The 144,179-nt window shown below is 36.7% G+C and overlaps 2 protein-coding genes across 7 annotated transcripts in view; one reads left to right on the forward strand and one right to left on the reverse strand.

The window, feature by feature from the left end:
- Positions 1-854: 854 nt before the first annotated feature.
- LOC128865773 (serine-enriched protein) lies at positions 855-51,653 on the reverse strand. 4 transcript variants are annotated; one of them, XM_054106110.1, is made up of 9 exons: positions 51,136-51,653; positions 28,874-29,053; positions 25,829-25,987; positions 19,390-19,428; positions 12,649-12,766; positions 9,656-9,987; positions 9,453-9,593; positions 9,220-9,270; positions 855-9,081 (listed from the first exon to the last, which is right to left on the reverse strand). In XM_054106110.1, the coding sequence occupies exons 2-9, from the start codon at positions 29,042-29,044 to the stop codon at positions 6,136-6,138; spliced, it is 3,957 nt and encodes a 1,318-aa protein (XP_053962085.1). In that variant the 5' UTR covers positions 29,045-29,053; positions 51,136-51,653; the 3' UTR covers positions 855-6,135. The 4 variants fall into 4 exon arrangements, with proteins under 4 accessions (XP_053962085.1, XP_053962082.1, XP_053962083.1 ...); XM_054106107.1 differs by lacking the exon at positions 51,136-51,653 and adding an exon at positions 42,241-42,415 and having other exon boundaries at positions 8,995-9,270; XM_054106108.1 differs by lacking the exons at positions 19,390-19,428; positions 51,136-51,653 and adding an exon at positions 42,241-42,415 and having other exon boundaries at positions 8,995-9,270.
- Positions 51,654-73,200: 21,547 nt separating this feature from the next.
- The window catches only part of LOC128866043 (tyrosine-protein kinase receptor), an 86,816-nt gene continuing 15,837 nt past the window's right edge, over positions 73,201-144,179 (forward strand). Inside the window, exons 1-3 of one of the 3 annotated variants that reach the window (XM_054106510.1) lie at positions 73,201-73,875; positions 141,065-142,249; positions 142,340-142,566. In XM_054106510.1, coding sequence (XP_053962485.1) covers positions 141,577-142,249; positions 142,340-142,566 — 900 coding nt within the window. In that variant the 5' untranslated portion in view covers positions 73,201-73,875; positions 141,065-141,576. Of the gene's footprint in view, positions 73,876-104,822; positions 105,041-141,064; positions 142,250-142,339; positions 142,567-144,179 lie in introns of those variants that run through there. The other 2 variants (XM_054106509.1, XM_054106511.1) reach the window with 2 other exon arrangements.

Consider the following 144,179-nt stretch of genomic DNA (forward strand, 5'->3'; position numbering starts at 1 on the left):
TTCTTAAGCGCTTGAAAATAATTTTGTAAAAGCTTTTGAAACTAAAAGTACTAGATTTGTTTAGCATATTTTGGTACATATTTGAAAGGGAATTTACTAAGGCTCTTGAAAATAAATTTGTTAAAGCTTCTGCAAATAAAAATATTATTTTTTTTAAGTCTTTAAGCTTTTGAAAATGATTTTGTGAAGCTTCTGATTCAAATGATTTAAGTTGTTGAGCATATTTTGGTAAAAGCTTAAAAATAACTATGCGAAAGCTTCTGAAAAAAATGTGGAAGCTGCTGACAAAATTACCAACAAAAATTAGTTGAAAGTGAATTTTCTTAAGCTCTTGAAAATAACTTTGTAAAAGCTTCTACAGATAAAAACATCATTTAAGTTTTTCAGCTTTCGAAAATACATTTGTGAAGCTTCGGAAAAAAAAATGACTCAAGTTGTTGAGCATATTTTGGTAAAAGCTTCAAAATAAGTTTGTGAAAGCTTCTGAAAAAATTTATGAAAGTTTTTGAGCATATTTTGGCAAAAGCGTCTGAGAAAATTATCACCAATAATTATTTAAAGGGAAGGTGCACTCACAAGGTGCTTAAACATAATTAGTAAAAGCTTCAGAATATAAAATTACCAAAGCTCTTGCATACAAGTTGGTGAAAGCTTTGCGAATGATTGCGGAATAAAATTATCTGAAAATGCCATATCTAAAGCCCTTTAACATAATTTGGGAATGTGTTTTTGGTAGAATTTATGTGAAGCTTTCGAATTAAATTTTGTGAAAGCTTTAAAACATATATTTTGAGGTTTTTCGTATATACACTAATTTAAAGTAATTTTTTTTTTTCATTCAAAACAAGAGCCAATTATTTCCTGTTTTTTTTTTTTTTTTTTTTTTTGATTTACGATTAGACATTTTTTTAAGTGCCTTTTTCAAATATATCTTAGTTTCCATTACCGCTAAACAGCCAATTTGTAAATATTTCACGCTCCAGTTATTGAAGTCGGTTTTGTGTGGGTGTTGCTTTAAATGTGACAAATCGTGTGTGTGTATCTGGGTGTGCATAGTGAATATTTTCTATTTTATATAAATTTGTTTATTATTGTAGTATTTTTTATTTTTGAAACATTTCGAAACAGCCTAAGAACCAGAACCATTTCATGTATACACCGGTAAACTCCATGTAAATATTTTGAAATTTATTGCATATTTGGAAAAGTATATAGCATGTAAATATTTTATTTGATCTCACTTCATCTACACGAAACATTTAGATTGTCCAAAGTTTTATTCTTCTTCTTATTATTATTATTGTGATTTTTGTCTGTTGCAAGAATATACATATCCGTATGTGTGTATGTATATGTTCTTGAACACGAATGCGCTAGTGAAATATATTTATTTAAATGGTTGTAAATATGCATATTTTTTAGGTGGCAAACATTTTGGTATTGTTTATTTGTATTTGTAAATATTTTATTAATCTCATTTTTACTGAAGTGGCAAAAAAAAACTTGCGCTAGATTTATTTTTTGTGTGGTTTTGCTTATTTAATTTGGATTAAACGGGCAGGTACTGTAATGCACTTGCGAGTGGATTTCGATGTAGTTACCAGAAAGTTTCAATCGAATTCACTTGGCAGTGAATTACAGCGCCTGGCCGTATATTTTAAATATATGGTGAAAAAATGCAGGTTTTAATTAATCTTACAGAGGTTTGACAATATTTTTTATTTATATTTATTAGTGTTTTTTATATTTATTTTTTTTTATATTTATTTATTTTTTTTTTATATTTATTTAAGGTTTATGTTGCATTGCAAGTGTTGTACCGTTAGACTTTAGAGAATTCGTTTTTGTGAAGATTATTGTTCATCATTACTTACATAGCAATTTTTTTCATAAGACTAGGTTGAAACAGTGGGTCGATTTCAGTTGGATTTTTTATTAAATAAAAATTTATTTATTTATAAATTTTTATAAAATTCATTATTTATTGATTTTCCTCAACAATTGTATATTTAATTATTTCGTATTTATTTTTTAAATAAAAAATGTGCAGTTCTCGATTGAAAGCTGTTTATTTTTTGTAGAGTTTGAAATGAGAATCGTAAAGTCAAACTGTGTTAAAAAAGTATTTACACTCACTTACATAAATGTGTGACTTATTTATTCCGGTACATTTTTCAATCTGTTTAAAGCCGAAGTAATCAAAATAATTACTATCCTCAGCTCTTCATATTCCCCCTCGCCAAAGAGGAATGCAACGAAATACTGCCTCCCTGACTGGTCTTTTCTGCAACTTCAACCATATCTTAGACACCAAAAATTAAAACCTCTGGCAACTTGTCAACCATTTTCGTATTCCTAACGTAATTATTACACAGTGCAGCAAAATTAAAAAAAGAAAAAATGCGCTTAGTACACATAACAGAAGTGAAACTTTCAAGGCAGACAAAAAAGGGGGACAGACCCCAGATATAATGAGAGAGAGAGAGAGAAAGAATATATATCTAAATAAGTTCACATCATTTGCAGTGAATACAAATAGACAAAATTTACAAAAAACGGAGAAGGGTCGACTAGTGTAGGTAAAGCGCACTACTCCGAGCGTTTATCGCCCGCACAAGCGCAGCGATTCCTTGACCGCAGCAACGGCACAAATTACCGCAAAGCAATACCAATAAATCCGAGCCGGAATGGATAGCACTTTAAAGTACGCACAAGCACTAGCCAGGAAACGGAAATAAGCGTCAAAAAGTAGGCACAAAAAAAACGCCAAAAAAATTGGGACCAAAAAACGCCCAACGCCCAGTAGGCACCAAGGAAATATAACGCCAAAAAGTAGGCACCAAATATATATTTCCTACAAGTTTGCACCAAAAAACAAACGCCAAAAAGGAGGCAGTGTTATTTCTCACTAGATATTCGCATCCACAAGGAAAAAATCGGGAAAAAGTAGCCTAAAGTGTATCTAAGATATATATAAGGTATAGCTCTCTCTCTCTCTCTCCTTTTCCTCTACGTCATATCTTTTTCCCTCTCGCGGAACGAAAATGCCCAAAACGTTGCATGGCCTTAAAATTTTACTCTCCATTCTCGCTCGTCCATCGACGCCTAAGTAATTTCACTTCAAAAATTGATACCTGGAGTCTCATGTAAAAATTTTCACATTTTTACTTATAAAACAAAAGCTATTAGGTGGATTCCCAAGTTCTATAGCTCAAATTAGAGCATAAAACCTGAGAAATATTTCAAATTAAGATTTATACACTTTTATGTAACTCTTTGAATAGTTCTGGATGATTTCAGGCATGACTTTTGTCATAAAATCTGTGAATTTCGTATAAAATAAGAACTGCGCGCTTTCAGTTGGCATAAAATGGAAAAAAAATTACACATACAAATATTTGATAAAATATGCGCCTTTTTATTCTCGCCTTTTTATGCGGCTGCAGTGACAAATGGGTAAGTGCGTGACTACTAGTCGGTAGTGCCCGGTTTCGAAATTCCGAGCATGAAACAACAAGTGAAAGAAAAAGTTTTTTTCTTACAGCGGCCGCCCCTCGGCAGGCAATGGCAAACCTTCGAGTGTATTTCTGTCACGAAAAATCTTCTCATAAAAAAAACTGTCGTTCGGAGGTGGCATAAAACTGCAAGTACCAACGCCACAAATAGAAGGAAGAGCTCGGCCGCACAACCAACATAGGCTGTAAGCGAAAATTATTATAATTATTACCAGAAAAATACTATGAGACGCCAGGGATTAAGATTTTTTTTAATTTTGTTGTACTGTATTGCCAAAAAATGTAATTTTTTTTTTCAAATAAAGAAAGAACATGAAAGTTGACTTCGAAAAACTAATATTTAAAACTTTGCGTGAGTTTAAATGATTACAGTGAATGCTCAGTTTTCGTAAGAGGGGAAGTCTAAATTGTCCAGACAACGCTAGACATTTTTTCCTTGCATGTCTCCTCCGCCTCCTAAAATCTTAAGATTTAGCTTAAGTTTTCTATAACTTTTTTAAATTTGTATTTCCACTTTGTTTACAATCGTAGCAGCAATAGATACGAGGGCTCCTTTTATATCTTGCGCTTTTGCAACACTACGTGTCATGAGTTGTAATTCGAGTTTATTTCCGATAAGTTTGGTATTTTCTAACATAAACTTACATATAAAGTTTTCACTTATGAGCTTTATTTGTTCTGGTTTCAGTGAGTGGAAAAATTCATCTCGCCCCAAAGATGGAATAAACTCGTAAAACATTTCGTGCTATGATTTATTACGATTTTCGACGAGGATTATCGAGGCAGGAGTGCATTAAGCAACTTACTACGACTTGTGGCGCTGAAGCACCACACTTAACCAATGCTATGAAACGCTGGTATGCTGGAGTTCTAACGTGGACGTCAATCCTTGCAGTACGAATTTCGTGAAGATCATTCAAAAGGGAGTCCTGGGCCAGAAAGAGCCTATGCTGTGTGTCGATCGACAACGCGAGGCCGTCATGTCACATATCGCGAGATAAAGGCGTCCCGCATGAACATTCAATATTGCATTGGTCACCAAGAAGATTTGATCTCGTTGTATACCGCATAATTTGACAATTCCACAATAAGGGACTCGTATCGATTGGTTTAAAGAAACGTGGAAATGATGCAGGAATCTTGGACTTATGCGTATGAGCAAGAAAAACAAACCGAACAGCAAGCGGAAGTTAGCTTGTTTCAAGACGAGCTTAATACAACATATTTTCTCGCGGAAGAAGCAGCTCAAAGCAAATGCGCGCCTGTTTTTTCGGAAAATTTGGTCATGGTGCAACTGTACCACTAGAGAAACTTAAAACAGTCCATTCAGAGTGGTACAAAAACATTTGTTTGCTAGAAATTTTCGAAGAATTTATGAAAACCAACCGCCATATACGAGTCATCCTTCAGCAAGATAATGCGAGCTCTGACGTATCGGCTCACACAAGAGAGTATTTGAACATCCCAAAAACCGAATTAATGGGTCATCCGCCTTACAGCCCTCATTTGGCACCTAGTGATTTCTTTCTCAATGTCTAAAGAAACAGTTGAAGCCTTTAAACGTTTTGAAGGCATTCAGTTGACTTGCAAAAGGGCTTTGAAAATTACATAGTTCTAGCGAATGCAGAAGTGTATTGATTTCCAAGTATAATATTTTGAAAACCAATAAAGCCATTTTTATTATCATTTCACTGTGTTTTCATTATTGGGCGCAAAATATAAAAGGCAATCCTCGTAATGTTCAAAGAAGTGCATGCATGACGAGGAAGATGAAGCTGTTGTTGAAAATTTCGTTTCGCTTCCATACACAAATGCAGTCAAACATATTTGCCGTATCTTAATGAAGTGGTTAAAGAAGAATGCTGATTTGGCTGCGAAGCATTTGTATATCTCTAATCTTCCCCGCCTGCGAGCGGAAACAAACGAAAGTCAGAAGCTTTTTTATAAAAAAAAAAAATTAACAATTAGCAGTTTTCCGTACTTATATGAACAATTTTAATTGAATCAAAAATGAAACGTTTAGCGCTTATTACCGGAATACTTCACAGATGTGAAATATTAAAGGACTTCTTTTTTTTTTTTGTTTTGTAAAATTACATATTAAGAACCGTCCAAAAAGTGAAGAATTTGGTAACTTAGCTCAAGAACAAACTACTTAAGGATTTTGAGCATCCACTGTCTTACAATGTCAATGGCAAGAGTTAAATGTAGCAAGCCTGGTATCTATCATCCTTGCAATATACGTTTTTTTTGGCACTCAACCCTTTGTCTCCTCTTTGTAGCTATTCTTTTGTGTGACGAATGACCCACATCCTTCTATGAAGCCTCATACAACTATACTACTTCGTCGGCCACTTTTGGCAGAGAGGTTTAATCGATAAAGATATTCTAAGGAAAATTTCAAAGTGCTGATTTTGCTTGGTACAAAGGGAAGGTCTTTATAGTAGTTTGATTATCTAGCTTGGGATTACATGTCTTGAAGAAATTTTCGAAAATATTTTCTTACAATCAATTATTTTTCCTAAGTTGCTTATTCTATTCTCCTTTTATCTGATATACTTCCTCTTCTAAATTACTACGAGTATTCCTACTACAATATTTTCCCATCAACGAACGCCCCTTAAAAGCTTTTTCCTGCGTCATGTATTCTCTTGCGTCTACTATCCCTCCGTCGATATCGATCAAATATGCGACTACGATGTCGTTCGGGACACAAAGCCTCCGGCGAGCTATCGACTTTCTTCAGTACGATGCGAAAAGTAAAAGTATGTTTAGGTGAAGCGCTGGCCGCACGACGCGGTGAAGGCGGTTCAAATTCACTACCGCTTGAAAAACCGCCCACCGCGCCACCCACGATCGCGCAGGGTGTACCATTGCCATAACCCGACGGTGTGGACATCGAACCGGTTGAGAGCTGTTGCGTCAACACCGAACTGGGACGTGGCTCAAAAATCGACGCGCAACGCTGATCAGTGCATAGAAAGGTTTTCACTTCTTCCTCGCGTTGCTTGATAGTGAGCGGAAAATGTTTCTTCGTCGGATCGGCGAAGGGACTGCGCTGCGGTTCGTGGTGAATGGGCGCGGAGTGCGGGTAGGAAGAACTGGAGTCGTAACTGTCACGCGAACTGTAGTTCGATGAGGTTTGATTGGAGAGTGGGCTACGTGCACGCGAGAAGGCACTAAAGGGTGAGATGCGCAGAGCGCGTAGGGTCTCGGGTTTTTGTTTCTTATTCATTGGGAAGTTAGGTGAGCGCGCGGGTGTCATGCCACTCGCATCGGAGGGCGTGTAGTCAAAGTGTGTTTCTAGCGAGGATTTGCGTCCGCAAGAGTAGCCAGTGCGTTGAAATGTCTCCGCATCGACAAGTTCGATAGAAGACTTACGCAAGTCGACATTGGACTTCTTTTTATCATCCATGTCAACGATTTCAAAGCTCGAAGTTTGATCTTCGTAACTTGTCGATTGATAACGTGAAATATCGAAACTTGTGTCACGTGAAGAATAGGGATACTCGAAACTTGATTCAGCGCGACTGGATTTACGGTCGCCCTCAACCATTTCAAAGCTGTCACCGCCAGAATCGAGGCGCTGTAAATTTATCAAATCATTGTCGGTGTCAGCACCAGGACTACGCAAGTTCTCTAAAAAGGGTGAACGTGGTGGATCGAAAGAAGAACGCCGTGAAGGCGGCTCGAATTCAATAATCGGACATTGCAATGGTGACTTTTCAGCAGTTATACTTGCTTCTGCTGCTTTAGCGAGCGCTTGTGCTGCAGCAGCCTCAGCTTCTTCGGTTTCACGGCGCAACACTTGCAAATTCACGTATATTGGTTCTGGTGAATAGGCTTTCAAAATTTCGGTAAGTTCAGTACGGAAATCCTCCGGAATGACAAGATCATTCGAATCGGATTCCCGTTCTTCGCTTATGCGCGGCTCAATGGGCTCACGACTTTCCGAGCGACGCTGAAAGTGATGTGCTATTTGTGCGTTCTCATTTGACAACGAGACTACTTTAAGCGAATTTGTGATCTCCTCTACGAAGCTGGTGACGATAGTGTCGGTTGTGGTGCCGGCCTCATCCACGAACTCCTCTTCGTGTATCTTCTCGTGCTTAATATACGACTCACCAACCTTTTCGAAGTGCACATTCGCCAACTCGAATGGCAGTTCGCCGAGCGGTGATGCACGTCCGGAGCCGGCACCACCGCCGAGACTGCCACTGGCGCGACCTACCTGTGCATCGTGTGGATCCAAACCGCCTCCGCTGATATTGGAGTCGGCGCTTGCACGCTTCGAAGTGCTGGCAGAAGCTGCTTGCTTCGCCTTATCGTCGTTGGCAGATCGACGTAGTTTCAATGACATTTTTGCGTAGTGTGCGAATTTCAGTGACATCTTCGGTTCGAATGCAACTTCGGACATTTGCTTCACCACCGCACTCTTGGCCGCCGTCGACGAAGCAGCCGGACTGGCCGAAAAGGTGCTCTGCCTAATGAGCGGTCCTGATGAAGAGCCCGACTCGGCACGTGTGAAAGCATTCGCAAAACGATTCGTACGTGTAGAAATGTGTTTTGATGGTTTTCGCACGAAAGCGAGTATCTCCTTCATGACGCTAGTGCGCTCTTTCTTTTCTGGTGTCGCTTCTTTGGCAGCATCCTGCTTTTCATGTTCTTCGCGTTGTCGCTCCAGCTCGCGTGCTGCCTCTGCTGCTGCATTAGACTCAGCTATCTTTTCAGCAAGTCTACCACTCTCCGTCGGGTTTGACACTGTTATCGGTGGTATGGGCATAACAGTGATTGGACTGCGCTTGTCCCCGCTAAAGTAGATGGGTGTGAAAAGATTTATTGATGGGCGCTTTATACTACCACTTGACCCCATTCCACCACTTTCATCCATTTCTCCCTCATCGTAATGTGCGCCCTGCACGTGAACTGTTGAAGTGGGGCTACGACGTGGTTGACCAAACTCTGTGGGTGCTGCGGCTCCGATGGGCGAACGTCGTTCCTGTGTGTGCGTGCTGAACGTTGGACTACGTGCACCGCCAGTAGGACTACGAGCTGTCGGACTATGTAGTGCCATACCAAACATGGGTTGCACTGGCAATTCATTTGGTGATTTGAGGCGATCGCTGGACATTAACAACGGACTGCGACGCCCTTGTGGGCTGCGATCACTGAAACCCACTGGACTGCGGCGCCCTTGTGCCAATACTAAGGAACCCGTCATGCTGTTCTTACGCCGGTTCGACGCACGAAGCGTGCCCTGACGAGATAAAGTTGTCGGGGTTTTTTGCGAAGCACTGCCAGGACTCTTGGATTCAGGTTGTGGTAGTAAGGGACTCTTTGGTGTAAGTGGGCTAAGTTTCTTATCAGTGGTCGCCAATTGGGCGGTGTTCAGGGTTAGGTTGGCCGGTTGACCAAATATTGGTGCGGCATTCGGGCTACGTCGTTCAGATGGACTGCGTCGGGTGCGGAAACTCTGAGATTTGGCTTTGCGAATTTTTGGTAATGATTGGTGCTTATGGCGGCCATGTAAAGATGAATGGTGGGTGGAGGAGGAGGGACCGTTCAACTTTTGTTAGTTGCTATTGTGCGGGCCGCTGGTGGGATCGCTGCTGCCGCTTGAACTCAATGTTGTATTCGAACCGTAGGGGTCCAAGGAACTCTGTACGGACATCGATCTGCCTTGATTTTGGCGCGCACGCCTCACTCGACTAGAGTTGGGAGACAGCTTTCCGGGGTCGATGCTTTCTGGGTCTGCCTGCAAAGGTTAGAATCAGACATAAAGGGGGGACAAAGGGGGAGTGGAACGACAACAGCACACACGCACATGGAATTGAGCGTTCCAGAAGTGCGCCAATGCCGTTTAACACATTCATTTCTTTAATAAATATAACTTCGCAAATGTCAATCAACGAAACCCCAAAAGGCGCACTTGCTTACCTGATAGGCCAAGGCGTTCATGATGATCGAGTATGGCACCAAACCCAGCGGATGGATCTCACGCATCAACACACTCGCTGGAATCTTGTGAAACTGAATGTAATCCAGAAAATTACCCAATATTTCTTTCATATCAATGTTCTATGGAGAATGAATAGATGAGTACGTGGCTTCTAGCACCAAATTTGAAAACCAATACTTACCTGATTATTATCAAAATACTTCTTGCTCCACATAAGCGCTGCCTGAAACTTGGTGAACTCATCAGCACGCAACTCTTCGCGTGCTAAAATTAGCCGCACAACATGCTGCGGCAACAATGTAAAGCTGCCCAGGTTGAGAACCTCATTGCCATGCTCGTCTACAAACTCCAAAACTTTTTGAACCAAACTCTTCGTGCACTTGTACTGGATGTAACGTTCAGCAGAGGCGAGCAGAGCACAGACAGTGTCCACATTGATGCAACATTGCACAAAACCTGCACAAGCGCGTCGCAACTCCTCCAAACCATAGTAATCAGCTGCGTTCATGACACCTGGTGGAAAAGCGGAAGTTAAAAAGGACAACTTATAAGAAGCTTGAAAAAAAGTATATTATTTGAAATTCCCGTTGAAGGGCTTAATATTATACATTCATGGCTCTCTCTTTCCTGCTTTAAAGTGGGAAGCTAAAATTCTGTGAAGTTTTCATATAAAGTTATTTAGAAGTAGCTTCGCTACTGTCCTAAGAGCGTCATCATTTATATTGCACTGCTTGATGGATCTTTAAGATTCTCGTTTCAGTGTGCAATGGGCAATGTGTGAATATTTTCGCGGTCGATTCAGTTCAGAATTTACTACTGACCATGTCAAGAAGCTATCACACTCAACTAACGTCGGCATTTGGGCCAGCAAGTCGAATGTGGCAAAGATTCTCCAATAGACAGAGTTACACTTTGAAAAGACGTGGATGAGGCTGTGAGAGCTGGTCACTAAGGAACTCTGAGTATGGACTGTGCATCGTTCGGGACGCAAAAGACTAAACAATTTATGACGCTAATTTAAAATGAAAGGGTTTTCCCTTAGCCGAGGGAGTTTGTGCGCAACTACCATTCGGTTCGTCGCTGCATTTCCGTGGTCACTGGAGTCGCTTTACTTATAAAGCATCAATGGCGGACTTCCGAGTGGATATCTGCCATAAAAAAGTTTCTATTAAAAACCAACTACCGTTCATATACCGAACCAAGTTGTATTCGGGGAGAAGTTCGACCAAAGACCAAAAAATTATTCATTAATATACAGATATGATGCACAATTATAAGAGGTGTCGATAGTGCTTTCCTTTGTCAGTCCAACACGTCTCTTGAATCGCGATAGGCGGTTCTAACTTTAAAAGCATATGAACCAGATGACTGATCTATTAAGGGATCTCGAAATCCAGTTGAAACCCCGCTTAGTGATTTATATGCTGCGGTCATCATATGGCGGGGTCTTATCCTAACATTTATTAATGCCGGCCATCGATTGTATTTTTTGTAAGGCAGTTTCCGCGTTTATAGAACGAGCCGTTTGTTCTAAGACAGATGCCAACTTCTAGTCGCATCTACATCTGAAGATATGCTGGATCTTAAGTTCAATAAGTCAAAGCGACGTCCATGCATGGAAGCTTGGTTGCTAGCCAGCGGATACTTGAACGATGTTTGAAGTTGCGAGCTTCCGGAACCATCTGCAATAGAATTGGTGCTAGCAACGCCAAGTAAGTCGCAGCCAACAACATGGCCACTTGCGAAGATCTTGACACATCATCCTCTCTTAGTGCAGTCATAAAGTTTCTGCAGCCATCAAAGCCACGGTTAGCAAACGAGTCATTCTAACCCACAAACGAACTTGGCAGGCTAAAAGAGGCTGCAGATGGAAAAAACTGACGTTATCTGTCACGTTCGACCGACTGTCGCAGTCGGAAAAGGTAGGCATCTCAGACAGTGCACTCTGCCCAGCATGTGGAGAGGAGGATAAGACGACCAAACACTTTCTGTGCGTCTGCCCCGCCTTCGCTCGAATCAGACTTGAGGTCTTTGGCACTGGTGTGTTAAGAAGCGACCACCTTGGCTCCTCGGCACCACAAGATCTACTCAGATTTCTTCGGAGATCGGGTAAATTTAAAGAAAATCCGAAGGGAATCCGAGCGTAGTACAATAGTCTTAATTGTCTCTGAGTGCTGCACTTGCTAGTTGTCCCGACAAAAAAAAACACTCATAAAGCAGCGCCTTTGCGTATTGGTCCCACTGTCATGGTTTTAATTTCGAAGAAGTAGATGACTAAGTTTACTTAGAAACTAAATTCTACATCACTAAAAGCGATAACCCCCAAATCCAGTTGAGTATTAAACTACAAATATTCCAGCCCCGAAAGGATATGAAAAAGAGAGAAAAACCACCACATCGGGGACCAAGCGTGGGAAGAAAGTCTTGGTTTTGCACACTCGCTCAAGCTATAGTAGATGTGGATTGTATCATACAAACTAGAGCCGTTTAGCTTAACAGTCAGGTGGAAGTATAAATAAAATGAGACTTAAGTGTGCAAGTTAACACATGACTCCCATGCAGTCAACAGTTGACTCCCACGCTATATTGGTTTACATTAGAATTAAGCAATGACAGCAGCAGCTATGGCTGCAAGTGCAGCTGCAACTAAGTTCCTAGAATTAAGCAAGCATTTGATGTACTCCTAGTTTTAAGCAAATCTGAAAAGGCTAGCGTCAAAATAAAATTTGAATAAAATTCAGTAAGATTCAAGCAGCCAACAAGTGAAGTTGCGAAATTACTCAAGCAGCAAGCATCGGTTAGAAGCCCCCAGTGTATTCAAGAGATAAATCAACCAATAAACTAAATCAACTTATTTAATCAGCGAATCCATATCCTGAAGTGGGAATACGAGTAATTGCCGTTAAACATTCAATAAATTTGCGAGGGCTGAAGGTAATCCAGCTAAAGAATTAAAATTTCGAAATAAAACAAAGAAAATACCAGCATCTCGCAACTCTGTTCAGAAGTGTGCAAAAGGAAAGATAGAAGTTCCTTATTGAGCATCCCACATACTGAGACTTTAGCTGTCTAAATAGATTTTACTTGTCACTGCATACGAAGCAGTCCATGGCTATAAACCTTGCTGTGCCTACTTTCATTTCATTTCATTATTCAATAAATTGTTTTACATACCCAAAAGTGTCCTAGGTTGTAGTGTCACACAACCGGTGTGAATGTACTCTATCAGTTGTCTGAAAACATCCGGTTCGAATTCCTCAATAATCAGTGTCTGATGTTGTTGTCCAGACGGCTAAAATTAGTGTAGGCACAAAAATAAATTAGCACTAGAAAGATTCAACTATAACTGCATATTCATATTTGAGAGGCTAATAAGACAGTTTGAGTTACAACAGTTAGACATCAATAGACATAGATACTTTAGTTAAGACTTAAAATTAGAAGTATAGAATATTTATAGTTTTTTAGATTCAAGTAATCGCAGTGTGTGAGAAATAAATTAATAAATAATGAATGTGTTGAGGTGTTATTTTGTTTTTGAAATTCGCTTCGCTTTGGTTTCAACATTTGGTTTCAACATTGGTTAAAAATCTATGCTCCTAAAAGAGGAAATGCCAAACATTTTTGTTTTTTAAGCACAAACTTCATGTTGAGGGTATTCTAAAAATGCTGTATAATTTTGGGCACTTTACTACTTTTTTTATTATAAGAAGAAGACCTTTATCGGCTCGAGAGTTTAACATGCTTTTGATATTTGGAAAATGTGTGTGCGGTAATGTAGAGGCTAGCTGTGAAATTGCCATAAGAATTTTTCGCTAATGCAAAAACTTTGGCGAAGCGAATGTCAAAGCATTAATTTTTTTATTTTATTTTATGTACGAGTATAGTTTTTTTTTAAATATAAGGTTAACTTGTTTTTGATATGAAATAAAGTGAACATAGAACTTTTTAAGCAGTAAGTGAAGAAGTTGTATGAAATCCAATAGTATAAAATAAAATAGAATTTATATTACAAGTTATTCAATATAATAGTTGCAAATTAAAAATTATGAAATATATTTTAAGTAGAAATGCGATTCTGAAGTGCTATACAGCTAAAAATATGTACATAACTGAGTTTTATTACGTGCAACCTAAATACAAAATACATTTTCGGTATGGTGCATAAATATAATATTTATGAGAGATTTTTTTTTAAATATCAAATGTTATTTTTTAGTTTTGTGCATACTTCGGTGCTGCTCTACTACTGTGAAACATGGTTGGCTTACGCAGAAACATCGACAGACCTTTATCAACAGATGCCTGCGTACAATCGAGTGCCTGCGAATCTGGTGACCGGAAAATAGGATATTCAACGAAGAAGCGGAGGCGGAGTATGCAAACGCTCATCAGCATTGAAATTAGAGAAAGAAAGTGAAGATAGATGGGACACACACTCCGGAAACCCGTATATTCGTGCTATTCATAAAAGTTATGAAAAAAACTCTGCACTCATCAAAGTATACGTCACAAATGGTAGTTTGCATTAAAGCTGTCAAACTATCACTGATAGTATCGGTTACGGGCGTCTTCGATTTGTGGCGTGCGTCTTCATGTTGTTCTGCAAATGGAGGAAACTATAGATTAAAGCCGACTTCAGACGTCTGTCGATACAATCGCACCAAATTTGTTTAGCTTTTTCATCGCTATTGACATCACTTTTGTAATGCACGGATCCCATGCCAGATATGGCCTGCATCTTTATTTGAAAGTATATACCACATTAAAATTCTAATTCTAATATATTTTTGTTATGTTATGTTAATGTCTTATTTATATCTGCGAGCTTTGTAATATGGGAGCTATGACAGCTACTCCAACGGTAGCTCACGAGGCTATCTTCAACCTAGCACCGATTGATCTCTATACATGCAGTAAATCGGACTCCAAACTCAGCAGTGAGGCTGCAAACAACCGACCAGCTTACCGCTAGACACTTCGCACATGGCTCTACTACTGGGAATGCCACGGTCAATTCAGACTATATGGTTCCAGCTTAAGACTGTTATCAAAAACGATGGATAGCGCAAAGGCTTGGTTCCGAGGAGTAACACCGACGATGTATTCACTGATGGATCAAAAATGGAAAGGGGGTTGGTGCTGGCATACATTGTGCAGCATTAAGCATTAAAAAGTAATTTAAACTCCTTAACTATTGTACTGTGTTTCCAGCTGAGAGATGCTAGCAGGTGGACAGTGGAGATGAACTGTTTTTTTAGACAAACCGACGACAGACACAGACGCTTGAGCCAAGCACTCACAACAGTAGCGAACTGAAGACAAGACAATAGTTTGTGAGTATCGGACTATTGCATTTTCTCCGATGTTTCATTTTCCCCACAACCGCTTTCGAAGCGAGTGGGAGGAGTGAATACTATCGATGGCGTAAAATCTTCATACGCCCACAGAAGCGGAACCTGGACGCAGGAACCTGTTGTGCCAGTAGACATAAACGCGGCTCCACCTTGAAGAAATGCTAGCGCGGTTCCAGGGTGGAAATCAGCCGAGGAGGAGGAATGTTATAGTATTAGTGGGAGCATGCCCCACATACCATTGGTGTGACGATACCTGTGATGATGTTTCAGACCTTTTGAATTACACCTCCTGACTAAAACAAAAAAAAAATTAGAGATAATTGCTGTAAAGAAAGCAGCAGAACTTGCATGTACAGGCGCAACAATCAAAGCGGCTATAAAAGCGATGAAATCATACTCTGTATTATCCAAAAATGTCCTTGAATGCAAGGAGGCAATCAGCAAGCTCACTCGTAACCGCAGGCTTTGTGTTTATTGAGTTACCGGGCATAAAAGGATAAAGGGAAACGATACACTGGAAGGAATAGCTAAAGAAGGCGCGAGACTTGCAGGCGATCAAATACGTCAGATACTTAGACCCCTGCGCACAATTCAAAAAGAACTAGAGGACCACATGCTAAGAAGGGTAAAAGGCAGATGGCTCAGCCTAACTACTTGCGAAGTTGGCAGGATCATATGTAAACACTCATATGATTACAAGTGTACTAAATCGGTTATATCGTTTGATAGAATGAAATGTAGAACTTTAGTGGGTATACTAACAGGGCACTACCTAGTAGCGGCACACGCTTACAACCTAAATTTAACCCTTAACCACGTTTACAGGAAATGTAATGAACCGGGTACAAGAGAAGCAGTGGAGTATCTTCTATGCTGATGTCCGGCTCTCTCGAGAAAACTAGACTATGCTACCTAGATGCTCTCAGCTTTGTAAGGCTAGAATCTATCCCTGATCTTGAGCTTGTGCGACTCCTAAAATTTGCAAACAGTACGCACATCTTGAGTGATGAATATTTCCGCTAAAAAGACGGACTCTGTTCTGGTATCGCTATGGACGCTATGATCTCTGTGTGGCTTCGGCCAGCCAGTATAACCTAACCTAACCACTCTTATTTCATATTTGATTATATTTTTTATTGCAGTCGCCGCCGAATTTGGCAAGGAGATTTTTGCGTTTACTCCCGCCTCCAGTTGAGTCTGAACTAATTTATTTACAAACGACCTGTGGCCACGCTTGAAGCCTTAAACCGTTGTGCATTAATTCTTATTCACAAAAATTTAAATGAGATTTAATTAACCATAAATACATAACTGCGAGCAGATGAGTAGGAAGACCTTCTTTGCGTTGAAGAGATCAGATGGAGAAGAAAGACTTATTCTCACTTGATGTGTCCAACTGGTGCCGGTCAGAAGAGGAAAGAAAGGACTGGCGCGCTTAGTTCAACTTAGCCAAAATCGCTTAATGGGCTAATCCCTAAAGTACATGCAAATATATGCATGACGGACTGCATGTGAAGAGTAACTGACGTAGAGCCCAATGCTCAACCGCTTTCCCGACGATTTACTTAACTGTTGTGCCGGGAGGGGATCGGTACATTGACGGTAGGAGGTTTAGTTTAGGTTAAAGTTCAACACTGACGGGGTACATGCTTTCGATGTTTTTACGATCCCAATATTTTAGGGATTTCAGTTTTACTATCCCGGGATTTCCGGAGCCCGAAATTAATATCGGGATTTAGATATATTGATGTTTAACTATGATATAATTAATATAGATGTATTAGGGATGTTAATTTCTTAGTTTTCTACGATACCGATATTTCGGGATTTCATTTTTATAATACCGAAATTAATCTCGGGATTTATGTTTAACTACGATAGAATCAAAATATATGTGTTAGGGATGTCCATTTCATTGTATTTTACTATCCCGATATTTTCGGGATTTCGTTTTTACAACCCAGGGATTTTCGGGATTCCAAAAGTAATATCGGGATAGAGATATTCATTATTTTGTAACATCTTAACTTGCAGAAAATTGCATCAATATGGTATAAGAAGCTCTCTTACGATATAAAAAATAATAAATTCCTAGGGTTTCAATACAATTTTTCATTTAAAATTAAAATTACTTCATTATTAACGAATTTTTTTAGGTAAATGTATATGTATTTTATAATACTTTAGACGCAAGCGCTAAAAAATTATTAAGTAACTTAAGTTATAGCGAAAAAAGGGCGATGCAAGCAACTTAAAAGCGAAGGACAATTTTTGGACTCCATTTGGTGCGGAAAAAAGCCTGTGTAATGGGTTTCAACTTGAAATGATAAAATCAGAACTTAGTCTTATTTTATATATATATGCATTAGGGCGGGTAGATTTAAAAAACGCTCATTTAGAGTGCTCCAATCGAGTCCAAATGTATGACCGACCCCCACTAACCTTGGACGGCCGATCCACCCACGCCAGTGGCACACCCCCTGGAACTCCCCTGGGGGTTCCCCATACAATCATTTCAAAATATCACCATTTTTGGCCTTTACATGAGAAAAGAAACTAAAAAGTTCGACCCAAATTGGGAGATATCAGAATTCGTTTTAGAGGCATGGTTCCTTCGGCAAAGTTTCTTATTTTGATCCCTAGAATATGATTTTCACAGAGCAACGATTTTTTTGCCTCCCCACAAATCGACCCGGCCTAATACTCATATGCATACCTAAAATGGATGACCTTTCACTTATATTATTTTCATATTATTTGTTAAAACACAAATATTAATTTTTTCAGTCATTTGAAGAGTTGAATAGTGAACTCAAGAAGCCCTGCTGATTTCCACCACAAAAGTGTTGTGAGCGTGAAATGGTCCCCAATATTGCGTTTTTTCTATAAAAAGGGGGTTCGTGTCTTCATTTCATATGCTTTGTAGAAAATTATAAATCCCGAAAATCTAGCGATTTTTGCGACTTGAAAAAGGATAAGCGAATGGACATCCCTCATATATTTGTATGTATATATATGCTGAGAACACATGCAAGTTTATTGTTGTTGTTAGTAGAAAATGACTATGTAGAGTATTTATGTAAATGATAGCATAGAAAAACACACACACTCACGAGTCAAAATGCGAACAAATTAAAATTATTATGGCACAGTCAAGCTCTCAAAAAATAGATTGAGACTCACACACGAGTCGAAACGAACGCGATTTAAATTTATTTCCGTTTTACAGCGGAGAAAAACTCAAATGACTTGGTGTAGCATTTTAATCTGACCAAAACTGAAAGATACTAAAAACTATTACAGTCTTACGCCTTAAAAACCATTCAGTTCTGTGCGCTCGGTAAATGAACGAAAGGTCGCAGGATAACCAAGATTTTCAACAAGCTTCCAAAAGTTTTAGCACGCTGAGCTTTTTGCAATAACCAAATCTTTCAAGCAGCTATTTTAATTTTAATAAAATTGTTTTAATAAAATTATTTTAATAATTGTTTTTTTTTTTTGTTACAAATTCCCGACAACAAAATATCAAACATGATTTGAGCTGGGAAGCTTATAAGTAAATTATTAATTAGAAGTTTTTGTGTGGGATTAAAATTTATTTTAATTATAATAGAAGTAAATGATGAGGTATAGAATTTCACACAGCACATCGAAGTGGAGTATAAAAAATTATTTATTTCTTAATTCCCAAGAGATCTCTTGGTTTTATTTTCTCCTACGTTTAATTTTATTTATTTTATTTTCTCTTGTAAGATGTCATATTTTTCATGAAGTTTGCAAAGTGTGAAAGTCATAATTAGCAAAAATAAGCGAGAAGCTCTAAGCGCTTTGATAATCAGAACTCATTTTTTAACGCACCTGCGCGAGCAAAATTATTACGAAGTATTGCGAGAATTTTTTTCGAATTGCTCGTGAGTGTTTCATTCAATCGCTCATTTAAAACGTCGCACAGTGTTTCATACAGTAAAAAACAGAAGTCTAATCAACAAATATTAAAATCTGTTATTCAGAGAAACAGCCAATTTGCGCAAACTATAGAAAAATCCAAAATAAATTTAAAATAACGTAAATATTATATAATACAATTTTTTCTACAACAAAATTACACAACAACCAATTTTTAATTTAATTTAATTTTTTTTTTTAATTTAATTTAATTTTTTTAATTTTATTTTATTTTATTATTTTTTTAATTTCATTTTATTTTTTAATTTTATTTTATCTTTTTTTTTTTAAATTTTTTTTTTTTAATTTTATTTTATTTTTATTTTTTTTCTAAGTTCGAATTTCGAATGTACAATAAAAACAATTCAATGCAGACGCGAAATACCAATCATTCAGGAAAATTTATGGCATAGAATATTTATTAGTAAAGCAAATCAAATCAAGTAGGAGTAACTATTTTTGGCAGAAAAAAATTATAATTCTAGACAACAATTTGGAATGCAACTAAAGCCTTTTGTACTACATAAGAAAGTTTTCCAAATAAATGCAATGCAAATTTAAAATTTTATTTTTATTATTTTTTTTTTTTGGTTTCCTTTGTTTCTGTTTTTACCTCGGGTATCGGAGCTAATTGTTGGGTAAAACCACTCCTCTAATAAATCAAGCGGAAATTTAAACAAAAGAAAAAACGTTAAAAAATGCATGTTATTGTACAGTTATGTACAAATGTTTGCGTTTTACATGAGTATATATAAGTAGTTACTATAGTACACTAAGCACTATGTATACATGTGTGTATGTGTGTGTTGTAGATATGGGGAAACATTTATGATATTTATGGATTTTTTAAATGCATACTTTTTTTTAAACATAGTTTCTTACACATAAATTTTCGTATTAAAAATAAGTTAGGGTTACACGAAAAGGGATTACGAGGGTTGCTATTTCAGTTTTTTGGGATAGACAAATAAAAAGGATATTTACAATCGGACGCCAAAAATGTAAAATTCCACGATGTTAATAACAGACTTGAACTTTTAACCCTAGTGTTGCCATATCACAAAACTAAAGTGGCAACCCACGTAATTTATGTTGCTGATTCAATATAATATCTCATTTACACGATTTATTTAAGAGGTTATATGCAATCAGGATTTAAAAAGAAAAGTGTTCTTTAATTTGTAATATTTTTCCCTAACATTCTTGAATATTTTCGTAGTGCGCTTTGTACATACATAGGTGTTTAAGTTCGTACGAGTATACAAAAAAATTCATGTTTTATAGCGGCTTCTGAGTATTTACAATAAATTTTTTTTTTTTTTTTAAACTTTGAAGGCATCTCGCTCGGAACCGTGTTTCGCTCAACGTCAGTGTGAGCGATTTCTCGAAAGCGGATAAGTCGTGAAATTGTTGCACTCAGTTTACAAATATTTTTTGTAGCCGTCAATCTCCTGTCTTCTATTTTATAAATAATTGGAGTGTAAACTGTTCAACAAAATCTTTAATTTTGGTTTTTTGCAGTAGTCATCTTATGAAAAAAAAAAAAAAATTATATTTTGAGAAAGCCTGCAGTTAAATGCTCCGAAGAATAATTTTTTATAACGTTCTAATCCTCTAACGAATTTCCAAACTGGTTTCCTTGAAAAATTTTCTAAAAATAATGGTGAAAACGATGTGGCTGCACCAGACGAAATCTTTATTGGGAGGTTTAGAAAACTCATAACACTCCCTAAGGATAAACTGCTAATGCTCACAGGTCTTTGCAGATTGCACAGTCATTTGCACAGAATTGGATTATGGTCCACTGACTCTTGTGCTTTCTGAGACCAATCGCCGAAGGCTCCAATAGACCTTCCCCTTGTTTGCAGCGCTATAGCGTGGAGAAGCTTTGGACATGTCGGCCAATAGCAGCGAGAAGAAAGGAATGCATATTCCAACCCAGCTCTATCTTAAGTTTAATTTGTTGAGTAGAGGTCTCAAAAGACCGAAGTCGAGGTCAAAGTGCAAACCTCAAACCAACGACCCTTTTACGTGCGAGCTGCTGGGTGAAAATATTCTACGAAAATATTTCGCGAGAGATTTCAGTGCATAACCTTTAGTTTTAACATCTCATTTTGCTCAGACAAATATTCCAATAATTCTTTCACTTTTTTGAAAGTAACTTAGGCAGATACATGAAAACTTAGCAGGCCATAAAAATTGCAAATCCATGAAGTGTTTTATTATTAAGTAGGTATACTTTCTAAAAGTCTGAAGAAAGTACGTGTCTTTAGTTCCACGTGTGGTGTTAGCAATGTGTTTCATTTATGAAGCCTGCTAGACACTGAATGGATTCTTTTCCGAGATAGCGATGCCTGAGGTAGATTGGGTCAGTGACTGGTATGTCATTCATTATTCGCAACCTCTTCTTTAATTCTGCAGCTGCTATAGAAGTCAACTGGAAAGCTGCGCCTGCACTTGCCATGTGTGCTAATTACTCTGCGCGGAGTACAGAGAGAAGCTTAGGTAGGTCAGTTAGGTTTACTGTGATGCCACGTGAGCTCCTTTTCAATGCTGTCTCTTTAGTTACGCGTGTGGTATTAGCTATGTTGTGTGTGGTATTTTGGCTGGATATTCCAAAAGTCTATTAAAGAATAATTTCCGAAGCAGCGATGTCTGAGGTAGATAAAAATAGTAGCAGGGGTATTATTCAATGGAGTCAACTGAGAAAAAGCCCATTCTCTTGCCATGCGCCCCTATTACATACAGTGATGACACCTACTGTGATATTCTTTCATTAATAAACCTTGGACAGGTCTGTATTGTCACCAACTTTGAGCTGCTCATTAAAAACTAAGCTAGAGTTTACATGAAAATAATTTTAAACTTTGCCGCCAGTTGGGCTCAATATGTGTTTTGAGAAGGGAAATTACCTGTGTAGTAATTTAACTCGTTTGAACCATCGAAGTCAGTCGCGTCAATTACTTTTAAAAGTATGACCATCGATAACGATGTTGGGTAAGGTCAGAGGCTCAATTGTGGGCAAACTCTGAAAATGTTTTCGCATTTTCATGGATGGCTCAAGGACCGAGTACAGTTCCGGATCTGGTGTCTACGTAGAATGCAGAGGGTCAAAACTACTCTTTGATCTTGGAATGTAAGCATCTGTATTTCAAGCGGAGGTGTAGGCTGTTCAAGTAGCAATCAACTTTTATGTGGAAAACAGGTGAACAGCAAAGATGCGCACATGGCCTTAGACAGTTGTGCAACCACTTCAAGGGTACTTGAGTCCTGTGAGTCCAATCTGAACTAATAATATCCTGATGCTAACATGGGTCTCGCGACACGTGGGTATCGTGGGTAACGAAACCTCTGGTTCCTTAGCTAAGATAGGCTCTAAGGCCAATTTCTTTGACCCGCCGCGCGTTCTGCCGCTCCCTTCTGCAGTCATCAAAGCTACGGTTAGCAAACGGGTTACTTCAGCCCCCAAGCAAGCTTGGCAAGCTAAGAGAGGCTGCAGATGTATAAAACTGATCCTATCTGTCACGCCCGACTGACTGTCGCAGATCCACCTGTCATTAAGCAGAAGGGCGAAGCACATGGAAAGGGTAGGCATCTCAGGCAGTGTATGAGATGAGACAGCGGACCACTTTCTATGCGTCTGCCCGGCCTTCTACTCAGATTTCTTCAAAGATTGCGAAGATTTAAAGAAAGAAAAAAAGGGAGCCCGAGTGCAGTAAAATAGACTTAATGTTGTCTACGTGCTGTTTTTACTAGCTGCCCCGACAAAACCAAAAAAAAAGTCAGATCAACGAAATTATGGAATGGATTTGCAATCAAAAATCATTGCTGAAATGATTGGATCAAAAAACTTAGCCCATATTTTCTTGGTTCTTTCCGAGATGCCTTTCGAATTCTAAAAAAAATGTACCAATTTCCTGTCCATGTAGCTACTGAAGTGACAAAAAATAAGGCACAAGGTTGCAGGCGTACATTTTGAACTCTCGGGTGTTTCTCACACATATTTCTGAGATGAAAAGCTAATCATAAAGAACCTTCAGCCATTCGGCTTAAAATTGAGGATCCCTGCCTTTGTGAAATAATATGAACTCCAAATCACAAATAGGAGAAGGAGCCAAACGCCTAGTAAAGGAAGTAAGCGCCAATTATCGAGGAGTGCTACGTTTCTGCAATTAGCCTGTAACTGTTTTAAATTAATTTATAAATCAGCTTTCCATAAATTTCATTTATAAAATGTGGCGCAAAGTTAATCATAAATTTTATTTACGATTAACTTTTTTACTAAGAAAAAAACTTATTTTGCTGTAGTGCTAAAAAATCTTCGTTTTGGCCTTTACGCACTCCACTTTGTTTGTAGGTATACCGCAGTTGCCTAGTTTACAAGTGTCAAATATGTTGACGTACGACGCCCCTAAATTCAACTTGATATAACTGCAAAGAATTAAAGCTTGATTTACTAAGAGAATTGCGGTTGAAAAATGAAGCAGGAAATATGTAATTCAGATTCATTTAGAGAATACAGGATTCAACTACAAGCAAGAAGGTATGTAAGGGAGGAAATCATTGAAATTAGAAATATAATTTTTAATTAACGAAGTTGCTGGTAGGGTAACTTAACACTAGATTTACCAGCTATTTAAATATACCTATTTCTACCAAAATTAGAAGACCCGTATCGCGCCGTTTTTTTATGTTAGTTCGAATTTTTTTTTAATCGGCCTTCGAAGTTCGAAATCGGAGCAAAATTGTTTATATGGTTTTTTGGCTATAACTCGTCGACTAATTGATATTTTTTCATTCTGTAAAAGCCAAATTATTGCTAGAGACCTGTGCAACAATTACAATTTTTGAAAAAATTGATTTCGAAAATTTTTGTGGTACTTATGAAACAATATACTGAAAATCGGCATTTGACTGCAAACTTCGAATTCCGATTAAAAAAAATTTGAACTAAGATAAAAAAACGGCGCGATACGGGTCTTCTAATTTCGCCTCTATTTTCACCCGCCACTCTCAGAATGGACCTAATTTTTGATAACCTGAATTTGTTCCACAGTGTTATTATTGCAATATCTATTCTATTTGGCACCATTTGCGTACAGAAACCGTGGCACTTGTAGTTGGAATATCATATTGGTGTAGTTTTTGCCGTGAAGTCTGAAATTCTGAAGCAAGTTCTTTTACTAATAATCTAAATACGTGCTCCGACAGTCGGTTTTACCTTACTGGAACGACCCAGATTTACTATACACCGCTCAAGGACTGTAACTTCACTAGCATTCCTCGTACATGCTGCTTGAACACAACAACAACTAATCCAAACAGAAAGTCTATGAGAATGTGAGATATTTTTTTCTGCTATGTTTTTGTGCAATATACAATATTCAGCTGTTTATTCCGGCCATATTATAAAACGATACAGTTTCAAGTAATTTCTTAGCAGCTTTATCAATTTTGATGTGTTTATGCTTTGTACTTAGTATAAGCACTTTTTTATTTGGCTTGCTTTTATACCCGGTTAGTGTGCATCTATTGGATTGGTACGACAAGGTTGAGAAACGTGGAAGTTTACGAAAATTCCCTTTTGTTTGCACGTATTGTTCCAAGCAACGAAGTATTTTTAGATATTAATTTTAACGCCAAAGGAATACTTTGGTATACGGTTCAAGAAGTTTCATTACGACAAACCCGCTTCAGACGCCAGCCAAAAATTTTGGCCAAATTTATCTTGTTTCTTTGGCATTTACGAAGTAAATCTGTATCTGGCCTTCGTTGGAAACAGTTGCCTATCCACGGCAATATGATCTTCCGGTTCGAAGCAGTTTTGACTGTTTTCAATAACTTTGTTCCAAACTGATGAAACTAGTCCAAACAGCTGAAACTAGATCATCCGTCTGTTTGCAAACGTTAACTTCTCTGATTTCTTTTGTCGAAACAAATGTATCGCAGAAACTGAATAAAATCTCGTCTACACATAGACCTGGAGAAAAATGAAGGTCCCCACTTGTTGTTCTACAAATATTGAAGCCTCAAAGTATTTCCTGCGTACGCCCCACGTGCGAACAATATTGCCATAAATATCCTCAATTTTGCTTGCGTAATTGTCCAGTTTTTCCCCAAAACTCGAGAGACTTCTAACTCAGTACAAATACTTATATGTTCCAAAATATGGTTGTAATAGGAACACAATAGCAACGGCTCAATGCCGATAACGAATCGAACGAAGCCACTTGGCGATATATTCCTCATGATTCCTCCGAAACCACACGTTTCTGCATAGAAACTTGCACCAGTCATTTTGACTGGTACTGGTATAAATGTCAATAGCAAAAAATATATGTATGTATATATTTTTAATATATATAAAGTAACATTAAGTTCATAAAATGTATTATCCACTGATAGCTACAAAAGTCATAGCATCATTTCGGAAAGCAAATGTTATATGTAGTAGGAATTTTGAATTGAAATTGCACAACCAGTCAAAATGACTGCTCTGGTAAATCTAGTGTTAATCGCCTAACTTCCATGTCTAATACTCAAAAAATTAATTTTTGAAAGAAATTATTTCCCGCGCTCTTGCAAGCTCTCGTACACTTATTTGTATGCCGAATGGTGTACACAAAATAAATATTCTAAATAAACCAAAGTTAGTATCCTTGCATTTGTGCGTGTGTATGTAACCTATTCGATTTTCATAATTTCAACCCTGCATAGCTGGCAGAACTGAGTAAATAAATGTTTTGGGCAGGACCAAGAATGGGGCTTATGGGCGCACATTAACATACACACATACATACATGAAAAACACACTCGCACAGCACTTGCACATGTACTCGTGTGAGTTCAAGTAAAAGAGGTACATATTTTTAAATAAAAAACATACTTACATATATACATTTGATGTGTAGTAAATACATATAAACATAACGGTATGTGTAAAATACATTATAAAATATATATGCATATAATAAAAGTGTATTTGTATACAAGTGTGTATGTATGTACACATATGTTATATACGCCAACTCCCGCTCCCGCCCAACACCAACCTGTTGTGCCGCATTTTGTAGATTCAACAGTGGCTCCGATGAGCGTTTGAGGAAGAGCCGCAATTTATTCTCTTTTGTGGATGTTTCACGTTTGCGTTGCGGCGATGGCGCCGAGTAGAGCATTTTGGCGAAGACGCGCGAACGTGATGCCAAAACGGCCTGGGGGAAAGATAGGCAGGAATTATTATTATAAGTAGGCACGTAATTTTATATTTATCTAAAACGTAAGAGTCTATGCATTTTCTTTTAATACCAGGTACTGCATGCGGAAGAATATGCCGACATTCCAGTCACACTTTGGGGCTCTGATACATTTCACTAACAAAAACTGGCTGCAAGTCGGGGTAAAAGTATTCGAAAATCACTTTACTTTAAAACAGAAATTAATTTGAGAGAATTTCTTTCTAAAAGAATTTCTTTTTAATTTTTTTTTCTTTTCTTACAGCTGTGTTCACAACGCTAGCAGCGCGACATATTGCAGAGTTTTTGCTATTTAAGTTTGTTTTTTTTTTTACAAAAAGTGGCGCAAAATTAATCATCCGATTTCGTTTTTCAATAACTTTTTTACTAAATACAAAAACTGATTTTGAGTGATGGAAAATTTTATTTTGACGTGCTTGCCTATGGCGCAAAATTAATCATCCGATTTTGTTTTTCAATAACTTTTTTACTAAATACAAAAACTGATTTTGAGAGATGAAAAACGTTATTTTGACGTTTTTGCCAATTTTGTTTTTCAATAATTTTTTTACTAAATGCTAAAACGGATTTTGAGAGATGAAAAACTTTATTTTAACGTTACGCGATTTTTTTTTTCAATAACTTTTTTACTAAATACAAAAACTGATTTTGAGAGATGAAAAACTTTATTTCGACGTTTAGGCGCTCCATTGCCTGCCTATGGCGCAAAATTAATCATCCAATTTGGTTTTTCAATAATTTTTTTCCTAATTAAAAAAACTGATTTTGAGGCGCAAAATTAATCATTCAATTTTTTTCCAATAACTTTTTTACTAAATACAAAAACTGATTTTGAGTGATGGAAATTTTTATTTTGACATTTATGCGCCCCATTGCTTGGCTATGGCGCAAAATTAATCATCCAATTTTGTTTTTCAATAACTTTTCTATTAATAAAAAAATTGATTTTGAGTGATGGAAAACTTTATTTTGACGTTTAGGTGCTCCATTGGCTGCCTATGGCGCAAAATTAATCGTCCAATTTTGTTTTTCAATAACTTTTTTACTAAATAAAAAAACTGATTTTGAGTGAGGGAAATTTTTATTTTGACATTTATGCGCCCCATTGCTTGGCTATGGCGCAAAATTAATCATCCAATTTTGTTTTTCAATAACTTTTCTATTAATAAAAAAATTGATTTTGAGTGATGGAAAACTTTATTTTGACGTTTAGGCGCTCCATTGGCTGCCTATGGCGCAAAATTAATCGTCCAATTTTGTTTTTCAATAACTTTTTTACTAATATAAATAAAAAAACTGATTTTGAGGCGCAAAATTAATCATCCAATTTTTTTTTAATAACTTTTTTACTAAATAAAAAAACTGATTTTGAGGCGCAAAATTAATCATTCAATTTTTTTTCAATAATTTTTTTCCTAATTAAAAAAACTGATTTTGAGTGATGGAAAACTTTGTTTTCACGTTTACGCGCTCCATTGCTTGCCTATGGCTCAAAATTAATCATCCAATTTTGTTTTCCAATAACTTTTTTACTAAATACAAAAACTGATTTTGAGAGATGAAAGACTTTATTTTGACGTTTAGGCGCTCCATTGCCTGTCTGTTTGTATGCTGCAGCTGTCAAGTTCTCATTTGTCAAATAATTATAGAAATTATAAATCCTCTGATAGGGTAGCTAAACTTGCGGCACCTAAGGTACAACTTGAAGTTCCAAACCTTGTACAAAATTAAAAAAAAAAATCAACAAATATTCATTAAAAAAAACCGATTAGTATTTTAAGAAAAATTCCAAGCATGCAGTTCTGGCAACCCTCACAACCAGCCTGCTTGAAATGTTGTTCAAATCCCCCGGTTAGCCACCTGTAATGTCAACTTCTCTATTGAGTTGATATTTGAGCTTTCTTGGCCCCGTTTGAATAAATTTTTTGGTGTGCTCCGGAAACATCTTGTTAAAAATAAATAAATCAAAATCGAAGTATGCGCGAATATTTTGCGCACCGTTTGTGAGATAAAGCAGAGTTTCGTAGAAAACTTTTAAGAACTTCAATATACCTATCAGTTAGTCGTATAATTTTTCAAGCCTAAGGCTGCAAACATAGTGCACGCTGAGACGAAGTAGAAGATGAAGACGAAGCTGAAGAGAAATTGCTTGCGTTGCGAGTAAGCGAATAGGTTGCACAGTGCAAGACGAATTGGTTGCGCTTTTGTTATGTTAGCCGCAATGGATTCCTCATCAGATGATGACCTGCTGATTGAGCAAAGCTTATATTTTAAATTAAAACGTATAAAAGTAAATAAAAAAGTACACCCTGTAAATTTGGGAAGAGAAGCATTTGGTGAATTTCATCATTTGTATGATGAGCTGCGCCACGATGAAAATAAATTTGTGGAATATACCAGAAATACAATTAGCACATTTGATTATATTCTGATTAAAATTGAGCCACTTATTATTAAAAATTGGACTAATTTTAATAAAATGCCAATTATATGTGCTGAAAGGCTTATTGTGACGTTAAGGTAAAAAATAATTTAAAATATATGCCTTTTATTGATTATTACTTCTCATTTAATTACTTGTTTATCGACTGTCTTAACTTAATTAACGTGCCAAAGCATAGACAGAACAAACAAACAAAAACCACGGTAACTAACAAGCGATTCGTCTTCAAATTCAGTACAGCAGCGTTTGAAGCTGATTGCTTGCGTTTCGTCTTCATCTTCGTCTTCGTCACAGCGCGCACTGTGTTTGCAACCTAAGTCACATTACTTGTTAAAGTCCACAGCGAAATAATGGCGCTCTTCTGCATGCATGACAAAAACATGGGCTGTAATATTACTCACCTTCACTGCACACACCGGCTCGCGCGTATCTCCAACTAAAAACGTCACATCGCATAACTCTGGCATTGATGCCAGAAACTTCATATCCTCGGCCAAGCCGGTCTTATTCTCGAACGTTGACAAATCTGGCTCCGCATCAGCCATGCCGAGTAATGTCAGAGCTTCGGGCATTTGGGTTTTCTGTTTAATAAATGTGAAAAAATGCGGTTACAAGGATGAGGAAAATGCGCACAAAAAAAATATTTAATAAGTTTAAAAAATTTTAAAAAAGTTAAGAAAAGGGCTTAGGAACTTTGAAGTATATATTTATATCATTCCCTTATAAGAGATAGTTCAGAATTTCTTGCATGCGATGTTGTAAGTAGAAAAGCTAGCTTGAGGAATTGAAACATTGGAATACTCGTAGATAAAATGGAGGCAAGCCAAGTGCATGAAATGTTAATATTTATGTTAATACTGATAAGTATAAGAAATTTTAAAAATATTGCTCCATACCTCCGCAGTTGCTTATTCTATTAGAAAATTTTATGCATTTATGGCATCTGCATTTGTTTTTTTTAATGGAATCGTGGAAGCTCAAAAAGTATCAAAGTAATACTAGTATATTTGTAAAGGGTATATCAAAAGATGCGCCTAGGTTTTGTTTTAAAATGAAACGTGTAAAAATTTATATTCTTTCTGGTAGCATTATTTTTATTCAAATACGTAAAAAATCTTCACCATGATCACGTCACGTCTAAGGCTTTCATACGAGAATTAAAGGCTCTCTCACACATTAACGCACTGAGATCAACAATCTAAATCGGAATGTTGTGTTTCAGCTTGGAATCTTTGTTGGCTTATCCACATAGATTTTGAAATTGAAATTTGAATTGCTCGAGTCAAGGAGCAGGCTAAAAAGCCCATTGCATTTAGAGCTGTGGAAAGAGGGTAGATAGGAAAGTGAAAAAGGAGAAAAGTATCAGAGAAGAGATAGGAAAGAATAGAGGCAGAGATAAAAGTAGCTAGTCCTGTGAGAATTTTCCAAATTCTTTGGTAAATCTGAAAATATCCTCCAGTTTTAGAGAACGAATATTACGCATTCTCACGACATCGGAACCCAAAAATCGTAGTCTTGCTCTAGCATAGGCAGGCCACTAACAGAGAAAGTGAGTGCTATCCGCTTACTCCAAGCAAGACAGGCACACTGGGTCCTCAATGATTCCAATGGTGGTCATATGCTGGCCCCATGGGTTGTGTCCTGTAATAATACCGACCATCAACCGAACGTCTTTCCTTCCAAGTTTTAGTAGAAAGTTTGACAGTTTTCAGTTCGGAATTGTCACAAAACACTTTTTGCAGTTCTGCAGCGTTCTATACCGGACCATCGCTCTTTATGTAGATTGCATACATAATCGCTGATCCAATTCATGACTTCTGCGGAACTGATTCCGATTATTAGCTCTGGGCCTTGTGGGGGAACCGCTGATTCACGGTAGGCCAATTCATGGGCAATTTCTTTTCCCTGAACACCGAAGCATCCTGGAACCCATATAAGAACAAGCCTGTTCTGTCTTGCGACAGAATTAAGTTTCTTCTTATATTCTTGAACAATCTTTGAGGTCTGCTTTGCATTCTCCAGGTCCTTCAGTGTACCCTGACTGTCACTGAAAACTCCAAACTTTTTCCTACTCCATCTCCTCTCGATTATCCATTCGGCTACTTTTAGTATGGCAAAAATTTCTGTTTAGAAAACAGTTGCCATTTCCCCCAAATTTTCTTCCAAATGAAACTATGGGTATCAGGTCCACTTAGACTTTACTTAAAAAAAAAAACTCAAAAAGTAATCTACTTTAGTGCAGTTAGATCGTATGATGCAGGTGGCCAGTTTATGTGACAATTAACATTGGTCGCAAAAACGGAATGTTTACTCGTATTTTATGACTTATGGATCCACCCTATTGAAAGTAAAGATCGTCTATGTCTATCACTTCAAGCTCAGGTCACAAAAAATCTGTAATCAATTGCCTACAGTGTGCAGCTCATTGAAGCTGTCATTGGCATTTTCACCATCAAATACTAAACAAAATTTGAAATTTTCATTCGAAATGGTCACCATTTGCTTTTACACAAGTCTTCAAACGATTAAGCCATTCAGTTATTGCAGCATGCACGCTTTCCATGAATGTTGACGTCGCTGCTCGAAGTAAAGATTGTTTGAGAGTCTCTAAATTTCTGTGAGGTCTTCGACAGGCCATGTTCTCCAATTCTGACCACAAACTGTGGTTCAATGAATTCAGCTCTGGACGTCCAGGTGGCTCATCTTCTGCGCTATGAACCCAGGAATATTTGTTTTTTAGCCACTAGTGGGCGGTTTTTTCCTTATGCGCTGGAGCGGAATCTTTCTAGAAGACCCAACGCTCTCCATTGAAGAGAGTACTGCTCAACTGCTTCATCACGCCTTCTAAGACATCCTCCTGGTACACTTTTTGCACGGTCTGAACCCGTTTTTCGCAGAAATGAAGATATCTAACGCCTTCACAAGACACTCCCTGCCAAACCATTATGGAGGTTGCATGGTGGTCACGCTGAACCCTTGGAAGCAAAGTTTTTGCGTCCTTAGAGGCTTTTGCATAGATTTTTGCTTATTAAAAACTTCTTCAGCAGTGAACATTTTCTCATTTGGTCTGCCAGTCCTTTCTAAATTCTCGACAGAACCTGTTTCTTCAAATGCCTTCGCCAACCTTTGAATTGCTGACTCATACAGAATGATTACTTCCACCAAAAAATTACGAATTTTGTGATATGTTGCCCTTAAAGATCGCTCATTTCCGTAATAAGTTTCAATAATTTCAAAATTATTAACAATTTTTTATGGTACAAATTGTACATCTGTCTACCTGAAAAAAGTCAAAGAGGGCATAAAAAACAGATACCGTCTAGGAATTACTCACCAATGTCATCTAGGCGTCACTTTTGAAAGACCCTTTAGTAAAGAATGGGAATATATGAAGGGGATTCAATATGGTTCACATGCTATAAGTTTTCATATACAGGTATCCCTCGTATAACGCGATAGTTACGTTCCAGAAGAATTGCGCGTTATGTAATTCCGCGTTATCTAAAACATAGTTTTCATATAAATTTGGGGGTTATGTTCCAATAGGTTGTTTTTTAAATAAAATACATACAAAATAACAGATGCACATATATTTCAACTCAATACTAAAGTTCAGACTTTCTTATACAATTAAAAACACAAGATATGAATAATAATACATATGTACATACATATTTCAAAATTCCAAAAACAAAATTTAAATAATTATGTGCACATTAAAAATTTAAAAACAAATTAAAACAAATTAAACGTTTATTAAAAACTTTATTGTTATTCTTCAAACTTCATATGGTAATTAATCTGTTTCACTATCTTCAAAGATATTTGCGCGTGGGCGTTTTGGGGGAGTAATAGCTTCATCAGAATATATTTCTTTAACATAGTTTTCGCTATTGGATAAGAAACTAGTTGTGGGACCTTGTTATTCTTCTACTGGTTTTATAACTGCAAAATCTGTTATCAGTTTTTGGTGGGTGGTTTTTTTAAGCTCCTTTTCAATTTCGTAATAAGGTGCTAGATTAATATCTATTCTATCTATCTAAGGAAAAAAGGGTAATTCCCGGTTTACATTAAAAATACATTACATATTATAAATATGTGGTACGCAAATTAGTGTTACCAGATTTTATAATTATGTATTTTCCCCTTCGCGTTATATTATATAAGCCTAAATTTCGCGTTGTACTGAAACCTAATTTTTCCAAATCGCGTTATATCGAAACCGCGTTGTATAAGACCGCGTTATACAAGGGATACCTGTATATATATATATTTTTTAATTTTGAGCTAACAGCCTTTAGTTCGCTAGTAATTTATGTTTGAAGTCCGAGACGATATTGTTTGTCTTCCAATTTTTGGTCGTTTAAAAGTGAAAAAGCTCATAATAAAGAGAATTTAATTGTTTATAAGGCGTTTTTCAATAGGTGCGCTTCAACTTTTTTGGGATAGGGAGGGCGAACGATGCAATATTTTTTATTTTTCGCTTGTCATTTGTAAACTTCATTAGTATACATTTCATCATGGAACGCTACACACTTGAGCAACGATTGCAAATCGTGCAAATTTTTTATGAAAATTTATAAATTTTCCAAAAAATCATCTTCAGTGATGAAGCTAACTTTTGGCTCAATGGCTTTGTCAACAAGCAAAATATGCGTTACTGGATAGAAAACAATCCACACGTGATTCATGAGGCACCGTTGCATCCCGAAAAAATCACTGTTTGGTGCGGTTTACATGCCGGCGGCGTAATTGGCCCATATTTTTTCGTTGACGAGAACGATCGCCACGTTACTGTGAATGGAAATCGATACCGCGACATGATAAACGATTATTTTTGGCCGCAATTGAATGGTATGGACTTAGACGACATGTGGTTTCAACAGGACGGGGCCACAAGCCACACAGCACACGCTACAACTGATTTGTTGAAGAGTAAGTTCGATGAGCGCATTATTTCCAGAAATGGACCGGTCGAATGGCCGCCGCGCTCGAGTGATTTGACGCCTCTAGACTATTTTCTTTGGGATTATGTGAAGTCATTGGTCTACAGTAACAAGCCGGCGACGATTTGTGAGCTCAGCGAAATTGCTGGAATTTCGGCCGATTTATGCAAAAGAGTGGTCGAAAATTGGGTTCAACGATTGGACTTCGTAAAACGTGCACGCGGTGGTCATGCAAAAGAAATCGAATTTCATACTTAAATGTATATGTTCAAACTCGATAATAAAAAAAAAATTAGTTAAAAAAGTCAAACCGTTTGTGTTTTATTCAAAAAAAAAGTTGAAGCGCTCTTACTGAAAAACGCTTTATTTTACTTCAACTATTTTAATTGCTTCTAAATATTTATTTTTCGTTTTTTATTTCTGTGAACTCAAGATCGGTTTAACAATAAAACAACGAATTGAATTAATGCTCTCATGAATTTGTCGCTATTTAGACTTTAGTTAGAAGAAGTCGTCTGAAGCAGCTGTTGGCTGTGCCTAGTCGACTTGAAGACGATTTTTTTTACTGGAAAGAGTAAATTTTGCTATTATACATGGAACACATTCTCATTAAAATGACCTTTAAAGTTGGTCATAAAGTAGCTTTGCCTATTCTGTCAATCTTATTTCTCAACGCGATTTTCGGAGTTTATCGATCGGTGCAAAAATCTAACTATAAATGGGACTTCTAACCCATCACGGATGCTATTTTAACAGTAGAGGTCACATCTTTTTACATTCATATCCAATCTCTAGCGAGGAGGGCAAGCCGAAGAACAACCGAAGCTACCTTGGCTTAGTCGTCCATCTCAATTGCAGGAAGTTTAATATTCTTGCTGAGATCTCAGTGCCAAGAGACTTGATGGATGTTCAGTTTTTTTCAAACTCTTCAGTAGTGAACTGGGTAATAAAAGTACTTGGGATGGGTTATCTAAAACCAACAAGATAAGCTGGAAAATGTTCATAAGGTACGCGGATGGCCCTCTCACCGAGAAAGGAACAGTACAGGTGTCCTCTAACAGAGGAGAAAATACTGGGAAACGCTAGGCAAGAATACAAATATATTTCAAGCGGAATTCTACGCAATAGAAAGGTGTGTTCACTTTAACCTTAAACGCAATCACAACAGTGGAATCCAAGCTGTTCTTACTGATAGCCAGGCAGTAATCAAGGCAGTCAACTCTTTGCAGGTTACATCAAAACTAGTGCGGGATAAGCTGAATAATATTAGGCTAGAACAACCAAGAACGTATCCAGCATGGATTCCAGGAAGGAAGCACTGGATTGGTTGCTGACTTCTGTAATTACTGTAAAGGTTGTAAATATCTATTTCGACAGTAAAGCGGCATTTAGAGCCTTCAGCTCGTTGTTTTTACGTTTGAAATTAGTCGGGGAATGCCTGATTTTTCTCTGCGTTTGTGTTCCGGGTCCTACCGGCATAGAGGAAAACTGATGGGCTGATGAGTTAGCTAGACAGGATATCCTGGTGACGGTTTCATAGCAAAATTAGAGGACTGGGGTTCCCTTGAGAACCTGTAGTCTGCTCCTGGAAAGATTGGCCTAGCGTCAATTCAGGGAGCGCTGAGCTAGTGCGCAAACGTACAAAGTCGCGTGATCCTTTTGGCCACGGATAGATCCGGACCGCTCGAGGGAACTTCTAAGGCTAACAATGCCGCAGCTCACGAATTTGGTAGAAATCCTTAACGGACATTTTCCGTTGGGTATCCATGCGAAGAGACTTGGGATCACTTCAAGTCCTTTTTACAGAAAATGTCCGGAGGACGAGGTGGAATCATCCTAGCACCTGCTTCACAGCTGCCCAGCTCTTATTGGGCAAAGATTCAGACACCTGGGCTCTCCTTTTTTTGCTAAACCTGTGGAAATTGTGGGTTTAAATATCACACACCGTAGCTTGAAGCGGTTAATCCGAACGTAACTAGCCACTGTTGGTCGTCATCCTCTAATCCAAAGCCCCTTATTCCTGTTTCTTTTCCATCTCTAACCACCCTGTATGGTGTCACACATCGTCTATGCTTTTTCGATTTCCTAAAGTTAGTTTTGTAGAATTTATTACACTCCGTTTAACTACTTTAGTCCAGTCGACTCGCAAGCACTTATCCCATTTGATCGACATTCGGTGTCTTTAAGAATTAATCAAAAGCTTTGACGCAGAGCAGCCAAAGTTGCCGCTATCCCAACTTTACCTTATTAACTCACAGGGAAATAATTCAGTGCTGATTTTGGCTATTTATTTGCACTATTTAAAGCTTTTTAAAAATAAGTATTGTTTTAAAATCGGCAAAACGCTTACCGAAACATTTGAATTGATGAAAAAAATTTATGGCGATGATCTCGTGTCTATCTCGTGCCAGAGTTCATGAGTGGTTTACACGTTTCAGAGATGGTTGTGAGGACATAAATGACAATGCACATACGAGCCGCCCAAAATCAGTAATCACCGAAAACTCCATCGAAATTGTTTGTAAATTTAACACAAATGAACCGAAATCCTCGTTGAAATTCATGGAAACGGAGTTGAATATCTCCAAAGCATTGATTTATCGCATTTTAACTGATCATTTGGGCCCACAAAAGGGCTGTGCACGTTTCATTCCGCACAAGGTAATTGAGGACCAAATATTGCTCAGAATTCAACATTCAAAAGACCTCATTAAAGAGGCGAGAAAAGACTTCCTTTACAACATTGTAACCGGTGGTGAAACGTGGTTTTTCCTCCATGAACCTGAAACTAAGCATCAAAGTGCCGAATGGAAGGCCCCAAACGAGCGACCACCCAAAAAATCCCGTCTGCCGAAGTCAAAAATCAAATCGATGCTCATTTCCTTTTACGATCCCAAGGGAATTGTCCACAAAGAGTTTGTGCTAACGGGTCAAACCGTCAATCCGAGTTTTCATCTTAGCGCTTTGAAGCGTTTGTTGCATCGCATTCGTCGAATTCGCCCTAAATACTCGTACCGCGATCAACTCTTGTGACCGATTTTTTGCCTAGAAATCATCGCATTTTAACCAAAAAGCACTCACCGTATTCACCTGATATGGTTGACTGTGACTTCTAGCCATTCGGAAAATTGCATTTGGCCATGAAAGGAAAACGTTTCGTGTACGTATAAGCCATCCAAAAGGCTTGTACCGACATCTTGAAGGACATTCCGGTCAATGAGGTGAAACACTCTTTCGAAAAGCTTTTAGACCGCGCAAAAAAGTGTATTGAGGCCAAAGGGGATTATTTGGAATAAATCAACTCGAAGTTATAGAAAAAAGCTCCTGTCGTTTCTATTTTAGCTCAGTATTGATTATTTTGGACTTCACCTTGTATAATGAAATTGAATTGAAATTGAAAATGAATGAAATTAAAATTATAGCGGAGTTTTAATGTATCGTAATTATAGTCTCAGGGCCACACAAGTTCCATTGGCAGGACACAGAAATAAATGGCATTCAGAGAAAGTCAAAAACAACAACTGCCGCAACATCACCAGCAGCAAACGAAGATAATTAAGTCATGCAGCAAAAGTTGTGTGTGGTAGAGCAGCCTGTATGTGGGAAAAAATTTGCATAGCGAAACCCATCACGCAAATATTTAGCCTCACAAATATCAACAAAGATACAGATGCACATAAAAGTATGTACATATGCGGCGCTATACGAGTACATTTGCGTAATGCCCTTGAAAAATGATAGTTGATGCTGTACACCAAAAAGGATTTATGTGCATGCATAAATACACGTGCAAGGCTGTATTTATGGAGTATTTGCTTATTTGTAGGTGTTCCGTGAAAATATTGATGGTCCGCGTTAGAGCTTTTTACATCCATAAGTGGCTAAATTAACTTTGTACTCATTGCTTATTCTACAAGCCCAAGTAAAAATAATCATACAACGTCAACTTTAATTAACCAATGGCCTTTTTACTGATCAATTTGATTAATTTCTTTAACGAAAACTTAAAAAGTAATTTTAAATGGGTTATTTGAAGGCTGGAATGGTCCATGAAAATATTGGATGAAGAAAATACTAGGTTGTTCAATAACTTTGCGGTTCGATTCTCTTATCGCATTACTACTAGCCTAATTTTTTTGTTGTTGTTATGTTGATAGACTCTATATATGAATGTATGTCAATTCATTCTTTGTTTACAAACCATTTAGTATCGACGTGTCACAGTGCAGTGATTGAATTTTTACTTTTGGAAGGTTTAAAAACGAAGAAAATTTATGTACGCATGTTGAAAGTGTATAAGAACTTTTCGCCATCAATTCTTACAGTAGAAAGATGGGTTGCTGAATTTAAACGTTGTCGTAGAAGTCTTGAAGACGATCCGCGTCAAGGACGTCCGCATGCAGACCAACACCACCAGAAAAGGTAGAAAAAATACAGGAAATCGTATTAGAAAATCCCCAAGTGAAAGACAGAGATTTAGTAGAAACCCTAGGCAACTCATTATTCTTCTTCTTAATTGGCGCGATAACCGCTTACGCTATTTTGGCCGACTTTAATAAAGCGTGCCAGTCGTTTCTTTCTCGTGCTAACCGGCGCCAGTTGAACATACCAAGAGAGGCCAAGTCCTTCTCCACCTGATCTTTCCAACGCAGAGGGGGCCTTCCTCTTCCTCTGCTACCACCAGCTGGTACCGCATCGAATACTTTCAGAGCCTTTTTGACCCTGCCAACGTAGCCGCTGGATCTTTATTCGCAGCGCTATGTCGTCGTAGAGCTCATACAGCTCATTGCTAAATCGCCTGCGATATTTGCTGTTGCCAAAGTACAAAGGCCTGAAAATCTTACGCAGAATCTTTCTCTCAAACACTCCAAGCGTCGCTTTATCGGATGTTGTCGTCGTCCACGCTTGTGCGCCGTTAGGACGGGCATGATGAAAGCCTTGTGGAGTGTTAGTTTTGTTCGTCGAGAGAGGACTTTACTGCTCAGTTGCCTACTTGGTCCAAAGTAGCACTTGTTGGCAAGAGAGATTCTACGTTGGATTTCCAGGCTGACATTGTTATCGGTGTTAATGCTGGTTCCTAAATAAACAAAGTCTTTTACAACGTCGAAATCATAACTGTCAACAGTGACGTGGGTGCCGATACGCGAGTTTGTTTGATGACATTAGGTGCGTCGTTTTGTCCTCGTTCACCACCAGACCCATTCGCTTTACCTCTTTATCCAGTTTGGAGAAGGCAGAACCAACAGCGCGGTTGTTAAGGCCGATGATGTCAATATCATCGGCATATGCCAACAATTGTACGCTCTTATAAAATATTGTGCCTGAGCGATTAAGTTCTGCGGCTCGTACGATGCTCTTCAACATCAGGTTAAAGAAGTCATACGAAAGCGAGTTACCCTGTCTGAAACCTCGCTTGGTATCAAACGGCTCGGAGAGGTCCTTTCTAATTCTGACGGCGCTGCTGGTGTTGGGCAACGTCATCTTGCAAAGCCCTATTAGTTTTGTGTGGATACCAAATTCAGGCATCTCATTTTGCAGCGTAAACAATATTTTGACTGAAGTACTAGGCTTCAGAAAGCTGTGTGCACAATGGGAGCCGGATTCTCTAACAACAGAAAAAACACACATTCGAATGCGACTTTCTCAGCAGAGAGCGTTTAAGAGCATTTTCGAAAGGATGAGGTGAATTTTGTGTGTCGATTCATCGCTATGAATGAGACTTGGGTCTATTATCATCCTCCTAAATCAAAACAATAGCCTAAAGAGTGGTGGGAACTTGGTTCCCCGGCTCCAAAACGAGTTCGTGCTTGGGATGCAAAAGGGCTTTTTGTTTTTGGATTACTTGCGAACTGGTGAAGGAATAAATTCTGAATATTATTGTAACCTTTTAAAACAGCTGCAGGGTAAAATTCATGAAAAACCCCCATTTTGCAAAATACAAATATTATTTTTCATCAGGACACTGTGCATTGTCCGGTGCACAAGAACATTTTGGTAATTGGCTGAAGTCCATGAATTTAAGTTCGAATTGTTGGAGCATCCACCGTATTCACCAGATTTGGCCCCTAGCTAACTTCCATCTGTTGCCAGACCTAAAAAAATGCATGCGTGAAAAGCGTTTTTCATCAAATGATGTGGTCATAACAGCTTCCAGGTTCTCAATTCAGGGATGGGAGTCATAAATTAAAATCTCGAAATTGATATTTGTGTAGAATGAATATTTATGAATAAATATATTGTACATTTTTATTTTAATTAGGGAAAATGGAAAAGAGTAAAAGAAAAATAGTCAAAACTGGTCAAAATGTTATGGCACCATAGTAAAAGGGGTAATGGAAATACCTTTTTTTCATTTTGACATGAAAAGTCTTCCATTTTCCATTACAAGGCGGCGCAAAATGAATCACCTTTGACACTTTTTGTTCTAACGGGTGATTTTCTAGCTATTATCTTTTTAAACAGTTGGTTTAAACAGCTGACGCACGTTTCGTGTTTTGAGTCAAATCTCATCTAATCTTACGTTGGAGAGAGGGGGGTCTCGGCAAATATCACGCAATTTTTTTCTGATTGAAACAAAAAAATTGTACATGCTTAAGATTTAATCTCAAGCGTAATCGTAGTATGATTAAGATCATTCACTAATTCGTTCAAAAGAAAATAATTTCATTCATACTTCGACGTTATACATTACTACTGTCAAATCACCATATTTGTTTTATACCAAATAGCTCAATTTAATCTGAATTTGCGGTACATTGTAGCCCGTCGGTTGTTTTCGCGCCACTATGAGCCGAACGCCCTATAACTCAGGTTGACGTTTGACAATTCCGGACTTTAAAGAACATGACGGAAAATCATTTGCTCCATTTCTAATACGCGTACCGATTCAACCGCTGAATGCCTTCATCAGCACGCCTATTGATCTCTATTGCCCAAGTATACGTGATGATTTAGAGAAAATATGCTACAGTACATGCGGTATTTACTTCGCATCTATCACAAGAGCTGCAGAGCACAGGCGAGCAGCTCACATTGCACCAGCTAAGCAAGCGCGCATGTTCCGCAAAGTGCGACCCTCACGGATTGTCACAAGACGAGCTAATGAGTTACTGTGCGCAAGCGTCGACGGCTTAGAGTGGCTAGATTAGAACGAAGTTGAAGGAGCACATGATTTTACTGAAAATCATATGGACATGTTGGTCCCAATAGTCTCTCTTGAAACCGCGCACGATTCTCCATGGACTGAATTAGAGTAGATATTCTTTTTTTAATCGCAGTAGTTACGATTTAAGTCTTCTATTGTTAAATTTTTATTACACTTATAACTCTCAGCAATATTGATTACTAGTCTTAACTAGTCGTAACTAGTCTTAACTAGTCGTAAATAAAAGCACGAATCAACTTTTTTTTCTTTTTACAATAACAATCCAACGCGTTTACATAAGAAGCCCACATTTTGAAAAATCTCACGTGAGATTGGGGGATGGGGGAGGGGGTTGAATAAAATCTCACGACATCTCACCAGGGGGGGAGGGAGGTTCAGAAAATTGAAAAAAACACCTCACGTAATTTATGGACGCCCCCTTACGTAGAGTGCGAACTGAAGAAAAGATCGCAGCTGTATCGGCCAGTGTTAATGATGACCATCAATTATCGATTATTCGACGTTCGCAGCAATTGGGTCTCTGTTACTCAACAAGTGGAAAATTTTGCGAAAGGATTTAGGTGTGAAGCCTTTCAAAATACAGCTGGTTCAAGAATTGAAGCCGAACGACCTACCGCAACGCAGAATTTTTGGTGAATGGGCTCTTGGAAAGTTGGCCGAAGATCTACTTTTTTATCGAAAAATTTTGTTCAGCGACGAAGCTCATTTTTGGATCAATGGGTACGTAAATAAGCAGAATTGTCGATTTTGCAGTGAAGATCAGCCAGAAGAATTGCAAGAACTGCCAATGTATCCAGAAAAGGTCACAGTTTGGTGCGGTTTATGGGCTGAAGGTATCATTGGACCGTACTTCTTCAAAGATGCTGCGAATCGTAACGTAACTGTGAATGGTAAGCGCTACCGCGAAATGAAATCCAACTTTTTTTGCTCAAAATGCAAGGGCTTGACTTGCATGACATGTGGTTTCAGCAAGATGTAGCCACATGCCACACAGCACGCGTAACAATGGACTTTTTGAGAGGCGAGTTATTTCACGCTCGGGACCTGCCAATTGGCCACCCAGATCGTGCGATTTAACGCCTTTATATTATTTTTTGTGGGGCTATGTTAAAGCTCATGTCTATTCAGACAAGCCTGCTTCAATTAACGCATTGGAAGACAACATTAAGGCATTTATATGTGAGATACCGGCCGAAACATTGGAAAGAGACTGCCGAAATTGGACTAAGCGGATGGACCATTTGAAGCGCGATCGCGGTCAACATTTGCATGAAATAATCTTCAAACATTAAATTATATGGACTGTACTATCGATTTAAATAAAAATTTCATGAATTGTTCTGCATATGTAAAGGGGGGATTTTTTAAGAGCTATAGGAAAGTGTTTCAAAAAACACTCGTGAAATGTTTTTTTGTTTTTTTGAAACACTTTCCTATAGCTCTTAAAAAATCACCCTTTACATATCGCGTGGCAGCCTAATATGAATAAATATTTCTAAATATTACCAGATTTAAACTTCTATTCATATCTTCATCCAGACCTTTGGTTTGCTTCTTAATTATTTTTTTTTATTCATACACTCACACTAGTTCCATGTGTGTATCTAATGTAACCACTTATCCAGTTCATTTTTTCTTTCACTCCCTTTTTACTTACCTGTTACCGTTATAAGCTAGCTATGCGCTACTGTTGTTGCAACTGCAGTCCTTTGGTTTGAAATTTTTAATTTATAAACAGATTCAAGCGAATTGCCGAAATCCGTTGCAACTTAAATTTCATATCATTTCGTTTTAAATTTCACAAACATTTTGGCAAACATTTTGGCAAACATTTTTCTTATACTTTATGCACTTCATATACTTATATGTATATATATATATATATATATATATATGTATATTAAAGAGTGTTCAGGTATGTAGGTATGTACAAGCGGGAAAAAAAATATTTTTTATTTAATATCTAAGGGGAAAATATTCCATTACACGAAGAACAAACGGATGCGTAGTTGAAGTAAACGGGAGAAAATTCGTAAAAAGGTATTAAATTTAATAGGAAAAAGCTACTTTACTACGTTTCAAAGGGAGTAATTCAAAAATAAAATATGCAAAAGTAAACAAAGTGTACAAAAATCACATTCCGTTCGGTGGGCTGCTGGTTGGGCGACGTGGTTGCAGTGGTGGTTTAGATATTGATTGAGGTCGTGATAAACTCTGAGGGCCATCAAGTGTGCAAGGGGCGAGAAGGAGGATACATTTTTGTAACTTTTTTTCAACAAAAAGGAGCGAAAAATTGCGGTGCGAATAAAGTAGATAAACAAAATAAAAGATTGTTTTTATTTTTTGTTTTTTTGGTTTTAATTATAAGTGCAAAAAGGGAGGAAATGCAAAACAAAAAAATTCCAAGAACTTTTATTCACCTTCAATGTGTACGAGTATGTGTGCGATTGTATTTATTGGCATACAAACACAAAGAGGAAAAACGAATACAATTTTAAGTGCGCAATAGAAATATTTCGTTTTACATACACACATGTATACCCACATACATACATACATTGTCTGTACATATGGGGGCGTCCATAAATTACGTGAGATGTTTTTTTCAATTTTCTGACCCTCCCTCCCCCCCTGGTGAGATGTCGTGAGATTTTATTCAACCCCCTCCCCCATCCCCCAATCTCACATGAGATTTTTCAAAATGTGGGTTTCTTATGTAAACGCGTTGGATTGTTATTGTAAAAAGAAAAAAAATTTGCTTCGTGCTTTTATTTACGACTAGTTAAGACTAGTAATCAATATTGCTGAGAGTTATAAGTGTAATACAAATTTAACAATAGAACACTTAAATCGTAACTACTGCGATTAAAAAAAGAATATCTACTCCATGGAGAATCATGCGCGGTTTCAAGAGAGACTATTGGGACCAACATGTCCATATGATTTTCAGTAAAATCATGTGCTCCTTCAACTTCGTTCTAATCTAGCCACTCTAAGCCGTCGACGCTTGCGCACAGTAACTCATTAGCTCGTCTTGTGACAATCCGTGAGGGTCGCACTTTGCGGAACATACGCGCTTGCTTAGCTGGTGCAATGTGAGCTGCTCTCCTGTGCTCTGCAGCACTTGTGATAGATGCGAAGTAAATACCGCATGTACTGCAGCATATTTTCTCTAAATCATCACGTATACTTGGGCAATAGAGATCAATAGGCGTGCTGATAAAGGCATTCAGCGGTTGAATCGGTACGCGTATTAGAAATGGAGCAAATGATTTTCGGTCATGTTCTTTAAAGTCCGGAATTGTCAAACGTCAACCTGAGTGATAGGGCGTTCGGCTCATAGTGGCGCGAATACAACCGACGGGCTACAATGTACCGCAAATTCAGATTAAATTGAGCTATTTGGTATAAAACAAATATGGTGATTTGACAGTAGTAATGTATAACGTCGAAGTATGAATGAAATTATTTTCTTTCGAACGAATTAGTGAATGATCTTAATCATACTACGATTACGTTTGAGATTAAATCTTAAGCATGTACAATTTTTTTGTTTCAATCAGAAAAAAAATTGCGTGATATTTGCCGAGACCCCCCCTCTCTGCAACGTAAGATTAGATGAGATTTGACTCGACACGTAATTTATGGACGCCCCCTATATGGCCACATATGTGTGCATATTTTTGTAGCAGCATTCGCTTCACATGTACATATGTCCAAATACATACATATATAGGTATATAGTCTAGTCTATGTATGGCTGCGTAATTTGGAATCTTTTGACCCAATTCGCTGATTGTCCATGCAATATTTATTTGATTTGATATTCGGTTGAACGATTGAGGAATTCATGAAATGTACATACATACATATATGCGTTTGTATGTGTAAATATATGCTAGGTGAGTTGTGGTTACACTGCGAAGAAATGACGGAGCTGCAAGTGGTGTAGTTGGCGTACATCTGTATGTGTGAAGGCAATAGGACTTTTCTACATATTTTACTTATTTGATGCACACACACATACACAAACAAACAATCTCACTGTGTAAGGGTAGGGATATCTCGCATCCCAGCTGTTTGACCAAATATACTAACTTTTTGTTTGTAAGAAATTTTTATACAAATTAATAAAATAGATTAAATAAAACGAATTGAGATTTTCTGAGATATATAGAGGAATATAGTATATGGAAAAAAATTTCAAATTTAATAAAGGACAAATAAAGTAAATTGAAATTTTCAAATGTCTATGGAAAAATTTGTATATAAAAGTTAAAAAAAATGATAAATAAAGCGAGTTGAGATTTTCCGATGTCTGGGGAAAATATATAAACGAGTAAAAACTAAACATACAAAAATTTTTTTCGTAACAAATTTTCAGAAAAGAGTCAAATACTTCGATTTGAGATTTTCCAACATGGGAACAAAATTTTTTTGAAAAACTAAATATACTAAAATTTTTTTTTTTGGTAAATCTAGAAGAAGAACAAAAAAATCGAATTGAAATTTTCCATTGTCAATACAGGAAAACATATAAATTTTTTTTTTAAATAACACAAGAAAGGTGAATTGCTATTTTCCGAAGGTCAATGAAAGAATATATAAATTTTTTTTTGTATAAAACTAAATATGTATACTAATATTTTTTATTACAAATTTTTATTAAAAAGAACAAAAAACTTCATTTTCGAACGTCTGTGAAGAAAAATGCATACACTTTTTTTTATTAATCTGAAAAATGAAAAAAAAGTATATAAAAGGAATAAATAAAGCGAAGTGAGATTTTCCGGTGTCTTTGCAGGAAAACATAAGAAATTTTGTTTCAAAACTAAAAATACTAATATTTTTTAATGCAATCTTTTTATAAAAATTTCTAAAAAAGATAAATAGAGTCAATTGGGGGTTTCCAAAGGTCTATTAAGGAAAACATATAAATTATTTTTTTTTATAAAAACTAAATATACTAAAATTTTTCTTAAAAAAATATTTTTTTGGTGAAATCTTTTTATACAAATTTTTAAAAAGGGCAAATAGAGTGAATTGAGGTCTTCCAAAGCTCTATGAAGGAAGACATATATATTTTTTTTAATAAAAATTTATTATACTAATATTTTTGGTTACAAAAATTTTATAAAAATTTATAAAAAAAAGTCAAAAAAGGTGAAATCAGATTTTTTGGAAAACATACAATATAAAAATTTTTTTTACAAAATCTAAATATACCAAAAAATTTTTTTTTTGATAAAAACTTTTTATACAAATTTATAAGAAGGGCAAATAAAGGTCCGAAGGTCTATGAACGAAAACATATAAATTTTGTTTTTTATAAAAATTAAATATACTAATATTTTTTGTTACACAAAATTTATAAAAACTTATAAAATGGACAAAAAACGTGAATTCAGATTTTTCGAAGGTCAATGAAGGAAAACATATAGAATTTTTTTCTGATAAAATCTAAATATGCTAATATTTTTTGTTAAATCAATTTTATAAAAATTTATAATAAGAGCAAAAAAACTTGAATTGAATTTACTTAGTAATATTTTTTTATAAAAGTTTATAAAAGGCACAAATGAAGGCCCCTATTATGAGTTAGATTCGATCTTCGATATTCGCTGGTTGTCGAAGATCCAAAGTCGAACGTGAGTTTAGTATTATGAGCGGTGTAACCCTGTCGAAATTTTCGTTGTATACCGTAGTTAGAGTCGAATGCAATTCTGTTTTCGATTGTAAGAAAATTTGTTAAAATGTAAGTTGTTTGGGATTATTTATTGTTTTATAGTAACCAAACAATAAACATATACTAAATTTGTTAATTTTTTGCAGGTCGAAAGTCGTGAGTACCAAACAACAATTAGAAAGGCTGGTTGCGTTAAGGGAAGAGAATCCACAATTCGCAAAAGGGATTTGCACCAAAATTCAAGCAGCAAAAAAATGGAAGGAGTTTACAAGGTATCTGAATTGCTTGGGACCACCAGTTAGAACGGCAGTAAAATGGATTAAGGCTAATAATGTTTTTTTTTTGTGATGTTTGTAGAAATACATTTTTATTTTCCCTTGGCAGGTACTCGTAAGAGCTGGCATGAAGTCAAAAGCGAAGAAAAAAATGTCGCAAAACAAAGCTAAACTCCGAGCAACAGGTGGGGGCCCTAACAAACTTCAGGGATTTTCAAATACCGAAGAAAGTATAATCGGTTTACTGCAACTTGATGCCTGCATAAATCCGGCTGGGGTGGAAGTTAGCCTGGATACAACTACCAGTGACCAGTTCACAGTTTTGCCCCCCAGCAGGAAAAACGAGGACATATAAAAAGTCTCAAAAAGCAGAGAGATTGAAGTTACTGGAGTTGCAGACTGATGGCCAAAAACGATTCTATGAAGAAATGATTTCTACCTGGCGCGAAATAAAGCGATGTGCTGCAGAAACAGCGGAATATACAAAAAAAAGTTACGAATTAAAAAAAAAAACGCAACCGATAAACTCTTGCAACTGAAACAAGAGAAATTGCGCGTATATAAAAAAGAAGTTCTGGAAAAACTCATTTTCACAAAAAATACTTTTTTTAACTTTCAAAAATATTGTTAACAAAGAATTTCAATACCCTCGCTTTTTCGTTTATTTTGATTTGCTGTATCAGCTGAGAAAAAATTATCTATTGTAAATGCGTCGAAGATCGAATGTTGCTCATAATAAGGACCATATACATTGTTTTTTTTTATAAAAGCTATTGTACTAATATTTTTTTATTAAATTTTTTTTTTATAAAAGCTATTGTACTAATATTTTTTTATAAAATTTTTTTTTTTATAAAAATAACAAATAAAGTGAATTGAGATTTTCCGAAGGTCAATGAAAGAAAGCATGTAAATTTTTTTTTATAAAAATTAAAAACTCCCATATATTTTGTTAAAAAATTGTATGAAAAGTTAATAAAAAAAGTCCAAAAAACCTGAAACATTTCTTTTAACAAAAACTAAATGTATTTAGTAATACTTTTTTATTAAAATTTTTTTATACAAATTTATAAGAAGGATGAATAAGGCGAATTGACATTTTCTATTGTCTAATAGAGTGAAATTTAAAAAAAATGTTGGGTTAAAACTAAATATAATTTCACACAAATATATGACATAAAAGTTTAAATGCGCATCAAATACCACAGGTTAAACAAAAAAAAAACACATTTTTTTACTTTTGAACCAGACCCTCGAATTACTATGTAAAATCGGTCGGTGTACCCAAAAATCCATATAATTTTTTGCTCCGTGAAACTTGTTTTGATCGGTTAATACTTAGTATATAGTTGTTATGGCATGTCTTTAATTAACACGTTGGCTGCCACGTATCACCGGTGATCACAAAAAAAAACCTCCCCCAGGTGCCAAGCAAAAAAAGTCATGTTCCCGTTTGAATTTTAACGAGATATTTTTACCAGGAATAAAAGTCACGCTCCTGACGCGTATGAGCATGTTTTTGTACTGTGTTCACTGGTGACCACTTGCCGTTTTTTAAAACGATTCTTATTTTTTTTTGAAATGTGATCACATTTCGAACAAGTAAATCAAAATAAATCAGTATTAAACTTGAGTTCATAGCGAGCAGTTGGTTGCAAATTACAGTGAAAAATAGTGAAGTGATGTTGTGAAGTTATGAATTCCGAGGAAATATGTGATGCGTTGAATTCAATGGAAAATTCCAGTGTTAGTGGTGAGAATTTTAGTCCAGATGAAGATGAGTACATCCCAGATTCAGGCAGTGATACAAGGAGTGATGACAGTATTGATGAAGACCTCGACGTTAGTGCTACAAATGTTAATAACACTGCAGATGAAGAACAGACGGAAACTACGACAGCATGGACCTCGCCTGCTACCGGAGAGACTTTGAAAAATTTCGAAGAATTTACCAATCCACCCCAGGTTTTGCAATATGATGCCGGTACGCCATTTCAATATTAACGAAAGTTTTTGACCGATGAGATATTGGATATTATTGTTGAAGAGACAAATAGGAATGTAAACTCTCAAGTAACTGGCATCGGTACTCGCAGCAGCAGTAGGATGAATATGTGGAAAGATACTGATCGCCAGGAGATCATGGAGTTTCTGGCCATAGTCATGTATATGGGAATGGTAAAATACCCTGCAATAACCGACTATTGGAAACCAAGCACATTGTTCAAAAACGCATTCGTCCCACAAGTTATGGCTCGTAACCGGTTCCAGATCTTGCTCAAATTCATTCACTTCGCAGATAATGCCCAGTCCTCTGAAACAGTGTCAAAAACTTATAAAATGCAAATATCCTGATTTTCGTCAAAGCATTATCCTTTTCATGAGTGGAAAAGATAGCGCTTCAATAGCGCGCTCACCTCCGCAGGGAAAACACTTTTTAATAACGTCGACAGAAGCAACAAAGGATGGTAGGCGCAAGAGACATCGTTGCGGCATGTGCTATTCAGAATTAAAGACGGCAAACTCGTCGTCAGTCGCCAGGAAGAAGGCCAAACTAGTGGCAACATACTGCACCCAATGTCGAGGGTCACCATACCTATGTCTTAAACATTTTCAACAACTACATTAAAATTAAAAACAAAAAATATAGTTTTTTCTGTATCCAGAATTGAATTGAATTTTCTCATTTTTAATTTCGTATTATTTCAAAACTTTGTATTTTACTATGAAATAAAATATTTTTTCTTTTAAAATAAACTTTCATTTTTCTCAAAACTCCTTCCGTTAGGGTCCCAGCCCCTAAAATCTAGGGGCCTAGGCGTGTATCACTGGTGATACATTGGCACCTGGGGGTAGTTTTTTGAAATGATCACCGGTGATACATTGGCAGCCAACGTGTTAAAAACCGTTATTTGGCAATATTTTCAAAACTAGATAGTAGAAAAAAATTATGTGGATTTTCGAACTTAGCGACAGATTCTATTAAAACATTTGTTGAAATAATTACAATAAAATAATAAATAAATAAATAAATAAATACATAAATAAATAGATAAATAAATGAAAGTGCATTAATAATAAAAATATGCAGTTATAAAATCAGCTAATTTTTGAAATGAATAAATACACATAAAAACTCATTTTCATAAACACGCACTTGTGTTCCAGGTGCTTAATTACTCAAAACTTATTAAAATAATCTGTTAGAAACCAAGTGTTAAAAAGTTGTTCTGAAAAATATCTAAGTTCGGCGTTTACGCTCTCTTTTAAGAAAACAACACCGAAGTTTAAAAAATGCAGGCGGCCAAAAAACTTGATGGTTTTTATGGACTCAATACAGTGACGAATACAACAGCAAATCGGTGATAACAATCGTTCGGATATTATGCAAGATGAAGCACACGTTCTAGCCAGCTAATCGTCGAAAATTTCCATTAAAAGATCAAAATCTTCAAATAAGGTCATCATGACAGGACTTATTCCTTGGATCAGAAACTGAAAATTAGGCCAACCCTTTGAATAAGTTTAAAACCATTCGCACAAGGCTGGCAACAGGAAGAAGCTCAAGGTATGAGTGTCACACAAACGATCTGATATAGAAGAAGCTCTTGGACCGAATTGAGTTGAATTCTAATTCTTTGCTGAAACCTTACGAAGTCGACACATTTTTGAAGCGGCAGGGAACTGGCAAAATGTCGCATACGATCAAGGTTGTGGTGAAATGGCGTTGGGCAGACCAAAACGATAGCCATGAAGGTTTTTCTGTATGCTTGGTAAGTTTGAGACAGCTTCCCAATTCTGCTGCCATTGGAACAAAATCACAATAAGGATAATTGCTGTCTACAGCCTCTGCAACAAATGATCAGATGGATGGAGGCAAGCGATCAACCGGAAGCGGCCAGAATTGGCGAATAGACAAGGCATTGAATTCCATCAAAATCGCGCATATTTTCAAGGTGCGTTAAAAATATTTTAAATTATCCAACAGGATTCAGCTTGTCTTCCAAACATTCTAATGTGCATACATACATACATACATAGGTAAGTATGTGTATATATCCATATGCACTATTTCTATTCCGTGCATGGGCGCCTCACTGTAAACGCAAATTCTATTAAATTATTGACGTTTTTATCTTTGTATTAATATTTACTTCAATAAAAAAGTTAAAAATTTGAATGAATTATTTAATGCAAATTTGAGAAATGAAGTGAGCAAAATATTAGCATTGCATTGAAGTATAAAAATTGACCAAAAGTACAAGGAAATTTATTTCGCTTTAAAATGTGTCACAGAAATTTCTAAGAAAAGGAGAAGCGATGTAAAAATTTAATAATAAAATTGGAAAAAGAATTGAATATTTAAATTTTGGCACAGCTGGCAATGGCAGGCAAAACAATCTGAGAGAAAAATGTTATGCAAAATGGTGTATGTATGTATTTACAAGGGTGCACGTGTGTATGTGTGCGTGTATTGCGCATAAATGCATGTGAGAGTATTCATAGAAAAAAGTGCAAAAAATGGGAAAATGTAATTCAAAATTGTTTTTTTTTAATTTATTAGAATATAATAAAAAAATATGTTCATTACTTTTTCGCTTCAACCGCTGGGTGAGAAGAATAAATTAAATTTGAAGCAGCTGCAGCTTTTCAGAAAATATCCTAGCAGCGCAGTATCCTTGACTTGCAGATGGCCAAGCAAATTATTAAGCTTTTATACTTTTTTACTTTGTTTTTTTTTCTGTTATGTTTTTTGGTATTTTTTGCTGGCCTGGGTACGCGGTTTCGATTTTTCGCTTCGATTTTTTGCTACCAACTCCCTACGCTTAAGGTTGGTTGGATTTTGTCCTTTTCTTAGCGATTGGTGGTGCTTGTGTGGAACAGAAAATTTTTCTAGCAAAAAAGCAGCAAATCAAGCCTTGCCAAATCAAACAAGCAAACACAAAATGTTGCAAAAATTCGCACTTTCAATGAAATTCACTGGAAACTATTGAAAATTTCACTTGGCAATGAGCAAAAATTCAATATTTTCTATATGTACAGGTACTTTTTCTTGGATTTTCGCCACGTTTACAACTACCGTTTGTGTTTCGAGAGCAACCGTTTCGAGCAAAGGACACTTTTAGTCTGTCGCCTGAAAGTTGAAAAGTTGAGAGCTCTGCACAAATGTTGTGTCTCTACATCAAAAGGAGTTGGCTCGCATTCCATGTATGTATGTTAAGGTATGTTGGTGGTTAGCAGGCTAATGTGTGTTTCGTGAAAGAACGACGCGCGCAGAAATACCCCACAAGGAAATCCATCAGTATGAAATTGGTGCGTTGTGCCTTCCGGCATTGAGTTGGTCATACTTTGAAGGCAATTGATTGGCAATGGATGAAATTATTCTGAATCAAATATTATTCACTTTTAAAGGTTTTCAGAGCAGAGTTGCCTCCATGACATTTCTTCCATGATTGCCACATATTAATCAATACAGGGTGCGTACGGTATTTGAGGACAACTTGAGAGTAACACTAATTAGCTTTTATTTTGAACAAAATTTAATGACACCTCATGACATTTACATCAACTCATTTTATGACTTCAGAGGAGAAATGGTGCAATGAGATGCTTATTGGTTTCACGCTCGACTACGTTCCATAAGTGCTGGGTTGGGGAATAAGTTCATAGCGTTTTTATATTTCTTTTATTTTACTATGATTTGTTTGCTGTTCCGCAAAGGTTAAGTATTCGATCGATAGAACTCTTTCCGCTCTACAAAACTATGTTAATTGTATTCTTGAGTTATTACATTTATTATTAGTTGTGAGGATTCGAAAAGGTATACCAAGTAGGCAAAAATCAACATTTTCGACACCTGCTTCCGAAGCAGCCAGAGACATTTGTGTCAAGGCGAGTCTACAGCGCGGAAATAATTCCCAAAGTTCAAAAATGGCGACTTTGACGTGAATGACACGTCCCACAGCGGAAGGCCTTCTGAATTCGTCGAAAAACGTCTCAAATCTCTTTTGAAGGAGTGGAGGAACGGTCGCCAAACAAGTCATGTATTGGCAGAAAAAATGAAATGCGATCATAAAACGATTTTGAATAACTTTCATTCAATGGGATTTACTGAAAAATTGGGAGTCTGGGTGCCTCATGAGCTCAACGAGAACAACAAACTAAGTCGTCTTCAAATTGCATCGCAGCATCTTGCCCGCCATCGAGCAACAGGCGGTCACAAACAGCGCTTTTTGTGCCGAAGCGTCACGAGAGATGAGAAAATGTGTCTATACATCAATATGAAGCAAAGAAAAGAGTGGGTGGCTCCAAGGTATACGCCAAAGCCGAGAGTCAAGCCTGATCTTCATGCGAAGCAGATCATGTTATGTATTTGGTGAGACTGGGAGGGCATGGTGCACTGGGATATGCTCGACAAGACTGCCGGTATCAACAAAGAGCTCTACATTGTCCAGTTAAAGCCCGTAAATGAGGCTATTCGAGTGAAGAGACCTGATCGACATGATCAAACCATACACTTTCACCACAACGCCAGATCCCATATTGCACAAGTCGTCAAGGCCGCATTCCAAAAGCTCGAATGGGAGATACTTCAGCATCCGCCGCATTCTCTGGACCTTGCACCGACCGGTTACCATCTTTTCCGCTCCCTGTCAAATCATATGAAGGGCGTTACCTGCGATAACAAAGAGGACCTCAAAAACTTCTTTGACCCCAGACCAGGCGATTTGTGCAGGACGGCTTCAACAAATTAGCCGAGAGGTGATAAGAGGTTGTAAACATCAAAGGTGAATATATAATTGATTAACTTATTAATGTAATTATTGCTTTTTTTGTTTAAATAAAAGTCTTTGGTAAAACACTACGAACTTATTCCCCAACCTAATATTTCTGCCAGGAAGATGGACATCTATTTTTCTACAGTTTCAGACTATGTTAATCTCGCTCGGGAAACACCAAATCATATCACCTTCTTGACTTCAGGTCAGCATGACAAAAATGAAAATAAAGAAAATATCGTTTCGTCGACTCGAACTAACAACCCAAGATAACATCCGTAAAGTGTAAGAGGACGATTAAGTGAATCCATATTTAGATTCTGACACTGAAACCGTAAGCAGATACTTCTTAGATTCTGTACAAAGTTTGCATTTCGACCTCATGGTATTTTGTGCCCCAGAGCGATACTTATGAGCGCTTACGAAATTAGTAAAATACCAGAGATTTCCGTCACTCATTCAAATTCGTACTTTCGTACAGGGCATGCACGCATACAATTGCAATCGATAAAAGTGGAAAGAATTCCTACCGTGATAAGTCGCGCAAATATGAGCGTAGCGAAAGGTTTTCAGAGCGGTAGCAGGTGAAAGAAACTACGCCTCGATAACCGAATAAATGTTCGTGTAAAAAACCAGTATAGACGATAACGACCACGACAACGACAACGGCAACGAGGCATCCCAAACAACAAAGCGTCCAAACAAGCTGCAACAGTTTGTTGGAGGCACGTACACTTGAGCAGTAAATAAATAGTACGCCTTCCATTGTCCTTGAAAACTAAAGCTTGCCTTGAATCAATTCTGGCCGCCCTTGAATGGCACCGCACAAGTATACTTTATTTTCACGACACTACTCGTATTTCATGCCTTTATCTACAAACATTGAACTGGACGTATGTAGTTATGGATTTTTTAGCATTGCCTTGAGTTAGTTTTTTACAAAAATTGTTTATTACCGATTTTTGTGGTAGAAAAAAATGCTTGTACATACATATATATATACATATATTTGTCCAAGCCCACCAAAATACCTGCATACTCATATATGCTTTTCAGATACATATTCAATATTGTAAAATAGCCCCTCAGCCTCAATCACCTTCAAATATCCATAAAACTTCCGTGCAGTAATTCTCAAGTCCGACGCTTTTTGCCTTTTCTACCATTATCCTTATCGCGTTTTCATGGTCGAATCCCCATTTACTCCCTTTTTTGTGTATCTCCCGCTTTTCAATTTTGTCCTGCTCTCTCTCTCTCTCTCAGTAACTCGTTTACGTTACTCTGTTTATCTAAATGTCAACAGATTTGTTGTCCTATCTATGCTATTTCACATAAATATTTCACCCACACTGATACCCATTTTCATTGTGTTTTATATTTGTGTTTACTTCGCAATTCCATTATGCTTTCTCGCTTCTCCATGCGCACGCATAGTTTATAAATATGGCTTTGACGGTTAGCAATGGCAGCTGAAAAGTAACCTGAACTTAGCTGTAGTTATTGGCTGGTACAGAAACGTCAGACTACTGTCAAGTTAGACAAAATCAGTGATGCGCAAGCGAAACAGAAATTTCCTCACCTCAATTGGAAACTTTTAGTGAAGCAAGGTTTTTATTGACGCGATCTTTTAAACTTTTTCAAAACCACTACTCCTAAACTAAAAAAAAAGTAATACTGTAGGTCCCTCCGTTTGTGGAAAAATATCAAGGCGGAGGAGGAGCTCTACCAAACACCCAATAAAGGGTGTAAGCGCCAATTATATAAATATTTATATAACTCTTAAATAGGAGCCGGTTGAACTACTTTCGGAACCTGGCTGTAACACTGTAAGCCTTCTTGATTTAATTAGTGAAGCCGCTGAATCTTCTTTAGAGAGCTCATATAGCTTATAGCTTCATCGTCCCATAGCCATACAAATATTTCTCGAGTATTTCAAGAGTCGCTTCGTTGAAGGGTTAGTGTTGTACTCGACCTTTGTATCGAAGAAAAGTATTCATGCACAAAAGTATCAGGGAGAAGTACCCGACACTTACTGATATCGCACTAAAACTCAGCTCCTTGCTCAGCGCTCTATCTTATTAAAGATTATTAAAGATTGAAAATGTGCCTTTAAGATCTTCTCATCTTTCTGGACCGCAATTTGTGCCGCTATATGTATTGTCTAAATTCGTCAAGATCTTTTTATTTCCTCTTCTGTCGAAGAACGAAACCTCGGGTATGTAAAAAGTTCTCTAATCTCTTGGACTGTTTTTGCATAGGCAACGGGGTCCGTGTGCTGAACTTTTTTGAATCAAGCATCCAAAGTGGTAGCTATTTCAATGGTTCTATGGAACTGTACTTGACATATGACGCCTTATAGAGCCTTGGGGTACAAAGCACTGCGCCCAAAGCAAATGCTGAAAGCGGCATGTGACTTGGCGAGTGAGACTATGAAAGAGATGAGACCACTGTGATATAGAGTGTGAATTTCGTGCGCTGAGAAAATAAATTTTAGTTGCTTAAAAAGGGGCCATCCAATATGAGCGTAAGCTAATTTACTGTTTTATTTATCAGAGCTCAATGTTTATAAAAATGTATGCTCCAAAATTATAGTAGTTTAACGTCAACTTTGAAGTAGCTAACGGCCGCATGTACCTCGATCTTGAGCTTCGTAAAGTTTCCCGGCTCTACTATAGCAAAATATGGATATAGGGATGATAAAAGACACGACACAATATTTACGCTTGGCCTTAAAATGGAAAATATGCGAATTCCGGCTATAAGAAAAGCGACAGAGTTTGTACGGAAAGCAAACCACTTAGACTATGGACAAGCTTTTCCATCGATAGTTCAGTGGTCATAACTAATTCAAAGGCCACAAGAGACCCATAGCAGTTGAAGAGCTTCAGCTACCCCGAGAGGCCCGCGTAGCACTGGCACAATTACGTTCTGGATACTGCAGCTCTAGCAACTAAACACCTACTTATCCAGAATTGATCCCGACATACCCCACATATGTCCTACATGTGAAGGCACTCCGCACGATACTAACCACCTTTTCACATGCCCCACCAGACCCAACCTGTCGAAACAGCAAGTTTCCTGTGCCTACCGTTAGATGAGCTAGACGCAGGCGACCGGTAACTACCCTATCAAGTAAGCTGCTACAACAACAACAACAACAACCATAAGACATCGAAAGAATGAATGATTACTAGGTTTGGCAAGCCGAAGCAAAATTGTGAGTGTAACTTTGGCTGCACGTCATCGGGGATTCATCGGCAGAATTTTGCCGCTGTCGTAACCCTGGTTATGTCAGAGAATCAGCTGATTACTTCAAAATCGTTGAGAGTCTGCTAACGGTCTAATGTTGGCTACACCGCTGCATTTGGTACATCGTGGGAAACCATGCTAGGTGTGAGTTCAACACTCGGCAGGCTCAGATTCCGGTTACTCGATGTTGATCCACGTCCAAGAACCGAAACACTCCAGTTCGCCATAAGGACAACAAAGTTTTTTTATATCGCTGCTACGTGAGAAAATTAGGGCTCAACGGAAGTGTCTGGTAACACTATGAACACCTATATGACGTCACGTTTTGGCGTGTCAGCTAAGCCAACCAACCAAATATGTACAATATTATCTTTTATTAGGGCTTTTTTTTTTTGCTCAATTTTTACTTAGTTTTATTTATGGCAGTAGTCTGGTCAAATACTCATTTTTTATAGATATTTTGTAAGGATTTTTTTTAAGAAAATAAAATGCTATCGTTTTGAACTTATAGTATGTTATTATTGACATAGATCTGCAGGCAATATATAGGGTGGGTCATGTAAAATTTGCTTTTTGAATCGGCTATAAAAAAAACTAATCAATATTTTTTCAAACTTTTTTTATTATTTTGAAGATTGAACATTGTCATTTATGAATGAAAAATAATATCGTTCAAATGACTGCCACGACTGGCTTTACAGTAGGCCATTCGATCAACCCAATTTTTAAACACATTTTGAATTGTTTGGGCTCCAATTTCATGAATGGCAACTTCGATTTCGTGTTTTAAAGCATCAATAGTCTGGATGGTTCACATAACATTTATCCTTAACGGCTCCCCACAAAAAATAATCCAACGAGCTTAAATCACAGCTCCGAGGCGGCCAATTGATATCGGAATTTCGGCTTTCAAAAACGGTAGCCAAAATTTCGAGTGTAACTTTGGCAGTGTGACAAGTTGCACCGTCCTGTTGAAACCAAATGTCGTCCATGTCATCCTCTTCAATTTTTGGAAACAAAAACTCGCTGAGCATGTCACGGTAACGCTCGTGATTTGCTGTAACCGCGGAAGAAGAAGAAGACTCACCACTTTGGAAATAGGTTTTCAATATTTCCCAATTTTGTTCAAGCTCATAGCGTCCCATTTCGTAAATGTGAAACCTTTAAGTAAATTATGAACACATTTGACATGTCATTTGTGTTACCATTCATTACCAAAAAAATAGAGGGTTCAAAAAGCGAACGCTATATGGCCCACCCTGTATAACGCACGCAGCGCGGCAATAAGGCTGAACACTTTAAATAAGTGGTCAAACACGGATTATGGTCACGGTAAAATCCTTGCTGGCACTTTGGGGCTTCCCGGACTGGTGGACTATGCACTCCCGCCTATACTTGCCATTACATCGTTTACGACCCTCCTACCCTCAAGGGAAGAGTGGGAACGGGACGATGTGAGACAGGGCAAGCCCATCCATGTATACACAGATGGCTCAAAGCTCGAGGGAATGGGTGGGCGGAGGTGGATATTCCAAACATCTGGGGATCTCCTTCAGTTTTTGGCACCCCGACTATTGCAGTGTGTTCAGGCTGAACTGATGGCAATAATAAAAGCCGCGACACTGATACAGTGTGATACGATATCCGGAAATGATATCTACATTTTCACTGATAGCCAAGCGGCGATAAGATTCCTCACAAAACAGTCGACAACCTCCAAGGTAGCCATGAAATGCCGCACATCTCTCAAAGAGATGGCTAAGTCATTTCACCTAAAGGTAACATGGGTTCCTGGCCATCGCGACATTGAGGGTAACTGTAGAACCGATGAACTAGCGAGACGCGGCACTAAATTGACTGATGAGTACATAGATAAGGGCATAGGAATACCCTTACAAACATGTAAGCTACTCATCCTTGAAGAAATGGTAAAGAAAGCGAACGAAAGATGGCGCAATGAAGCCACCTGCAAAATCGCCCGTCAACTGTCGCCGACTCTAAATGCTAAACGCACAGAATCTCTGCTAAGCCAAAATAAACACAGTCTTAGCACATTGATCTCAGTCATAACGGGGCACTGCCTAATAGGTAGACACGCCCAAAGTATGGGTGTGCAAACCCATTAATTCTCTAGAAGTTGCCTAGCTGAGGACGAGGAAGAGACAATCTCGCACCTACTGTGCCACTGTCCTGCTCTATCCACACGCAGGTTTACTATTCTGGGTGAACAATTTTTTGATGAGTTGGAAGATCTCAGTTCTACAGAAATCAGAGATATTTTACAATTTTTGAAAAACACACTGGCATCACAATGGGCAATGAGCCTGAGTGTGTCCCACAGGACAACCACTTCAACCTAACCTAACCCAACCTATTATTGACATCCATACTACAGTCTGATTTCTGCCCGAAAAAAAAAAGTCCGCGATTTTCTTATTTTTCAAAAAAAATTTCCCATTGTAGCACCTGCCAGAATGGCAAGCCTACAGAATAATAATCAGTTTAATTTTTTCGTTTCAGATGCCCTGAAAAGCCAAAGTCCTGTTGTCTAGCCACCTATCTTTTTTTAAGACGCTTACTTTGGTGGCCCACTACTACAAAAGAATATGTAACAAAAAAATTTTTTTTTGTATACTATTTGATGTCAATAATAACATACTATAAAATCAAAACGATCGCATTTAATTTTCTTAAAAAAAAATCTTAAAAAATATCTACAAAAAATGAGTATTTGACTAGACTTACTACCTTATACAAACGGAAGTCGCGAAGTAATTCAATAATGAAAATTTGAGCCTTGAAACAAAGTCTCTTTGTAAACAATCAGTTGACGCCACTGTAATTGCTGTCAACAAGAGGTCGGTTATGCTACCCATGATCACCTCAACCGCTGGCCTAATATAAACAAACCATTCGACGTGTGTCACAGCAGGAAGCCTACTTGAGTCAATTCATACATATTTCCTTTTTCACTAGGCTGCATACATACTTACATATGTGTGTGTGTGTTTGGGAGAAATTTGTGCCAGAAGTATGCTAGAAAATTGATACTTTTATGAACGAAATTCTGCCACCGATCGATTTGTCGTTTTCCTTGTGCTCGTCGCTAGACTGATTTGAGCAAACCTTTGGCACACTTGGTGGGCGACCACTGTGTTGTGGCGATAGACAACCTGGAAATTTGATGCGAAATTCCTGAATAATCACATGTACATAGAGATTATCTGGATTTAAGCTATTTCGGAGAAATTTGGTTAACACCACAAAACTGTTTCACTTTGATTTATGACCACCGTTGAAAGACGCGAAAGAATTTTTATAGCAGATAGTAGAGCTGATGGTGTGGGTATTTTTGTACAAAATGCGAAATGCATGTTTTCTCATGATCAAAGAGATTGGTGTAAGATTCCAAGACTGTATTCCTTCATTCGAAGTCTTTTTTGGGTAACGTTTCCCTAACCAGACTACTTCGGATAAGATCAAATATATCTGAGAGTTTTTCTCTTATTTCCTTCACACGGTATTGATGAAGTATTTTGCTTCAAATGCAAGTGAAATACTTGATTTCTTTTTAAATAAATCTATGTGATTTTTTTAAAGTTTAGGTACTTTGCGTAAATTTTCCCTAACTAGACTACTTTGCATGAAGTCATATCTCCATAGGTTTTTCACTGACTTCCTTGAAATTTTGACACAGTATTCAGGTAGTATTTAAAAACCGATTGTTTAAACTCGAAAATAATGGTGTTGACTGGAGCATGGTTGCACACATGCATTTGCAAGAATAAAATTTTTGTGCAGTGTAATGGAAATGGTAGTGGTTGCACGGGTTAGGCTAAGGCCTTTATGCACTGCGACCAGATTGATCATTGTGCGCCCCTAATTACTTAAAGGGACAGATACCTGTAAAATTTCGAAACAAAAAACATGTTTTTTATAAAATGTTCATATAATCCTTTAATAATGTGTCAAAAAAAAATTTTACAACGTAAATTGAAGTATTTCTTATATTACAGATCTTCAACCGTGACGACTCTCGAGCGCTGGAAGAGGTATAGTTACGTTGTATTCAAACTTTAGACGCGTTTTTCTCGCCTCTCCGGCACTCGAAGTGTAATCAATCAAAAAGGGCATAAATTTAGTTTGGAAAATTACTCTTATTAAATTCAATGTAAAAAATGGGTGAAAATAATATAAAATTCAGAATCAATTCACTTTTGCTCGATATGATCACCTTTTGCCTTGCCTATCGCCTTGAGACCGTCCAGAAATGAGTCCCAAGCTGTCACAATGTGACTTCTAAGTATTTTGGCCCACTTGCGGACAATGGCTTTTTTCAGCGCCTCTCGATAACTCGAAAAACTATCTTTTTTATGATATTACTTTCTATGTGAATTTATAATTTCGAAAATTTTGCGAAAAAATCATTTTTTCGAAGCAAAAATAGTAGGAAAACTCGCCCCAAAATTCATTTTTTTTTGTATCATTTTATTTCGCGATTTTTTTTCCATTTATTGTTAATTCCTATAGAAATTCTGACATTAATAAACAAACAAAATTTTGATTTTTTGTATTCAGGTCACTGACGCCGATGCTACAATGCCCGCCGATTGAGAAGCCCCGCAGCAACCTTCCTGGAAGAATTGAGTGTACATCCGCCATTTTAAAAAATTTGTATATTATTTTAATGTATAAATAAACTGTATACCAATTTTTATAAAAATATACTCACTTATTCATTTTAAATAATTTTAATGAAAATCAGAGAAAATATGACCGTTTACAGGTATCTGTCTACTTAATTATAATTATGTAATATAGTACTATACCGAGGAATCGAACCAGCTCGTATGAGCTTGTACGAGCCCAGGATTCTGTGTCTCATGTGGCCTAATGCCTCACAGTTGGTTATTAAGTGTTCCATAGACTCCGCTTCATCACAGCAGAACCTGCATAATCTTGTACTACAGGATGGGCCATGTAAAATTTGCTTTCTGAATCGGCTATAAAAAAAAACGAATCGATATTTTTTCAAACTTTTTTTTTTGTTTTGAAGATTGAACATTGTCATTTATGAATGAAAAATAATATCGTTCAAATGACTGCCTCGACTGGCTTTACAGTAGGCCATTCGATCAACCAAATTTTTAAACACATTTTGGATTGTTTGGGCTCCAATTTCATGAATGGCAACTTCGATTTCGTGTTTTAAAGCATTAATCGTCTCTGGATGGTTCGCATAGCATTTTTCCTTAACGGCTCCCCACAAAAAACAGTCCAACGGGCTTAAATCACAGCTCCGAGGCGGAATTTCGGCTGATTATTCGGTTTTCAAAAACGGTAGCCAAAAGTTCGAGTGTAACTTTGGCAGTGTGACAAGTTGCACCGTCCTGTTGAAACCAAATGTCGTCCATGTCATCCTCTTTACTTTTGTTAAAGCCGAAAAATGGCGTTGGTCCAATAAATAACCCTTCTGCCCCTTTTTTGGAATAAAAGTCTGCCTTCTCGTTTCCTTCGTGCCCCACATTTCCTAGTATCCAAATCAGTGAGACCTGATTATGAGTGGCCAGTTTATTGAGTGCATTGTTACACTCTATTAGGACTTTTGACTTGAATGTGAAGCTATTCAAGGCTTTGAGAACCGATTGGCTGTCCGAAAGTGCTTTAATTTTTACTTTCTCGAACCCTCTTTTGGATATGATTTCTATTATGGCGAAGAGCTCCGCATGGAAAATTGTGGTATCTGTACTTAGTGTTAGGGATTTGTGTGCTCCAGGGCCCACTATTCCTGCTCCCACTCTTTGGAGCGTTTTGCAACCATCTGTGTCCCATTTTTTTGAGCGATCATTTAGCCATATTGGGTTAGTGTTCCACTCTTCTCTAGCCGGGAAGATAACCTTGTATCTCTTTATAAAACTGAGTGCGGGTTCCGTGTGGTCATTCGCCTGGGTTATGCATACTGCATGTTGAACCCTGTTCAAGATATTGAGGTGTACAGTAAGATCTCCTGGTTTAAGTTTTTTTTTCATATGCAAAGAAAGTGATTGCATAGTAGCTGGTAAATTTAAAACCGCTTCCATGCCAGCAGTTGGGGAAGCTCTCATGGCCCCTGTTTTGCTTAGGCACGCCAGCCTTTGTAGTTTACACAGTTTTGATATAGCAGTAGTTTGATTTATTTTAACCCCCCATACCAAAGCCCCATATAGTACAATAGGTCTTACCATTTGGGTGTAGATCCAGAAGGTCATTTTAGGGTTCAGACTCCAGGATTTATCCAAGAGTTGTTTTGTTGTCCAAAGGTTTTTCGTTGCCTTTTTTATTACTGAGTTGAGGCGGACCTCTCAAGTGAGTTTTTTATCCAAGATAATTCCTAGATATTGAAACTCTTCCTTTAGAGGTACGTCTATTCCATTTCTGATAACAGGGTGGGTATATCTAGAATCCTTTTCCTGGCAAAGGGGATAATAGTGGTTTTGTAATTCTTAGCCGCGCTTTTGCTTAAGCACTTTGTCGAATAGGGTATTTGGACATCGATTGTGACATTTGCGCATTTTATATTCTTCAATGACGGTGTCGGCACTCGATAATATTTTCAAAATTTCTATAAAATTTTGTTTGCTGAAAATCATATATAGTTATATAATTCTTCCCCGTTAGATTTTAAGTTACGTTTCCAAACAACTCTGCTCCTCGGCCTGATCATGTCATGGACCGGGAGGCAGCGGTTGCTACAGCAATCCACAAGTCGTCGGAGTAATTTTATCCTACTTTTTTTGAAATTTTAAAATTCACTGGCAGATGTTATTCCATTTCTTAGAAATGTAATTAAAATATATTTATTTAAGGAACTTTCAAAAGCCGTGTGTGGTAATAGGTTGAATATCTCTTGAAATTGCAACTTCTATAATAATTTTTGTATCACAATCAGCACTCCGAGCTCTCTGTTTATCACTTCTTCTTGCAAAAAATAGAATTCTTTTCTGATTTTATCGCTACCACAGGGCTGATGTTGCGTTCGCTTGCGCTGTAGGAAAGCCTTTTTCTGCTGCGGCAGCGTGAAAATCCTCTTCGAATCATTAACTTTGTATGGCACATAGAAATACAACAAGAAATATGGTCGCATCTCATATAACTTTGTTTGAGTCTATAATGCGAGTCTACAGTCTTACAAAGTCAAGGACCAATCTTACTTTCAAGAAAGTAAAATCCGGAAACCGGGTTAAGTCTGCTAATCGCACCAGCCATTAGAACCCTGGAAGCACCCCAACCGCCGATCACAATTTGATTGATTTGATCAGTGACTGAATTCAATTTGATGACCTTAGGTCAACTTTTTGATTTTTCGTCCGCCAGACCATCGTCCGTCTGTCAGACCTTTCTATCAGTTTAGCTTAGCCCTTAAAGGGTAACGCTATTACATTTTCTGGAGCGAAAAACTCCAATTCACCATGTGTTCGAAACTACTTGGGATGTGAAACAAGAAAAATTATTGAAAATTGTTTCTTTCTGATAGTTGTTGCCTGTCGGCCGACAATGGCAAAACTCGGAAAGCATTTCCTCCGTGGAAAAGCCTCCTGTGCAAAGAGCTCCCAGAACTATTGCCAGGTGACGCTATAAGTCAACTGATTTGAGTTCTATTGCTTTTTTTCTTAGATTGCCACATCCGTGATTAACATTTTTACTTATAGATGATCGAAATTGCTTGAAATTTGGACAAGTTATGCCGTCTTGAATAAATCTACTTCTGCACGTATTTTAGATGTTTTATAGTTTTAAAAATGGATTTGAGTTTGGACTAACGAGTTTTGCGCTGAAACTGGATTCTATGTTGCGAAAACCTTCAGAAATGTTGAGAAACTGTTTCGGTAATGATACTCTAAAGAAAACAGAATTTTACGAGTGGCATGAATGCTTCAAAAGAGATCGTGAGTCCATCGAAGATGACTACCCGACTAGAAATTTTGGTAAGGCGGTGATTAGGCGCAAATAAGGCAGACCGCATTCCAAATTTGCGCCTCATAAGGCAGCCAAACTAGACCCAAGTCCCGAAAGTAACGCCACACATCTGCCTCACTAGGCGCAGGTTCGAAAAACCGAACTTCGGTAATACTCCGGATGCCCTTCTACAAATTAGTTAGGGATTCCAGTTTATGCCTAAGTGAGACACTGCCACAGATTTTTGTGACCACAACAACATTCGGTATTGTTCTGGCATGCCAGACTTTGCCTTGCCTAACGTGGGCCTGGTAAGGTAATAGTGAGGCGTGTCTCAGTAAGGCCTGCCTGATTCGGGCCTAACTGATTCTTCGGCATGCCTCATTGTAACTCTAGACTCGAGCATTGCTTATAGATCCATTCGGGACATTGTAGTTAATGATTTGGGTCTGTACCGTGTTGTTGCAAAGCAACTGAATTTCATGTAAAAAAGCTAAATACATGATTTCCAAGGCTAGGTTAGGTTAGGTTAGGTTGAAGTGGTTGTCCTGTGGGACACACTCAGGCTCATAGCCCAATGTGATGCCGCGTGGGGAGCTTGTCCCTATCGCTCCTAAAACCAGTTTGTGCTTTTCAAAAATTTTAAAATGTCTCTGATATCTGTAGAACTGAGATCTTCCAACTCATGAAATAAATGTTCACCCAGAATAGTAAACCTGCGTCTGGATAGAGCAGGACAGTGGTACAGTAGGTGTGAGATTCCAAGGCTAAATCCGACCCAACATTCATCAAACACATCATTACTGGAAATGAGTCCTAGGTTTATGAATATGAAACGCAATCCAGACATCAAGCGAGTGAGTGGAGAGTTCCGAATGAACCAAGACCAAACAGAACAGGTAATTTTCGGTCAAAAAAGAAAGCGAAGCTCACGGTTTTCAAAAAACAACTACGGGAACACGTTTTAACAACCGAAAGGAAGTAGTGGAATAATACGAGACAACTCTGATGGTTTTACCGAAAATAGAGTTCCACAAATATTTCGAGAACCGGACGCTGGGATAAGTGCGTTGCAGTTGGTGGGTGGTTTAAGCTCTTCGGAAGGGCTATAATATCATTAAACTTGGGTGCAAAAGACTGCATGCATTGTCATCACCGGAGCATGTAAAACTTGCCCCAGTGCTGCCCTGAATAGACTTTTCCGTCATTTCTATCGCAGCTCAAAGTGCAATCAGGTTAAAGGATATTGGCTCCTGGAGACAATCTCTCAAGGGACATGGTAGCATTTTCGGGCAATTAACACCGTGTTTCTCCGAAATTCGAACAAATCTCTCTATCCGCAAACTAGAGTTTGAGGGTCGTGCTAGGGCAATCTTTCCAAATACGCAGGATTAGATCGAGGGGAAAATCTGCACCGAAGCTTGCACCTCTGCCTTCACTGACGGTTCCAAGATAGAATCGGGAGTCGGAACTGGGGTTTTCTCTAAATCAGCCAATTAGCTATCTCCTTTGCTATTGTTTTTCAAGCAGAAGTCTTTGCGATCTTGCAGGCATGCAAAATGCTTAAGCAACGCGGGAGCGAGTCTGACGACGCCATGGTGCAGAACGAAATTATTAAACTCTTGGGTGTGCAGGTAACATTTCTCTGATCTGGGTTCCAGGACATAGGAACATAGAGGGAAATGAAGTTGCTGATGAGCTTGCCAGGAAAGGGACTGAATTGGCCTCAGAGACTTCCTACCTCGTCATCGGCATCCCCTTCACAGTTGTTAAAGGGAACTGCACAAATTATTTTTTAAGAAAGCGCAGAAAAGATGGAGTTCCATTTCCTCATGTGCTATTTCAAAAACTCTTTGGCCCCAATACGATATACGAAGGACTCAGAAAATTCTTTGCACTCCTTGCCATTCAATTTTCAAACTCGTAGCTGTGTTTACCGGTCACAGGACGATCGGCACACACGCGGAAAAACTAGGGTTACCATTTAACTGTAATTGTCCGGGTTTGGCAGCTAGACGACTAAGGTCACTGGGAGCTTCTTTCTTCGACAGCCTGGAGCAGTGCGCCAACCTAAATCCAATCAATCTTCTCCATTATAACCACAGCTCTGGTTGATTGTAGATATCTGCCTGTTGGAGGTCTCTATCAAAACGCGCTTTAGTGCTACGTGAGGAGTGCCAGGTGCACTTCAACCATATCACCTACCTACCTACCTGATGGGTGATATTTTGAAGACGATAATTAAACATTTTTTATCTATACATAAATGAATTCTACAATTCTTCGAAGTTCGAGCATCAAAAATTTTTCAAATTGTGCCTCAATAAAACACACTGTGCCCAGCACACACAACATATTTAAATATGTACACATATGCATGTTTGTGTGATTGGCTGTTTGCGATTACTTCCCTGTAGGGAAGAAAACCTGAACTAGTGAAAAAAAGCATTCGAGAATTCGAACCACTCCACAACTTATATTGACCGTTGGACATCTGTTTTCAGAGTGTGACGATAGCAAAGCAGTAAAGGTGCGGCAACTTACTGCGTATTACCACGTTTCTTCCATGGCTCAATAACCATCAATTCTGAGGCAGTAAATAGCTTGATTCGCAACTAAAGAAAAGTAATGCATGCCCTACTAGAGTTCATCTGTCAAATTTAATACTTTTTCTGATCCATAAAAAATTGAAGCAGCAGACGATAATTGACACTTCCCAGATGATCGGCTTTTAGCGCAACAACTCTTTGTAGACTTTGGCCGACTGCATGTGGGACCTCCAAACACGTCGCTCGTTGCAGCCAATTCTTTATCACAAGTTTGTTTAAGCCTTCTCCTACTTCGTCGGCCCATTTTGTTTTCGGTCTTTCTCTTGCTCAAGTGTTGATTTTCTTTAGCGCTCTCATACCTTCCACTCTTAACCGCTGCGCGATGATGAGACGCTCAATATTTTCGGCATTTTATTATTTTCGCCTGGTCGTTCTGCCTTTTACGCCACTCGCCGTGATCTTTGATTGCTCCAAAAATTTTCTGAGTATTTTTCGTTGGAAGGTTTGCTGTTTTGCTTTATCTGTTTCAAGTAGCGTCCACGATTCACTTCCGTAGCATAAGATGATGGTTTTTTACAGAGCCAGTTTGTATTGCCTATTTAGTATCATAGATTTGAAAATTTTCGTTAGTGACCGCTATCACCTGTTAGCAGCTGCTCGAATTATCTCAACGCTGGTGAGGCTTGTTGAGTTGTCTCTACTAAGTTTGAAGCCTGAGTAAAGGTGAAAGAGCCCACGATTTTAAAAGAATATGAGTAAATTTTCAATTTGTCTGATGTTGGCTTACTTTTTCTACACATCATTTTATATAATATTTCGTTTTATCTGCGCTGATTTTAAGGCCAAATCTAATAGCTGCAATTTCACTATCAGCGAAGGTTTTGCATAGGGCGGTGGATGTTTTCGCTGGCAATTGCTGTGTCATGTGCGTATGCAACCTGGAACAAGACTGAGTAAACCTCATCACTTACTTATACGGAAAAGAGAATCAAAACCAACTAGTTAAAAAGCGCACCATTTCGGTACCAATGGACTCCCCGCAGGGTTGTTTAACCATAAAGTCACAATACACATCTGTATATGTGCGTATGTATGTGTGTTCCTTTCGTTGCTATAGACGCCACACGCCCGCCCGCCCGCTGTGCAAGTGACACAACAACAGCACAAATATACAACGAAGACGATCAGCACAACTACACCAAAAACAACAGCCGCAAATAACAGTACATAAATAAAATTTTCGTACTTTGTAGTGAAGTCAAGTGCGTTGCAGACACAGATGGATGCACAGTCAAGAATTTAAAGGGTGTTTTGTGCGTGTGTGTGTGTGTGTATTGTTAGCAGACTGCTAGTGAGTTCGTTTATCACTCATGCCACCAGCGATCACTACTGCATAGAAGATTGGGCAAAAAGGTGAAGCAGGATTGGGTAAATAAAAACACTGCAGGAAAACGTCTAGTTCCGAACTAGTACACTACTAGTGAATTGCAAACTACAACTAGTTGCGCTTTTTACTTAGCTCAATGAACACACAGAGCATTGGCTGAAAAGCGTTATAGTGTAGAAAGAAGTTAAGTAATTAACAAAACGTTTCGCTCCTCCCACACAACTGATACGACTGGCGCAGTATGCATGAGCCAGAGTATCGTCTGCTTAACGGCGAAAAAGGAGGCCCATATATCAAGAGTGCTGAAGTGATCGCTAAAGCCTTGACATAGGCATTCTAATTTGTTTTAGATGACTAAAAAAAGAAGCCAAAAGTACTTGGATGTTCGGGTCGTAACATTATCGTTAACTTTCAGCTGAAGAACATGAAGAAGTTTTTAACATAATTTTGTTAGTTTATTTTACAGAATGTATTTTTTTCTTTTTGGTTCATTGTGATTAGAAAAACTTTTCAAATAAAAATGTAAAGGGTGTTTTTTTTTAGAGGTTAGGTTTTCACGTTGGCACTACTTTTTTCGTAGATGGTCTTTTAGACAGCTGTCACTTGATTTATGCTCAGTTTGGTTTGCCATTTCATAAGGAATAGACTTACACCTGAACAACGCTTGCAAATCGCAAAATCGCTTGCAAATTTATTACGAAAATAATGGTTCGGTTCGCGCGACGCATCGCGCGCTGCGTCCAATATTCGGTCGACATAATCGTCCATCAGAGTCACTAATTCGATTAACCATGGATCGGTTTCGCACCACGTTTGCTCTAGTGGATAATACGCATCCTCAGAGACGTCGTACAGTGCGCGCCGAAGACGCTATTGCTGCTGTGGAGCAGAGTATCGAAGAAGACCCGGATGAGTCCATCCGCCATCGCGCGCAGCAATTGGAGATGTGCCCATCCACTTTATGGAAGATTTTGCGGAAGGTTCTTGGTTTGCGGGCTTACAAAATCCAACTCGTGCAAGAATTGAAGCCGAACGACCATCAAGCGCGTCGCACGTTCGGTGAATGGGCCCAAAACGAGATGGCCACCGATGCCGATTTTCACAAGAAAATTTTGTTCAGCGATGAAGCTCACTTTTGGTTGAATGGGTATGTCAATAAGCAAAATTGTCGCATTTGGAGTGAACATAATCTACAAGCCATTGCTGAGACGCCGTTACATCCTCAAAAAGTCACTGTTTGGTGTGCTCTATGGGCAGAGGGAATCTTTGGTCCATATTTCTTTAAAAATGAAGCCGGCCATAATGTTACAGTCAATGGAGAGCGCTATAGAGCCATGATTAATGACTTTTTCGTGCCTGAATTGGACGATGTTGATGTGGACGACCTTTGGTTCCAACAAGACGGCGCTACATGCCATACAGCCAACGCAACAATCGATTTATTGAAGGAAACTTTTGGTGAGCGCATTATCTCGCGCCGTGGACCTGTGGCGTGGCCTCCAAGATCGTGCGATATAACACCGTTGGACTATTTCTTGTGGGGCTATGTGAAGTCGCTTGTCTACGCAGATAAGCCCGAGACGATTGACGTCTTGGAAGAGAATATTCGGCGCGTTATTGCTGACATACGGCCCCAATTGCTGCAAAAAGTGGTCGAAAATTGGGCCTCTCGGCTGGAATTTATTCGAGCCAGCCGCGGCGGCCACTTGCCCGAAATCATTTTTAAAACATAATGGCAAACCCTTATCTTTATAATAAAGCTAAATTCTTGGCCATAACATTAAATTATATACGTTTTATTTCACCTTGAAAACCTAACCTCAAAAAAAAACACCCTTTATCAGCCCTGAAATCAATCGAAATATCAAAAGTAATTAACGCCTTGGTAAGCCTAAAATGACTATTCACTATCCCTTTTTCTTTTATACTGGAAATTTTGCAAGTACCGCGCACACAAGTCGTGCTGGATAGATCCGAAGCCCACTTGTCTAAGAGTAACTAGCAAGGGGCTATTTTCTAGAACTGCCTAGTTGTTCGGCGCTGGATACCAAATTTATTTAAATTTAATTTGAAAATATTCAAAAATAGTGTTGGTGCCAAGCATTAGGGAAGTCTGGTGCCTCTTGCAATAAGGGAGTCTCGGTAAGTTCTTGTAAAACTGCAAAAAGTTAAAGGCAAGCAAAAGATAATCAGTGGGTCCATTTATGGGACAGCAAGGCAAATAAAACTTAATATTTATAAGAAAGATTAAACCTCCTCATTCAGTTGAAGCGTTCCCTCCTTAATTATCAATGGTATACCTATGAATTATGGAGACGCATGCCAGCAAAATGGGTCAACCAGCAAACAACGCTGGTGCTGCTGTCGTGACGGTGAAGCAATGTAAAGATTCGAACACTACTTACCTCTGTAACTGATCTGTTTCAGAGAACACAAAAATCTCCTCTTTTACCACTACTTCTTTGCTTTTCAGACTAACTTCGTCGTGGCTTGGCGTATATACAAAATCCGATATATATAGTGCGATTTAAATTTTCGCTCACGAAATTTACTGAGCGATGCGATTCTGTTTATACTGTAAAAAATCATTGGATGCTTAGATCTTCTAGACTGTGATATTGATATTGGTGCTGTTTATACTAAAAGGTTTATTAAGCTTGTCAACTATCGTTTCCTTTCTTTTTGTATTTTAGGAGAACTGCAAAGTGCCCGAAGAGCTTCAAAACAGACACCCCAAAGGGTAAACTAATTGCAAATCTGCCACTTTTTTGGCTAAGAAGCAAGGCAGCCAAATTTAGTTACCTACTGCTTAATCCACAAATTGATTCCGAGACTTGCACTCAAAAATTAATCAGATTGAAGCTATCTCTCTCAAACTATCACGTGTTTTGAATTCAATTTCAAAACTCTTTTAGTACCAGGTTTTTGCCATAAAGAAGTCAGAAGCTTTGCACTGATGGAATGAATCCACCCAACCACCACCCGAAATACGACGAGGCCGGTTTGAAAAGTCCGTGAAAAGGCTGGCTACTGGCGCATATCGAGGTTAGGTTTAGTTAGTAGCATCTCTAGGAGGAAGACGCACCAAGTTTGAACCAAATCGAAATATTTCTTTGTGTGTGGCATCCGTTTGGATTGAGGAAATCGAGTGATTTTCAAAACAATTCTTTTCCAGCACAGCAACGCCTTCCAGCTCACGCCTCAGCAGTTGTGGTCGCAAAATTAATGGGAATAGGGGTTCAACCCGCTTCACATTCCCTTTATTCTCCAGACTTGGCTGCCTCAGATCCCTCCAACTATTATTTGTTTCCCAATACGAAGAAATGGCTGACGGGAAAAAGATTTCATTCAAACGAGAAGGTGATTGCCGAATTTGGAAGGGATCAACAAATCAGAATAGCATTGAACTAAGTGTATAAGCGTAAAAGGAGACTATGTTGAACAACGAAAAAGGTTTATCCTAAATAATTAAGTAGTTTTGAAGTGAAACTTTTTAGGCGCCGATGGACGAGTGAGAATGGAGAGTAAAATTTCAAGGCCATGCAACGTTTTGGGCATTATCGTTCCGAAAGAGAGAAAAAAGAGGAAAAGGAGAGAGAGAGAGAGAGAGAGAGAGCTATATCATATATATATCTTAGACACACTTTAGACTATTTTTTCTGAGTTTTTACTTGTGGTTGCTAATTTCTAGTGAGAAATAACACTGCCTACTTTTTTTATTTTTGCACGTACTTTTCAAAGGAACCTCGTACTGATCAAAATTTCTCATACCTATTATCATAAGATTAATAAATTTTATTGAGAAATATAAAATTCGTTTAAATGTACTCAAAATTATTGCCAAACATTTAACACTATCCACAAAATAATTTTATTGTAACTAATAAACCAAAAAAAAAATATTTCCACATCTGTTAAAAATTTGAGCATTTTCCCCTTGTATAGAATAAAAATTTAAAATTACTAACTTAGAATAAATTTTAAAATATTTAAATTTCAGACGTTCTAAAGAATAGGCGCAATTTGTTTGTAAGCCCATTTTGGTCCTTTTACAACTAGTTAAAATCAGATCACTTCCTGACTAGTTCGCATACGCCTGACTGGTACCAATGCTGAGCAAGCAATTTATTTCAGTGAGTTTATATTTTTCGCCAGGAGTCAATGCGCAAAATCATTGGTTGGCTGCGGCATAAATCCTGCGTTTGCGGTTCGAGTGTAGCGAAGGCGCCTTCGTAGTCGTCATCATCATCGTCAAGTCAACCCTCTTAAAGACGTCACTTGAATTTATTAATGACATACTCGTATGTATGTGCATATATATGTATATGCACCACCTATCTAGGCAGGCAAATATTTATGAGCGATTATTTTATGTGTGCGTGGGTGTGTGCGTTTTAAAATTATACTACACTACCTAAGTGTGGGTGTATGACTTTACAGTGGCAGCAGACAGCAGTAAAGCAAAAATTTTACTTGACGAGATCTGTTGTGCTCACTTTCTTTGCCTTTTCTCGTGAGTGATTTTTCTTCGTTTGATTTGCTTGTCTTTGGTTTTGTTTTTGTTTTTGAACGTTTTTCCAACTCATCAGCGAGGGTGGCTATTGTGAGACAAGTGCACACACTTTTTGCTTTTCGTATTTATTTATTTTTTTTTTTTTCTACTTTTTTGTTTCAATTTTTTTTCGCTTGTTTTTGTTTTGCTTTTCCTTTCGCTGCAAAGGCGTCAATGGGGGAAAAATTGAAATTTCCGCGCAGTCAGTCAAGTAGTCGATCAAGGAGCTGGCAGCGTTTCAGCATCCACAAGCGGCCTTAGCGCACAGCGATCAGTTTGAGATTAGCATTCATCTGAAAAAGTAGCGCGCGTCTTCGTTCGTACTGACGTTGAAAAAAAAACATTTTTTTTTACTCTGTAGATACGCAGATATTTCTGTTTTGAATTTTGTGAATTCTTCGCCGCTTTTATTTGTTCAAACCTCTTGTGAATCAATTTGAATTCTTACGCGCGCAATTCACAGCGATTTGCTCGCTTAAGTGCTTTTTATTTTTTAATACAATTGCGGGCATTGTTTGTTTTTGCTGTATTCTGGTATCTGTATCTATGCAATACTACATGCGTGCGTGAGTGTTTGTGCGTGAAGTTGAATTAAATTAACTCGCCGGTCGCGATTTAAAGCGGACGACTACAAGAAAACGCGGCGTGCCAGCATCAGTTGTGGCAAGAGTTCAATCGTGTGCAAAAAATGTACATACATATGTACATAAATACATACATATAAGTGCAAGAACAGTTTGGTATGCCCATTATTGCAATTTGGAAAAGTACACATAAACACACAATTCGCGCATAACTAAAGATCGACAGCTGCATCGGGTGGTGTATGCTTTAGCACTGAACGCACATCCACTGCTTGTTTCGCTGGGTGAAAAGAGTAAGTGATGAAGTGCATTAAATTCAATTAGTTTTATTAGCATTTAAGTAGTGAAATTTCCGCACCCGAAAAAAGCGAAGGAAGAGCCTTTCAATTGCTGCAATTCTCACATGGACCTTGGCGGCTGTTTACTTTGCTACCCGCGTTTATACTTATACTTATATATGTATGTATGTATATACGAGTACATACTCGGTTTGCTGGTTTGTTTGTGTGTGCGAGCTGGCACGCGTTGAAAATTGCTGCTGCCGCGTTTTTATGGAATTTTTGTCTTCAAAAATCTGTTCACTTATTTATGAGTCAAAAAATGCTACGCATAACTTTTGCTGTGCAGAAGCGGCACAAATTTGAATGAAGAAATCGAAACGCTTATGCAGTGAGTGTCAACGAATAACCTATACATGCCTTTTCTGCAATATTTAAATGTTTTCCAAATTTATTTATTTTATTTTATTTTTTTAAACTTAGCTTATATTCTAGCAGAAAACAGTATAAATCGTGGTTCAAAGCTTTTCAAAAGACTTGCAAAAAATCTAAAATAATTCTACCCAAAATTTTCATTGCTCCAGACACCCATAAACAATTTTTAAATGATTTTGTAAAAAGTCTAGTATTGGAAGTTGTTTTAAGAGCCTGCGAATTTAAAATGATAATACAAAACACATATATTGTTGGAATGAATTTTTTCTTCTATTATAATCTGGTAGATAATTTCATGGTACATATTTATTTTTTCAATATGCTAACCGGCATATGTCCGCCGCGGCTACGAGTTATATGGTCCATTCGAACAATCCAATTTTTGACTACTTTTCCCAATAAATCTGGCCATATGGCCACCATTGACGCTTGAATATTGCAATAAATGGATTGTTAAGCGTCGTAAAAGGCAAGTGGCGCCGTCTTGTTGGAACCAAATGGCGTCGATATTTAGCTAATTTCGGATTTTTGGAAATAAAAATTCAGTCAGCATGGCTCGATAGCACTCGCCATTTACCGTAACGCCAGCTCCTTTCTCATTTCGAATGAAATAAGAACCGCTGATGCCGCCAATGCTCTGTGAACTTCGAGAACAGATTTACTTTTTAAAGTAAATTTCCACTATTCTAAAGTATTGTTCGGGTTGTTAAAGGATCATGAGGACATTCCACCCGATACTACGTTTAAAACTGATAACTGAAAACCGATACTACGAAACAAAAAACAAACTAATAGTAATTTTAGCAAAAAACGAAATGGTTGTACGATTTTTAGTGGCGCTCACTGTACTTCATAAATTGCAAGAGGTTTCCGTTCCAAACCTGACAAGGTCGTTTTCCGCACACTCTTATTATTGTTAATTTATTTTTAAGCAAATTTCTTGTTTATGTGATTTTTGCATATTTCGCAAGCAAATTTGATGAATACTTCAGCGTACACTTCATCTAATGTTTGTCTGTAATACATACTTATACAAATGTATGTAGCACAAATACTCAAAATAATATCAAAATTCAGTGGCTACTGTTACCGCGCGGATTTGGACTTCTCCTGGTCTCTGGTTCGAAACGCACTGTAGGCGTGAAATATTGAATGCGAGAAACAATTATTTCATTCTGATCTTGACTTCGCTTTATTTAGATAAAATGTCTTCAAAATACTCAATTGAATTGTTAAATATATTTTTTTCATTAACTTTTAATATTTTCCCAGCCCAAGCTGGTCTGTTTTTGTACTATAGACTATTATAAATAAATAAATAAAATAATAATTAAAAAAAATGAAATTTCCAATGACGATGGGCTAATGCAGCTAGGAGGGGAAATGATGATTGGCTCTGCATGCAATAGAACATCAACAGAATCCGTCGATAAAGCATGTCTACGTGAATATTTTAATCAAAACTATGCTACATATAACGGCATGAATGTTACGAATCTACCACCTCTACCAAGGTCAAACTCAACAACAAGACTAGCCAAGCTAACAGAAATACTCAATCAGCATATAATACCTGACGTGTCAAAATCCAATACTAATCTTGAGGAAATTGTACAAATAGTTTACTGTGCAGCAAAAACTATTAGATTAGACTAGATTAGATTTGTGGGGGGCTGGACAAGTCCAAGCACTCAGTCAGTAGACCATTGTACTACACCCGGATAGATTTCAGCAGAAGGAATAGAGATAGGAAAGATAAAAGGTGGATGGTAAAAACGGATAAATTAGTTGAGGTCACTCTTCCACAAATCTCCTGAATTCATTGATGAATTTCAAGAGAGCCGGAAGAGGAAGAGTATGAACTTTGTCTATACTCAGTGTATCGCAACCCAATATCCTAAGTCCGATTCTGGAAAATGCAGGACAGCAACAGGGAAAATGCTCTGCAGTGTCGTCATCTTCAAGACAGGATAGGCATATCGGGCTGTCCACGACGCTCATGGTAGCCAACGACCTCTGTGGGTAGACCTCATGAAGTCCTCAATCAATAGTTGAATCGATGCGGAATTGACACCTTGAAGGGGGTTCAGGGCCTAGTGGCATACTTGCAGAGCATTCATTTTCCAATTTATCAGCTAACTCGTTCCCTGTAATACCACAATGTCCAGGCACACAAATAATACTAACTTTATTGTGTTTTGCAACACTGTTCAGTTTTGTCTTACATTAAACGATTAACTTCGAAGAGCAGCGAGGGTTAGCAAGGGCTTTCAGTGCAGCTTGATTGTCACTACAAATTCCAATTCCAATACACTTTTTCCAATTAGCGAGTACGCCACATTCAAGATGGCATAGACTTCCGTAAGGAATACCGTAGCCATCTGTCCTGTGGCATAGGAGTACTTAGTGTCTTCGTCTAAGTACCATCCAGATCTGCTTCCATCACTGGTTTTGGATCCGTTGGTGTAGAAAGTGTGCTGATATCCCGTTAATAGGTTCTCTGGACTTAACCATTGATCTCTATCTTCGATCAAAACGTCATACTTCCTACCGAAGCTAACGACAGGCACCCGATTGTCCACCGGCATCGAGTACAGTGTGCACCGCTCTGACAACTGGTGGTATATCTGACAGTGCCCAGTGCTTACTTCATTTCCCCAGAATCCGTTTAACTTGATCCTGTACGCCCCCTTTATTGCTTTCTTTCGAATTTGAAGATCTAGAGGTTGCAAGTTCAGAATGGTATTAAGGGCATCACCAGATGTCGTACTCATGGCGCCTGTGATACCCAAGCACACACTTCTCTGTTTAGGGGTTTAACTCTGGAATTAACCATTGTGGCTTTCCACCATACTACAGAGACCCTACTAAATAAAAAATATGACCCACCTGAAAGAAATCGCAGGTAGGGAAACTACCGGTATAAATCAAATCGTTCAATACAACCAGTACGGTTAAGACGCCTCAACAAAACAATTGAGGAGCACCGAACAAAAATCGGAAAACTTATGGCCTATATAAATGGCATAAGATCTGCCAAATTCATAAAAGAAGCCAAAAAATTTGAATACATAGGCACTCTCGTTTCGAAACGAGCGAAGAAATCGCACATAGAACATTAGACACGTTGGAACAGAAGCTAAGAACCTTATGCGCCCGAAGAGAGAAATACTGCGTATCTCTTGAATGCAAAAAGCATAACTGCAACTTCGAAAGTAACCAAAACTTTTTATTTTCGAAAACTAAAGGCAGGACCTGTGGAATTGAGAAACTCACAACGCATACAACCTGAGGTGTTAACAACGTAATGGTCATCAATATGGACGCAAAGAAAAACCCACAATGCGACAGCCCAGTGGATACTGGGCTTGAAACAAGGCATCCAACTCTTGTCCCGAACTCTATAACAGTAATTACCCAACACAATAGAAGTGAGGTGACAAAACATCTTCATAATTAGAAAGCACCAGGCTGCGACCAAGTACACGCGTACTGGTACAAAAAACTAACATCTACGCATGGAAGAATTTACGAACTATTCTCAAAAACATTCACCGGCGCAGAAGAAGCACCAAATTTTCTCACACTAGGCACCACGTTTTTAATCCATAAAGGTGGAGAAACTAGTGATCTAGCAGCATATAGACCTATCACTTGTCTACCCGTAATCTATAAGATCCTTAGATCATGCATATCGAACATGATATACGACCATGTTCAACTGCACGGCGTTCTTGCGGAAGAACAAAAAGGATGCGTCCGAGCATCACAAGGGTGTAAGGAACAGCTAATTATAGACCAAGTAATTCTGCGGCAGGTGAAAAAACATAATCGAAACCTGTATGCAGCATACATTGCAAACTGGCAAAAAGCTTGCGATTCTGTCCCACACTCTTGGCTAATAACTGTGCCGCGGTTATATGGGGTCAATGAAACAATAACATCGTTCTTACAAAGAATAACGCAAAATTGGAGAACTAAAATTAAGCTTCCAGACTCTCCCGGTTCATGCTACACCAATGAAATCGCCATCCGCAGTGAGTTTTTTCAAGGCGATTCGCTTAGCCCTCCGTGGTTCATAATAAGTACGAACTCCCTTAGCGACATACTTAGGAAAGCGGGCTATTGATATGGATAAAAATACGGTGACAAAAAAAAGACACTTGGAAAAATTGATAGAATGCGTAATTAGCTTCTCTAAAGATATCCGAATGCCCATAGGATTCGATAAATGCCGAAAAATAAAAATTGCAAAGGGCAAAGTCATAAATGTTGAAACGGGTGCAGATGTCAACACCACAGCGAACATTAAGGAAATGGAAAAAGGTGGAGTTTATAAGTACCTTGGTGTATTACAAAACAACAATGTTGATACAAAGCAAATGAGGAAAAAGCTTATAGCCGAGTACAAAAGACGCCTCCACGTATCTACTTTGCAAAACAAACCTGAATGGCAATAACCAGATCAGAGCTATCAACTCATTTGCAATACCTGTAATTTCGTATAGTTTTGGCATAGTATCATAAAATGGTCAACAACTGAACTGAACAACTTGGAAGGCATAATAAAAAAAAAAATAAAAATAATAATAAATAAATAAATAAATAAAAAAAGTAAAAAATTATAAAGCATATAAATCATAATAATAACATGTCTCCCCGCCTGTTGTATTTCCGCCATAAAAAAAATCATTTCGAATAAATGGCTTATCAATAATTCCATTCAAGTTTTTAGGTTAGGTTAAATTGGTTGATAAAAAAAAATTTTTACAAAAAGTCCAGACTGAGTCGTAATATTCTCAGGAGATCGTATGTGTAAGCGCATTGGCTGTTCGCAGACCTGAAAACTGCACGCCCGTAAGAAATTTCGCTCGAATAAAGAAGTTATCGCTGTGACTGAGGCAAAACATAAATCCTTCTACAAAAGTTGTATTGAAGGGTTAGAGCAACGATGGAATGATGGCGTTGTTCGTGGTCGGAATTACGTTGATGAATAAAGCTAATTTTGAGCAATAAAAAAACGCGTTTTTCCATTAGACTCTCGGCTTTTCAGCCCATGTGCTATATTGTATATAAATATTTATGAATATATGAATAAGAATTTTGCAGCGTTTCTAATTATAATAATATTTACCGGGGTATTTTAAAACCGGCATGCATCGTTAATATGTTCGAAACTATTTCTTTGCCGTTCGTGATCCAATTAGCCTACTTACCTTCCATGCCTTCCACCCTGATTTTTGTCCGTAAATAATAATTGCAAAACATCAAAATTTTACACTCATTAAGGCTTTCAAAAATATATATAAACTAAATTCAAGCATTTGAATTTTAAATTTTGTGCTATCCCACACTATATTTATATATATATGTAAATGCTCTCTGTACATTAGGGGGATGCTGACTTTATTTTCTATGCAAGTACAGCACTGGATTCTTTCCTGTGAAATTCTTAGCAAATATGATGTGAAATTAATTTCGATTCTGCAAAACATGCGAGACTAAAAATTGTTTCTTACCTATTAATTTTTAACTTTGCTTTTTCTATTACCTTTCTGTAGTTTACCTACTAAAAAATTCGAAAATAAATATTTAAAAAAAAAATGTTGCAAAGCGGTTTTTTAGTATAAGGATTCTACTTATAATTCTGAGCATCGCTTTTTCTTAAGATATTCGCCAAATAATAAAAATCTTAAAATTTTCTTGCTAATGCAGAAGGCGACACTTCTATCGCTTTGCGAACGTAATACCATATACGAGAAGGTGTGCTAGCGCGGTATTTTCCTCGATTCGCTGTCAGAATCAGGGGGATATCCTTATGAAATTTGACCTGATTATTGAGCAAAGTCTAAGCTATAACAACAAAAAAAAGAGAAAATAAGATAAACATCTGCATCTGGGGTTCAAAAATGGCAAACATTTTGTTCCAAAAAAGTTGTAACAAAAATATATACAAAATAAAAAAAAAATTTAATTTATTTTAAATTAAAAAAAAATTGATTTATTTTAAATAAAAAAAAAATTAATTGATTTTGAAATTTTTAATTAATTTTTTATTTAATTTTTAAATTTAAAATTTTAAAATTTTAAAATTTATTTCAAAAACGACAAACAAATTTTTCACAAAAAATTTAACAAAAAAATATAAGAAGTTAAAAAAAAGAGGTTGTCTGTAAAGTCGGTTTACTGACGATAGTTTAACGTGACAACGTCATAAGAAAATACTGATGGAATGGTTGCATTTTTCAAAAGAAAATTTTAATTTTATTTGTTTGAGAGATATTTTGTATGGATATAGAGGAGGAGGTAAATTGAATCGCAATGAAATAGGTCAAGTTACATTTACACAAAAAAATGACGAAACATTTATCAAATTCATGAAAGATATGTTCAATTTCGATTGTGCATCAGACGTTAATAAGTCAACAACACTAAGAGGCACCATCATCGATTTCACTTTTTCAAGACACTTTACACGCGAAACACTCCCTTTCATTTCCTACTTTTTCTATCATCGTCCCATTCTCAAAAGAGTAATGGTTCATTACCATGCACACAGGAAGAACGCATATACAAATACAAATATGTGAATTTATATACATATGCGCATATACATACATATAAATATATGCGCACTCAAGTAGGAGAAAGGCAGATGTCGAACGTTGCCGAACGCGGGGCCCGATTGTGCCTCTTTGTCGTTCGTTTCGCGCTCTCGCTTGCAGTTCAAGCAAGGTAACGCCGCATGAGGAAGATAACGGCGCATGAGCAAGATAACGACGCATGAGCAAGCGGGCAGCCGGCTACATCGAACTATAAGACGTTATCACGTCAAAAGTTTGTTTAGAAATGCATTTTATTCTGTAAAATAGAATAAAATTAAAAATGTATCAAAATGCCAGGCAAAACGGAAGTTATTTCGCCTCAAAAAGCTCCATACGAATTTGTACATTGAATTAAAATTCACAAAATAATAAGTTAAATAAATCCAAACTACAATATAATATTTTTTTACTCAAACATTGTTTTTTAAAAAATTATTTAAAAAAAATGCTAGCGAAAATTTCACTTCAACAAATTCTTTACCACAATTTTACATTGAAGAAATCAAAAAATTTTAAATATACAGAATAAAGTTTTTCTGAAATCAAAATTTTTGAAAACTTTGTTTAAAAATTTATTTTATCCTATAGAATAAAACAAAATAAAAATTTATAAAAATTCTTGGCAGAACCGGAGATATTTATTTAATTTCAAAAAATGCCATACCAAAATTTTGACATTCAAGTCCAAAAATTATTAAGTTTCATATAAACAATTTATATACTTATGGTTTTTTAAAAGTTAAAAAAAAATTTTTTAAAGCTTTCCATAAAATAATTAAAATAAAAAAAATTTTAAAATGTTAGTCAAAACCTGTACCATAATTTTTACATTTATTAAATCCAAAAATGCACAATGTTGAGGAAAGGATGAAAAAGGTCAGTAATGCGTTGTACTCATGTGGGTGGTCTATTACCCTCTCTGATGCATTGGTGCTACACGGCAGTAGTTAGACCGATATTGCTGTATGCGGCCTTAGTATGGTGGACTGCGACAAGAAAACTGACATACTTAATGCCACATGAAAGGATTCAACGACTCGCTGCTCTGTGCATAACAGGAGCGATAAAAACCACTCCAACGGCGGCGCTAGAAATGATACTCAGCATGCCACCTATTGACCTAATGGCGGAAAACCTGGCAGTGAAATCCGCGAGGAGGAGTATTCACCTGCAGAACCTTCGGGCACAGCTCAATAGGAAAGTGGAGCTCAGTTTGCACAGACTACATGCTTCCGTACTTTAATTGGGAGAGAAGGTTTCGCACTACAATTGAAGAGGGGGATGGCACAAAGGCATGAAGCCTGGCCATAGGACTTTTCACATCTATACAGACGGCTTTAAAACTTTAGATGGAGTGGGAGCTGGTATTTACTGCTCAAAACTAGGGATAAGGCAGCCTTATCAAGCCAGTATTGTCCAAGCGGAAGTTTTTGCTGTGGGGAAATCCGCGGAGCTAGCCTACACTAGAACAAGAAAGAACTTAACAATTAATATATACGTGGACAATCAAGCAGCAATAAAAGCAATAAGCTCATATTGTATTAAGTCCAAAAGTGGTTATTGGAGCAAGGAAGCCACAGAAAGGCTAGCCGCAAACAGTAGGATGCATATCTATTGGGTGTCTGGGCACAAAGGCGTTATGGGGAATGAAATAGTAGATGAGACAGCAAAAAGTGCTTTTAGATTACCTTTTGAACAAGAGAACTACATACCAAAACCGCTAAATACAATATACAATGAAATGGAACTAGTGGACGCTAGGTGGACTAATCTGACCACATGCAAAACAGCAAAAGTTATGTGTAGAACTAACGACAAAAAACTGACTCAATTCGTGCTTACGTATCATAGATATGCTGACAGGTCATAATCTATTGGCTGCACTTGCGTACAAGATAGGGATTGCTAATACGGAAAAATGCAGGAAATGCAGAGAGGATGTTGAGGAAACTTTAGACCATCTCCTGTACGTCTGTCCGGCATTGTTAAAACCGCGTTTAAAATGTCTGGAAGTCCCACTGTTTGAGGGTCTGGAGGGCGTCTGAAAAGCGGATCCCCCAGCGCTGCTTAGATTCGCCAAAAGCGCTGACATCCTACATGATGTCTAATTTCAGTATTCATAGAGGTCAGTCTCCATCTGGTATCGCTAGGGACCAAAAGGTCTATGCGTGACTTATTGCCAACCAGGCTAATCTAACCTAACCTAAATCCAAAAATCATTAAGTTTAATACATACAATTAATGCAAACTATTTTTCTGAAATAAAATATTAAAAAAAAATGTATGAATAAAATTAAAAATCAAAAAATTTTATAAAGTTTTTCATAAAATAAAATAAAATAAAAATTACAGTGCACTCGCGGTAACTCGAATAGCCGCTAAGTCGAACGACGTGCTAACTCGAACACATTTTTCCCCCTATTGACTTCTTTGTAACTCGAACAATAAAAAAGCGCTATAACTCGAACAAAAAAACAAATTTATTTGTACACACATTCTTTTCAAACATGTACATTTTGTAATATACATAGATACATATGTAATAGTATATGTATATAAATTATATGTATACTAGTGTATTGTCCATATGAATATTTCGGCGTTAATATCCCGTTAGTTTTCTGGGAACAACATCTTGCATTGACCAAATTGCTTTAAATTTGTCATTTGTAGTATATCAGTGCACGTGAGTAATGGATCGTAAAAGGTTGAAGTGTTTAACATTAAAAGAGAGGGCTGAAGTCCTTAACAAAATTAAACGTGGACGTAGTGTTACTTCTCTAGCGAAGGAATATGGGGTAGCCAAGTCCACCATAAGTCTTATAAAAAAGAAAGATAAGGCAATTTATGGCTTGCACTAACGCTACCGGCAACCATAAGCTTAAACTTCTCGTTATTGACAAAGCAAGAAATCCTCGTGTTTTCAAAAATTTTAACTGTCCGGTGGAGTACAAAAATTCCAAATCAGCCTGGATGACTTCGGCGATTTTCAAAGACTGGTTTCATATATTAATTCGTTCGTGCCGCAGGTAAAATCCAGATTCATTAAAACAATTTTTTTAACCAAGTTAAATGACTTTAATATTTAGGTAAGAAAATATTTGAAAGATGGGGGACTACCTGAGAAGGCTCTTCTTCTAATTGATAATGCCCCATCACATCCCAACGAAATCGAATTAAAGTCCGAGGATGGTTTAATTTTAACTATGTTTATGCCGCCGAATGTGACACCATTGATTCAGCCAATGGACCAAAATGTGATTCGTATAACGAAACTATACTACAGAAATTTTCTACTGGCTTCCATTTTCAACAATCGATCGAAAAATCGATATCGATGACTGTTTTTTTAACATAGCACACTCAATTGATAAGTCGAACAAATTCGATAAATCGAACAGCGCCTGTTTTAATTAGTTCGAGTTATCGCGAGTGCACTGTATTTATGTTTTTAATTAAATTTTTTTTTTATTTTCTATTACTTTTAATTTTTTATTTTCTTTTTTATAATGCTTTTTTTTTACTTGTTTCACATTTCTATTTTGTTTTTTTTTTACAAAATTTTGTACCTTTTATTTATTTATTGACTTTAATATAACTCAACAAACCATGACCCTCAAACTTTTCCACTCTCTCCAGAACTCTAAAAAGTGCAACGAATTTTCAGCAAAATTCCAATTTTTTGTCAGTTTTTTTAGAAAAATTTCGGACCTTCGTTACACGGTAGAAAAAAAAGCAAATTTAAAGTTTTCCATAAAACACAATAAAAAAATGTTAAATGCTAGTCAAAATCTGTACCATAATTTTTACATTGATTAAATCCAAAAATCAATAAGTTTCATACATACAAATTATGCAAAATATTTAGCTCGAATAAAATATAAAAAAAAAATTTAGAAATAAAATTAAAAAAAAATGTATAAAAAGCTAGTCAAAATTGAAAGTATTTCACTTCAAAAAATTCTATCCCATTATTTTTACACTGAACAAATCTCAAAATGTTATTGTATATACCTATGAAATGAGACTTTTTTTTTAATTTCAAACGCTTTTTAACAAAAAATGGTTACAAATTTATGCTTCTAAATAATAGCCATCACTAGTGACACATTTTTCCCATCTCTCAGGCAATTTGTGGATGCCGCGCGAAAAATATTGGCCGTCTTTGGCCGCGAACCAATCATCGAGCCATTTTCTGCCTTCTTCGTGAGAATTGAAGCGCTGCTCGGAAAGTGCGTGTCCCATCGATGCAAACAAATGATAATCGGAAGGCGCCAAGTCTGGTGAGTAAGCCGCATGCACCAGCGGTTCCCAATCGCACGTCTCCACCAATTCCCAGGTCGCTCTGGTTCGATGTGGCGGTGCATTGTCACATTGTCAGTTCATGCGGCACCCATCTTCCGACCTTTAAAATCATGCCCATGTCTTTCAAACGTTTGGAAATTGTTTTTTGGGTCACTCCCAACTGGTCTGCCATCATTTCTTGCGTTTGACTATCATCTTCCTCCAACAATGCTTGCAATTCGGCGTCCACAAAAACTTTTTCGGTGGCCGGCTACGGTCCTCGTTCTCCACGCTAAAATCACCACTTTGGAATTTTTCAAACCACCTGAAGCAATGTGCTCTACTTAGAGCATGTCCACCATAAGCTTCTATAGGCATTTGATGAGCTTGAGAAGTGTTTTTCTTCAATTGATAACAGAAAATCAACGATGTCCGCAAAATCGAAGTTTGACGGCATGAAATTCGACATTTTTAAGAGTGACAAAAATGCATTGTTGTGTGAAACGTAACAAACAATGAACTGAATATTGTTGACAGATGACAGACGAAAAAAACCAGACATTTGGGAAGGTTTAAAAATACTCCTAGCGGCATCTATGGACTAATAGGTGAAAGTCGCATTTCATAGGTATATACCATGAAATACCATATAAAATATACACAAAACTTTTTTCTCAATTAAAGTTACTTAAACAATAAGTTTACAAATTTATTTTCCTATATAAAATAAAACGAATTAAAAATGTTACGTAGCATCAAAAATATCTCACCCTCTTTTTATTAAACTAAAAAATTTGTTTCCCATTACTTGCTGTTAGAAAAATTCTTGCAATTAATTCAAAATTACGTGCATAGTGCAAATCGAACCCATTGACCAGCCTAAAGGCAGACATACACAAAACCATTCGCCGCCCATATTCGATTTTTAAATTGTTTGTGTGAAAGCTGTTCCTTTGGGAAATGTTTCAATTTCTAGTACTGCGTACAGTACTCGTATGTGCATGTATGTGTGTACGTGTATATGGATGTCGTCATGGCCCATTTACGAGTGAAAACTACAATTAGTGCAGCGATAAAAATAATAACAATGATAACAACAATAATTAGAGAGTCATAATAAAATTTCAATAAATGCAAAAATCAGCGCGCAATATTCAGCGACGGACGAGAGGAGGAATTCGAACAGTCGGCGGGCCAGCAGCCAAAAAATTTCCGCGACATCTACACAACTGCGCGCGTATTAAGTCCATTTATTTGCAAGTATGTGTGCTAGTATGCGGTGGCACATTATAAGGTACAAACACACTGATGTACGTACTTTTGTGTGAATGTCTTTGGATCCGACATAATATTGCGGACACAAAACCATCAGCGTTTTCGTATTGCGATTTCACTTATTTTTAGACGTCAGCAAAGATGAACAGAAGAGACGGACCGACAAATAGGCGAAGAAAAAATAATGTCATGCGTCTTCATGTATGTATGTAAATATACGTACTATTCATATGTATGTATGTATGTGCTTACAAACGTCAGCACTCGCGTGTGCTTGCGCTTAGCACCTTAGCGCTGATCATCAAACTGGAAGTCATAGGTTTCGCTTCCAATGCCTCTGGTATGGAAAATATTTTTCTAATAACTTTGAACATCCATTAGGCCGTGCATTTTTGCCACGAAAAAGCTCATCTAAAAATTGAGGAAACTTCGTTAGATACATAACTTAAAATAGCCTAAGCCTAGAGGTTGTATGAGTCAGGCTATTGTTACTCTCTACATAACCAGAAAAAAAAAACATAATAAAAAGGTTCTAACGACGGTTTGTGGTATATTTGGTATATGGTACGGGCAGTTCCGGTAACGTGGAAAGAGTAGTTGAGTCCTGTAAATCCAGGCTGAACTACGTCGGTAGACAAGTATGCTGATGCTAATATGGGTCCCGGGACACGTAGGTATCGCAGGTAAGGGTACCTCTGACTCTTTAGCTAGGATGGGCTCTGAGGCCAACTTTTTTATTTATTTATCTTTTATTATTTCAAAATTTCTTTTCTATTATTTCTCATCTTTTATTTATATTTTAAATTAAAAACAAACTTTTTTTAAATTTTGTTTTCTATTACTCTCCATTTCTTATTTATTTTTTAAATAAAAAAACAAATTGTTCTACTATTTTCCTCTTTTTGTTTATTTTTTTAATTTTAAATGTTTTTTCCATTATTTTTCATCTTTTATTTATATTTTAAAAATACAATATATATATTTTTTTTATATCTAATAATTTCTTTCTATTATTTTATATTTCTTATTTATTTTTTAAATAAAAAAATAGTATTTTTTTCTATTATTTTCCACTTTTATTTATTTTTTTTTTTTATTGTAAAATTTCTTTTCTTGTATTTCTCATATTTTATTTATATTTTAAATTAAAAACAAATTTTTTCATACTGTTTTTTAAATTATTATTTCTCATTTTCTCTTTATTTGTTTCATTAAAAAAAATTTTGTTTTTGTTTAATTATTTTTTTCTAATATTTTTAATAAAATATTTTTAAACTCTTTTTGATATATTTTTTCTATTAGTTCTTCATCTTCTATTTATTTGTTTAATTAAAATTTTTTTTTTAAATTTTTCTATTAGTTTAAGTTTTTTGTTCTCGTTTTTTAATTTTTTTCATTATTTCTTTCTATTATGATTCACTTTTCTTAATTTTTTTTTCTACTCTTTTTCATTTTTTATTTGTTTTTTAAATTGAAACAGAAATTCAATTGTTTACCATTTCTTATTTATTTTTAAATAAAAAAAATTTTATTATTTTTTTCTGTTATTTTCCACTTTTTATTTATCTTTATAATTTTTAAACATTTTTTAAATATTTTATATTAATTTTCATCTTTTATTTATTTTTTAAGTAAAAAAAAATTTTTTTTTTCTATTAGTTTCCACTTTTTATTTACGTTTTTTTTAATTTTAAAATGCTTTTTAAATTATTACTTTCTATTACTTTTCACTCTTTATTTCTTTGTTTATTAAAAACAAAAACCTTTTCTGGTTTAATTTTTTTCCTATTATTTTTCATTTTCTATATATGTTTTTTAATTTATAAATAAAAAAAATTCTTTTGTTTAAATATTTTAATTTTTTGTTTTAATTATTTTTTGCTTTTACTTTCCATTTTTTAATTATTTTTAATTTTTAAACTCTTTTTAATGTTTTTTCTATTATTTCTCATTTTTTATTTACAATTTTTTCTTTTTTCCTATTAATTTTAATTTTTTATTTTGTTTTTTATAAATTGTTTTTACTTGTTTGACATTTCTATTTTTTTTACAAATTTTTGTACCTTTTATTTATTTATTAACTTTAATATAACTCAACAAAAACCATGTACCTTAAACTTTCCCACTGTCTCCAGAACTCTAAAAAGTTCAACAAATTTTGCACAAAAAAATTATAAAAAATCAATCGAACTTAAACTTGCACTTTTTATTACCAACATTTAATGAGCTATAAAACTGATTAACCTGAATTTTTCTAAAATTTAATCGAAATTTCAATACAAATTTTTTGCTGTTTTCAAACTGTGTGCAAAGCTTGGAACCTTGATTTATATTGGTTTTGTTTTAGTATGAACTACATTTTTATAAAAATATGCACAAAAGAAGAAACATTCTGAAGACTGTGCAAAAATGTCGCGTACCATTTTTATGGCAACTACTGTGCTCGTGCACGTAGAAACCTGACGCTTGTATGTAGAAACCGGAAGTAATATAGATAAGCAAAAGTTTTTTTTTGTTTGATTTTTTTTGTTTTTTTTAAAGAAATGTTTCTTTACATAAATAATATTTTAAATTTTCCCGGTCATAATAATGAGATTCTAAGGAAAAATAAATAACACTGTAACACAGCATTTTTGGCACAAAAAGAGAACAAATCTAGAATACTGAAAGTACAGCGTGACTAGTCCAGCATGTCTCAGGTTTTTTTTAAATATGTATATATGTACATATATGTATATTAGGGCGGGTCGATTTAAAAATCACTCATTGCTCTGTGAAAATCGTATTCTAGGAATCAAAATAAGAAACTTTGCCGAAGGAACCATACCTCTAAAACGAATTCTGATGCCCCCCAATTTGGGTCGAACGAAAAATCCCACTTTGACCCATTTAGAGTGCTCCAATCGAGTCCAAATGTATGACCGACCCCCACTAACTTTGGACGGCCGATCCACACCCCCTGGAACTCCCCTGGGGGGTTCCCCATACAATCATTTCAAAATATCACCATGTTTGGCCTTTACATGAGAAAATAAACTAAAAAGTTCGACCGAAATTGGGGGACATCAGAATTTGTTTTAGAGGTATGGTTCCTTCGGCAAAGTTTCTTATTTTGATCCCTAGAATATGATTTTCACAGAGCAATGGGCGATTTTTTTGCCTCCCCACAAATCGACCCGGCCTAATGTATATGTATATATAACTGACGCTCACACCCGTTTTGGCTATTTGGCCGAACTACTCCTACTATTTGTGGTATGCGTTTTGATGATTTCCCACCAAATGGAGGTTCCTACAGTTTTATGCCGCCTCTGAACGGTAGATATTTCTTATGAAGAGCTTTTTCGTAGCAGAAATACACTTCGAGGTTTGCCATTGTCTGCCGAGGAGCGGCGGCTAGTAGAAAAACTTTTGCTATCGCTTGATGTTTCGTGCCCTGGGTCTCTATTCGAGCCGATGCACTTACTAATGCGCACCAACTCATTCGACTAGGCGGCCGCCAATGCTTTTTGTTTTTAACACGTTCGCGGACGTGAATGCAAAATGGAGTGGATGCTACGGCATTCAAATTTTAAACCCAAGTTTTGTTCATTTAATTTCATGTAACTTTAAGTTTTTGTAATTAATATACATTTCAAAGTAATGAGCACTTCATTTATTATGTATTTTCATATAACAGTTACAATAGGATGTTCTGACTACTCTTATTATATATGTAGTTATAATCAGATTTAGGATATTACAACTAGTTACAAAAATAATTGCCTGCCTATTAATAGCATTTTTGCGGCTAATTCCGATCATTTTTTAAGAAAAGTCACCACAGCATTTTTGAATATATGAAATATGATTTTTGAATATGAAAACAAACTTTACTGAGCGTTAACAAAAATACCGTCGAAATAAGCATTTACGCGTAATTGAAAGAAATACTCGGCTACTGATAGAGCGACTTACTTACCTATATTGACGTTACACATATAGAAAGAAAATTACAGTAGTATTTCCAGTTAGAATTGTGAAGTTACTACAGCGTTATAGTCTTTTCTTTCGATTATAGTTCCTCTCGCTTGTGCAAAGAAATAATTCGTCGTTCGCTTTAGAATTTTTTTTTTTAATTTTTTTTTATCTTTTTGTTTTGTTTAACTTAACATGCTTCCAAGTGTAACACTGAAGAAAGGAACGGAAATGCGCTGGTTCATTACGCGTCGTCTTTCAACAAGTACAGCATGCAAGTGTTAGAATATTCACCTTACACGTCGGCTTATGTGGCGTGCGTATGCAATCTGTTTCTTAAGCTGAAATTGGTATTAATAGTAACATGATTTGTGTAGATCGAAGTTGTAATATAAGACTTCCATGCACTCAAGTCGAACTGCTATAATGAAATATTTAGTAAACGGTAACAAAATTTTTAATGAAGATTTAATTTAATTTTTTTTTTTCAATTTCTATTTTCCAAGCTCAAATTTTTAAACTTTTTATATATATATTTTTTTTATACAATACTGCTTACTCATTAACGCGCACAAAGATATGCAGACGCCAAATGACTGCAATTCCTTTGTAGTTTTGCTTTTAAAAGCAGCAATAATTTATTACATAATTTTAGGCAAGGAAAACTTTAAAACTACCCATTTAAGTAGATACTTCCTCTTATTCTCTACTTACACTTTCGCGTTGCACTACCTTTGCTGCTCCCAGTCCCTAGCAAGAAAAAGTTGCTGCTATCGCACTTTTTTGCTTTTGTAGTTAATTCCAGGAAATTAGAAAATTCTCAGCATATTTCCCGTGCCTTCCAATCTTCAACGGTAATGCATAACAAAGTTATATTCACATTGATGCCATTAATGAGGAAAATCAAGATGTGCGTGTGTGTGGGTATTTATGTGCATAAGCACAGAGGAAAATAAGCTAACGCAAGGTACTATAAAAAATAGTAAACAAATAAAAATACAATAAAAAGTAAATAAAAAGCTATGCGCATACATAAGTCGCACTCTGAGAATTTTCAATATTTTCCTGTACATAGATAGAAATTTATATAAATGTGAATAAGAGTAAGAAAAACTTTGTATTTCCTCTGCGTTTTTGTTTCAATATATATTTTTATTGTATTTATTTTAAGTATGAAATAATATAATACACACTGTCTGCATGTATTGAATCCAGCAGCTAAGCAAAGAAACACACACACACACTCACTCACACTCCCTTACGCCAGCAAGCCTTCCTTAGATGGAATGCAATATTCTGCAACTTTCAACGAACAAGATGCGAAAGCAGCGCCGATAGCAGCATCGTTAACAGCGCTGCTAGCGACTGTGTGTGCACTCGGCAAATGTTGGTATGCAGCAACAATTCCTGATGCCGAATCGCCCTCAACAGCATACAGCGTGAGCTCTGTATGTGTACGAGTATTCCGGTTAGTTGGGTGGCTACATTTCTGCTGAAGTTAAATTGAATTGCTAGAGATTTCACATAAATTTCGCGACCAAGAGCAGGAGCAGCATTTTAAACTACAACAACAATAATAGCAAATTTAAAAAATTCGCTGCATATGCAATTGAAAAGTTTAAGGTTCCGCTGGAATCGTGAAACTTCCGAGAAGGGTTGTTGCTGTTACGTGATACGAGAAAGCCTGCCATCAAGTCAAGATGCGAGAGTGCAAGTTGCATACATACGTACATATATATGTAGATTTGCGCACGTCAGGATGTGTAAGTGAGTATCCTGCAAATAATAAAAAATAATAAAAAACAAAAAAAAAACAAAATTAGAGTCAGAGTCAGAGTCGGAATGATGAAAGGACTTGTGACCTATGACACTGCGAAACAAGGATGGAAAAATTAGTAGTGATAAGTAGTAAAAATAGAGTAACGAATAAGAGGCGAAAATACTGAGAACCATAGAGAGGTGTCACAAAAGGGGGGAAAAGTGGAGTAGTGAATGCATAAGCGGTAAAAACATGCTTGGGACTTATGGAAAGAGAGAGAAAAAAAAAGCAATTAAACTCTCCAGTAGTAGAGAGTAGTGAGAGAGAAAATGCGGATTATGGGTAAAGAAAGTTAATAGGGGGAAACGGGAACAAGAAGATGAACAAACTGAATTAAGATTAAATAAAAAGAGAAATGCAGTATTGGAGAGAACAAAGAAGAAAGTAGAATATGTATAATATACAATAAATAAATTATAATATTCTTAAAAAAGATTTTTTCCAACAATAACTCAGCTAAAAACAAATTTGAATAATGGAGGCGCAGCCAAATATTCGATTAGGGAATAAGTGCATAGCATTTTGGTATTTTCTCTTATTTTACAACGATTTGTTTGTTGTTTGGCAAAAGTTAAGTATTTACTCTCTATCTGCTCGATAAAATTATCTTATTTTTATTTTTGAGTTATTTAATTTTTTTATTAGTTTTGAGGCTTAGAAATGGAATACCCAGAAAGCAAAAATCAACATTTTCGACTCCTGTGCTTCTTTGCTTCTCATCGAGGTCAAGAAGCTGTCGCAGCACGCCCAGCCCACGAAAATGGTTTGCATGGTTCAAAAATGGTGACTAAGGCGTCGATGATACACACAAGTCGTCAAAGCATTATTTAAAGAGCTGCGCCGTATTATCTAGACCTTGCATCGACCGGTTACCATCTTTCCCGCTCCCTATCAAACCAAATGAAGGGCGTTACCTTCGATAGCAAAGAGGTCTCTAATATCTGGCTCACTTTGACTTCTTTCAGACCAGACCAGGCGGTTTTTGGCGAAACGGCATAAACAAATTGGTCGAGAGGTGGGAAGAGGTTGTAAACATCAAAGGCAAATATATAATAGATTAACTTATTGATATAATAATTGTTTTTGTTTGAATAAGAGTCTTCGGTAAAAACGCTACGAACTTATTCCCCAACCTAATATATTCATATGTTCCCACGCCTGTCGGTTCTACGTTTTCGGAACAACGCGGATTTATATCAAACATTTATGTGCGTACTGCTTATGCTGTTACAACGGCACCAACATTTGTGTTCCATATGTCCATATACTGGTATATACACAGTGCGTTTAATAACTATAGCACAGGGACTTAGCTTTTGATAATTCGTTTTTTATTTAATTTATTTTAATAACTGTTTTATGAGAATATAGTTAATTCTACCACAAAAACCATGTGCATATTAAAAAACAAAAAAACTTTCAACAAATATTTATTCAAATTTCAAATTTTTTTTAATCAGAATTAGCAAACAAAAAAAAAAACATTTGAGTGTGCGGGTTTTTTTGAACTTGAGTATAATAAAATGCAGCTCGGAAGTTGCTCAAAAATTGTCTTGATTTTTGATAAAAATTCAGCGAATATGAAGAAAATAAAGGGTGATTTTTAAGAGCTTTAGGAAAGTTTTTCAAAAAAAACACGTAAAATTCAGAAAAATTCATGCAATTTTTTATTTAAATCAATAGAACAGACCATATAATTGAATGTTTGAAGATTATTTCATGCAAATGTTGACCGCGACTGCGCTTCAAATGATCCATCCGCTTAGTCCAATTTTGGCTTACTATTTCGGCTTATGTTTCGGCCGGTATCTCACATATAAATGCTTGAATGTTGTCTTCCAATGCGTTAATTGAAGCAGGCTGGTCTGAATAGACATGAGCTTTAACATAGCCCCACAAAACATAATCTAAAGGCGTTATATAGCACGATCTGGGTGGCCAATTGACAGGTCCCGAACTCGCCTCTCAACAAGTCCATTGTTACGCGTGCTGTGTGGCATGTGGCACCGTCTTGCTGAAACCACATGACATGCAAGTCAAGCTCTTGCATTTTGGGCAAAAAAAGTTGGATATCATTTCACGGTAGCGCTCACCATTCACCATTCTATGTTATCTTAATCGATTTTGCAGGTGTAAGAAAATTTAGAAACATGAAAATTGGAAAATGCGATATCTCTGCGAAAAAAAATGATATTTGAGCAAACTCAATGCCGTTTGAAAAAAGAAGGCTTGTATTTAAAGATGCCATCCTTTAATTTTGGTGAAAGAAAACATCTGCAAGGCTACATAACCTCAAATATGGGCAAAAACGGTGTCTTTTGCACTTTTAGGTTAGGATATCTCGAAAACCAGAGCTGATAGAGCAATTCTGAGGCCAGATTTGGATTCATCGCATCAAAATCCTTCGAAAATATATAGTCCGGTTTCTGGGTCTGAGATGCTGTCGGCCTGTGTTATAGACCAAACTGAGATGTTTTACAGTGAAACAAAACACGAAACGTGCGTCAGCTGTTTAAGCCAACTGTTTAAAAAGATAGGAGTAATATCTCAAAAATCACCCGTTATATAGCAAACAAAAAAATTGTTAAAAGTCAACACATTTTTTAAGCCACTTCAAACTTGCACTTCAATGCAAAATTTGTACCAAAAATCAGTGGGCTCAACCCCTGCGTAAATTTGTTTTATTGTACGGCTGCTAGTACTGGCCAGTAACACAGGAAATCGCGTACAAACTGCAAACTTTTGGAAATCGATGTCTCCGTACAATAATACGCGCTTGGTGGCCAGAAAACTGGACATCAAACATTTATTTACACAGACTATGCAATGAGATCACAAACAATATTGAAATCCGTAAGAGGAAGTGGGCCTAGATCGAACATACTCTTAGAAAAGCAGCGCCAGAAATACCAGCGTTGGTCTTACAGTGGAGCCCTTAAGGCTAAAGGCATAGAGGGCCACCCAAAACATCCTCCTTTCACGAGGAATTATCGAGCTACAATCTCACCTGAATGCAGGATAAAGAAGCAGTCGTCGACAGAAGAAAGTGGAAATGATTGACTTTGGCACTATGCGTCTCATAATCGGCGATTAAGCAATCAGTAACAATAATAACCCTTCATACCTAATTTTTTTTTTTTTAATTATAGTTCTAATTTTTTCTAAAATTTAAAGAAGTTTGGAGTTTTTATAAAATGTTTTAAAATTATAAATAAATATATATATAATAATAATTTTTCATTTTTTTTTTGTTTTAATTCTGATTAAAAGTTTGGAATTTTGATAATTTTTTTTTTTGTATTTTTTTTTTTTGCATTTTTTTTTATATATTACATTTTTAGATGTAAGTGATTCATGTAGGGAAATTAACTATATTTTGCTAAAACAGTTATTATAATTAAATAGGAAAGAAAAAATGTATCCAAACTTGTCAATAAGTCCCTGTCCCACAGTTATTAAACACCTAGTAAATGAATGTTGCACTTAACATTTTCTTGTAATAATTTTAGTGACTTGGAGAAAGAATCACCTCAGAAAAAAGGGATGTTAGAGATGGGCGTTTTATTTATTATTATTATTATTTTTTTATTTATTAATTTTATTATTATTTCTTTAATTTGTTTTTTATTATTTTTACTTTTTTCTTTTTTTGTTTGCTGCCTAGTGTTATTTTAAGATTAAATAAAAAGAAATTATATTTTCAAAAAGAGGAAGCTACTTAAATATCATCAAATAATAAATCTGCAATCGAAAGCAAAGTGAATATTTAATACAATTTTTGACTCCCACTGTGGCAGCTACTGACCAGCTGCCTGAACTTAGCTAACATGTCAATCTCAGTGTTAAACTTACCCCAGTAGTGGTAACCTCAACGGTCATAAGCAATTGATACTCAGCAGTAGCACAGTAATATTTGAGACCTTTTCTACAATATTTCGCAAAAATATTAAGATTGGCGTGAATTGTTTTTATATTTAATAAATTTAACTTTTTAAAATTATTCTTCCCAAAAAATTATCTCGGATTGATGTAAGTCTGTAAGCTTAAAAAATGTGCGGGAAAATGTTTAAAAATTTTATCTACGGAATCAAAATAATGAAATTTTTAATTTGTGTTTTGGGACGTGAATGTCCGAAAAAGCATAAAAAAATATCTCTCCAAATACATCTTAGAATTTCCTAATAGCAGTCGCCCCTTGACAGGCAATGGCGAACCTTCAAATGTACTTCTGTCATGAAAAAGCTCCTCATAAAAAGGCTGGCTGAAACTGTAGCTCCCTCCATTTGTTGCTCCTCATTAAGACGCACTGCACAAATAGGAGGATGAGCTCGGCCAAACACCAAAAAATGTGTAAGACTCTCTCTACCTTATGACACCGTAGAAATCTAAATCAATCAAGATTTGGCAGAATTATTTACGCTTTCCTTGAACGTATTTTCCGAAACAATGCGATGACTTTTGGCTTTATCTCTATCCAGATATAAAATTCAATAGAAGGCTATCAATTCGAAACTTTTTGATTTCCATGTGAGTGTGGTGTTAGACTTCATATTTACACGCACATTATTTTTCTTTAATTGCATCAATTTCTGAAACTTTTCTGAAGCTGATATTGAAAGTGCCAAATAATTATGATAAGTAAATTTGTCTACATTTTTTGTTTTTCATTTTTTTTCTTTTCGTAACGCAAATTGTAACGTATGGCGCAGAAGCGTGGACGATGACAACATCCGATGAAGCGACGCTTGGAGTGTTCGAGAGAAAGATTCCGCGTAAGATTTTTGGACCTTTGCACATTGGCAACGGCGAATATCGCAGACGATGGAACGATGAGCTGTATGAGCTTTACGACGACATAGACATAGCGCAGCGAATAAAGATCCAGCGGCTACGTTGGCTGGGTCATGTCGTCCGAATGGATACAAGCGCTCCGGCTTTGAAAGTATTCGATGCGGTACCAGCTGGTGGTAGCATAGGAAGAGGGCGGCCTCCTCTGCGTTGGAAAGATCAGGTGGAGAAAGACTTGGCTTCACTTGGTGTGTCCAATTGGCGCCGGTTAGCACGGGAAAGAAACGACTGGCGCGCTTTGTTAAACTCGGCCAAAATCGCGTAAGCGGTTATAGCGCCAATTAAGAAGAAGAACGCAAATTATAGCTCTCTCAGTTTTCCAACCCATACCTATGAAATGATACTTTCAGCTATTAGTCCATAGATGTCGCTAGGAGTATTTTAAAACCTTTCCAAATGTTTGGCTTTTCGTCTGTCATCTGTCAATAATATTCAGTTCATTGTTTGTTACGTTTCATACAACAATACATTTTTGTCGCTCTTAAAATGTCGAATTTCGTGCCTTCAAACTACGATTTGCGGACATCGTTGATTTTCAGTTATCAATTGAAGAAAAACGCTTCTCAAACTCATCAAATGCCTATAGAAGCTTATGGTGGGCATGCTCTAAGTAGAGCACAGTGCTTCAGGTGGTTTGAAAAATTCAGAAGTAGTGATTTTAGCGTGGAGAACGAGGACCGTGGCCCGACACCGAAAAAGTTTTTGTGGACGCCGAATTGCAAGCATTGTTGGAGGAAGATGATAGTCAAACGCAAGAAACGATGGTAGAGCAGTTGGGAGTGACCTAAAAAACCATTTCCAAACATTTGAAAGACATGGGCAAGTTTTTAAAGGTCGGAGATGGGTGCCGCATGAACTGACAATGGGACAATGCACCGCCATATCGAACAAGAGCGACTCGGGAATTGATGGAGACGTACGATTGGGAACCGCTGGTGCATGCGGCTTACTCACCAGACTTGGCGCCTTCCGATTATAATTTGTTTGCATCGATGGCCCACGCACTTTCGGAGCAGCGCTTCAATTCTCACGAAGAAGCAAAAAAATGGCTCGATGATTGGTTTGGGGCCAAAGACGGCCAATTTTTTAAGCGCGGCATCCACAAATTGCCTGAGAGATGGGAAAAATGTGTCACTAGCGATCGCTATTATTTTGAAGATTAAATTTGTAACCATTTTTTGATATTGAAAACAGTCTCATTTCATAGGTATATACAGTAAAGGCCCATAGACATTAGAGGACAAAAGGACAGCATTCCATTTGTTCCGAATTGGTTTCCTTCTGCAACATTTAATCGTCTTAAAAGCTCGCGACCTTTCTTTTGCATAAGAAAATAACCAGTTTTTTCTAGCCTTTGGTAATTACACTCCCTTCAAGTACTTAGACACCTAGTCGCTACTTCACTACCTCGCCCAATTAACCAATTTTGGTCCACCCTCAACTAGTTCGAATATAGCACCCATAAGGCCGTTCTGTCTACGCCTCAAACTTTACAGCATTTCCCTGCTGGCTTAAAGCTCATACACACACATTGGTAATTGTGTTATAAGCTCAATGGCAATGCCAGCTACAGCGTCAGCTGCCTTGTTACCTCCGCAGGATAACAAATTTCGCAATAGCGAATGGTAGCTGCTGGGGCAGTAAATTATACACAATTTGTAAAGCAAAAATGAGGGTGACTGTTAATGAGTGACAAGGATTGTAGTGATGTTTGGAGAGAGCGCAAATTTTCGCATCTGCTTATGTTTGTTTACATTACAAACAAATGCGAGAAATGCTATTGGAAAGTAATAAAAGCACGCAGGAGTGCTGATATTTATATAGGGCGGGTACATTTTTTTTTTGGAACTTCGTAACTAGCAGATTCGGAGAACTTTTTAATTAAAGAGCCTACAAAGCAAAATTAAATATAAGTAATTTAATATTGCCTCAAGAGACTGTATGTAATTTTTTTGACTTAAACTTGAGAGGAACCCACAAGTAAATAAATTGTACAATATTTTGGGAACTAAGCAGCAAAAAAATTTAAATAATTAAAAATTTTTTTTCAACAAATTAAATCCAATAATTTTTTAATAAATTTAATAAAAACTTTTAATAATTTTAATAATATTTTTTTTCAATAAATTAAATCCAATAAATCACAAAAAAAATTGCAAACATTTTTTATAAAATTTTTTTTGTTATAAATTAAAAAAAAAAATTTTATAAAATTTTATAAAAAAAAAAGGTTAATAAAAATTGAATTATAATAACATTTTTTTATAATTTTTAATAAAAATGTTTTAATAATTTCTTTTTATAAATAACACATTTGCAATTATTTTGCTTCTATATTATATCATTCAACACGAGGTGTATTTTTTCTACATTCTATTTGCTTAGCCGAAATTCCTACCCTATTTTTTTATTACATAAAGATAGCTTCCTTGAAAAAGCGGATTGTTCGAGATCGACTTTAAAGCTGTGAAAACTTATACTCTCACGTACTTTTTTCTTGAAGTTTTATGTAAAATCCGGATCTGCTGGGAACATTGTAGAAAAAAATCATTCCACACACATTTTCGACCCGCCCTAATGTATATATATCTATATATATGTATGATAAAGAGAGTTAATAATTGATGGTAGGAGAAAAATATAGACAGAGCATACAAATGACACTCAAAAATTCTTGTTTTAAATGTTTACAAAACTTTTTTTGACCCTTAAATATTACGCGCATACTGTGCGAAGGTAGTGTGGAAAATTTAAATATAGGATTTAGTTTTCACATGATGGAGGCTTCATCAAGGCTGAACTGGGCAATAAAACAAATCGCCTGCCCTTGAGGCTAACACTTCAAGAGTACCCAGATGGCTCGCAAATGCCCCAAGGCACAGGCGCTGGAATATTTGACCAGCAAAGAAAGCTGCCTATGCTAAAGGACACTTTTCCAAGTATCTTCCCGGCAGAAGTTTACGTGAAGAGCTAAATCTGAAAATAATCATCCAGAATGAGCGGAATGTCATTTCGAGCGGCACTTAGGCGGCACTCTAAGTCTTTGCATTTCTTGAGGTTAAATCTTCAATCTAGTTTTGGAGGGTATATCCAGGAATGAGGCAGCGCCTGTGCTTCCTAGAGTGGCTACAGCCAACAGGTTCTGAGCCTTTCCTGACTATGGGTCTGCATACCATCGAGAAAGAGCTCAGAGGTGAAAAGCTAAGACTGCGGAACTCAAGTTAGTAGCAAATAGTGGTCAAGCAAAGTTGCCAGGAGGATATACCAGCTTGATCGAAAATTTACCAGAATACCTATATGCAGAAAATTCAAAATTTTCAACTTTATTCCTCAAAAGTGATATTATCGCCTTCAAACTGCAACGCACTTACCATATGCCTGCTTGATCCAGCTCCTGTAAAATTTCTGGAATTCTATTTTCGGTATAGCCCTCAGAGCCGTTTTCTATTTCTTTCATTACTTCCTTCGGTTGTTAAAAGGCGTTTCCCATAATATTTTTTTTTTCGTCGTCATATCAGGTGAATTCGATAGTTGTCGTTTCGTTCTTGATCAAACAGCTACGGCTAATGATGGCACTGTGCGTCTGTCTATACGTTATCAAGGTGCAAAATCCATGAGTTGTTTTCTCACAAACTCTTTCTTTTTTTTGGCGAATTGCTTCACATAAACATCTCATAACGCCCAATTAATAGTTCTTATTAACTGTCTGACCTTTTGCCAAAAATTCCTAATGTGAGCATCGCTTTCTTTTTTGACTGAAAATTATATGGTTTTTTTGGTCTGTGTTCATTCGGAGCTCTCTACTCACTCGCTCGCCTGGATTGTGTATCGTACTCATAAACCCACGTCTCGTCTCCAGTAAAGATGCGTTTAATGAATGTTAAACATCTCATAAACCTTTTTAAGAACAAACTTGAAATGCTCATTAGCAGAAGGTTAGAAGGTCATTTGAAACTTCGCAGTTATCTGCACAGGCCTGGATATGGCTTAGTAACCCTTTTCGATTCCAGAAACACCATCTCACTACTGCTATTGGAATGCTATGTCATATGGGGAAGAAAAAGTAAGCAAAAACGAGGCACGTACTCAACCCAACACTACCCAGGTTTATTCGCAAAAGGGTGTCTGGCTGAGGTATTGTTGGGTGTTGTGCCATCAGAGACCATCAGCAATAAAAAAATTGTCAAAACTCAACGCGATTTTTAAGCTACTTTCTACTTGAACTTTATTATACCAGAATTTAGGGGGCTATAAAACTGCAGCCTCGATTTTTTTTTTTTTTTTGAAAATTTTTATGAAAAATTTTGGGATTTTTCTTTTCAATATTTGCAATGTTTTAAACTTCGGTTTATAAAAATATGTTGAAATTTTTTTTTTAATTTTCGCAATGTCTTAAACTTCGGTTTATAAAAATTTTAAATTGTTTTGAAAATTTGTTTGTGATTTTTTTTAATTTCCGCAATGTTTTAAACTTCGGTATATAAAAACTTGAATTTTTTTTGAAAATTTGTTGGAATTTTTTTTTTATTTTTCGTAATCTTTTAAACATCGATTTATGAAAATTTTAAATTCGCTATATAAAAATTTGAATTTTTTTTTGAAAATTTGTTGGATTTTTTTTTATTTTTCGTAATGTTTTAAACTTCGATTTATAAAAATTTGAAACTTTTATGAAAATTTCTTGGAATTTTTTTTAATTTTGCAGAGTTTTAAGCTTCGGTATACAAAAATTTTTAATATTTTTGAAAATTTTTCGGATTTTTTTTTTTAAATTCGCAATGATTTAAACTTCAGCTTATAAAAATTTTAAATTTTTATGAAAATGTGTTTTTATTTGTTTAAATTTCGCAATGTTTTAAACCTCGTTTTATAAAAATTTTAAATTTTTTTTGAAAATTTGTTGGGATTTTTTTTTTAATTTTCGCAATGTTTTAAACTTCGGTTTATAAAAATTTGAATTTTGTTTTTAAATATGTTGGATTTTTTTTTATTTTTCGTAATGTTATAAACTTCAATTTGTAAAGTTTTAAATTCGCTATATAAAAATTTGAAATTTTTTTGAACATTTGTTTGAACTTTTTATTTGTTTAAATTTTGCAATGTTTTAAACTTTGATTTAAAATTTGTTGGAACTTTTTTTAAATTTTCACAATGTTTTAAACTTCGGTTTATAAAAATTTTAAATTTTTATGAAAATTGGTTTGAACTTTTTTTGTTTAAATTTCGCAATGTTTTATACTTCGATTTATAAAAATTTGAAATTCGGTATATAAAAATTTGAAATTTTGTTGAAAATTTAACGGATTTTTTTTCTTTTATTTTCGCAAAGTTTTAAACTTCGATTTATAAACATTTGAAATTTTTATGAAAATTTGTTGGATTTTTTTTTTAATTTTTGCAGAGTTTTAAGCTTCGGTATACAAAAATTTGAAATTTTTTTTTTAAAACTTTTCGGTATACAAAAATTTGAAATTGTTTTTATGAAAACTTGTTGGATTTTTCTTTTTTTAATTTTTGCAGAGTTTTAAGCTTCGGTATACAAAAATGTGAAATTTTGAAAATTTTTCGGATTTTTTTTAATCTTCGGTTTATAAAAATTTGAAATTTTTATGGAAATTTGTTTAAACTTTTTTCTTGTTCAAGTTTCGCAATGTTTTAAACTTCGGCTTATAAAAATATGTTGAAATTTTGTATATAAAAATTTGAAATTTTGTTGAAAATTTAACGGATTTTTTTTCTTTTATTTTCGCAAAGTTTTAAACTTCGATTTATAAACATTTGAAATTTTTATGAAAATTTGTTGGATTTTTTTTTTAATTTTTGCAGAGTTTTAAGCTTCGGTATACAAAAATTTGAAATTTTTTTTTTAAAACTTTTCGGTATACAAAAATTTGAAATTGTTTTTATGAAAACTTGTTGGATTTTTCTTTTTTTAATTTTTGCAGAGTTTTAAGCTTCGGTATACAAAAATGTGAAATTTTGAAAATTTTTCGGATTTTTTTTAATCTTCGGTTTATAAAAATTTGAAATTTTTATGGAAATTTGTTTAAACTTTTTTCTTGTTCAAGTTTCGCAATGTTTTAAACTTCGGCTTATAAAAATATGTTGAAATTTTGTATATAAAAATTTGAAATTTTGTTGAAAATTTAACGGATTTTTTTTCTTTTATTTTCGCAAAGTTTTAAACTTCGATTTATAAACATTTGAAATTTTTATGAAAACTTGTTGGATTTTTTTTTTAATTTTTGCAGAGTTTTAAGCTTCGGTATACAAAAATGTGAAATTTTGAAAATTTTTCGGATTTTTTTTTAATCTTCGGTTTATAAAAATTTGAAATTTTTATGGAAATTTGTTTAAACTTTTTTCTTGTTAAAGTTTCGCAATGTTTTAAACTTCGGTTTATAAAAATATGTTGAAATTTGGTATATAAAAATTTGAAATTTTTTTGAAAATTTATCGGAATTTTTTTTTTTAATTTTCGCAATGTTTTAAACTTCGGTTTATAAAAATTGGAAATTTTTTTGAGAATTCGTCACAATTTTGTTTTAATTTTCGCAATGTTTTAAGCTTGGGTTTATAATATTTTCAAATTTTTATGAAAATTTGTTGGAATTTTTTGTTTTAATTCTTGCAGAGTTTTAAGCTTCGACTTAAGGTTTTTCACAACAGAATGAAATATATTTTGATACAAAATTATTCATACTAAATGAGAAACAAATAAATTGTCAACAAGTTTTAGTGCCATAGCTATTCAAATATCGCAGTGCATAAAAATGTGTTTTTTAGAAAACCAAAAATGGTTTAGTGGTGTATAAAGCAGTCCTTTATCTTCTTCTTAATATCAACTCTCTATATTTAGAATATTAACGTGATCAACTTTCTCTCGAATACTCTTGACCTCAATAAAGGCATGATTGAAAACTAAATGCGAACGCATAGCAATCAAATTTACTTCCTATAGAACCGAAATTCCGAAATATCACAGCGTAGCTTTTCCGAAATTCAAACTAGAATTCTAATTAGAATGTAGCTCAATTATTATCAAAATCTTATTAACAGCTGCATATGAGTGTGCAGCAGTCGCAGCTGCTTGCAGTGTTGACCACTGCACTCGAGATACAATAATTTCCGTTACAGAACAGCTCATTACACACTCCCACCCCGAAATTCAATTTGCAAACAAAAAACAAAAACCAAATCAAAGCACCGAATAGCAAACAAAGCGATGCAATCAAAGAAAGTAATACGATTGTCGACCGCAAAGCGACCGAGAGCCCGAAATCTGAAATCCGAAATAGCGGCAACGTCACTGAGTTCTTCGCCGGTGGCTTAACCGGCGACGTTGCTGCCTTGCTGCAAAATGCCACCCGTGCTGGCAGTGCTGCTGCTGCTGCGGCTGCTTAGAGAGTTAACGACTACCTCAATGCAGCGCTGCTCGGTGTTACTGCTATTATTAATGCTTTTTTATTATTTTGTTGTTCTATTCTTCTTTGCTGTACACACCGTACAACACTACCTCGCCGCCTACCGCTGCTGCCAAATATAATTCCAATCTTCTCAACGCACATCCCAATTCGTGTTGGCCGAGTCCGAAATGAAGGCATCGGATGCCAGCAGCCAACAACGAAGGCATATACACACACAGTTTTGCCTGTGTGTATGTGTGTGACTGTGAACGTCCACCCAACTAAGCTGCACAGCTTCCTTGCTCGCAGCAGTCAGTCTCATTGTGGAACGCGTCCAATGCGCAGTTAATAATCGAAATCGTTCGCAAAATCAACGCGTTTGCTAGAAAAGCTAGAAAAAATTGCAACAGAAAGTAGCAAAAGGAATTTTTTTATGTTGGCTGAAAAAAATTACAATAAAAATAAAGTATTGCGAGAAAGTTGAAAATGTAGCAAAATTAATGTGAGTGGAAAATTTTTAAGACGAAAATGTGAATGAAAAAACGCAAAAAGTAAGTGAGGGAGGCAAGGAAAAGAATGCAGCAAATTGAAATTTCGGAGCAGTAGAAAATAATTTATGAAAAAGTATATGTGTACGCGTGTATGTAGCATTAAGAATGCGAAAATTTTCAACATCAAAAGCTTGGTAGAAAAATATAGTTGGCTAATGAAAAAATATTAATTTGTGCAAAATTATCTAATTTTGTTTGTGTATTAGTAGGCAGCCACATATAATTGATGCGAAGAAGCAGCAGGAAAAAATTATTTTTTCACAACTAAGCTTGTGTTTTTTTTTTGTTTTTTGCTTGACTGCTGCTACTTCGTCTGCAACATTGCACGAACACCATACAGCAGTAGCGAGAAAAGTATAACTAACTGTTCATATGTACACATATGTACAGATATGTGCGCGTGTGTATAAGTGAAGCAGCGTTCTTACACGGCTCTAAGTGAGTAGAGAAAAGTACGTTGCGTGGCAGCCCTAATAGCAGCTACGACGACCATAACAATAACAGTAGCAGCTCTAGCAGTAACTCCAACAACAACACATGCAATAAATACAGTTTATTCAACAGCAGCAGGCGCAACATCAGCACTCGAATTCTGCTAGCTAAGCCAACAACCTTAGCAGCTTTCGCAGTCAGAACTCCAGTTACAATCGTGTTGAAGTAGCGGCATCATCGGCAGCAGCGTCGCCGGCGGCAATGCGCCGGTGTCATAACAACACAACTCCCAATTCATTTTCACTCAACTCGCTTCAGCGCTGCGCAGCGTCGTTGGACTACAACTTCAGCGTCACATCACAGCAGTCCAATCTTAGTAGAATAGACATAATTGAACTCACCTATGTGTGTGAGCTGTTAAAGTATGTATGTATTGTAAAGTATAAGCGCGCGTGTATATGTGTGTGTCTGCCTTCTCGCTTTATTTGACGGTCCTGATTGCGTATACGTAGTGGCGTCTGCTCACTGTACTCGTACATATAGCCGTAGGTCGCTGGCATGGTATGCCCGTTTGCGTTCGGCTATTTGTGCGCCCTTGCCCTGCATTGCGCCTTACAACCGATGCGCTCGTCTACTCATCAGCAGTCTTTCTCTTCTCGTCGGTGTCAGCATCCTGTTTCCAATTTTTCTACGCTATTTTTTACTTTTTTCATTGTTTGTCATACTTCGCTTTTGATTTCGGCTCACTGGCGTCGTGTCGTTGTTGCTGTTTTTGTTTTTATCTTGTATTCTTTATTTTTATTGTTGTTATTGTTTTACTCAGTGCTCACTTAATTTCTCGTTGCTCTTCTTTTGCGCGTATTTCATCGACTTTTTTCGTGTTTGTTATTTCATGTGCAGCTTTTCAGTTTCGCTACTGAATTCTGCCACCAACTGAAATTTTCTAATTGTTCTGCTTAACTACTTATAGAAATAATTTTCTCTGTTTCTTTGGAATTATTGGATTTTCTTTTCAATATTTTAGACTGTTAAAATATATGTAAATCTGCACTGAGACTTTTGTTAAAATGTGGCACTAAATTCCTATTTTAATTCTAAGTATGCAGATGTGGTGGAAAGTTATCCATACTTTGATATTTGGTTTTCGCTAATCAAAAAACGGCTCTAAGCTAAATATTACCTGCTTTCATTATTTAAGACAACTCTAGCCAATATATTGGCGTAGTAAACAGTTTTGAGCATTTTTCGCTAGATGCCTTCAGTAAGTCATGAGCTGTGGCTTATATACCTACATCGCATCATTCGATACTTATCGGCGATTTAAAGGTGATATTACTCGTATACAAGTACTTGAAAAAAATTATTCTCTGTCAGTTGTTTGCTTGCTGAACCCAGTTTTGAAAAATATGAATATTTTAGTACCACTACGACCAAGATGAATATTCGTAGCAGGGGGCCAAAAAAAATGCTGTTTGTTGACCCAATAAAAAAAAATATCTGCCGTTCGGAGTCGGCTTAAAACTGTAGCTCCCTCCATTTGGGGAACAACAGCAAAGTGGTAATTTCAAACATTGCATTCTGTTAATATGGACGTCGAAGGTAAGATGCGCTGTACTGGGTTAATCCTCGAAAGTATCGATTAAATCATGCAAAATGTGGAGTCGGGCCATCCAAGGAGCACCAAAATCCGAGGATTAGCCAAAAACTTATTATTATTATTATTAATTGGCGTGTTTAGGAATTTGGCCGAGCTCCTCCTCCTATTTGTGGTGTGCGACTTAATGTTGTTCCCCAAATGGAGGGAGCTACAGTTTTAAGCCGACTCCGAACGGCAGATATTTTTTTATGAGGAGATTTTTCATGTTATAAATATGCTCGGAGGTTTGCCATTGCCTGCCGAGGGATGACCACTATTACAGGGTGAACGATATGAAGTGTTACCTATTCAAAACACCATAACTTTTTTATGTGAAATTAGTTTTTATTGATTTCAAAGACAAAATTGTTCAAAAATGATTACAATTTTAACATATATTCACTTTAGCTCGATATGTGATCGTGAGGTATTTTGGCCCATTCGCGTATAATCGCTTTTTCAGCGCATCCATACTGGTATATTTTTTAGTCCTCACCTTGGTCTCCAAAATGGACCAGATGGAAAAGTCCATCGGATTTGCGTCTGGCAAATTCGGAAGCCATTGTGTGGACGAAATGAAGTGTGGAACATGATTTTTTAACCATTCTTGGTTCACACGAGCTTTATGAAACGGTGCCGAGTCCTGTTGGAACGTCCATGGTCTACGACCGAAATGTTTGCGTGTTCACGGCTCTAAAGCAGCTTCTAAAACATTTTCCCGATAATAAGTCGCATTCACTTTGACACCAGGCCCACCTACAACCTCAAGCAATCGTCGGCATTAATAAGAATGAAACGACGGGACGCCTGGAGACTAACGGCAGTCATAACTGGCTTTTGGTCTATGGGAGAACAAGCAGCCAAAATGGATATCCCTCACAATACATACTGTCACAGTTGTAAAAAACCGGAGAAAAAGGAGACAATCTTCCATTTCCTCTGTGAATGCCCTGCCCTATGGAAGGACAGAATGTTGACTCTGGGCCAACCGCTGTTCGAGAGTCTCGAACAACTATCTGGCTTAGACGTTAACAACCTAATAAGGTTCCTCAACCGCACAGACTGGATATAGTTATGCTGTAAAAAACCGTTAAACAAGTTGGCAACGAGGATGTGGCAACAAAATGGCGCGGAAGCGCTAGTTGGATTCTGGAAGAATCCCCACTTTAATAAAAACGATTGGAGAGCGTCCATCAGCGGTCACTGCGGCCCACACCATTACTTGCGATGGGAAATTGCTTCGAGTGGCCATACGTAGGCTCAAATTCTCGTATGAGCGTTCGGTCAAGTAAAAACGATCGTTTTGAGTTTTTATGAACTGCTCAATTAGGAAATTTTTTTATCAGAAAACAAAATGTTAGGAAATTCGCCACCTCCATAGTGCTTTGCAATGCCACCAGTATCATTGTAACATTTTATAGTGCGATACACAAACATTTAATTCACTTTGAGGTGACTGAGCTCACGAACAATGGCTGGTTGTGATTTTCCAGCCAAATATAACGCAATCACACTATTACGTTTGAATTCCATCACAGAAAAAAAAATTCAACAAAACTGCGACGCAAATGCTTTTGATGGCTTATAAACAATATATTGAACTGTCATTATAACAATTTTGACGTTGATGTCATGAGCTGTTTTACAGATACAAGCAGTGTAAAGTTGGTAGCACCTTGTAGAAACAACTTTTTTTCCTTTTGGTTTTGCACGGAAGTTCGAACCAACGTACTCCGAATTCCAAAAAAGAGTCACGCACCAAGTCATTCGGCTACTGCGGCCAATTATGATTTACATTATAAAATTAGGAACTTAGCCTATCTATCATACAAAACATTTCCAGCCCTCTCTATTACGAGTCATGTATAGTAATTCACTAAACGGTTTGTATGCTTCATAATTAACTGCACACATCCACGTAGTTTTTGGATGCGCTCTGCTTCTTGCACCGATCGGGTTTCATTCTAAGGCCAAATGTGCGACGTTTTTTGCGTCCTTTGTTAGCGTGTGCCCGATTCACCCATATTTCTAGCGCCTTTTTGTTTCGTGATTTCCCATAGTCTTTGATTTGAAATCGTTCGTGGCTAGAAAATTCGCATTTTTCTCCGAAAACAGCGATTGACAAAATATTACTTCTTGTGTGGTTTTCGTTGTGTGCCACGTTTCGCTACCGTAAAGGAGCACTGTTTTTACACAAGTTTTAAATATTTTCCATTTTGTTATTCGATTAATTGTGGGGGATTTCCATACTCTCGAAACAGAAGCGTATGCCCGCTTAGCCTTGCTTAGGCGATTATTTACATCCCTCGGGATACCCCCTTCAGGTGTAAGAACGCTGATTAGGTACTCGAATTCCTCCACATCACCAAGAGTGTCGTTATAACAAAATTATGTCATCCGCGTAAGCTTTCAAGCTTCTCATTTAGTTTTCTTTGTATGGCACGGGGATTCGAAACAACGTACGTATGGCACGTTTAGCGAAATAAAAGCATTCGAAAATCATGGCGAGAGTGACTATAAATAAAAGCGGAGAGTGAGCGCAGCCCTGCTTAACATCGTAAATTGCCTGAGGGGGTTGGCTCAGCTGTGCGGCGGTACCCTGCTGGTCGCTCTGTTGTACGAGCTTGTTCTTATAGACCTCTTCTTTTCGCCAAAAGTTAGCAAATGGGGAACATATCGATGGTTTTCGAGAAAAGTGACATAATTCAAAAATACAAAATACTGAGGTGGGTCAGTTTTCTAGATAATTGACGCGTTAATTCGATCACCTGACAAAACGACACTAACGCCATCTCTCAGAATTGCTTCAAGATTCGCTTATGACGCTTTTCCAGATAAAAATATATAAACTCTGTAGCTTATTTTTGCTTTTATCGGCAAAACTCCGAACTTGAGTTAATTTTGAGTTGTGTCGCTTTTCTCGAAAACCATCGATATGTTGGGAACGCAAAAGAGAGCTACCTTAAATTGGGTATGTGTTGGTAAGGCAGTGCTCTATATCAGTCTAATGTTACTCGAAAACTTTGTTGTTGCTTTCGCATGCAAATTAAAATCAAGTTAATCGCGGATAAAGATAGCGAGCGGGGGAAATAGCGATTTGAAGAGGGCTTATGCTGGTTCGTTTTGCTGGGATATCGCGCGCCAGAAAATAGTTTATAAAATTCAAGATGTTTGGCCGCCACACGAATTCACGCAAACGAATATATTGAACTCAACTGACGCCTGCAAACTTACACCTTAACAACGACAGCTTTTTTTTCAAGCGAATAGTAACAGGCGATGAAAACTATAAGTTTATGAGAAGAACAGCGGAAAACTATTCCAAAAAAGTTTTTCTGTTTTTTTTTGTGAATTATGTGTATTTGTAAAGATTTTGTGCATAAATTTTCGTGATGTAAATAAACAAGATTAATAAACTTAAATATTAATGCAAGATACAATGCAGCCGCAAGCTTTTGTCAACAAATGCTTAAGACGTTTATTGCGGATTTGGTAGCCCAAGGCAATGAACCACAGAGAGCTTTGGGCGAATTGTAAGCAGTTACCCATCCAGAGTGAAATAAAGCAGAGGAAGTGGAGGTGGATTGGGCATACTCTTCGAAAGAATCCCACAGAAATATGCAAGCAAGCACGCGATTGGAACCGCGAGGCAGTACTTGCACTTGGAAGAGAATACTCGAAAAACTCGAACTTAAGGCTGCAGGAAAATCCTACAGAGAAGTCAAAGTCGAATCTTTCCAAGTCAAGTCAAAGTAGAGGCACTATGTCACACCAGAGTGGACAGGAATTAAGAGAGATAAGACACAGTGTTCCAAGTTGTGCTCTCAGCATCTGTGATTAACATGAATTGTACACTTTGGGGATAATAATTATGGCTAAAAAAGTTTATCCACTAATCATTAATAAATACAAATGCAGATTATATTTTGGGAATATAATGAAAAAAGTCACAAAAACATTATACAAATAACAAATTTATGGGTATAAGATAAAAACAGACGATACAAATAAAAAACATATGAATGTGTATATTCGACCTTTTGCTTTAGAATCTTTGAAAGGCTACTCAGTTCGAATCGAAGTTAATTTCCTTCCACTTTGGATGATTTAATAGATTTATCTTGGTTTTGTCAATATAGATAAAAGTTTTGGGTGAAAAAAATCATAGTTTCAGAGAGTTTTTTATGCACTCGTCGTTAGTGTAGAATTACCCACTTATGCGATTATTTACATCGCAGTTGCGGTATTTTCGTATGCGCTTCCTTATGAGATCAATAATGTGATTATCCAATCTGAGAACTTTGGATATTTCCTAGAGGTGACTATTAGAATAATATTTTGTGCAATCACTTTATGGTATTCTGTAAAGTGAGGTGCACACTCTGTGACATTTGAGTTCAAAAATTATATTTTTTCCATGCGGGATGGGGATATGTTGGACCATATGGGAACAGCGTTTGCAGTTATACATAGGACGGATTGGTACACGATTATCTTGACTCTAGACCAGGGGTCTTCAAACTTTGAAGCCTTAGGGCCTGGGGTCTCGCAACTTTGAAACCCTAGGGCCATAATAATTTGTTCGGAATGTTCCAATGGCCAAAACAATTTTAATTTTTCTGCACACCTAAGCAAACAGGCATCTAGTGGCAAGTAGTGCTACTATGTACTATAGTACGTCATATCTATTTCAGCTATCCACAACAGGTGGCATATTTAGGAAATTTTTTATTGTTTTTTTTTCTTCTGAAGACAACAGAAATAAATTTATGAATGGAGGATGTCAAGAAATTTGGCAACGAAGTTCTGAAACAATTTTAGGCAAAATATTTCTATTTTCCTTGATTTTCTGCCATCCAAAATCCGACAAAGGGGCAGGGGTTAGAGGGGGTAGGCATAAGGGAATAGTTAGTCCGTTAGTCGGTCTGACAGACAAGTTAACAGACGAAACGCCAGCAAAATCGGTTTATTCAAATTTACCGCACCAGGCGCACATACAAATTAATAATAACAGCAATAGTAACAACATTAAAACATTAGCTGTCGTGAGCCATATTGATGACACTAGTCTTAAGGGCGGAAACCTGTTTAGGAAGCCAAAATGTTGGTGTTTTTCGCGAATTTTTTGAACAAAGAAGGAATAATCAGAAATTGTTTAAGTTTAGAGGATATTTTATTTATATTTTTAGGTTCACTTTTAAATTTTTTGAAGCCATTTCCGCGGGAGATAGTGGCGTTAGAGCGTGCTGTCCATGGACGATCGCCATCCGAAAGTCTTGCTGGTGGGAATTCCTGAAGTTGCAATTTTTCTCTGAAATCAACAGCATTTTTTTTTTTTAACAACATATTTCCTAAGAATATGAACCTAATTGGGGTAAAACAATATTGAAAATTGCACTCTTTTGAGGCGCTTGAACACAAAGTAGTTTTATTATACCATATTTTTCAACTATTTTGCTTAAAAACCCATATTTTAAATAATAATATAATCCCAAAATTAGGTTCATATAGATTAGAATTGAATAAATAAAAAAATTCCGAAAAATTTTAGAACGATTGGTCGATAACTTCTTAAGCTAGAATGCCCACCAGTTGAAAAAAAGTAGTTTCGAGAAAAACGTCGTTCTAACTAACGCGCGCTACGGTGCGGCACGGACGGGCAGTCACTTAAGTGCTCATAGAGTCGGGAATAATGCGAATTTCGCTTTAAAATTTTTACCACATATTCTTGAGTAGTTATATGTACTAACGATTTATGCAATAAAAATAATCGATTTTTTGATCGATCTAAACCGGTTTCCCCCTTAAGCTGTTGCGGGCCGGATGGATGCCACTAGCGGGCCGGATTTGGCCCGCGGGCCGTAGTTTGGAGACCCCGGCTCTAGACGATAGAATCCTTTTTTGCTTACATGGGAAACAGTCATCTACTGTGAGCTGGTATCTTTACAACAAAGATGTGATTCGGATCTTTGTTTCAACGACTAATCAGTTTCAATCAGGTGATCAAACAGAAGCAGTCAGAATTAGAAATAGTAAGACGTTCCCACGGCAGTCCATTCTACGTAGCCGGATCGACCCTGATTTATATCCGGGTGCAGTGCTCCTTTATAACAATGCCAGCATCAAAAATTTTAAGAATAATTTAAGCGCGGAATTATGAAATATTCTCTAAAGGCGGCAGAAGTTATCTAATGAAATGGGGCATCTTTGATCCCATTTTAACTATTTGAATTTCGTCCTCAAACCAAAGCAAAAAAATGCGCAAACTCCTTATTTGAACAAATATTTGCAGCGCCCACAGAACAACCAGTAAACTTTAAAGTAGATGAGTTAATAAGCAACTAATTTGCAAACAGTGGATAGTCCCAATAGGAGTACGGCAAATTAGTGTTGGATTGTTGGAGTGCTGGCTTAAATTAGCTTCCTTGGGAGATGGCAGCGGAAGCCTCTTATGTGAGGAATTGATAGTCGCCACTCGTTTCTACATTATCGGAACGACCAGTATTTATGTCGGGCCAAGGACTGCCACTCTCGAAATATGCCCCAAATATTTATAAGGAATGTTTATGCTGGTACAACAACAACAACAATATTTGAAATGAAATCAAAAATATTTACTGGGAAGAAGAATTCGTATTGCTTGTTTCTTTATAGTTTCTAGTTGGATTCTGGTTGAATCCCCACTCTAACCAACCAACCATCTACCACGAAAGACATTCTTATAATAAACAGAAGCCGACTGCAGACATCCTCGCTATCTATCTACTCGTATATGTGGGACAACGCATTAAAACCAACCACAGTACAAATTAGAGTATGAAACCCCAGATATCAAAAAAATGGCTTGATGCCTTAAGTTCTTATTGTTTTAAGAGCCTGTTTCTGAAGCAATTCTTAAATAATTAAATAAACAAACTAGAGGAGAAACTGGAGCTTAAAACAGAGATGAGGGATGCACTATCAGTAGTCAGTGTCTATATCAAGGATGGACAAGAAACGAATAGATGCAGCAAAATGAGAAAGGAGTCATACAGAAAGCCTGAAATTTATCCATCTTTTTCTATTTCCATAATCTCTGATCAACGTGACCCAACCATTTGGAGTCGCGCTACTTCACAAGATAGTCTTGAAAGATTTTCATTGGCCGACCAAACTTGGTCATGCATTGTTGTGATGGAGCACAATTCCCTTACGTTTAATGAGCTTAGAATATTTCTATATGAAATGCTTGTTAAATTTTTCATTTACGCGCCCAACCTGATTGATTCGTTCATTGGAGGGAGCTCCAAAAAAACTCCACAATAAAATATATTTACACTGGGAGCCGTGACTACCAGATAGACTGAGAATGTATCATTATTTAATTCAGAAGGTTAGCATTATAAATGTAAGTAAGTATATATTTTTACTCTGCAACAGAACCCATGCAGCAGCTTAATATTTTAACTAACATGAAAAGCTGTTCATACAAAATAAAAATCTAAACAAATAAAATTTTCAATTTACGCTGTCATCAACATACACGAATATTATGTGCATGTTTGTATGTATATGCTCGTATGTATGCATTTTCTTGGCCACTACATATTTAATGAAGCAAATGTAGCAGGCAACAACAAAAGCGCACACAGCTGCAATACGCCAAATATCAAATGGTCAAGGACTACATACGGATATTTACAGTATGGGAAGGACTGTATACTTACAGTATACGAGTATCCACAGATTTATAAAGCCAGTGCTTACATAAGTATCTATGTATGTATGTATGTATGTATGTATGTATATGCGCATGCATACGAGCACACATGCATTGGTAACAATAATGCCACAATGCGCTGTTGCACATACAAATAAATGAGCACACCTAATATGTGTATAAATAATACGAATATCAACCCCGTTTTTTCGGGATCCCAATTTTTCGGGATTCTCATATTTTTAAAGTGCCAAAAATATCGGGTCTACTTGCCAGCAATACCAAAATTTTCGGGCCAAAAGCAGCAATCCCGAAATGTGCTTGATTTTTTATTTCCAAATTTCTTTCTACCCATGGAAATGGAAAAATCCCTTTCATAAAAAACCAGTAGTCCCGAGATTTTCGAGATTTAAAATGTCTTAAGGGGTTACGCCACTCTAGCTACTGTAGAAAAGAAAGGTGCTAGGAAAAAACTTTTTAAGTATATTATTAAGCATGTATTTAAGTGTAATTACAAATAATTTTATTGAAAAATATTACAAAATGGCGCCTTTGGAGTGAATCTCTGAACGCGCCCTGCGAAAAAGGCACTTCACGGCACGCAGTACAACTGACGTAAATGTCCACCTAAACCAAATTAAAAAAATTCTTCTCAATCGACGTGAGTATAGCTGTAGAAATACGTACGGGATTTTAGAAATATTGAAATTTGTGTATTTTGCAGATGTTTGAAGTCAAAAGTAGAATTTTTCATCTAAAATGGAACCGTTAATTGTTTATAAAAATTTTTCTAATTAATTAATAAAAAAATCCGTACGTATTTCAGTGCGGAATAATGTTCTAAAGTTCCTTGTACAATTACAAGTGAAAATATTAAAAATTGTTTGTGTTATGCTGCGTGCAGTTTCGAAAAATCACGTTTTGAGATAAACACGGTTTAAATTTGAATAGTCGTGTCAGAGACGTCAGAGGCGCTCGCGCAAAAGTGCGAAATATTAGAGATAAACATTTTTTTCACGCATAGGACTTTTTGTTTTATATTCTAAAGAGTTTAAAGCATCTTTTAAGCAAAAAAAAAAAATTTCGATATTTTGAAAATCCTAGAGTGGCCTAACCCCTTAATCCCTTTTCATAGGCAAAAGTAGCGATCCGGAAATTTTCGGGATTTGAATTTTTTAATTTCTTACGCAACAGATGAAATGGAGACAGAAAAGTCCCCGTTTCATAGACAAAGGTAGCAATCCCGAACTTTTCGGGATTGGAGTTTTCGAATTTCTTACGCAACAGATGAAATGGAGAGAGAAAAAATCTCTTTTATAGAAAAAATCAGCAATGCCGAACTTTTCGGGATTTGTAATTTCTAAATTTCTTTCTGGAAATGGAAGCAGAAAAATCCCTTTTTCTTAGAAAAAAGCAGCAATACCGCACTTTTGGGATTTGTAATTTCTTCCGGGAAATGGAGACAGAAATATCCCCTTTTCTTAGAAAAAAAGCAGCAATACCGAACTTTTCGGGATTTGTAACTTCAAAATTTCTTTCTGGAAATGGAGACAGAAAAATCCCCTTTTCTTAGAAAAAAGCAGCAATACCGAACTTTTCGGGATTTGTAACTTCATAATTTCTTTCTGGAAATGGAGACAGAAATATCCCCTTTTCTTAGAAAAAAAGCAGCAATTCCGAAATTTTCGGGATTAGTAATTTTCTAATTTCTTACTGAAAAGTAACTGGACAGTAAAATCTCTTTGTATAGAAAAAAATAGCATTGAATGTAACTTTGTCTATGTTTTTCTTTTTGCTTTCTCTTAAATTCAAACATACATATATACAATATATTGATGTCGTAAAAGGGTGCATTGACTTACTTTATTTTTAATTTATTAAATTAATATTTATTTAATTTATTAGGACTATGAATAAGTTCGTTTCGGTTTTACAACAGATGGCGTAACTTGATTATTATTCCATCGATCCACATTTCCAAACATTCATTGGAGAGCTACTGTCGTAAGGCACAAACGTCAGTATAAGTTTTTTATTTGAAGCGTAAACAACAATATTTTTACCACACTTGAAAATGTCGAATTTCGTGCCAAATAATGTGTTTTTGCGGGGAATTCTTCTTCATTATTTTAATATGAAGAAAAAAGCAGCCGAAAGTCATCGTATCTTGGTGGAAGTTTATGGTGAGCATGCTCTATCTGAGCGAACGTGCCAGAAGTGGTTTGCACGCTTTAAAAGTGGTGATTTTGGCTTGGAAGACGAAGAACGCGAGGGTGCGCCGCCAAAGTTCATGGATACCGAATTGGAGGAATTGCTCGATCAAGATCCGGCTCAAACGCAAGAAGAGGTTGCAAAAACTTTGGGAGTTGATCAATGAACCATTTCCAAACGTTTAAAAGCCATGGGAATGATCCGAAAGGTAGGCCATTGGGTGCCGTATGAATTGAAGCCAAGAGACGTTGAACGCCGTTTTATGGCATGCGAACAACTGCTTCAACGGCACAAAAGAAAGGGTTTTTTGCATCGAATTGTGACTGGCGATGAAAAGTGGGTCCATTACGACAATCCAAAACGTCGGGCAACGTATGGATACCCTGGCCATGCTTCAACATCGACGTCGGCGCAGAATATTCATGGCCTGAAGGTTATGCTGTGTATCTGGTGGGACCAGCTGGGTGTTGTGTATTATGAGCTACTGAAACCGAATGAAACGATTACGGGGGATGTCTACCGACGACAATTGATGCGTTTGAGCCGAGCACTGCGAGAAAAACGGCCGCAATACGCCGATAGACACGACAAAGTTATTTTGCAACATGACAATGCTCGGCCACATGTTGCACAAGTGGTCAAAACATACTTAGAAACGCTCAAATGGGATGTCCTACCCCACCCGCCGTATAGTCCAGACCTTGCGCCATCCGATTACTATCTCTTCCGATCGATGCAACATGGCCTGGCTGACCAGCACTTCCGTAATTACGATGAAGTCAAAAAATGGATCGATTCGTGGATTGCGGCAAAACCGACCGAATTTTTCACAAAGGGAATCCGTGAATTGCCAGAAAGATGGGAAAAAGTAGTAGTAAGCGATGGACAATATTTTGAATATTAAATTTGTAACCATTTTACGTCAATAAAGTTTCAAATTTCGAAAAAAACCGCACGAACTTATTCATAGTCCTATTATTCGAGATGCAAAAATACCTGAACTTCTTAAAAGCACATTTGTCTACTTTTTTAATTTCCTTGCATCGAACTTTTTTCGACTTTTTTTGAATTACTTCAATTTTAATTTTAATCAGATATGTACGCGCTAAAATGTGATTAACTGCGTATAAATTTAACAATTGTTTTTTTGTTTTGTTACAAAGAAAATAAAATAATAAAATAAAAAAGCTAAACCCTTTCCAGTTTTTATCTATTTTTTATTATTTATTATATTATGAGAGAGCCTCAAAACAATATTAAGTGAATTTTTTGTGAGTAAAGTTGTTGCAAAACAATGAATATCTAGACCCCGGTACTAATCCCGGTACCTCGGGATTGTCATCATTAAATCTCGGAAATCCCTGGATTGTAAACATAGAAAAAATTTGCATCCCTAAATATGCTTACAAGCGATAAGTTCTCATAATTCCAAGCAGTCAGGATATTTGTTTATGTGCAGGAAATTAAGCATTTCCTGTGTAGCATTGATTTTTATTTTCCGAAAGGGATTAGCTAGCGGGTGGACTAATAAAAGTTTCGACTGAAATCAATATTTTTTTTTGGAAAGAAAATATCAGCAATCATTTTAGGCTCTGTTATGGCATAGAAAACGCAGATTGGATGCACAAACTAACAAAACTAAATAATTTCTAGAAATGTTCAATATCAATGGGACAACAACCAACGTTCGTTTTGTACACCACCGAATTAGTAGTAGAACACTTGCATATTTGTTTATTTTAAACAGCGAAAATGGCTGAAATCAGAAAACATTGTTGCATACCATATTTTCGTGGAATTAAAATTTCACGAACTTTACCAATTCTATTGAATTTTGATAATTGAAAGCAAGAGCATTAACATTAAATTTTCGTTGTTGTAGCAGCTTTCTAAAATGTGTTTAAGCTGGTCGCCTTAAACTAATACTAACTAAACTAAAACTGATACATATGTAGATGCCATCTGCTGGTATGAGTCTAGAGGGAGAGCATTGAAATGGAGGGATTTAGGTGAGCATGTGGAGCGACGATAAGTTTCATGGGAGATTTACTCAGATGCTGCTGATACTTTGATTTTGCCTGAATCGGTTCTGAATAAGTAGCAGTTGAGCCTACTAAAGGTTTTTCCAATAAGAGGTGTTATTTTCATATTCAAAGAAAAATGCTATTTTTTAATATAAATGATCGGATGTTTATTTGATTATAAACAGGAAGGTATGCCGTTAATAGTGGAAAATAACATCAGGCAAATGACCACCACGGCTACGCTTACAGGGCAATATCCTTTTCATGAAATTTTCCATAACCGAATTGCAAAGCGGCTGCCCGCCCTATGTTCCCTATAGCCTCAAGAATTCCATCGTTGAGGTCTTAAATAGACCCTAGGCTGTTGGCGTAGATCTTCACCTTCACGTGGCCTCAAAGAAAAAAGTCACAAAGTGTTAAATTACAAGATCTCGGTGGCCAATTGTGATCACCTCTTCGAGAGATAACACGGGCCGGAAACTTTTCCCGTAAAAGATCAATGGTTTCCTTGCTTGTGTGGCACGTAGCGCCATCTTGTTGAAAATAAACGTTGTCCAGATCAATACCATCCAATTCCGGCCATAAAAAATCGTTTATCATCTCTCGATAGCGATAGATAACGCCTGTTATTGGAAAACCCTTACAGTATTCCACACGTAATTGAGACTTAAGTTAGTGGAAGTGGTGAAGATCTATCGGTGAGTGTCGCTCAAAACTTGTGAATTCTCTTTCCGGTGCAGAAATTGTCTGAATTTAATCGTGACTTCAAGCAGGGGACTTCGAGGACTTGTAGTTGTTGTTGTAGCATAAACAATCCCCATACATAAGTGGATAATGCTGCTGAAATGACCGTCCATTAGGGATATAAATTCGGATCGTTCCGGTAATACAGAACCGAATGTCGTGATTAGAACGGCCTAAGTGGCTTCCCAGTTACAGTTGAAGTCGGCTGGAGTAGTTCCTGTGGTAGAGTTGCAGCAAAAACTGCCTACTTCCCAGTGTGTTGTTATGATATATAACTGGAATCTCTGTCTAACGCCACTGGCTCCCTCTTCTATAGCAAAGATACAATATATTTAATGACATTTGTCCGCCAGATGGTATGACTGACTTATGTATTTGTCAGCTCGTTAATTGATTTCAATTTCTCTTTGCTGTGCTCGCTGAAAAGGGCCATTTGCTACTGTGTTTACTTTGAGTATTAATCGCTAATATTGTTAAGACATGCCTATATTCGGGCACCGTAGCCGAATGTATTTGTGCATGACTTCTATTCGGCAGTGTCCGGCATGAAATTCACTGTGAACATGAAACACCTTCGTAGAGAACAAGTTTTTTTCAAATATCGGTCGCCCCTCGGCAGTCAATGCCAAAATTCCGAGTGTATTTTTGCCATTAAAAAGCTCCTCATAAAAAATCATCTATCATTTGGAGGTGGCAAAATGTGAATCCCTCCATTTGTGAAACAACTTGAAGACGCACATCACAAATTAGAGCGGAGATCTACCACTATCCGAAACCGAGTTAGCATTCAATTGAGATTTGGATTCCCTTAAGCTGTAGCCATCTAATTTTACTCAAGATCGTCATATTTTACTTGCGGGTGGTCACCACATAGTGAACTTAAACCTTATTTTGCGGCTAGAAAAGTGGTTGATTATCAATTTTTTGGCTAGAACAAAAATGGATGCCCCAGCCACCAAATTCACCGAACTTGGCCCCTGTGATTTTTTCTTGTTCTTAAAACTGTAATGTGAACAGATTTGCCATGATTGATAAGATAAAGACCGCACCGTTAAAGGGCTAAGGGATTTATCTAAAAGGCACTTATGTATAAGAGGAAGTGTATTATATAAGCGTGAAGGATATAGATATCGATAAATATAAAAATATTTTTCACGAAAGATAAGAAGTCAGCTTCTTTTGTCTCACAGAGTCCCTCTCGACTACGTACACATGCCCCACAAAGTCTGCGTTCACCCTACAATAACTTTTTAGTGAATGAAACACACATTCTGATTTTATATATTAATTTTTATAAATTTGTATATATTTATATGTTTTTTTATTTATTTATTTAATATAATGAAATATACTTATAAATAAATATATTACATATTTGTGGCAGCACTAGCAACAATGCCTTCAGCTGCTTAGTGTATATAATAGATGCTACTATATTAGTATTAGTATAAATAATTATAATTTGTATAACCAAAATTAAATTTGATAGTTTAAGTTCATTAAATTTTGTTACTTAATTTAGCTTTGCTGATATATTTGTATATTATTGAAATATTTTCTGCAGTAGGAGCTTTTAAAAGCTCTGATGGCGTGTTCGATGAAAATATTTCTCCCCTGATCTTGCTGAGTGCTGGGCATGTATCCAGGATGTGTAGCGTAGATGTTGATGTGCTGTTACAATAAACGCAACCTGGATCGGAGCTTCTATTGAGAAGATGTTGGTGTGAAAGTGTACAATGTCCGAGGCGTAGTCTTGAGAAAACTTTGAGCGCTTGAATACTACATGTTGTAGGGTAGGTTGTTTTAGTTTTGTTAGGATTAACAAGGCGATACCGGTTATTGTAAGTGCTCCATAACTCTTTTTGTTGATTTTCTTTCATTTTGTAAATATAGCGCAATATATCATTTTTCTCGTTTGTCTCTACGTAGTAGCAGGGCATATGTGGTACCTGTTTAGCTTCCTTATCGGCTACTTCGTTGCCGTGGATACCGCAGTGGCTCGGTACCCACAATAATTTTATTTTAGTCTTATATGCAATCAGGGTATCTCGAATACATGCAATTAGCGGGCTTACGTTATTTGGGTTCTGAATCGCCATTATTGTTGTTATTGTTTTTTATATGTTTAAGTTTCAAAAACAAAAATAAATTTCAAGATTCCTCACATAAGTTTTTAAATAACGGTGAATAATTGCTGTAACAAGTAAATAAAGTGACCATAAAGTCTGCGTTCAGTCTTAAAGTCTAATACAAAAACATGATATGCTATATGCAAAAATTAAATCTAATATTTAGTTGGACATCCACGTTGTTTCACGACTTCACTCAGCCTATTTGGCATTGAACTTACTTGTTTCTCTGTTTCCTCTGCTGTTATTTTCCTCCATTCTGCCTGCATGAAAGTCCGCAAACCCTCTTTACTAGTAGTCACTTGCTGACGAAGTCTTTTTTCCAATAGATCTCACAGATGCTCGATGGGGTTAAGATCTGGGGACTGTGGCGGTGTTTTAAGCTATTCTGGGGCGTTTTACAAGAGCCAAAGCTTAACGATTTCGGCTGTGGGCTTCGGGTCGTTGTCTTGTTGAAACCAAAATGTTCTTGATAAGCCGAGCTTTTCTGCACTTTGCTTTAAATTCCGTTTTAGTATGTTCAAGTATCCCCATTTATCCATCGTCGAATCAATAAATTCTAACTGACCCTCCCCATTTGCCGCCATGCAGCCCCAAACCATAACCCCGCCACCTCCGTGCTTAACCGTGTCAACAAGATTTTGCTTTTCAAGAGCAGTTCCAGGTTTCCGCCAAACAATTTGACGGCCTTTTATTCCGAATATACAAAATTTACTTTCGTCTGAAAATATTACTTTTTCCCAGAACTCGGGAGTCTTATTAAGTACTCATTAGCAAACTGAATGCGTTTACGTCTGTTCACAAGAGAAATGAAAGGCTTTCTTCGGGCGACTCTACCATGGTATCCAGCTTGACGTAGAACTTTTCTGGCAGTTTCAACGCAAATACAATACTTTTTTTAAATGTTTGATTTATGTTTTCAACTAATTTTGAGGATGTAATCCGGGGGTTAACCTTTGCCAAGTTGATTATAGAACGCTCTTCCCGGGTCGATGATTTTTTCGGACGCCCTGACCTGAGCTTAGATGTAAAAATTCCAGTTTGCCGAAAATTTGTTACAACTTGCTGAATAGAGGAATACGTTCTCCCAATAGATTTTCCAATATTTCGGAAACTTTTTCCGTCTTTCCACATTTTTATAATTATTTTCCTCTCAGAAACCCTTATTTCTTTTCCCTTTCCTTCCATGTTCTTTAATTATCTCCAGTTATAAATAAAATGTTCACCTAAGCTTTGCTAACATTCAGTCGAAGTAATGCGCAATCAAAAATTAATATAAACAAGGAAAAATATCTTAAAATTAACGGTATCATTAAAATAAACAGGCTGAACGCAGACTTTTTGGTGCCACATTTACATGCTGCTGAAATAATTTTCACGTTATCTAAAAAGTGAAGTGGGGAATTTTGTTTTTTTTGTTTGCCCTTGAAAGCTGGGAATATAGTGAATAAACAAATTGTAGAGATTTCAATTTAATCATAATATTCTATTTTGTTTTTAATAAATTTAAGAAGGCTATTCGGGTGAACGCAGACTTTGGGGGGCATGTGTAGATCGGTTTGTGAAAAAGCCTTTATCCCGCTAAAAACAATTTTGAAAAGCCAATAAGGTGAGCGTTTTGAATCGTGCGGATAAACTTTTTCTAACTCTTAAGGGTCCTATAACTCCTTTTTGTTTTTGGTAAATACCGACGAAAATATATTAGCTAGTTCCGAAAATATGGCCCCAGGTTGGCGGAAAGCTACTGTGTTCAGGCTGCTAATGCCGGTGAGCAAAATCACCTATGCTTGGTTTGCATCGCTTTAATTAACTCAACTTTTTTTCAAACTTAACTAAGAATTTTAAAAGGCTCATCAACTAATCTTAAGAGCGCTCAAGCCACTTTAAAGATAGCAAAAACTCATATTTTTAGGTCTAAAGAAGAGCGCTGTAATGTGAAATTAATTTACATTCAGATGTGGGGTAGATGTCTTGGCTATAAATATCAAATATAGAGCGTTGTTACATGCATTGTTGCCAAATTTCATATCATTAAGTGTAAAATTCAAAATATTTTCTAGTCTAAATTTGTTTCTACATTTCGTTAAAATACTTATTTTTAACAACCGTTTTCTTAAAGCAGCACGAAAATATCTACCAATATTTCTCAATGAAAGCTATAGGCTTTGCCTTACCAAAAAGCCTTGTTGTCATTTTTCTATGCTACTTTTATTTATTCAATTTTATTTATTCTCCACTGTTTCAAAAATGCTGCAATTGATCTCAAATTTGCTACATATCCAACTATGTAATACGATTTGACCTGCCTCAATGGCGATTATTGTATTGTGCATTGCAAGGCCCTCTGTCAGCGCACTCTGCAGCCCTCATCAAAATTCAATGCAACAATTCGCAAATTTATTACATACTTTATACTGAATTAATGCCGTTATGTTTATTTTCTCTTGAAATTCTCTCGCCCATTGCAACCTTCGCCTGCCTACAATCTGCATATATGTATGTGGATGTACGTATGTATGTATGTGTGTATCAATTATCGTAGTCCTTTTTCTGTTCGCCTACAAACACAACAGCCTGCTTTCTCACATATCTGCCAAGAAAAAATTGTATCTCTATACGATGGTGTGTGCATTTGAGTATTAGCGTCTGTGTAAGTGACTTGGGCACTTGTACGTCTTTTGAACCTTTGCTGCAAAAATTCACAACTCAACTGTAGGTACGCTGGGCTTTGCATTAGAGCTGTACCCAGTTGCAGCTACGTTGCAGTGCAGTAAAGCAATAAGTGAATGAGTGGATTCATATCTCTCAGATTGTGGGTTGAGTTTTTAATTTATGCTGCTGTTGGTTGACTGTTTGCTTTAGCGCAAATCAGCTTTACTGGGGTTATGTGATGTGGATTTTTTCTATAAAATATATCTTTTTTTCATTTTGTATTTTTAACAAGTGAGGTAATGGACCAGGGAGAATAGCAAAGTTTGATAAGGTTTTGAATAGCATTGCGAAAATAAAAGTTGTAGCGTATATCCGCACAAATAGCCCTCCTTGGCGCAATGTTGCGCATTTTATCTATGCAGCAAATCCACGAGTTCGTTTTTATATCGAGAAAATACGCAATAAGGTCAGGGAAAAAATCATAAAAAAAAAAAATAAAAAAAATTTGAACCTCTCCGAACATATTCTTTCTTATGGTAGTAGTCCGGTGTAACGACCGAAATTTCGACGTTTCTTCATGAATCTTTTTTAAAAAGAAAATAAAATGCGATAGTTTTAAAGTTTTTACATGTTTTTATTGGTGTTTTGAAGTATATTAAAACAATTTTTTAAAGGTAATTTTATATTAATTTGTTTAAAATTTTTGACGTCAAAGTGCGGTCCTTAAAAAAAAGATGAGTTGCCTTCCAAAGTCATCTGAAATAAAAAATTCAAAGAGATTATTATTCTATAGTCTTTATTTTGGGAAAACTTTAGTATAATGTATATCGCTATGAAAAAAAAAGGTTACAAGGGGGGGATAGAGGGGTGTATCCCCATCTGAAAACTGAAAACCGAAAATGCCGGAGGCTTATAGTTTTAAAGTAATTTAATGTTAAAGCTTTCTAATTTAGCGAAAAGTTGGTGTTGCCATACGCCTGAAATAAAAACGAAGTTCGTATGCAGGGATGTTCAGTGGAAGGTTCATTGTAAAACTGCAGTATTTTTTGCTGTAATTTAAAATTGAGAAATATTTTTGAAAATAAAAATATACAACTCATTTAAACTTAAAAGCAATGATATTACGCGTATCACAGAAAATAATAAAGTAATTGAAATTAAATTAAATTAATTAACACAGTATTTTTGCGTAGAACTCCTTTCCGTGTTAAAACCATTGAACCCAAAATTAAAACATCATATGCGTGTATGTAGTAAGGAGGCACAATAACCCCCATCCCCATCATTAACACTAAACTTAAATATATTACTTAATTTTTGTTCATATTTTTGTTTCATTTGCATGCATCCGGCAACACCATACTGGACAAATGAATTTGCATTTAATTTTAATAGAAATAATTCGAATATAAGCATAAAAATCAGTAAAAACACGCGTGTGAGTGCATATTTGGTGAATTTTAGTGAAGTGCTAAAAAATATATAGTGTAATGTGGCAAATTATAGTGAAGCTCCAAAGGGCATTGTGAAGGCAAATAATTATGAAATTATTATTTCCCGAATAATTTGGAGTTATAAAGAGTGTTCCTTAACACCTCACTAACATCTCCACCAAGTTTCATTAATAAAGACATAATAGTTTGCCAAAAATTTCCCAATATACATTATTCTAAATTCCAGCCTTTATTTTAGGTCCCGAACCTAAAATATACATAAAAATAAAAAAAACAAAAACAAAATGGCGGACTTGTGAAAAAAGTTCTCAAAATCTAATTTGTTTCGTCATAACTTGTTTAAATTAAATAGTTTATTATTAAAAAATTAAATGTTTTGAGTCAGTGATTCCCCGAAATTTCGAAAACATGGTTTTGAGAAAAACGCTTTTAAAGTTTCGACAACAGCTGCTGCTGGCGTGTCACACGCTTTCGTACACACTACGGTGCGCTCTCTTATTTTAGCTATAACTTTAAAAATAATTAAAATTTATGACTGAAATTTGTATAGTATACAGTAGGTTCTATTTTTATGCGGTAGATACGTTCCGCAAGAAACAGCATAAAAAAACAGCATAAAAAAAGCTACTAGTTCTATAGTAAAGCTATAGATACGTTTCAAATGCTAAAACCGCACAAATCTGAAATAATGTAATAAAATTGCATAAAAAAGGGCACTAGTCCCATATTATAACTCTAGATACGTTCCATAGACCGCATGAATGAAAATAATTAAATAAAATCGCATAAACAAAATATTGTATTTTTGAAAATTATATCTTTATTTAAGAAACGTCAGAATCGAAAAATAAATTTAAGTCAGAAATAGAATCAGACAATACCCACAAGTTGCGCGTTCGTTTAGGATTTGGCGTAAAATCACTTTCGTCACTTTAGGAAATGTACACGTCTGATCTAGATAGTTATGCAGGCGGTTCCATACTTGTAGGGTTAGCATTTCTGATGTAATCTGTGATGAGTTTTTGCTTAGCTGGTTTAGAATCTTGTTTATATGTACAATTCCCGATAGGTCGACTTGCATTTTGTAATTAAAAAAAAACCGCACTATTTCAAAACCGCATAAAAAAAAGCCGCATAAAAACAGAACCTACTGTATTTTTAAGATGTTTTTCTTCCGAAAAATGTAAAAAAAAATTCGATTTTTTGAACCCATCACACCGGGCTACTACCTTATATGAGTCCTTGATTTCGAAAGTGGTATAAGTCATATTTTCCTTTTTTCGAGATATTTAGAGTTTTGCATTTTAAAGGATTCAAAAATATTTTTGTACTATAGAATATGAGCTTTCGACAGTAACGTAGTGCCAACAAACAAGTATTTATTATTACTGTGAAATTTATAACTATTTTTAAAAGGAAATGTGTTTGTGAAAGGTTGAAATGACTTATACCACTTTAATCTTCATCTCTCAGTCAATTTGTGGATACCGCGCCAAAAAAATTGCCCGTCTTTGGCTGCAAACCAATCATCGAACCATTTGTTGGCTTCTTCGTGAGAACTGATGCTCTGCTCAGAAAGTGCGTGGCCCATCGATGTAAACAAATGATAATCGGAAGGCGCCAAGTCTGGTGAGTAAGCCGCATGCACCAGCGGTTCCCAATCGTACGTCTCCACCAATTCCCGAGTCGCTCTTGTTCGATGTGGCGGTGCATTGCCACATTGTCAGTTCATGCGGCACCCATCTCCGACCTTTAAAATCATGCCCATGCCTTTCAAACGTTTGGAAATGGTTTTTTGGGTCAGTCCCAACTGCGCTGCCATCGTTTCTTGCGTTTGACCATCAACTTCCTCCAACAATGCTTGCAATTCGGCGTCCTCAAAAACTTTTTCGGTGGCCGGCCACGGTCCTCGTTCTCCACGCTAAAATCACCCCTTTGGAATTTTTCAAACCACCTGAAGCATTGTGCTCTACTTAGAGCATGTCCACCATAAGCTTCTGTAAGCATTTGATGAGCTTGAGAAGTGTTTTTCTTCAATTGATAACAGAAAATCAACGATGTCCGCAAATCGAAGTTTGTCGGCATGAAATTCGACATTTTTAAGAACGACAAAAATGCATTGTTGTATGAAACGTAACAAACAATGAACTGATTATTGTTGACAGATGACAGACGAAAAAAAAAAGAAATTTGGGAAGGTTTAAAAATACTCCTAGCGACATCTATGGACTAATAGCTGAAAGTCATTTCATAGCTATATACCTGGCATAATGAGAGCCAATCAATATTTTTGTATATTTTAGGTGAGAGGTTTAATACTTTGAATTCGGAATTGTCATCCAAGGAAGTTTTATAAAACATCTTGTATGGAGCATTTTTTTGAAATCTGATCCATTGTATTTTTAGCCAAGACACAGCTTCTCCATTGGTGTTTTTCTTTCTATTATTCGTTGATTCTTTTAGTTGTTTGGCGAAATCTTTCTGAGCCATTAAACCAAAAATGGGTTTTTCTTTTTACATACTTCTATTAAATTATAACAATGCTTAGGTATGTATAAATAATTCGATTTTTTAATTTTAGTTGCTATCAAACCAAAATCGCGATCATTAGGCAAAAAAGAATGGCTGGATACAATAAATTTATGATCAACTGTTTCAACATTATTATCAGATGACTGAACAGTTTTTAAATCGAAACGAAGTATGGAATAGTCTAAATTCGAATGAAATCCATCTTTACCTGTGCGCTCCAAATATATCGGAATTTCATATTTTTCTGGATAAGCTCAAAAGCAAAGTGGATACTAAATTTGGTAAAGTTTAGTAGAAAGGTTTCATAATGGCGCATATTCAATCAAAACTCGGCGATATCACGGCCACTCAAGTGTAGAAAATTCGAGAAAATTTTTAAATAATATATGAAATTTTTTTTTAAATGAAAGGTAGGCATAATTATCAAACCAACCTACCCTAATGTAGGTTTGTACCAAATTTCATTCAAATATGTATTTAAATTTTCACCGCAGTTGTCATGTAACCTGCACAAGAGGCAGGTCAGGTGCTTTGAAATAATGCGCCTTAGTGCACTCGGGTATAAAACAATCGAGCCAGTGTATCAAAAAAACTTAATTAGAACCTTTGATGAAATGGAAAATTCTTGGGTTTTGGGAAAATATAGAATTGTTCACAGTTTTTGTTGTTGTAAGAGCATAGACATTTCCCAGTCATGTTTGCCGAATGTTGCTGGAGTGACAGTGCTTGGCTGGTTATAAATCCGGGTCGTATCGATAACGTAGAACCGACTGTTGTGGGAACATCACAGTTGCTGAAGTTTGTTTCTACCAGCAGCGAATTAGGTAGATGACTAATCGGTAGGAGATGGGCAACCGCTTCTTACCGCGAATCATGATTATGGTCTGTGCTGCATATACCAAGAAACATGCCGTGGGGACTTACCTCATTTAATCAGATTTTGACAAATTAATCTTAAATTTCAGAAAATCACCTCTTATCTATGAAGATTATTCTCATTCTTTATTAGATTTTCTGTATATTATTTCTTGAAACAGTTTTCAAGCACAATGTACGGAATACAGAAGGTGACACCTTCCAAAAACCGTTACTTTAGTTTTGCGAATTCTACAATTGAGTGACGTCAGCATAGAATGTGAAAAAAAAACTTTGGGTGCAGATTAATACTATATTCCTGGCTTTCCGCTCACTTTCCCTTATTCTTCCACTTCTTTTTGCTTGCTTATTTTCTGTACTGACGTCGTCACGGCACTTGCCAAATTGCAATCTTTTATTCTACATATATTATTCTTGTTTCTCCAGCAAATCTTACCAGTATGCGAGGTAATCTCTTCTAGGATGAGTCTGCTTCGTAAACCGATCACACTGTCACTTCCCTCTATGTTTGCACGGGACAAAGACTCAAATGAAGTAAGTAAATTCGAGTCAATAGAGATTTACTATATTATATTGTTCTGATCGAAGTGTCAAGAATACGTAAGTCTCAGTTTTAATTAGCCAAATAAGTCGACTGGGTATTTCGGTTTTTTTTATATCCTTGCTCACTCCGCTCGGAGGCAAAGGGCCTTGAAACGACTCTTCCATCGTACATGGTGCTGGGCTGTAGTTTGTGCGCGGTCTCGTGTGATGTCGGCATCTGCTAGTTCGCGCAACATCGACCGCCGTCAAGTGATGTTTAGCAGACCGCGACCTCTGCTCCCTTGTGGGCTGCAGTCTAGTGCCATTCTCGTGATGCCATCTGATGTTTTTCTAAGCGTGTGGCCTACCCATCCCCACTCTCTGCGTTTGATGTGCTATAGGATGGGTTCCTCTTTCGTTGATCACATCGTTGCTGATGCTGTTTGACCAGAATGTTTCAATGTTTCAGTTCCGAACAACAGTACAGACTTTACACAGTTTAGTGCGCCTGGAGATTTGCGGACTCACCCATACTGTATGCATTCGCCCGAACGCCACACTTGCTCTGTTTAGCCTGCAGTTTACATATTCATCTCCTCCGCCGTCTGGGTGATAGTTCAGAAGCTTTCGACAATTATCACTGGGCACCCGTCAAGTACTATAGGCCTTGCTGTAATGTTTTTGTTGCTACAATAATGACAACAACTGGGTACTCTCTAGTCGGAAGTTCAAAATAATAAAGACTGGCGCCATAAAAATGTTTGTGATGACGCCATCTTTTTAATGAGTTAATGCGTTGGAAGCTACATCCCTAGCTGACTTCCAGTGACAGATTGGTGACATTAGGTTCAGTGGAAGCGAAGTTATTGCGTCTAAAGTGTCAGTATGTTTGCGTCATTGGTACAAAAAAGAGTTTCGAATAAAGAGCTAATATCAAATTTTGTTTTAAAATCGGTAAAACGTTTACCGAAACATTTGAATTGATGAAAAAAGTTTATGGCGATAATTGTCTATCTCGTACTAGAGTTCATGAGTATCGGTCAGTCCATAAGTACGTGCGTTTTTTAAAGGAGGTTTTAAAATTAATAAAAAAGATGTTTAAAGTATTTATTAATCAATAATATATTTCCCTTCATTATTTACAATGTCTTCCCAATGTTTAGGCAAATTTTTAATTCCCAGCTCAAAAAATTTGTTGTCCTTGGAGCTAAAATACGCTTCGGTATCCCTTTGTATAGCTTCTTTTTAGGAGTAGTTCTTGTTACTCATATGGAATTAGAGTCCACGGAAAAGGTGATAATCACAAGGTGCAATATCCGGAGAGTATGGTGGATGCAGCATCAGCTCCCACCCGAGCTCGTTCAGCTTGCCTAATGTTTGCCTTGCGGTATGAGGTCTTGCGTTGTCGTGGTGAAACAAATCATTCATTTCATTAAAGACGGTCGACTTTTTTTAAGTGCCTCATTCAGGTTTGATAGCTGATGGGAATAATAATCAGCAGTTATCGTCTGATTTGGTTCCAGAAGTTCATAATAAACAATACCGACCATATCCCATCAAATAGACAAGAGAATCTTCTTGGGGTGAAGGCCATCTTTAGGGGTCGGTTCTGGTGTTTCGTCTTTCTAACCATTGGCGTTTGCGAACAGCATTATTGTAGAGGATCCATTTTTCATCACCAGTAACTATACGGTTCAAAAAACTTTCATTTTTAAGCCGCTGTTGCAGCTGAGAACACGCATTCACCCTCTGCTGAAGGTTGGCGACGGAAAGTCTATGCGGAACCCATTCTCCCGGCTTTGAAACCTTTCCCAACTGAACCAGGTGCCTTTGAACTGTTCCATGCGATGAATTTAACCTCTAAGCTATCATTATCGACGGTCAAATTTGGCTCAGCTTCCACGAGTTCAAGCAAGGCGTCGGAGTTAAAGACTTCAGGACTACCAGCGCGCGGGGCATCCTCCATGTCGCTGTTACCACTTCGGAATTTTGAAAACCACTTTTGCGCAGTTCTTACACTCGCGGTATCCTCTCCGTGAACAGTGTTTATTTCTGCAGTAGCAGTTGTTGCATTTTTACCACTTTTATAAAAAAAATACATTCCATTTTATTTTTTAACAACACGTGCTTCTATCCGCGATTAAAATCTCTTGTTGAATGCACAATATATCAAAAAAAATATAAATAGTTCCGTTATATTCCGCGAATAATTTTTTGTATGCAAAAATCGTAAAAAAGTGAAATTATGTGTAAAATACGCACGAACTTATGGACTGACCTGATAGCTTAAACGTTTCAGAGCTGGTTGTGAGGACATAAATGACAATGAACTTACGGGCCGCTGAAAAATCAAGTCGATGCTCATCTGTTTTTACGATTCCATGGGAATTGTTCACAAGGAGTTCGTGCCAACGGGCAAAGGTTTGAGACCGATTATTATTTCCTATTAGCGCCTTACTATATAATGTGGTTTTTTCCAATTCTTTTATCGCTGAAATTGTAATAATTTAATTTCATTTCCCTTACTTCCTTTATATGAATATCTGTTTTCGTACAGATTAATTAATTAATTTCTAATCAAATAAACTGAGTGCTCGTTCTACGAAATTGAACATTATTTCATTATTTCAACATTATTTTTCTTACACAAAAACACAAATTTGCAGCTTCACAATATCTACATCCGCGCCACAGGGCGTGTAAGCAACCCCTCTCTCAGCATGCACACACATACACGCATACTCTGTAGTATGCAGGATGTACTATGAACTTGCAATTTTTCACTACAATTCTTTTTTGCGTATTTTCTTTTCAATCTCTACCATTTCTATAAATTTCATTTCTGCCTCTGCTAGTATGCCTAGTACGAGTATACTTCTATGTATGCCTGCACTACTACTTAGGTGTACCTGCATAGTTTTTGTTTGTATTTTTTTTCCTTTCTCCCATTTCGCCATTTTTGTTATTACTATTGCCCTTTGCGCTATTGTTTGGCCATCACACCACACAATACGTACATGGCTGTGAAGCCCTGCTGTAAATTCTTTATTTTGTTGTTGTAGGTTCATTTTTCCCCGCTAAAATTTTTTCATACACTGATTTTTCGCTCTACTCGCATTCGTGTGTGGCCATCGTCGTCGCTGCTGTCATCGCTCGTTCGCCATTTACGCCTTTTCGAGTGTAGCTCGTACAAAGTTGAGCTTGATTTTCGGCCTCACAACTTGGCGTAAATGTAAGTGAAAGCCAAGCGAAAGGTATCACTACTACAACATCACTAATACTCGTACAGATGAGTGCCGAAGTATGTGCGCGTACAAATGCATGGGTCTCGTATGTAGTTGAAAGCTGGACAATGCAACGAATGGGATGCTCATGCGAATATTTGAAAATATTTAGATTTAATATATATAAATTCTGCTCAACCGAGGAGTTGAAGAGCCGGATTTGAGTTGCATATTTGATGGGCGCAGCGCGGCTGGCGCATACTGCGGCGGCGGCGTTAGCAGCGAAAGTGGTGTTGCCCTCGCAGCGGCATCACTAACGTTCACATATACACATAGAGGGTGATAAATTTATAGGTATCGGATTTTAAATTTTGAATAAAATAAGGAAAGTTCAAATTGATTAGGCAATCTTTATTATTTTTGTTTAGAACCATTTAGGATATTTGTTTTTTAAAAAGATCATCCCTTTCATAGCAAGCTTAAGATCTTTGAAGTCATAGCTATCTTCTTTTACAGTTAGCTTTGAGTTTTGAAAATTTTTCTAAAAGCTATAAATAAATAAGCAAACAATCACTTTCAAATGTTAGCCGCATCTGCCCCGAAATTCGGCCATCCGTAAACACCAATTTTGTATGAATTGCAGTTCGCAGGAGGACTTCGATCGGTATCTCGTGAATAACTTTAGTAAATTTGGCTTTCAATGCCTCAGTCGAAGCTGGTTTATCCACAAAGCCTTCGACTTTATATACCCCCACAAATGAAGGTATGATATCACACGACCTTGGGGGCCAAACCACTGGTCCGAGGCAAGAAATAAATTGACGCAGTAAATCCATTTTTTCACTGGCTGTATGGCAAGTAGCGCCGTTTTGTTGTAACCAAATGTTGTGGAGATCACGAGCTTCAATTTTCGGCATCAAAAATAAATTTATCATGGCGCGGTAGCGTTCGCCATTCGCTGTTACATTGGCGCTAGCCTCATCTTTGATGAAATATGGGCCAATAGGCCGCACCAAACAGTTGATTTCAATGGATGTAATGGCTGTTTTAGAATACCTCGGTTTGCCAAAATGCGGCAATTTTGCTTTTTGAGGTACCTATTGAGCCAAAAATGGGACTCTTCGCTGCACACCATGAGTTGGCCTGTGCGCGCGAGGAACACTTTTCACAGAGCGTCGATTTTCGTAATATGATACATTTGTAGGATTTGTAAATGTTCTTGAGGCGTAAGTCTTTCCATGATAAAATTAAAAAAAAATAAAAAATGATGTATAAGTTTGACAGTGGTCATGCGTGATCTGTCAAAAAAAACCCCTGTTGGAAAGAGTATCTCCAAGTTGATCACCCTTTATATCCACTATGCTGGCAAGGGTATTTCCGCTGGCTTTATAGGCCCTCAGGCAGTTCCAAGGCGAGATAAGGTTAATTCGGTGAAAAACGAGACTTGTTTTTGATATTTAATTTTTTTTACGATAGTGTAATTTTTTTTCTGACAGATTGTGTTTGTGTAACTTAGCCCGTTTAACAATTTCATAAATTATTAATTAATATTACACAATTTCACCAAGTTTTTCCTACATTTTCATTAAAACATAAAGAAAAATAAACGAATGTTCGAGAATCTCCGTAAATACAGGGTGGGCCATATAGCGTTTGCTTTTTGAACCACCTATTTTTTTGAGAATGGTAATACAAATGAAATGTCAAACGTGTTCATAATTTACTTAAAGGTTTGACATTTGCGAAATGGGACGCTATGAGCTTGAACAAAATTGGGAAATATTGAAAACCTATTTCCAAAGTGGTGAGTCTTCTTCTTCTTTTCTGATTTTCACATCGGTGGCTACATCAAGAAGCAAAATTATCGGATTTAGGGCTCAGAAAATCCACACGTTACTGTAGAGAAGCAAATGCATCCACAACGAGTCACCGTTTGGTGCGGTTTTTGGTCTGGCGGCATCTTCGGGCCATTTTTTTTTTTTCAAAAATGAGCGAGGAGCCGCGGCTACAGTAAATGGCGAGCATTACCGTGACATGCTCAACGAGTTGTTTCCAAAAATTGAAGAGGCTGACATGGACGACATTTGGTTTCAACAGGACGGTGCAACTTGTCATACTGCCAAAGTTACACTCGAACTTTTGGCTACCGTTTTTGAAAACCGAATAATCAGCCGAAATTCCGATATCAATTGGCCGCCTCGGAGCTGTGATTTAAGCCCGTTGGACTATTTTTTGTGGGGAGCCGTTAAGGACAAATGCTATGCGAACAATTCAGAGACGATTGATGCTTTAAAGCACGAAATCGAAGTAGCCATTCATGAAATTGGAGCCCAAACAATCCAAAATGTGCTTAAAAATTGGGTTGATCTAATGGCCTACTGTAAAGCCAGTCGAGGCAGTCATTTGAACGATATTATTTTTCATTCATAAATCACAATGTTCAATCTTCAAAATAAAAACAAGTTTGAAAAAATATTGATTAGTTTTGTTTTTTAGCCGATTCAAAAAGCAAATTTTACATGGCCCACCACAAACATTTTTGTTTTGCCTTATACTTTATAGCTCACAACAGAAGCATCTGAAACAAAACAATCAAAATGCATTTCTTAAAGAAGATGTTTCTCGAGGTACCTCTAAGAGGACTTTTTTTCGATTCTTCAATTTTTCGTAACACTTGGCAGCTAAAATTCTGATTTTCGCAAAAAAAAAATTGGCTAATTTGATATCTTAAGATTAATGATCATTAAGGCGAGAGAAAGAGTTCGCAGGGGTACCGGGTGAATTATATATAGAAGTGCAGTGGGAAATTTCAAAACTATTTAGTGAGCTTTGACTTATGAGCTTCAAAAAAATAAATTTAAAAAAATTTCAGATTATTAAGTAAAAAAAAAAGTATCATTCAAAATAGGTCAAAAATGTTTGAAAAATAACAAATTGGCGGGCTTACTTCTTGGATGAAATTAACGCATTGCACTTCCCTGGACAATGAAATCTCCCTGGACCGTTCCCTCCCACAGAAGGTTCTACGTTACCGGAACAAACCGGAGCATTCACCACAGCATTCCTCAAATATTTATGGGAACTGTTCATGCTGTTGAAACCACAGCAAACAGCTCTTTGATATTACATTTATTTCCATTTAAATTTTTTTTTCAAATTTCAAAATATATTTTGATAAGAACTGAATTGAAACCGATTGCAGTTTTCTTAAAAAATAACTTACTTTTAATAAAAATAAAAAAAAAAATTATCGGCAACTAGAGTTTTTTAAATTTTTTTTTTTAACAAAAAATCACAATGGATCGACAAAAAAATATGCCAACACTATTCTGCAAGTACGAAAACAAAATATATATGCATTTTTATTACTATTAGATCACTTATTCCATCAACGCTACCGCCGCTCCCTGTTCTGCCATTACCGACACTGCCGTCAACTTCGACGTCAACGCCAACGTCAAATGTGAAAAGAAAATATTAAAAGGGAAATTCAAGCGACGCCCCACAATAGGCTACTACGAATGCCCTAACTTTATTTGAAGTACAATAGAATATTTTTACGAGCACGAAGCTGTACCAGCATCATTGAGCGCATATGTTTGTGTGTGCGTTTGACTGCAACAATGTTTATCCTGTTAAGTTCATCCTGTGTGTGTGCCAGTGCAAGTATTTGCGAATGTGTGTGAGGGTGAGTGGTTCGTAATTTTCTGCAAAAGAGATACCAAATTTCCGCTCATTGTTTTGCTGCGATGTCGAAATTTGTTATGCCCACATTCTTCCTTCCAAACTTCAGCTCTGCCTCTCTCGTTTCACATTTCTCTGTGAGACAATACAACTCTGGGCTGCTATGCTTTCCTGCTTCATCTTTGCTAGATTTGCTGCGTCTGTTGCCTTCACTCTTCCTCTTCTTCTTCTTCTTCTTCTTCTTCTTCTTGTTCCTCTTTTGCTGTTACTGCTACTGCTGCCGTTGCTGCGTCCAAAAACAGCTTCCAATTTTCTGGCTGGTTTTCGTTGGTTGGCCGAGCAGCATGAAAAAAAAACTGTTTGCGAATTATTTCTGCGCAGAAGAAGCAACCAACTTTTTCACAGCTCCCATAGAAAATTTTTTTGATTAACTATTTTCTAATAAAAGTGTGATAATTTTGCAATTAAAAATGCAAATAAAATTGCGTGTAAGTAAAAGTTTGATAAGAAAGTGAAATTTTTATATTGAAATGAAAAACGCATTTGTGGAAAATTGTGCAATATGGCCAAGCAAATGTGTGGATGCAGAAAAAAGTTTGCAAGAAAACGAGGCTCCCAAATTCTGGCTGCGAAAATTTGTGGTGCAGAGTGGAAAACAAATGGAGGAGCGCAGCATAAGTAGCAAAGCAAATTGAAGTGAAAATTTATTCGAAATGAAGAGGAGTAATGAAGAAATTTGACAGACATTTTTTATGGAAATCGAAAGTGAAGATTTCGTATTGAAATTCGTGCAAATTGTGCTATTAAAAGTGAAAGCTCGCTTTGGCAATCAAGCAAAAATTAAATGAAGCTTCAAAAGACACAGGCGAAAAAATTGTGGCTGAAAAAGTGAAAATTTCTACGAAATCGAAAGCAAACACAAATATATATGTACATATATATGTATGCATGTATGCGGTGGATAAGTTTCAGTGTAAAATGTGATATTTTAATTAAAAACATTTGGAATAAATTTATTTAGCTTGACGACCCTCTGACCGTTTCAAAGGATGTGCTCTAAAATGTTAAAAAATATATATTTAAGAAGTAGGCAAACATTTTTAACAAATTACTTAGCGAAAAGTGAAGACTTAGTTAATTTTTTTGTACTACTTTTTCTTACACTTACTTAAAAAAATATTCTTCTAAAGGCGAACAATTGAAATGTGCTTGATTTAATTGAAAAAAAGCAGCTGGAAAAGAATTACATACTTTGAGGCAAAATGTGTGCGTGTGTGTGTGCACAAATACGTATGTATGCGCGTTTAAGAAAATTATAATTCGTGTAAAAGTGAAGTAAAAAAATGTATAAATATTCATAATAATGAGTACAGTACGCCACAATACAGCCCCTACCGCGCTTCAATATTACATTTTGTTAGCACCTCAGGATCTGATTTTGAAATCGAGCTAAATATAATTAAAAGAAAACAGTTCAATTAAGTTCTGAATTTTTCAATATAAAACTCAAAATTTTTCTTTAATTTTAAAAATGTATTTTGTCGCATAGAAAGTGTTACCCATTCATAACACAATGCCAAATTTTGTTAAATTTGTTTAAAATTTTGTTGATTTTTTTTTAATATTTTTATTCTTATTATTATTTATTTTTGAACACACCAGTATCGCCCTATATGCCATTATCGCCCCTATATGCAAACGTACTTTTCTACCTTCAGTGGGCTCAGAGCTACCAAAAAATATATCGTCCCCTTAGTATAATAATAGCCTATGTGCTCATATGCTATTATTTTTTTATTGAATTTTTGGATTCTCCATCGTCGATTTTATATGTGGTCAAAATTTTGTCAAATTCTAGTTCCACAAAGTGGGTCAAAACGTCAGTCAAAAAATAATAAATATTTACAGACATAACGAGATTTAAGTGAGAGCTACTTTCGACAAAAAGTTTGAAATTCATTTTCTCAAAACATCAAAAAGTTTATAGGCTATTTTAATACTAAGGGGACGATATAAGCTTTAGAGAAAAAGAAAAATCCACAGGAGACCAATTCAGATGAGTGCAGTGGCCGATCACTGATATTTATCGCATTTAACATACAATATATACAGGGTGCATACGGTATTTGAAGGCAACTTCAGAGTAAAACTAATAAGCTTTTATTTTGTACAAAATGTAATGAAACTGCACGAACTTTTTTCATTTTATCATTCAATAAAAACATTCACAAGGTCTTCATTGACAACTCAACGGATAAGACCCTCAGAAACATTGAGACGCCTCGATTTTGACGATTTTGAAGGGGTGCTCGTCAACGATTGGTTGCACTTGTTGAATGAATTCGGATCAAATGAATTCAATGATCGGACAGTGTCAGAATGTTCCTCGATTCTGATTCTGCATAGCCGCCTGATGCCACCAATTCACAGCGAACCCTACCAACGAACGAATGGGGGCACTTAAGAAAATTAAAGATTTCTAAATCGATGTGATTTGCGCAAAAAGCGACGACAACTGCAAGTCTCTTCATTTCCTGAGTGAAGTTGTAGTACTCCAGGGGTGATCTGAAAAAGAGCAAAAAGAAAAATAATGGTTTCGTGAAGTTATAGCCACATATATGCATGCCCTCAACTACCGTATGCACCCTGTATATACACAATATGCACATCGTATTTAATACGTACGCGCTTTGTTGGATATTTGGCCGAACTCCTCCTACTATTTAGGTTGCGCGATTTGACGATTTCCCACCAAATGGAGGAACCCACAATTTTATGCCGCCTCCAAACGATAGCTTTTTTTTATGAGGTAGTTTTTTTTTCATTTCAGAAATACACTCATATGTTTTCCTTTGCCTGCCGAAGGGCGACCACTTTTAGAAAACACTTTTTATATCATTTAGTGTTTCATACATGGATATTCGAGCCCTGAATATATAAGTATGAACTGGGTGGCTTGCAGAGGGGTATAGGGATATGCTCACTATTAGAGGTGTGGCCATTAAAAAATAGTACTACCGCTACTCTTGAAGAAGCGCGTACGCGCCAAGCGACACCATCAGCTGTTAAACGTGAAAATTTCTCTTTCGAAGGCTGTAGCCCAGCTTCTGTAACCAAAGCAGTATAGCCACGACAGTCTATGTTATCGAAATTACCCGGTTTTGTATCCGGCCGCGGACTGTCACTCCAGCAGCCTAGAGTTGCTTCTTTGGTTTCGCCAAACAAACTTTTAAGTATGCTAAAACTTTTACTTTTTAAGACTTTGAAGCTCCTACAAAAATATGTGTACGGACACAAAAGAATATATTTGGAAATTACACAAATTCGTGGGGAAAGTATAAAACGAGTAATCTGAGTTACTAAAAAGCAAAGCGCATTTTCAGCCTCTTGATACCTATACTTTTTTATATCAAAATTCAATGGACTATAAAAATGCTTAAACGAAAATTTTCTAAAAATTCTTATTACAAAGTGAAATTTTTTTTATTTTTTGAAGATGTTTATAAAATTTGTTTATTTATTTTTTAGTTTTTTATATCAAAATTCAATGGACTATAAAAATGCTTAAACGAAAATTTTCTAAAAATTCTTATTACAAAGAGAAATTTTTTTTATTTTTTGAAGATTTTTATAAAATTTGTTTATTAATTTTTTACTTTTCCCAAATTATGAACTTTTCATTTAAAAGGTTTTTATAGTCAAATCAGCTATATTTTCATGAAGCAAACTATTAAATTTGAATGAAAACCAATAAATGGGTAAAACCTGTAAATTTAGATTTCCACTTTTTTATACCAAAATTCAATAGACTATAAAATTGCATACTCTATATTTTTTTTTTAAATTCTGCTATTTTTTTCAAAATTTTTTTTATTTATAATTTTTTGTTCGAATTTAGACAAAATTTAAAAACTGGATTTAAATGGTTTTTATAGTCAAATCAGCTATACTCGTATTTTCATGAAGCAAACTATTAAATTTGAATGAAAAAAATGGTTAAAACTTATCAATTTAGACTCCCACTTCTTCATACCAAAATTCAATGGACCAGAAAGCTGCATGCTCAATATTTCTAAATTCTAAAAATTCTGATTAAAAAGCTTAACATTTTTTTGAAAAATAAAAAAACAATTTTGTTTTTTGCTTTCATAAATTAGTTACCTCAATGAATTTTCTTTAATATCTTGTATTTTTCCTCATTACAGATTTACCCATTTTTTGATACCAACAATGGTTCCATACAGGAAATCAGCCACAACAACATTGAAGGCATGACGATACCCATGATCCATGCCATGCCCTAGGCTCACACACCTCATAGCGGTGGCAAGACCTTAAAAACTACGAGAAACTAAAAAAAAAACTACAAAAACAACTAATAAGAGAAACAAACATTAAAATGCTGAAAAATGTACCAACCGAACCGTCGAAAACTTTGCCAAAGTGTTGGAATAAATTTAAAAGCTAAACACAAATCACCAGTACAGTTAATGCTAAAGACTTGAAAGTGTTAAATTTGTATAACAGGAAATAGTCATTAAAAAACAAAAACAATAGTAACTAAAGAATTAGAAAACAAAGGCTTACGAAAAAAAATATATATAAAGAAAAAATCGGCGCACATCAACAACAAAACACAACAACTAAAAAACGTTTTGCGCTCCTCTTAGCGCCAATCTCACGCCAGCTCGTCCGCGCGCTCTCCACTCATCACAAAATGCAACACTGCGCCACAACGAAATTTACCACTTTGTCGCCGCAATTGTTGTTTCCATCGTCACACACTCTGCTCGGCACATTACTCATTTTATTGGCTTTGAGCAGCTGGACCACCATCCTAACGCCGGTCGAATGCCAGCGGCCATTAGTCAATCATACCAATTACAATTCGATCGCCGCCGCGCAGCAGCACAACTATTTGGGCAGCGGTAAACAATTGCGCAATGGACGCATACGCGATATGCCCATACCACAAGCGACGATGGCGACAATGCTGCAACGTGGCATGCCGCTCTATGATGACTTCGACGGCACAGATGGTACACGCCTACCGCCAGTGGGTGGACGTGGTGGACGCGGTGATAATAATCGCCGCCGACTAAATCTGTCCGGACTTGGTTCGGGTATTGGGCGACCGGATCGGGGTAGCGGACGACGTGGTATCGAATCGTTGCGCAAGGAGCTAATGAAGCCGTCGATAGGTGGACCTGGTGGTGGCATAAGCGGCAATAGTGCAGGCTATTCCTCCTATTCGGCAACCTCTTCAATAGGCAAGATCGATGGGCTGGGCAGCTTGGGACCGGCTGAACGCTATGGCGAGCAAATGCGGCCCGGTGTAGGCACAGTTTATGCCACACAATTTCCGCCACAATTCATTGCCAATCAACCAGGTGAGTGTTATTTAGCAGCAAACCGTAACTTTAACGGTAAATTAAATGTTAAATTAAATACGCGTATTTTGTTTACACTATCGCTTGCAGGCACCGTCGACGACAAGCCGCTGCGCATGAGTCCAAAAAAATCGTACAATTCAATTTCGGAAATACGAAAATTGAATAAGCAACGCTTCACGCCGCAAGGACAAGCCGATGAACCGGATGGTGGTGTCACTAATGGCAATATCGATGGCGATGATATCGAGGTGGACGAGCACAGAGACCCAATGGAAGTGATCAAAGAGAAAATGCGCAATACAGCGCCCAAATCGGTGAGTTGTGTTTAAAAATACATCGCAAATCCGCCAAGCATCAACTGCAAATAGACACGAAAACATACTTTCGTATTTAAATACAATTGCATGAAAGAAAACGCAGAGTACTCGTAGTGTATATTTAGTAACTGACAAGCAGCTGCAATTTCTCCGCGCAGTCAGCGCCACCTTCTTCACCCAACCAAACATGCGCCCATCCATCCATTATTCAGCCCGAAACTCTGATTTATCTCCTCCTCATCCAGCTTTTACGCCCGCTCTCTCGCCCCTACATACTTTCTTCGCATTGGCGCGCCCATACGCTTGTGGCCTGCTGCAACTATACAGCCGCATCGTAATCACTTAACGGAAATGAACTTAAAACATTTACCTCTTTACCGTCGCGACGTCACCACGTCAGGCCGCGTTATTCGCAACACAACCGCATTACATGTTGCAACTGTCACTTTAATGAGCAGCCGCGTGCCATAGACAACAGACAAATCCAAAGGCAGGCTACATACATATAGCCTGTGCATACCTACATACATCTTTACGAGTACCTAAATACATACATACCTACATATTTGCATACTTTTCTAGCAAGAAAATAGTCGAGTCTGCGTTGGACTTAGGGTGACAGCTGAAGGAAAAAAGAAAGTGACGTTATTGCTATTTTAAATTAAAGCGTAAATTATTTGCGCCTCTCCAGATTTCTGCCTTCCGTTGTTCATCGTTGGCCAGGGCATGCAGCTCCTCCAGCAATATCGTAGTTGGTTGCTCCAAGCAAGAAATGAGCTTAATTCAATCAATTAGGTGACAGAAATAGTGGAGCAGTTGTTGGATACATTGAATAGGCAGATGTGGGGATAGTGAGTTGCGAGATTCAATAGCTTTAAAATTTCCTTACATTTATGTATGTACGTATGTGCATATGTATGGAGGTAGTACGTACAGCTTGCATGTGTGATCATCAGCTGCAATCAAATAATTAGTGGTTGATAAAAATGTAAACGAAATTAAAGTGAATGATTCGTTGACTAAATTTGTAACAACGCATGGAACTTTAGAGAGCCCAGAAATATGCTGACTAGTATTTGCGTATATTGATGAAGAAATATCTACTTATATTTGACCAGGTGCGGCACCAAAAGCACCAAAAAGCTGGCAGCAGCGAAGGTTTGCTTAGGTAAAAATTGTATATCTTCCCCTTATCTGGGATAGAGTTACACTTAGACCTAGTGGGGAAATTCTTATTACCATTTCAGAGACTCCTGCACTTGCCCGCGATCTTCTTGAATGTCGCGATAACCTTCTAATCAATTTTTCCTGAGTTCAGCAAAGCGCGTCAGTCGTCTCTTCCTCGTGCTAACCGGAGCCGATTGGAAACACTAACTGAAGTCCAACCATTCTCCACTTGATTGTTCACAAGCAAAGGTTGACTTACTCTTCCTCTAGTACCACCAGCATGAATTCCATCGAATACGTAGGGTTAGGTTAGGTTAGCCAGGTTGCTTGACTAAGGCAAGACACTCGGTGGCCCTAAGGCCCATTGTCAAACGTGCATCTGATTCCCATCCTCTAACTATGGCGCTTAAACTACTTAGATCTTTTTAAGAAGGTAACCAGTC

The sequence above is a fragment of the Anastrepha ludens genome, chromosome 6 (assembly GCF_028408465.1).
Source record: "Anastrepha ludens isolate Willacy chromosome 6, idAnaLude1.1, whole genome shotgun sequence".
Taxonomy (NCBI): Eukaryota; Metazoa; Arthropoda; class Insecta; order Diptera; family Tephritidae; genus Anastrepha; species Anastrepha ludens.

What these genes read in the sequence shown, in the direction of transcription:
- LOC128865773 (XM_054106110.1), bottom strand. Translation starts at nt 29,044, where the DNA reads ATGCCCGAAGCTCTGACATTACTCGGCATGGCTGATGCGGAGCCAGAT. An exon ending in AATTAGCTCCGATACCCGAG is followed by an intron (nt 12,767 to 19,389) that starts GTAAAAACAGAA and finishes CACTAATTTTAG; the next exon opens with CCGTCTGGACAACAACATCA. An exon ending in TGTCTCCCAACTCTAGTCGA is followed by an intron (nt 9,082 to 9,219) that starts GTGAGGCGTGCG and finishes AACTAACAAAAG; the next exon opens with TTGAACGGTCCCTCCTCCTC.